This window comes from Cyclopterus lumpus, chromosome 11 (genome assembly GCF_009769545.1).
Source record: "Cyclopterus lumpus isolate fCycLum1 chromosome 11, fCycLum1.pri, whole genome shotgun sequence".
NCBI lineage: Eukaryota > Metazoa > Chordata > Actinopteri > Perciformes > Cyclopteridae > Cyclopterus > Cyclopterus lumpus.
In genome coordinates, this window is record NC_046976.1 from 2,167,356 (window position 1) to 2,273,119 (window position 105,764).

The window sequence follows — 105,764 nt, forward strand, 5'->3', positions numbered from 1 at the left end:
CCTAGTGCTGGTCTCGTCCGATCGTCCTGCGGCTCCTTCGTCAGTAACTTTACTGCAGTTCAGTCCGCTCGCTGGGAAGTGAAACACCCAGGGCCCCTCACATGACCCTTTATATATGGAGACACTGCCTGCCTCTCAGCCAGAGTCTGAGTCGCTTGTGTCCGAGGAGGAGGAAGAAGAAGATGATGAAGAGGAGTCTGAGGAGGAGCTGCTGGCGCTGAGACGCGACGGCTGCGTTTGCTGCTCAGTCGTTGGTTTCTCTGCTGGCGAAAAGACAAAGCAGCTGCTTATAACACATGTCATCTTCTCATATCTCAACAAAAGGACGGTGCACTTATCTCATACAATTATAGATACATGGACTTCTATAAAGTGATTCTTTAACACGAAAACTGTGGACAATGTAAAAAAGTCTCATCAAATTAAGTCTTTATTTTAAAAAGCATTAAAACACCTTACTTTTAAGTAATTTTGTACATGAACCAGGAGCTTCCCAGAGTGAAAAATAATGAGCGGATTTGCAGACCAGAAAACAACGATTTGCAAAAACTCTCCCGACATAACCATCATCGTCCACTATATTTCTGAACGGCTCCTCTGTACTGTTAATATGAAGAGATGTTAACTTACGTTTGTTCTTCGCAGGCTTCTTCCCAGAGTTGAGCTGCCCACTGACGTCCATCAGCCTTCTCTCCAGCTCCAGTTGTTTCTCCAGAGCGAGCTCCTCCCGAGATTTGCCAGCAACGTTGTTTTTACTTGCTGTATAGAAAAACAAACGTAACAGCCATAAGATGGAGGGACTGCACCAAAGGTCTACTAATCCAGAAGATGAAATGTTTAAGATAACGTGAACTTGATTATGGGCCTAAACGTACCATATGGCTTACGAGGCTTCTTCCTCAGACACGTCATGACATATCTCTCCAGCTCCCGCAATGTCGAGGGCTTCAGGGTTTCAAAGTCTATCTCGATCTCCTCTGGGTTGGTGTCTCGGAGCGAGGGCTCGCGGGACTGGATGATGTAGACAACGCGGCCCAGCTTCTCACCGGGAAGCTTGTTGATGTCCAGGCTAAGTTGGCGCTTCTCATCGTACGACATGGGCGCCGTCTCCTCCTCCTCATCCGAGTCGTAATGACTCACAATGGGATCGTGAACTGGCTGAGGCATGCTGAAAGTCATGCCGCCCTTTTTGGTTCTGATGGAAGACGTAGGGGGAGACGGTTAAAAGATGCTCCACTGGAACCCACAAAGTGATGAGCACATGAGCTTCAGAAACAGCGAGCAGACATCACATTATAAGACTTGCATGGATGATGTACTTTTTTGAATACAAACAATTTCTTTAGAAATCTTAACACGTAGCAATCCGTCTGATTTTTTGCTCAAAGCCAGGTCCTTTTGTGGGCATCTTTCGCCAGCCCCTTAAGCAAATACAGCATACAATACCAACACTGTCCAACAGATGTCAGTACTCACTTGCTCTTGTTGTTTTTCTTGCTTGGAGCCTTCTTGACTGGCACGACAGGGCCAGCCGTTCCTCGGTTACTCTTGGGTTTTGGAGTCTTGGCAATCTTGGGAGCCTTGGGCGGTCTAATGGGAGTCACCTCCTCCTCTATCTTCCGGTGCTTCTCTTTTTCTACCTTCTTCTTCTTTTTCTTGTCTTTCTTGTCCTTCTTTTTCTTGGGTTTGACAATGGGGCCTTGTGAGAGTGCAGTGAGCTGCTCGTGTACAGCTTTGAGCTGATGGGAGAAAAAAAGACAGGTGAGTCAGTGGAATACTGAGGGAAGGGTATTGCAGCAATAGCTCGTGACAGGCCGTGGATGGACCATAAGGGACTTTGTCAGTAGCTCTGGAGAGAGGTTCCACACTACTTGTGTCCATTTAGAGCACAAATATCTTGTCTCAAGATTTAAATATTGGTGCCACAGAAGCAGTGGTTGGTGTTTTCCTGCTTTTGGTGTTGTGGAACCTCCTCTTAATAAAGCAGGTTGATTCTTTAAAAAAAAAATTTAACTGTTGATATTATATCACCGCTATGAACCAATTAAATATAATATTATAAGATGATGCGATATATTATCTTATATTATCTTATTATTAGCAGTACAGACCTGCTCCTGCAGCTCTGCCAGTCGGTTTGCCCTCTCTTCCTCAGAGTCGGAGCTAGGGCTGCTCTCACTCTCCTCACTTTCACTGCTGAGCTCACTCTCTGAGGATGACGAAGACGAGGAGGAGGACGATGAGGAGCTAGGTGGCGCTGGAGCCTCGTCTGGCATCTTAGCAAAGCAGAACTCAAAGACATCCTAAACGGATTAAACAGTAGGTGAGTGAACCAGATAAAAAAACAGTGACAATGTAAAGGACACTATAGACTTGAATTATTGATTCAAAAGAACGAGTGCATTACCTGCAGTTTTCTGGCCATGCCCACCACATCATGATCAGGAGGGTTGTACTTGTAGCAGTTTGAGAACATCAATCTAACATCAGCAGAGAACTGCTGGGCGTCACGATACTCTCTGCCGTCCATTTTACGCTGAAGACAATAAGAGAGGGAGATTTGAGCTAAACTGAATCCAAATGCATCTGCCCCATTGTCTGGAGTCACCGTGGAAACCCTCATTCTCCTTCTGAGAAAACATATGACAACTGTGTGTGTGTGTCTAAGGCTCCCTACCTTGATGGTACTGAGGTCCATGGGCTGCTTAATGATGTCATGGTAGTCGTGAAGGCCGAGCAACGAGGCGTCAACGGGCTTGTAGAACGGCCAGGCATATGCTGCATGCTTCTTTGACAGCAGCTCCTTCAGGACCCCGTTGCAGTAGCGGAGCTGTGGGTTCAGCTTGCTGCGGCGCACTGGTGGTGCAACCAAGGAATCTGGTAAATCCTTCTTGGGAGGTTTGATGGCTCGGCCACTCACGCCTCTCCTGCCCCCCGCTGATTTGGTACCCATCATCACTGTTCCACAACCCATCCCCATTCCCATCCCCATGCCCATCCCCATCCCCTGGCTAAGGCCTTGGTTCATCCCCAGTGTGGAGTTGTGGTTCATCCCCAGTGTGGAGTTGTGGTTCATCCCCAGCGTGGGGTTGTGGTTCATCCCCAGCGTGGAGTTGTGGTTCATCCCCAGCGTGGAGTTGTGGTTCATCCCCAGCGTGGAGTTGTGGTCCACTCCGAGAGACGTGAGGGTGAGCGGGGAGTCGTGCCCACCGCCCATCCCCAGGCTGATGCCGCTGACTCCCATGGTGCTCATGATGGGCATGGCTACAGTTGTTGGTGTGGTAGTGTCTGCTTTCCTCTTCACACCTTTTTTCTGTGGAGGAGAATTCGATAGGGGGGGGGGGGGGGGGGGGGGGGGGGGGGGGGGGGGGGGGGGGGGGGGGTTAGTCTATGGTCTTCCTTACCTTTATTCAAAATATCCTCACACTGACGACACTGATACAACAGGTTTTGTGTAATACATTACCTTCGCTGTGGGCTGTGTGGGGGGCAGACCAGAAAGGGTAGGGATGCTTTGTTCAGTTGTTAGAATGGGGGGCAGGCTCTTGGTCACGTGTGACTGAGGGGGTGTAGAGAGAATGGAGTCGGGTGTTTCCGGCGTGGGGGGCGAGTACGCCGACTGGGATACAGCGGGGACCTGATGAGCTGTTGTCACTCCTCCGGTGACTGTGGGGGAGGGCAAACATGTGCATTTAGGAAGATTACATGCTTGTACCGTATGTTTGATGAGTGCAGACTTGACATGTCTGGCTGTATTAGCCTGCTTGCAGCCAACGCTCACTTGCATTACCTCTGCCTTTTCTGCCAAGTTTGGCTTGTTTGACTCGCGGAGGGGGGGGAGGCAGCTCGAGTTCCTCCTGGGGCATCTGAGCCACTTTCTGCAGAAAGGCCTTCTCCAGAGACTGAGCCATTAGCACTATGTCATCTGTAGGCTAGAGGACAATACATTTTAAATATCAGGATTCCTCTATACTCTTACTAAATTAAAACTTACTTCGACACTTTCTTAAAATTGTGCATCTAAACCTTTCATGGTAAGGTAAATGGCTTCATATGAAAGTTTGTATATTGTATGTTTTGGGGACAAATATCAGCAGGTTCACCACATACTGGCTACCAATAGCAGCTGGCAAGAGAAATAATCTTCCCATAATGTCTCTGGCTCACATGTTTTCAGACAGACAGACAGATTCTTACCTTGTTATAAATGTAGCAATTGGTAAACATGGTGTTGAAGTCCTGCATACACTCACTGGCACTGCGGTAGAAGTTATTTTCTAGTCTCTTCTTAATAGAGCCCATGTCCATGGGAGTTTTGATGATCTTATGATAGTCCTAAAAAAGGGAGACAGAGACACTTTCAGGGTTGTTCCAATTAACCCATTAAAAAGGAAAAGACAAGCAAAAGTAGTCTGACAACTTGCGTTAGTGGCTACCAAATAGAATAAAATATGTACTATTGGCAGGCTGTCATTGGACTACCTAATTGTTAGGATGTAAAACCTGACAGTAGGGTGGCAATGTGATACAATGGTGGCTAGTATCTAGGTGTTTTACTACTAACAGTGATGATGAAACATGCCCATATATATATATATATATATATATATATATATATATATATATATATATATATATAAGTTATTTCCAATTGTCTTGTATTCACACTCACAGGCAGGCTGAGCTTTGTGGCATCAACAGGTTCATGGAAGGGCCAGGCAAAGTGGTGCCTCCACAACGACTTGAGCAGGACTTTCTGTAGGAACTGAAGTTGGTTGGTCATCCTCCCCTGTCGGCTGGGGTCTCTCACCAGGGGCTGCGGGGGTCCCGACGGGGCCATATGACTGAGGGGGGGCATCCCAGGACTCTCAAAGCCCTCATAGAGCAGGGACGGTTTTCTGATGCGTTTTCCAGCTGTGCCAGAGCTCTGGTCCATCGTTGTGACTCCCATAATGCCAACCTCAACCCCGAGAAGGGAGCTGTAGAGAGCGATTGAAAGACCAATTAACTAGGTGGCAGTTTGTCTGAGGTTGTAGAAGTCATGGCGAGACCAACACGTGGTTAGAAAATGTATATTTCTACAAGTCTCCCATGTAAATGCTAAACCAGGTTTGCTCTTCACATCAACAAAATAACACATTGTTGACTTTAACAGTCAAACTTATACTACAATGTGCATTGATTGTCTAATGAGACAGTGCCTTTGCAGGAACTGCAACAGAAAACGGTTTTGCTCATTGCCTCTTGGATATGGAATATTTAGAGCCCCCCCCCCCCCATTACTGGCAGCATTAACATTGATGAGAGATATATATATATATATATATATATATATATATATATATATATGACATGCATTATATGCCATCAATCTTGACTCATCCTGATTCCCTAACCACAAACTCGGTACAGAGTAAATCACCTTTACAAGGCACAGTCAGCCAGGCGTTACTGGAGAAGCACGCATTAGACTTGGAATTTAGCCCTGCCAAATCTGCACTCCCGGTCCCAGGAGGACAGGCAGGACTTTCACTTCCTCCTCTGTACATCCACCTCACAGATCACACAGACTGAAGTCTACCCCATTTCCATGAGGGAAAATTATCCTAAAAGGATGTTTCAGATGCCAGGTTACAGTACTGACTAGACTATTTTAAAAGTCGTTTTACGGGGAAAGCCAGCAAGACTCTATACAGAATGAGTGAGGCCATTGGCCCTGAAAAATCCCACCACTGCCCTAAAACCATTAATGTCGCTGTGCAGCAGAGGGAGTTCCTGGTAACTTCTCAGCGGCAGTTGGGTTGCCAATAACAGTCACATCCGGCATCTCTACAAGTTCACACAAGACTGTTAAGAATCCTAAAAAGCTTGAGACTGGTGTACAAATCCTGTGCAATTTAAACTTCCCAGACTGCAGCTATGAACTACTGTGAGAAAACAGCATTCCCTAAATATGCACCACTGCAATAACCAAAAGAGCATTACAATCATCAAAACAATACAACCACAGCACACTCTGATGTCATGGAACGTTAAGCATCCACTGCCCCCATTGTCAATAACATGAACTCACCATGTCACATCTCCAATGGCCAAATGACACTTTGACTGCAAAACAGTTAAGCCAAAGGGGGCAACCTGTAGTCATCTGCTGTCAAACACCTATGGTACTTTTGGCACTTATGGATTTGCCCCTTCGCAACTTTATATCACAAAAGATGTCTGCACAATAATGTCCTCTTAGTCATTGCAGCTTAGCAAGTTGGAATCATGCTGTAAAATAGGTGCACCCATGTATCTAGAACGTGCTTTCAGAGGGTGTTTGCACTAATCCCCCCCCTACTCAAGTACACTTACCACAAATAGTGGCAATAGTGTAGCTCCTGGGGCTTAATTGTTCCATATTAAGTGTACAGACATGGCTATAACTGAGCAATAGAAATAAATATTTACATGTTTACATTACATATTTGTTTTTGGTAAGGCAATCTGTTTTGAATGATACAACTTGTGGAAACACATTTGACAGTTAGTGTACTTTATTATTTAAAAGGGGGAAATAATCATGTACATAACATTATCAACGCTAAACAAAAACATATTTTCATGTTAGCTGTATTAGATTAACATATAACTAAGAGGTGAATTGGGTATGGGAGCCCAGAAAAAAACAAAGGAAATGAATATTGAAGTAACAAACAATTTAACTTAAATTAATTAAATTAACAACCCACAATGAAAGTTGCAACCGTCACCTAACTTGACTTTGAGTGACATGAGCTATGTAACCTGGCAACCAACTGAAACACCCAACACACAGATAGCTAAAGCCGGAGCGCTGTAATGTAACGTTGTACCAGTGATCACAACAACCCCCGCCCGTCACATGGCTACAATAGCAACCCGGCGGACCACGCAGAAATACCGGTGTGGTCCTCTGCCTCCTTCTCGTTATCTGGTGTAATGTAGCTTATTGTCGTCAACATCACAGTCTGGTTAGCCGCCAGTATATATATATATATATATATATATAGAGAGAGTATATAGCTATAGACATAACGTTAGATGATAATCTGTGCCGTTAACATACCGTATGTCATGGAATTTAGAACACAGGTTACATTACCACCCTATGAACAAGAAGCGCCAGTCTACTGGTAGAGTGGGGAAAGCTTGCAATCTGTGACGCTAATGCTAGCAATGCTAACAGAACTGCCAGGCAGCGGGAGAGAGCGGCCAACAGCAGAGGCGCTCCGAAGATGGCGCCGGCGTAGTACGAACAACAGTCGCAGCTCGTTACAGCCCACAAAAAGAACATTCAATTTCCTCAACGTGAATGTTGTTACTACTCATTTTACCGCCCGCGATAGACTTCTTTCTGTAGCACTCAGTCCATTTCCTTCTCCCACTCGTATTACGGCAAACACAAGCCGCCAGCAACGATATTTTGAATAAAACTCATGAGAAATATTTACAATATTCCCCATGATGGAAAGCTGAGAGTCGATTTTACCAGTAGATACCTGTCAAGGAGCGGGTTAACAGCCATATCCATCAGGATGGATCCGGATTCTGTTTATAGCTAGACTCAGACCTGGATCGTCTCAGTTCGTCAGCTTTCCGCTCCCCGTCACTGCGAACTCCTTTAATCTGCTTCGTTGAAATGGCGACGATGCGACTACACCCTCGGCTTTATAGACCGACCGAGCGTCCTATTGGATAGACTACTTCAGACAGTCCACACCCCCCGAGTTTCTATACGCTGTTTAACATGTCGGTAAAAGTCACCACACCCCTAAAAACAGAAACTTCACTGACAGTCTTTCGGGCCAACCTATTCGCATGTTTTTGCTGTCGGTCAAGGAAATTGTACAACATTATTGGCCGAGCCTATTCAGTAATACAGATATGCGTCTGTAACTGGTTCCTCTATTTAATCCTGTACAAAATGCGAGCGCACCGAACCCCCCCCCCCCCCTGCTTATCATATTACATTGCGTCAACGTGTGCAACGCGACGGCAGGGATTGGTCAATATAGTTGTAACGCGGGCTTTCAGGGCAAATATCAAGAAGCCCATTGGTTCTTCCACCGAATCACGTGTAACCCTCGAGAGCCTCACCCCACAAGCGCTCTCTTTTGCCTACCAGCATGTCCGCATTTCTGTCTTTCAGAAGGGCTGTACAGCCGCCATCTTTAAGTATACTGACAGAGTATAATAATAGACATATCTTCAATATGTCCGGTAAAACATCAAGCAAAACATACAAAACGTTACATGTTTCGCGTACAAACAGAATAATTAAGTAGGGTCCGTCTGGTGCTTAAGAAAGGCCGCCATTTGAGAGGACAAAGCCAACCAAGGCCTTCGTGGCTCACAAACGCCAGTAACGCACAAGGGTTAAGTCCAATTCAATTGGAACTGCAAGTGTGTATAACGACACGTCTGTAGACAATTTACTTCGACGGAAGAAAATGCCACCGGGGTCATAAGAACTATAGACAATGACCCACTGAATGACACAGCAGTTTTCCTCACTGACCTCAGACTGCATCAAAGTAAATACTGCTTTTGTCCAGCATAACTCACGTTAAATAAGACAATCTGACTGACAAAGCTAATTAAAAGTATTAGGAAACCGAAAAGAAAAGTAATCTTCTTTGAAGATGCAACACCATATCTAGCCTTAATAAGTTTACAAAATAGAATTAACCAACAGTATAAACAATGGCATTACATAACTAGTAAATCTTCAAAAATACTTCATCATAATAATCTTTTGAAAGCGACCGACAGTCTATAAATCCAACAACCATACAAAATGGTTACCTAACCACATGCGCCCATCCCCCACACCAAGGTTACAAATTCCCCACAATGTCACTCTAATAAACCATAGAAGGTAAAACTGGATCCATACAACATTACTACAAAAGTTCTAACAACTTAACGCTGTTAAAAACTCAAACGCAGACTGCGGTTAAAAACGAAATTTTAAATAAAATTAAAGATATGACATAAAAACCTTGAATTTAAAATAAATACAAATGTTGACTGGTAAATCCCATAACAATGCGAAACCTTTCTTCAAATATTCTTCTTGTCTTCCGCCTCGATACTTTTTAACCAGCACATTTCCCTCAAACATGTCCGCCTTCTTCCCCATTCCCTGCGCTGGGTGGGGGAGGGGAATCATGTGATGAAATTGGGCTGAGCTCACTGTTTATCAAAACTTCGACACGTGGCATTCCGCCAAAACTGACATAATACGTGTCCGTGTCGTCTCCTTCGTCGCGAAAACGTCCATCCAGATACACATCCGGGCCTTTTTTTTAACAAAGCATAAGGCGCAGATTTGGGCATAAAGTTGGCAAAATATCCGAACAAAGAGCATACTTTCCGATGGATTCGGTTCGCTCCGATTGGTCTTCCTTAACCACGTGACGAAAAACGATTTCAGTGTTACTTATCGTGCTATTTCCTAAACTTCCTCTCCTGTAATCCGTGCATGGTCGCGGTAATCCCATACACCCCGTGTGTAGTTCCTTAGTTTTTCAAAGGGCTTTAGTAACGTCTGTTTTCTCCAGGTTACGATTGCCGTCGAGCTCTGTTGTGTTGCAACACAAGGCATTGCGCATGCGCATGCGCCCCCCCCCCCAACATGAAGACACATCGCCACCGATGCACGGGGAATGCGGGGAGGCTGATCTAACAGCAGTTTTTTTTCTTCGGGCAAATGCGTAGATCCCGCATTTGAGTGTCCCCTAGAAAGGAGGTGGGATCCGGCCGCAGAACCGACGAGTGTTGGTTTCCAAATTAAAGCAGGAAGAAGTAAATAAACACGTAAATGAAATACACTTTTAGCATATGATAATTGTCTATACTTATATATTAGATAATTATCTATCAGGGGATTGAGAACCAAACAGAATAACTTTAGTTTAGTTTGGGTTTTTTTCTCGAAGAATATTGAACATTATTCTATTGGGATTATGTCTATGTCATGACACAGCTGTATTGCTATCCGGATGTTTGTTTATGTATTTCCTTGCAGCCAGTCCTGTATGCCTTTAACACAAACCTCTACTAACATTGAAACTCTGTGTAGATGAACAATTGATATTCAAAATGAAAAGTATTTCTGATATATGAAGTGAATCATACCTGCAAATAATTGATTTTATAGTTGAAAATATTCTTTCTGGGTCTTGAGATGTTATTATGTTTTTTTCTATTATCTCTATCTCTATTTCTATAATATATTATGTTGTTATAAAAATAAGATCAAAAAATTCCCCAAAACCATAAAACAACAATTCCCACAAAATCTACATGAATGGTGTGCTGATCATTCACCGATCTGAAACTAGATAGAATGCCCGACATGTCGTGTTACAGGTTGTATGTGTCTATGTTTTGTGGGGAAAACAGGCTCTGACCTGAATATCCAGGGAACAGCCAGGGGAACTGGAGGCAGGGAAGGGTTGGTAGATTACATCAGAATCAGCCTGCTCTGACTCATCAGCATGCTCTCTCCCTCCCTCCCTCTCTCTCACTCTCTCCCCCCTCCCTCCCAGTGAGTCCCCTCTCTTTGTTTGATTTTTTTACAGCGCCTGGCTGCATCAGCCTGTCACATGATGGCAATCGGTCCAGAAATGATTGCCACGGAAGCTCTCTCCTTCACAACCCTGAGTCAGGTTGCCAGAGTTCTACAGATCTACTGCACACCGGTGCAGCGCTGGCGCCCAAGCTCCGGGACCACAGATCCACTTCATGCTCCTTGCATGCGCCTGCTGTCATAAATAGGCTGAAGCAGAATAAATGAGTGCATGGGGCATATATTTGTGTGTCTGTCCCATTCGCATACTATCTAGTCCATTCACTTCCTCTCACTACGGCTCTCAGTAAGCCTTCCCTAGCAACAACAGTCTCTTTGTCAACAGATGCAAGCAGCAGTTTCCCCGGTACAGAAGAGCCCTGTGTGTTCAAGGTTTCCTCCATTCCCTATGAAGAACTGTCACGTGCAAGCATGCCAGTCAAACCAGCACTAACATTATCTCTCCCCGTGAACATGTTTTGGACATGGAATCACAGTATTTGGCATGCAACATGCTGATCTTTCCATATTTGCGTCTCCGTGCGTTATTGTTCGCTTCACAAAGCCTGTTTTCAAAAACACACCTGTGTTGTTCACCCTTGTGTTGTTGCCGCAAATATCTCTACTTTCTCTTTTTTCCACTTTGCTAACATAGTATTATTGAGTTATTTCTCAGAAGAAGACAACTTATTATTATTATTGCGATATCTATAGAAAATAGAAAATAAACAATACATCAGTCAAGTCTTCTTTACCTTTCTTTATCGAGCGTTCTGTCTCTTTGTCTGCAAATGAATTACACTCAAAATACAAGTGAAGGGAGGTGGAAAGAGAGTCACGGTTAATAACTGTAAAAGGGTCATTTTAAGAGAATCTGTGTTATTTACATACCGTTATTATATGTGTCCCTGTCAAGTGATATCAATATTTCATTTTAAAATATCACGGTTGTCGTCAACACTGGCATGTATTTCAAAATATCAATATACAACAGCCTCTACTTGATACCCCGTTATTATGTGACAAAAGACAACAGGGCCCCTCTCCCATATTGGTGCACGTGTGGGTTTATTTATTCATTTATTTGGAGCCCCACTAGCCGCCACCAAGGTAGCCCTTACTCTCCCTTGGCCCACACATTAATTTGACATGTAAAACATATGTAATTGAAAGTCCAAGAACAAGGGGAACGAAAGAAAAACAAGCAAACTACAACAATAACAACAAGTACCCACACTACATTGCAATATAGTCAAATGTCTGATATGGCTTAGAAACAGCATACGTTTGTGGACTTCAGCTCTGCCTTCAATCCCATCATCCCGTCTCTGCTGCAGGACGAGCTCTCCCAGCTGTACGTGTCCGACTCCACCTGCAAGTGGATCACAGACTTCCTGTCTGACAGGAAGCAGCATGTGAAGCTGGGGAAACATGTCTCAGCCTCTCGGTCCATCAGCACCGGTTCCCCCCAAGGCTGAGTTCTTTCCCCTCTGCTCTTCTCCCTGTACATCAACAGCTGCACCTCCAGTCACCAGTCAGTCGAGCACCACCCTCATTGGACTCATCTCTGGTGGGGATGAGTCCCCCTACAGGTGCGAGAATGACCATCTGGTGACCTGGTGCAGTCAAAACAACCTGGAGCTCAACGCTCAGTGCAGATGGTTCTGGATTTCTGGAAGACCGCAGCACCACCCGCCCCCATCACCCTGTGTGACTCCCCCGTCAACGCTGTGGAGTCCTTCCTCTTCCTGGGCTCCACCAGAACCCAGAACATCAGCTCCATCACCCAGAAGGCTCACCAGAGGAAGTTCTTCCTGAGGCAGCTGGAGAAGTTCAACCTGCCAAAGACCATGATGGTGCTCTTCTACACCATCACTGAGTCCATCCTCTGCCCCTCCATCAGTGTCTGGTACGTATCATCCGCTCTGCTGAGAGGGGGATTGGCTGCAATCTGCCTTCCCTCCAGGACTTGTTGGCCTCCAGGACCCTGAAGCGGGCTATGAGATAGTAGCCGACTCTCTCACCCTGGACCCAAACTGTTGGAGTCTCTTCCCCCTGGCAGGAGGTCTGGCTGCGGTCCATCAGGACCAAGACCGCAGGCCACAAGAACATCTCTTTCCAGCTGCGGTCGGGACCCACTAACTCTGACTCTCACATCCACAGAGCTATAAAGACCAGGACCCACTGACTCTGACTCTCACATTATAAAGACCAGGACCCACTGACTCTGACTCTCACATTATAAAGACCAGGACCCACTGACTCTGACTCTCACATTATAAAGACCAGGACCCACTGACTCTGACTCTCACATTATAAAGACCAGGACCCACTAACTCAGACTCTCACATTATAAAGACCAGGACCCACTAACTCTGACTCTCACATTATAAAGACCAGGACCCACTAACTCTGACTCTCACATCCACATAGCTATAAAGACCAGGACCCACTGATTCTGACTCTCACATTATAAAGACCAGGACCCACTAACTCTGACTCTCACATCCACATAGCTATAAAGACCAGGACCCACTGACCCTGACTCTCACATTATAAAGACCAGGACCCACTAACTCTGACTCTCACATCCACATAGCTATAAAGACCAGGACCCACTGACTCTGACTCTTGCATTATAAAGACCAGGACCCACTGACTCTGACTCTCACATCCACAGAGCTATAAAGACCAGGACCCACTGACTCTGACTCTCACATTATAAAGACCAGGACCCACTGACTCTGTCTCTCACATTATAAAGACCAGGACCCACTAACTCTGACTCTCACATTATAAAGACCAGGACCCACTAACTCTGACTCTCACATTATAAAGACCAGGACCCACTAACTCTGACTCTCACATTATAAAGACCAGGACCCACTAACTCAGACTCTCACATTATAAAGACCAGGACCCACTAACTCTGACTCTCACATTATAAAGACCAGGACCCACTAACTCTGACTCTCACATTATAAAGACCAGGACCCACTGACTCAGACTCTCACATTATAAAGACCAGGACCCACTAACTCTGACTCTCACATCCACATAGCTATAAAGACCAGGACCCACTGACCCTGACTCTCACATTATAAAGACCAGCTATTTCAAACATCTTGCACATCTTTTCTATTCTTTTCTTATTAATATACACTACACTTGTCACTTTTATTTTAAAATACATACTTGTTCTAAAGTACTGTTATGTTTATTGTTTTTATAAAAAAAAAAAAAACTTTTTTTTTTTTCTATGTCTGTGTTTATTGGTATGCACCTTTCACCAAGTCAAATTCCTTGTGGGAAAGTACTTGGCCAATAAAAGTGAAAACACAATGAAATAAAAAGGAAAAAACAGAAAGTGCCTCATTTATGATCAGTCCGATATTATTTTTAAAGTTGTTTTTTGTTTGTGACTCATAATATGGATTGTTAACGTGATTAACATGATAGATTATATTTCTGTACTAGTGAAGACCGCTTTACCGGCCGACTTTATTTAGAAGCAACGCTTTTCTTCAGCCACTCCAAAGATAAAGGTCAGAGATAAATTTGAAAACGGAAAGCTTGCGGGCAGAAGAAGAAGGCAGAAGAAGGCAGACGAAGGCAGAAGAAGACAGAAGAAGACAGAAGAAGGCAGAAGAAGACAGAAGAAGACAGACGAAGGCAGAAGAAGACAGAAGAAGACAGAAGAAGACAGAAGAAGACAGACGAAGGCAGAAGAAGACAGAAGAAGACAGAAGAAGGCAGAAGAAGACAGAAGAAGACAGAAGAAGGCAGAAGAAGGCAGAAGAAGACAGCGTCCCAGTCTTGGAAAACAATTTAATTAAGCAGTCATGAAGAGTTGTGAAGGAGCAGGGACACTTCATTATCCATAAATGGGAGCAGGAACTATGGGAGCAGGAACTATGAAGGGGGGTGAAGGAAATAGAAAAGTCTTTCTAATGTGATTGCATTGAGGCGGCTCCAGGACAGGAGATGCTTAAAGCGGCTAAATCAACAAAGATGATCACTGGCATGAAACAAGATTATCATGCTTCTTCATGTGTAATCTCTCTCTGAGCATATGTCTCGGAGCCTTTGTAGTTTTGTGAAAATGGTGTGGTGATGTTGGTGTTGTTGTTGTTGTTGTCGGATACTGTTTTTGCTGAAAATATATTCTCGGTGACATTTAGGCCAATATATGCCAAGAATATCCAAAACAGAATACAAAGGAAAGAGGGACAGTGGGGAAAGTACAAGGAAAAGAAGAGACGCATGAAAAACCAGCGATGAGAGAGAGAGGGAGAAATTGATCTGTGTGTGTGTGTGTGTGTGTGTGTGTGTGTGTGTGTGTGTGTGCATGTGTGTGCGTGTGTGTGTGCGTGTGTGTGTGTGTGTGTGTGTGTGTGTGTGTGTGTGTGAAAATGGGCTCAGGTGTGAAAGTCTGGCTAGTTGTCCCATTGTGCCTCCTTGTTTATCAGAAGGATGTGCAAAACAACCACAGAGGAAACCCTTCAAAGGTTGAAAGTGTCTCATATCCAGACTGCTTCATTCATTCTGCCAGTTGGAAAGACACCAGATGATACGGAAGAGGAGACTCTTGAGTCGAATACTTGACTTCCTTCTCCAAAACATTTTAGACAGAATATATTTCACATCTCACATGGTCGCTACTCAAGGGATACATGCAGTGCTTTTTTTTCTCTCTCTCTCTAGAGCGATCTATATAGAACAGATGCAGATCCTTAATCATAATAATAATAATAATAATAATAATAATAATTATAATAATAATAATAATACAGATCGAATATGTAATCATAACAAATATGTTGTACAATTGTCCACTGTGAGGAGTATATTTCACATTTGAGATGTTGGTGTTTGATGGTTTGAGATTGTATTTGTGTGCAGCCATTGATTAAATAAAATACAATTAAAAAAACTACAAGTGTCTTTTGGGATGGACATCGATATGGCAAACTGTGAGCCAGGTGCACCGAGCATGCTGCCGTAGCTACTGACTGGATCAGGATTTGTGTCAAATACTGCTTCCGAGAAAAAAAGATTATCCGAGACCGTGTCCTGGAATCAAGAGTGCTTTTAATTAGAGGTGATCTCGTGATTGGAGATTAGTCCTAATTAGCATCTGCCCAGATGGTAAAGATTAGGAGTTAAATTGTACTGACTGTCTAATAGGGTTCTGTGTAAGATCTGCTATCCAGTCAACATTACCTCTGAGGCAGTACCTGGCGTGTGTTGTGTTATGTCGCCATCTGGTGGCCTATCGGGTAAACTTGATAAGAAACGAATCAATGTTTGACGTGTAGTTTGTTTCCGGCTGCATGTGAAGTTATGAACAGGAAGAAAATGTAAACAACTATTTGCTGTGTAATAGCAACTGAATGAATAGTGGTCTCTAAGCCAAAGTTTGATGACACCTCAGTAGGTTTTAATCTGAAAGACTCCGGCGATCACGCTAAGTGTTAATGTTTCATTAGTTCAACAGGTTATTATTTATCACCAAGTATCTATCACATAATTAGTGAAAACATTGTTGTTATTATTGTTATTATTATTATTATTATTACTATTATTATTATTATATTGTAAAAATAGAATAATATACTTGACTTGAATAAGTCAATTCAATTCAGTTTATTTTGTATAGCCCAAAATCACAAATTACAAATTATCCTCAGAGGGCTTTACAATCTGTACACATACGACATCCCTGACCTTTGACCTCACATCGGATCAGGAAAAACTCCCCAAAAATAACCTTTGACAGGGAAAAAAGGGAAGAAACCTTCAGGAGAGCAACAGAGGAGGATCCCTCTCCCCGGATGGACAGATGCAATAGATGTCATGTGTACAGAATAAACAGCATTACATCCATCCATCCATCCATTATCAGCCGCTTATCCGGGGTCGGGTCGCGGTGGCAGCAGGTTCAGCAGGCCGACCCAGGCTTCCCTCTCACCCGCAACACTTTCCAGCTCATTCTGGGGGATCCCGAGGCGTTCCAAGGCCAGCCGGGAGATATAATCCCTCCAGTGTGTCCTCGGTCTTCCCCGGGGCCTCCTACCAGTTCCAAACAGCATTACAGAGTTTCATAAACACATTACATGAATATTAAATATGAATAATGAGTAATAATGCATTGAATTAGTAGTAGGCAAGGACCACGGTCCAGACCTCCACAATCCATGAAACAGAAGGAGGAAGAGAGGAGGTGGGGCCATCAGCAGGGCCACAGAGGCAGGAGGCACCGCGAAAGAGGCCAGACCAATGAGGCCAGGCCTTTGAGGCAAGAGGCACAGAGAAGGAGGCAGAGCCATTGGGAAGGAGGCCAGGCCAGAGGCTGGATGCAGGAAGCAGGGGCAAGGACCCAGGACCAGCTTCAGACACAGCAGGTCCAATGGACCCTATGAGACGTGAAGGAACAAAGACTCCGGGGAGGAAGCAGAGTTAATAAGGTGCAATGAAGAGATGTAAATTCATCCATAAGGAGAGAGAGAAGAGGAGAGAGGTGCTCAGTGTATCCTAAAACATCCCCCAGCAGCCTATAAGCCTATAGCAGCATATCAAGGGGCTGGACCAGGGCAAACCTGATTCAGCCCTAACTATAAGCACTATCAAACAGGAAAGTCTTAAGTCTATTCTTGAATGAGGTGACTGTGTCTGCCTCCCGGACTGAAAGTGGAAGATGGTTCCATAAAAGAGGAGCTTGATAACTGAAGGCTCTGGCTCCCATCCTACTTTTTAGGACTCTAGGAACCACAAGTAGCCCCGCATTTAGTGAGCGCAGCTCTCTAGTGGGGCAATATGGTACTACAAGCTCCTTAAGATATGATGGTGCATCACCAATCAAGGCTTTGTAGGTGAGGAGAAGAATTTTAAATGTGATTCTTGATTTTACAGGGAGCCAGTGCAGAGCAGCTAATTTGTCTGAGTTTAACATCAGGAAGTTGCAGGTCATCCATGTTTTTATGTCTTCAAGACATGCTTGAATTTTAGCAAGCTGGTTTGTCTCCTCTGGTTTGATCGATAGGTATAATTGAGTATCATCTGCATAACAATGACATTTTAAGGAGTGTTTCCTGATAATATTTCCTAAAGGAAGGCCCATCTTATTTTGAAAACCGGATGTTGTGTCACGTGGATCGTTCCGTAACTTCGCTAAATCCGTCGCTCGTTCCCGATCTGGGTGGTTTGAATGTGTTTACCATGAATAGGGGCAGAACACGTTCTGTCAGGATCTGTAGTGTTGTGTCGTGTTTCCTGTTTTATTTTGAAGTCCTTGTCTCTCGTGTCCTCTGTTTCTCTGCACTTCCTGTCCCTGTGATTGTCTGCCCTGTCCCTGATTGTTTCCTCCTGTGTCCAATCACCTGCACCAGCCCTTTGTATTTAAGTCCTGTTCATGTCATTCCCCTTGGTCGGTTCGTCTTGTCTAGATCGTGGAAGATCTTGTGTGTGAGACTGTTTTTGAATCCTGTTTTTGAATCCTGTTTTTGAATCCTGTTTTTGTATCCTGTTGAGCAATAGAGTAGCTTTTCCCACGTTGACAGCGTTTGGGTCCAGTGTTTCGAGCTGCACACATAACACGTTCAGTGTCTGCTGAGTTATGAAGGGTTATCATTTATTCTTGCTCATGTTTTTTTGTGTACATCATTTTTGCATTCTTTGTTCCTGATGCATCCGCCATTTAAGACTTTACATCATAATTACAAACGCGACGGCACAAAATAGTCCTATGACAGATGGTGTCAAATCTTTTCGTTTGATCATTTTTAGGAGTTCCGAAGAGAAAGACAAGACTACGTATATCATAGAGACAGAGTTACTGCTGGTTGTCTTGTTTTGGTGTAGTATTAAAATGTTTGTTTTTTTAAAGAGCAAAATTCAAAAAGGTCACTTTGGCCACTAAGAGCTGGGCTGGACTTTATTAGTCTCTTGGAAAAGCACGTATGAATACATTCTTCAAAAGCAGTGTGAAACAGCCTCCTCCTCCTCAGACTTTAGCATGTTCCCAAATGACAGATGTGTAAATAAAATACACACATATATATATATATATATATATATATATATATATATATATTCCTGTTTCCACTGACTATATTGTGTATATATTAATATATATACACACACAATATAGTCAGTGGAAACAGGAATAATTTTCAGTTTATTTATGTACAGAAGAAATAATGGAGTCAAATACAGAGAGGCATTTTGATTCCTGACAAACCTGAAAAGTAAAAGTATTTCATATTACAACTGAAGTCACAAAAAAAGGAAAAAAGAAAAGAGATTTGCTTCACGTGGGAGTTAAAGGACAAGTCCCGGTCAAAGATAAATCCAAGATTCTTTACAGTGGTGTTGGATGCCAGGGCAATGCCATCTACAGAAACCACATCACCAGATAATTGATCTCTGAGGTGTTCAGGGCCAGTAAAAGAACTTCAGTTTTGTCTGAGTTTAACATCAGGAAGTTGCAGGTCATCCATGTTTGTATGTCTTTAAGACATTCTTGAATTTTAGCCAGCTTGTTGGTCTTCTCTGGTTTGATCGATAGATATAATTGAGTATCATCTGCATAACAATGAAAGTTTATGGAGTGTTTCCTGATAATACACCAGGGAGCAGGAACATGTCACGATGCAGGACCAGCACTGGACTATGGATCAGCTGGCGGAGTGCATCGTTAAATGGTGATCTGACTGTCTGCTTTATGATTGACTTATAGGGGGCAGCAGATGACAATATTTGATCATTTGACTGTGTAACACTTGAAGCAAACCACACCTGTTTGATGCAGCAGACCAGAGAGGTGAGCAATAGTCCAGGTGGCAGAACATAAAAAACGTTGGGATACTTTTGTACACTGTGGATTTGGTCCTGCAGCACTTACATGGAAAGTACATTAAGAAGGATGGCCAATATGAACAGAAGGAATAATAAAGGAAAGCAAACACTGTTTCAATGTCAATATGGGAACCTGAAAACAATGAACATGTTTTTAAAATGTTCTTGCTCATGTTGGCACAATTTGGTCAAATTGAGGGTTCTCGTTAGAGCCATGGTTTCTCTTGATATAACAAAAAACAATAACAAATATAACTTTATAATATATATAACAAAAAACAAACACACCGTGACGCCACATGGTCCTCAGTTCTTCAGAGATTGTGGAGGGAAAACAAATACTGTAAAAGGTGTACCCATAAGTAAAATAGTTAAAATACAAAATAAATAATTTAAATTATAAATTATAATCGTATCATTTTACTTTGTTTTGACCGCCTGAGATGCTGTTGTGTGTGCCTGCTGCTGAAGTGCCCATGAGCATGATCTGTCCTTTGAATTCTTTGTTGTGGAGTCTGGTCCAATGCAGTTTCCCCTCACCTGCCGGTGGTTTCTTGTCTGCCACCAGGTGCTCGAGGTCTACTCTGCTGTATGCCGCCATTGAATGCACACCAACACTAAGAGGCTGCTTTGATTGTGTTGCACATGTATGTAAGGAATGCCTGTTTGCAGTGGTGGGAAGTATACGTACCATTACTCAAGTACTGGATTTGATGTACTTGCACTTTACTTGAATATTTTCTGATTTATGACAGAAACGTGCATGCAGTCCAGTTTCAGACATATGGCTGGCAGTGTGGCAAATATTTTGTATCATACCAAATATGTATATGTGACAAATGCTGAAAACAATCAGCAGAAGCTGCATACCTCGAAGGTAGAGGAGTGCCAACGACACCAGGACATTCTTGCTCAAAAGAGCTTGGCTGTGGTTAGGCTGAGTCAGACATGTTACAGAAAGCGGAAGCAAGGAGAGAAGGGACTTTCCAGCTCGGCGGCGTTGTCATGCTGCAGAACTGGTCAGGCAAAAGCTGCTCGGCAGGAATACAGTATACAGGATGAGGATGCACGGGACTGTTTTCTAGGACGCCACAGATAAATGCAGCCACCGACACTATCATCATGCTTTTTAGGAACAATTAAATTAAATTCAATTCAGTTTATTTTGTATAGCCCAATATCACAAATTACAAATTAGCCTCAGAGCGCTTTACAATCTGTACACATACGACATCCCTGACCTTTGACCTCACATCGGATCAGGAAAAACTCCCCAAAAATAACCTTTCACAGGGAAAAAAGGGAAGAAACCTTCAGGAGAGCAACAGAGGAGGATCCCTCTCCCCGAAAGGACAGAAGCAATATATGTCTTGTGTACAGAATGAAACGCAATACAAAGTTACATAAAAACATTACATGAATATGACAATGTATGAATGGACCTCCAATCCATGAAACAGAAGGAGGTAGAGAGGAGGGGGGGCGGGGCGCATCAGCAGGGCCAACGCGGGAGGCCGGCTCACCAGGCATCAGACACCTCCAGGTCCAATGGACCCGATGAGATATGAAGTCACAACGACTCCGGGGAGGAAGCAGAGTAATAAGGTGCAATGGAGAGATGTAAATTCATCCATAAGGAGAGAGAGAAGAGGAGATAGGTGCTCAGTGTATCCTAAAACATCCCCCAGCAGCCTATAAGCTTATACCAGCATATCAAGGGGCTGGACCAGGGCAAACCTGATTCAGCCCTAACTATAAGCACTATCAAACAGGAAAGTCTTAAGTCTATTCTTGAATGAGGTGACTGTGTCTGCCTCCTGGACTGAAAGTGGAAGCTGGTTAACGAGTTTGAATCAACAGCAGAGCCAGATTGTGATCATTCAGTTAATGTTGAAACATGAAGATAAGTTCATCTAAAGTTAAGTCGGCAAGACGTTGCAAACAAAGTATGGGAATAAACAATTGTTGAATGTGACATATTTAAAGCGTAAGTGTAAACTGTAGTTTAGGTCTACCTGCCATACATACCCTCATGAATATACAAATGCCTCGTACTGTGGGTACTTGTGCTGTCAGGGAGACAAGAAAGAACTTTAAAAAGAAAGTGAAACAAATGGCGACTTTGTCTGCACACGTGACTTCAGTCACCATTTTGTGGAGGCACAGACAATCGACAAGATGGCGATTCATGTTGCCTGAGCTGAGCCTGGTCTTCGTCAATAGGGGTTGGTGTTTTGGTATAATGGCGCATATCACCTCGTTGCACCTTTGTTTTTTTATGACAAGTCAACAGGCAACTTTCCAAAAAAGACTCACTGCCAGAATGAAAAAAACAGGGCCGGTCGTCGGGACTTTCCAGGTCATCTCAAACAATAAAGATAACCGCCATCCCCCAGGCGAACCAGAAATACAATGGACAAAGAAACCTGTAATATGTGATTGGCAAAGCTCAGACTACTAACCAGTAAAACACATTCCAATCACCACACTCATTAATACAGGAATCATTTAATTTAAGCATGTTCGTGGATGGTCCGTTGCTTTGCAATGAATGAAAAGTCTTACAGAAGTCAAGACGACTAGAAACAAAAGCCTGAACGAGGCAATCTATACAATTGAAGTCCACATCTGAAATGACTCCGGGGTTTATGACTTGTGTCTGCAGGCCAGATGTCCCAGTTTATCTTATTTTTGGGGCTAACTAGGAGGATCTCAGTCTTATCTTCATTTAGCGTTGTGAAGCTCTCTCTCGTGGATACGTTGAACTTTTCTGAAAAACCTATGTCTGGCTTTAATTGTAATACTTATAAAACAATATTTACAAAACATTTGATCAGGTATGTTTTGTCTATATGTTCAGTATATGTGTGTGGCCATTGTCTTCAGTTGTTCTATGTGCGTCGTTCCACAGCTTGTAGTAGCTCCCCTGCATGTCCATCAGTTCCTGGTGAGTCCCTTGTTCCTGGACTCTGCTGTCCTCCATCAAGACAATCTGATCTGCCATCACAATGTTCTCCAGCTTGTGAGCGATCACCAGCCGGGTCTGGTTGGGACACCTCGCCAGGGTCTGCAGAATCTGTGAAGTCAATGGCAGACATGTTCCTCTTTCAGTACTTTCTCTGTTCTCTGTGAGAGCGGAGCGAAAGGATGTCCGTAGAAACATTGAGATGTATTATATTATTATTATTATTATTATTATTATAGATATCACCATGAAACTTCCCCATTTGAGTACTTGAATTTCATTAATTTCCAAAACAGAAATGTGAACATTGGATAAAGCCAGGTTCAAAATTCAAAGGTTGAGAAAAAACCTCCTTTAAAGATCTTTATTGTAAAATGACAGACATTTTGAAGAAACAATAACTAATAGATATCCCCATGAAACTTACCATTTGATTACTTACATTAGGTAAATTACATGTATTTTTTGTATCAGAAATGTTATGTTTAAATATGCTAACATTACTGTAGTACTCATTTGGGGGAGTTTAAAGGAGAATACATGCAAAACTGAACTGTGCAAAACATTTACTGAGAATGAATATGACTATTTGTCAGTAAGCACTGAGCATGCATGCAGGACCAGTGATTTATCAGATGGATTAGATCAAATTCCTTACTGGTTATTAATATTACAGTTTCTTCTGATTAAGTTTTCTTTTGAGTGACAGGACCTCATTTGCCTGACACATTTTGCTCTTTCACTGCCCCATATTGCAATATCAATGTTGTCATGTACAAAAATTAATAATAATTCTTTCTTGTAGACCTTTGAGCTCTGAAGATTTAATTTCTCATCATTGCTCAATGCTCATGAATTAATTGAGCAATGATGTGTGCAGTACATCCTCTATACTGTATATCTATTAAATACCGACTGTATATTTACTGATTGTATAGAAATACAAACCCAGAGACTTCTGGCCCTGGAGAGAAGTTGTGAAATACCTTTTTCTCACTGTCCATGTCCAGAGAGCTGGTTATTTCATCCAGAATGAGGACCTGTGGCTGCCTGACCAGAGCTCGAGCGAGGGCGATCTGCTGCTTCCCACTCTTGGTTAGATGGCCGCCACCCTCACCTACCTCTGAGAAATGGACAACAATATAAAATCAGAACGGATTGAGGATCAAGGTGTAGTCCGAGCTTCTGGCTAGCTTGTGGCCACTGCTCTGTACTGCGCTGGTACGGCGGTCACGGCTGATAACGCATCCCTACCGGCAGCGTCGTCGCGGAGACGACCTTAGGTACCCCCCCCCCTCCCTTAGTTAACACTGCTAGCCCTGTCGGCGCTGTTGCCATTGTTCGCGCTGTTCGCTTGTAGCCGCCAGCTCAAGCTCAGTCACTCCTCGACGTAGTTTCTTTATAAAGGATGTAATACTTGACTTGTTTCTTTATAGGGCTTGTTCAAGGGCAACAGAGTAGTCCATGAATTTTGCCGGTTACTCCTACAGTCTATAAGCATACCTGTGGGTTACACTCGTTGTCTTTTGGATTCTTCACATTTTATTTTGTTTGTACGCGTTCTGGCGTTTTGTAGAATGATGCATCAGCGCATTAGAGTATAAACGCTCGGAGCTCGCTCACACGGTGCAACCCGCCGGTGCAACCGTCGCCATATTAAATGTGGATGTAATAGATATGCTGTGAATTTTGAATTTAGCAGCTTTAAGATTAATAAATAAAAAGTCAATCAATCTAATAATGATAATAATAATATATTTGATTCATATAGCGCTTTTCAAAATACTCAAAGACACTATTGGTTACCTGCATTGTAGCCCTTCTCCAGCTTCATGATGAAGTCATGGGCGTTGGCTTTGCGTGCTGCTTCCTGGATCTCATCCAATGAGCATTCAGCAAGCCCGTAGGCAATGTTGTCTCTGATGGAGCCAGAGAAGAGCACAGGCTCCTGGCTCACCACAGCAATCTGTCAAGCACATTCTCATCAGCCTACGGTTTCCTGATGCCCACTAGCTCAAGGATTAGCTCCCAGAGGAGGACCATGAACCTGCCGCATTGAGCTGGTGTGTACAACTACGTCATCTTTTTTGTTTTACTGATGTCTCTTGTTGTTGCAGAGTCCACGTTGCTGCTGTAATACTGCAAATGTCCCTGCTGTGGGACTAATAGAGGATAGTCTTATCTTATCTTGTCTAAATAGGCTAGTAATAGCAACAGTAATCTCGTTTCCTTTCACAATAGATTTCTCTTCCGTAGGATTGTCAAATGTTGGATTTGAAACTATGAAAACTATTTAAACACAGATAAGAGAACGAAATGATCTAAGACAGGGGGTCACAACAAAAGAGTGGTGTGCATCAGCCGAGAAAGCGTAATGATGAATTACCTTCTTGTGGAGGAAACGGTGGTCATAGGATTTCAGTGGTTCATTGTCCAGGAGGATTTCTCCCTCCTGCTGTTCATATAAGCGCTCCAGCAGACTCACGCACGTGCTTTTTCCGTTTCCAGATTGACCCACTAGTGCCGTCATCTGACCTGACTTCAGCTCCAAAGAAAAGTCCTGAAGCGAAGAGATAACAATGAAAATATAATTGAGTTTTGTGTCACATATGTTTAGAAGGAGCTGTAAATACTTGGGAGGGAATGCCTCACTTTCTATACTTTCCTGTTTTTTCCACTATTCATTTCAACATTTTCCCCCCCATTAACTGTACATTTCCGGCTAAAGAAGCCCCCTTGTCTATCTGCCTGTCAGACCTCACCTGCAGCACTGCTTTGTTGGGATGTTTAGGATAGGCGAAGTTGACCTTGTGGAAGAGCACATTCCCTGTCAGCTGATCAGGTTTGAGTGTCCCCTCCATGCAGACCTCAGGTTTTCGGTCCAGGTACTCAAACACTTTCGCAGCAGCCCCCACCGAGTTCAGCATGTCGCCAAAGATGTAGGTGAGTGTCTAAAAAAATTTCATAAAACTCCATGAGGACATTTTTTTTAAAAGCAACTACAAAAAGTGCTTTTTTCTATCATCTTTCAATAAAATTTATTAAAACCGAGCAGTTATACCCTGATGTTCTCTCCGAGATCTGACTGGTAGAGGATGAAGGAAACCAGGTTGCCAGTGGTCATCTGTCCACTCTGGATGAACAGCCTGCCGTAGTACAACATGATGCCCTGCATGGCCAACCCTGTCAACTATAGGCAGACACATACACACACACTACCGTTAAATGAGGTGGTATATGCTCAGGACTACCTGTTGTCCAAAAAAAAAAATTACAAACGTCTCACCCTCCGTGCGAGAAGGTAAACCGCCCTGAGAGTGCTCTGTTGGGTCTTGAGGTTGTGTGTGTCCATCAAGCAGTCGTCATAGCGACGGGCCTCATGTTTTTCTGTGTTGAAGCTCCGTACCGCATGAATACTGGACACTACCTCGTTCACGACTTCAGCCGCCTGAGCCGTTGAGTCCTGCACGGCCAGGGACAGCCGCTAAGAGAGGGATTTAAAAAAAGGCAATGAAAGTCATTTGAGTACTTAAGGCGTAGGTCATGTATTTATTTATTTATTTGCTGAAATTCACAACAAACCAAAAAAAAGGACAGTAAGTTACTTTTGAAACTCTTACGTGTCTTTAAAAAGGTGGGTGCTAAAGTGTCCAAATAGAGACTATTAAATGTCACTACGCCAGTTGGCCTACAAAAACACAGTTAACATGCCTAACAATAGCTTTATGGTGATGGAAATCATGCTTGAACATGATTTTGTGGATCTCAATCTCAATTCAACATTTCTTGTGGACCTGCCTTTTACCTGGTAGCGTGTGTCATAGACGTTCTGTATCAGGCCAGCGACGGGCGTCTCCATCAACATTAAGAATGTGAGCTTCCATGAAAGACTCATCATCAGGGCGATCATACCCAGTGTCTTGATGAACGTCCTCAGCAGCACATTGACATTCAGACAGACCGCTCTTCCCATCAAGGTGGTGTCTTTCGACAACCTGGATGTGATCTCACCTACACCGAAAACACAGAGAAATTACGTTCTGTCCTGTTCTGTTACGTTCTGTCATGTTCTGTTACGTTCTGTCATGTTCTTGTCTGTTCTGCTCAATTCTGCCCTGTTTCTGTCACTCATCTTGTTCAGCATTGTCCAATACTTAGTTACTCTGTTCTCAAATGCCTCTTGTCCTGTCTTTATATGTGTACTTTTCATGATTGGTTCCATCCGTCATGTGCAATGATAAATTATTCATACAGTATGCCAGCGGCATGTCATATATTACCTGTCTTTGTGGTCTCAAAGAATCCAATTTCCTGTTTGGTCAAAGCCCCAAACAGCTTGACTTTCATTCTGCATGTGAAGGAACTGATGGCACAAAGTAAGATACCCCCTCTGCAGCCTGCACTCACAGAACTGACAAATGTATAAAAAGAGAAAGTCCGTCAGATATTACCATGTGAGGAAGATGAATGAGAAGGGGAAAGAATTGTCCCGTACCTTCCCAGAGAGTACAGGCCCATGAGGAGGAGCGCAGATACAAATTCATTCGGCTGATACCGAGTGCCAAGGATGTCGATGACTCTCCCAGTGTAGAACGGGATGAACATCTCACCTGGGGGGGGGGGGAGATGCACATAGTGAGACACATACAGAGAGATGAAGATGCATCAGCCAGGCCAATCATCATCATATCACCATCATCATGAACGTGGTCCAGCGTATCCACAGCAGAGTACCAACCAAATGTCCAAATAATGACAATTTAAGTATTTTAATAAACTGTGTTCACCGTGTTCATAGTTCGTAATTGTCCATTTCTTACGGACTGAAATCATCATCATCATAATCATAATCTAGTACCTGCACTGGAACTCTGAGTTCTTCATTTCGTTTTGTGAACGTTATCCTTATCATGATCCTCATCATACTTACAGAAAACAGCCAGCGTCAGCATCACAAGGCCCCCAAGCAGCAGCAGGTATTCGGGTCTGTACAAGCGCAGGACTCTCACGAACAGCACCCTGGCCTTCTGCTTCTTCTCTTTACCCGCGGCCGCATCGTCGGCATCCGGAACAGTGATCTCCCAGAACAGCGCCGCGGCCAGCGACGCTCCGGCGCACATGAGCCAGCTGCGCACATCCACCGACGAGCCACGCTCGGTGTCCTCGTGGTAGAGCGCATCGGTCCCGGTCTCAAACACCGCGGGCAGCAGACTGTGCGCCGCTATAACGCGAGTCAGCAACGGGTCGAGGTCTCCGAGGATGAGCAGAGTGACGGCAGTCAGCGCAGAACCCCGCAGAGCCGCGTGGGCCCAGAGGCGCGTCAAGTGTCCAAACTCGCTGCGGGTCGCCACGAGACCCGCTGCGTAAAACAAGGAGAGGTCGACGCAAACGGCCAAGAGCAGAGCTGCGACTTTGCGGCTCACTGTTGCTGCATTGCCCGTCATGTTGCAGCTCCAGTCGTCTGCGTGAGAAGCCCTGTCTTGTGCTGATGTTTTCTTTCACTTTCATTTTCCTTGCATGGCTCGGGTTTCCCCGAAGTCCCGACCGCGGCGCTCAGAACGATATGAACTATTTGTGATTGTTGCTATCTGCGGTTGTAACCTCCAGTGTCAGTGACTGACTGTTCCCCATGATGACATAACAACTGCATATCACGGGATTCATCGTGAAGAAAAGAGTAAAAAAGCCATTCCTTTTCATACAGAGGCCTTTACTTTAATTAAAAATGTCACTGAATAGACATATGCACAATGATAATGTATATGTCAGGATCTGTAGTTTTGTGTCGTGTTTCCTGTTTTATTTTGAAGTCCCCGTCCCTCGTGTCCTCTGTTTCCCTTCCTGTCCCTGTGATTGTCTGCCCTGTCCCTGATTGTTTCCTCCTGTGTCCAATCACCTGCACCAGCCCTGTGTATTTAAGCCCTGTTCGTGTCATCCCCCTTGGTCGGTTCGTCTTGTTTTGATCGCTGGAGAGCATGTGTGTGAGTCTCGTATGTTTTCTCCTCTTAGAATCCTGTCAGTGAGCAATAAAGTTACCTCTTTCCCGTGTTTACGGCGTTTGTGTCTAGTTTCCTGCAGCTGCACATAACAGTATATTCATTTAAGCAGACTTTAAATTATTGTGGCAGGTGATCAGCCATCGACAAGCACAGCAGGTTGTCCAAGGAAGGTCAATTACTTTTATTCACATGTATTTACTCTGCCACTAAGCCTCATAAAAAAACAATCAGACAAATAAATGTAGTTTTTACGACACTGCTTATTTATTTAATATAGTATTTCGCCGAGCAAGCGCTAAGGAAGGCTAAACACAATGTTTATGTATTTTTTATATGCAAGTTAACACATTTTCGTTGTCTCAGCAACAATGAAACCATGCTATATGATCAATGTTAAGTGCACTGAAACTCTTTATTTTTCATTTATGAGTTTTGGGGTTTAGTTTTTTGATTACATTTCTTAGATGTGTTGCTTTTTTGCTGCAATAATTTAAATTCTGTGTGAAAGTATTCATGACATGAGGTCACAGTGACCTTTGAACCCCTCATTTGACTTATTACTCATTTCAACCTCTACAAAGACATTGCTGACCAGACCCACTCCCTCCGTTCTTATCTTTCACAATAAAAGTCCCACACATATAATATTTGCGTTTTCGTCTCATTTATTCGTGTTTCATTTGTTATTATTATTAAATTGTTGCATTTGATCAGTTGCAAAAAACAACAACAACAATAATATATCTGCATTATGAATTGGCCGCCCTGCTCTCCAAATATCTGCATTGGCCATTACAAAAACATACCTGTCAATCCACTAATTAAAACATTGCTATTAGTTTGCCAAATAATGAGTCGTCTAACAAATTTGGGAGAACAAAACACTATTTGATAAACATATTGACAATTCCATGTCGAATTCTGTGAAGCTTTCCTGAACACGGGGTGTTCAGGAAAGCTTCACACGGGGTGTTCAGGAAAGCTTCACAGAATTCGACATGGAATTGAAAGTGCCGAATTGAAAGGTGAGATGACCTTGTTAGAATCACATGTAGGGACTGACATTGAGACTCTTGTCTCAGCATTCTTTCTCCTTGGCAGACAAATCAATAAAGGTCACCTAAGGTTTATCATATTTAAGTCTCTTAATGATGAGCCACAAATGGCGTTAGGGTTTCAAATGGCCTGATATTAAACATGAAATATCTTTGTGTATCACAGAGCAATGCAATTATTTTACTTAAATTAAACTTTTGACTACAAGTATTCTTATCTAGTGTTCTTTTGGTTGATATGCTGAATTAGCTGAGAGCAGAGCCAGATGTATGTAGTGGCTGTGAGTAAAACTAATACCTAATTGCATCCTGCACAGCAGTGGTTCGGCAGACTAGAGAGGAATAAAAAACTACAAGTATCACTGATCAAAGAAGGTGGGTAAGTCATTTCCTAGAACGACTTTCTCCTCGGTGCCGTGTTCATCAATGGAGACAATAAAGGCCACACCGCCGCTGGAGCCATCGCGGTTCATTGCCAAAGACAGAGCTGCAAGAGGGGGGGCAGAAAGAGAAGAGAAGGGGGAGAAAAGTGAGGAGCGGACAACATATGTTACAAAACATAACCGAACAGAGCAGCCAGCTCTTCTCACAGTCAGTACACAAGGCAGACAATTTCTGCTTTCTCTTTCACCATCTAATAAACTGTCTGGCAACAAAAAAATAAAACAACAACTTACTGTTCACAACAAACTGCTGACACTCCTCCTTGCTCATACCCCTGCGAAACTCCGCATCAACAAACCCATAGACATAGGAGCTGCCAGAGCCTCCGACCGCAAAAGGCTGCCTCGTCAGGAGACCGCTCAGGGTTGCAAACACCTGGGAGAGGTCAAAGGGCACACTGTCTTTCTGTATGGACTCCTGTAACATCATATGCGGTGGCTAGATAGGATCGTCTTATATTCAAAGCAGGCAGCTGCAACTTCAAGGTCACTTGAGCAGAAGTTGCAGACATTCATTTTGACATTTTTAACATTTATTAACAGTAATCTTTCTTGTTTCAGGCTTGAATCTCTTCCTTTCAGACTGGAGCCATCTACATGTGTTCACTGACCTGTCCCCCATCTCTTCTGTCCCAGCCGGCCACGATGAGATGTGCCGACAGCTCCTCCTTGTACTTGTACGAGATGTTCCTCACCAGAGTGGCTGCTGAGCGAACCTGGGGGTCCTCGTCTATCTCGACACTGATGGAGGAAGACGTTGAAACAAAGCGGAACCGGATCTCCAATTAAAAACAGCGGAAGACAAACGCAGTGTGCATTGTGGTTTAGATTTATGGACGTTTTTGAAGTCCAATATAATACTGGTATGTTTGCATTTAAGCTGCCGCCGTAGCGGAGACACTGATCAATGTGAATCCTTTAAAGCTAAAATATTTCACTTGGTGGAATTTTCTGTATGGTATTTAGAATTTCTCATTTAATTTTAAAACACTTCGGCCACGGCATTTACACTGTGAAGGGAAACTGTATTATCTGAGCAATAATATGGAAACATAAAATGTGTACATTGTAAAGCCCTCTGAGGCTAATTTGTAATTTGTGATTCTTGGCTATACAAAATAAACTGAATTGAATTGAACAAAAGGTGCCAAATACACTGCAAGTTCTATTATGGACTGTTTCTCTGTGGTCGGGATCAGGAAGCGGGGGCGCCTCCAAACCGGGTTGGACTGTACCGGCCCTCGGGGGATATTTGACAAAAAAGTGAACAGGTCTGTTTACCTGTGGACATCCAGCTGGTAGTTGACTATCTCAGCGACGGTCTGAGCGTCGGCTGCAGAGCCCGACAGAGCGCAGTAGATCTTGTCATGGAGTGGAGACAGCTTGTTCATCACCCTGTTCACCACCGACGCCCTGGAGGAGGACAAGTGTGTGGGTTAATCATAGCCTCCTGTGCATATCTTACTATTTTTGTAAATTATGTTTATTCTCAAAAGTACACAGTCACATGTAATTTTCCATTGAAAAGTCCACTAAAGTTTCTACCCCCAAATTCCCCCAACACAGAACAAATCGCACTGCCGCTATTGTCAAAAAGCACATTACAGTATTAATAACTCAAGTATACAAAGTAAGTAAATGTGGTGTATTACAGACAAACAGAAACAAGTAATGAGTTTTAGAAATTGGAGATTAGTCAGGGAAGGGAGAAAGCAAGATTAATAAATAAAACTGTCCACGGCCACAGAAACGGGTTATGAATCTAATGAGAGTATTCAATTGTTCACAGTATTGTATGATCAAACCCATATTGTAATGGACTTTATAATAAATCACCTTTGACCAGATCCTCCTCAAATTGAAACAACACGTTACTTTATATTCACTTATATACAATGTATATATATTTTTTATTTTCTTTATTATTTTCTTATTTACTTTTATTAAATGTAATATGTCCTGCTCTGCTATTTTATTGTATTGTATTGTATATATTCTAACCTTGTTTGCTGCTGCTACAAATAAATTTCCCCCTGGGGATGAATAAAGTATATATCTCTATCTATCTATATCTTACCATTTACCACATACGTATGTATATATTATCACTATAGCTGCACATTTATCTGCACCTATAGTTACTTTTTGCACTTCTGGTTAGAATGTCATGGTCTCATTATCTCCAATCTAGGGACAAAAGTGTAAGGAAAGCATGTAAGGAAAGCATGTAAGGAAAGCATGTAAGGAAAGCGTGTAAGGAAAGATGTAAGGAAAGATGTAAGGAAAGCATGTAAGGAAAGATGTAAGGAAAGCGTGTAAGGAAAGATGTAAGGAAAGATGTAAGGAAAGATGTAAGGAAAGATGTAAGGAAAGCATGTAAGGAAAGCATGTAAGGAAAGCATGTAAGGAAAGCGTGTAAGGAAAGCGTGTAAGGAAAGATGTAAGGAAAGATGTAAGGAAAGATGTAAGGAAAGCGTGTAAGGAAAGATGTAAGGAAAGATGTAAGGAAAGATGTAAGGAAAGCGTGTAAGGAAAGATGTAAGGGAAGATGTAAGGAAAGATGTAAGGAAAGATGTAAGGAAAGCGTGTAAGGAAAGATGTAAGGAAAGATGTAAGGAAAGATGTAAGGAAAGCGTGTAAGGAAAGATGTAAGGAAAGCGTGTAAGGAAAGATGTAAGGGAAGATGTAAGGGAAGATGAAGAGGTGGACGGGTTTGGTGTCAGTAAGCATGAGCAGCTATCGGTGTCTTAGTAAAGACAGTATTATGCAGATAGAACTGGACACATGCAAACACCTGGTGCGCGCGCACTTGCACGCACGAACTCACCCCGCAGACACTCTGGAATCAGAGCCGAGCACGACCCCTCCATCGAACTCGATGGCGATGATGGTGGTCTACAAACAAGAGCGAGAGGTCATTCACAATTCACGACACGCACCCGCATCTGCGCGCAGGATGTCGCAGGATGTCAGCCGGCGGTTCACGTCCGTTCAGGACCTTTACTCACTCCGGTTTTCACCTCCTCGGACAGCCACTCTGGCCCCGTTTCCTCCAACATGGTGACGCACTTCTAGTAACTGACCGAAACGTGAAGGAATCCGACGTGAGCCGAAACGTTCAGTCGAGCATTCCCGGTGTTATCAAAGAGTTCTGGCGAAGCGAAATTGAAAGTGAAGTTGTTCCTCCTCTGCGACGAGCTGCGCGAGCTACGGAGGCGACCTGAAACGCGCACGCTCACCAGTGAAGAGTGGGTCCTCTTTTAGCACGGTGTGTGTGTGTGTGTGTCTGTATGATACGGGGTGCTTGGTTCAGGTTGACTATAGGGGGACACACATGTCGACGGGGAAACAGAAAGTGAGAGGACGAACAATGAGGTGTTGGAAAATGTTTATTTATATTTAAAAATGTTCCACACATAAAAAAAGAGAGAAGAAATACACAAATCGTAATCTATACCGGGAAAAGGGCAGATAGAGCCATATTTATTATGGAATTATAAGAGTTGTAAGAAGACGGTTGTGGTTTGGTATCGATTTTGTACAAACTAGTCTGCATCTTACCATAATAACAAACACGTTTTTACACCACTGTTTCCACAACCACAAGTTTTTCATTGGCAGGAAACTAATCATTTTGTGTTTTGTTCTGTGTGTGTGTGTAATAATGTTGTGTTTTCTTCTGTGTCTTTTGTTCTGTGTGTGTGTGTGTGTGTGTGTGTGTGCGTGTTTGTTTGTGTGCGCGTGTGCGTGTGCGTGTAGAATTTATGACATCCCAGTGCTATACAGTACATTATTGATTGTGTCTCAGAGATTTCAAAACAATTACTTACAAAAAGCCCCCCCCCATTCCCGCAAAAAAATTACACACAAAATGTAATTGGTTGTCGAAGACTGTCACTCATTGTGGAACTTGGGCAACTTGTTACCAGGGACAACCACGTGCTCCGCCCCGGCTTCCGTTATCACCACCAGGTGAGCCACGCCTCCGCTGACGTTGTCTCTGCCCATGGCGAGAGCGAGAGCTGTGATCCACGGAGGAAGCAGAGGGAGGGAAGAGCAGGAGAAATAAAGGTCACTTTTAACAACTGACACCATGAGGTTTGCTTATACACCTCCTCACAGCAATCAAGGCACCAACACACAATTTACTGAACTAAAAAATGGATTGGACTATTTCCCTTGTGTGCAAACAGAGGCCTTCGTCTCAGCTGACCTGTGTACCATTACATTACATTTTTAACTGTTACAAACCAAGCAAAGAGTTACTGCACACTTATTCAGATTTTCTGCTACACATTACATTATCATGGAATCCCAACCCAGTTTCACCAAAAAAACAGCCAAAACAAGTACCCACATATTTAGATTTGGGCACACAAGTAAAGTAACACGACAGTACCATTCGTAGCGAACTGGAGGCATTCCTCTCTGCTCATGTTGGGTTTGTATTTGGCGTCAACGTAGCCGTAGATGTAGGTGCTGCCTGAGCCACCGATGGTCACCGGCTGACCGATTAACATCCCACCTAGAGACACCACGTACACCTGGAGAGGGACGGGGATACCAGTAATGCAGCTACATATGGTGCTGCTTCCCTGATGTGACTGCCATCCCCACCACCTCCTACCTGTGGTCCTTTCTTCCTGTCCCAGCCGGCTGTGATGAAGCCGGCCTGCAGCTCGTCTTTGTTTTTGTAGCACAATTCTTGCAGCACCGACGCTGCTGCTATCACCAGTGGAGGGGTCCCCATCTGCACACTGTGGATGGAGAGGGGGGGGGCAGGGGTCAAGAAAGATCAGGGAGGTTCACATGTTAGTGTGTGTAAAAGAGACTTTGATTCTATTATCTTGCATTTTAAAAGATGTTGTGTCGGTAAGAACCAGTGTTACAAGTGTGTTTACTGCATGTGTGTGTGTGGGAGTCGGCGCACACACATGTATCGTGTTAGTTTGCCTGACGATGCATAATGATAATGATAATGATGTCTTCGGCATGGAGTAATAAAAATAACCCAAATGACCAGCGGGATTAATATGATTTGAATGTATCATACTGGCATAACATGTGCTGTTGTATTCATATGAAGGGTGTGTGGGCACCTGTGGAAGGACAGGTGGAACTTGGCAGCCTTGGTGACGGCCTGAGCATCTGCGAGTGAGCCAGCCATGCAGCAGTAGATCTTGTCATGAACCTGAATCACCTTGTTGATGGTTTTAGATGATACAAAATCTCTGAAGAGAGAGACAAGGACAACGAAATGAAGTAAATAGGACGTCCGGCGAGCGGTTCAGACCACAGTCACACTGACCTTTGACCACCAAATTATAATCCGTTCATCCATGACTCTAAATTTAACTTTATGCCAATTTTTGTACAAATATGTTTAACAATGTAGGCATATTCAGTGTATTGTCCCAACATCCTCACCCTCCAATGGAAGCCCTGGAATCTGACCCAATCACGACCCCTCCATCAAAAGTGGCAGCCAGGATGGTGGTCTGGGGGGAGAGGAGGAGAGTGTGGAAGGAGAGCGTTCTCATCCGCCAGCAATGAAGGAGTATTTACATTAAACATGACAGGGGATCAATGTAACACGTGGAAATACAGCATCATGACATTTATCATGGCTTCGTGTCCATTTCAGCCCCTCTGAGCAAAGTTCTGAATCTCGGGATTTAGAGTTTTTAGACTGAACATATAGAAATGTAAAGACGTAACTCATCCAGAGCTAACGTGCACACAACTCTGATATTAGAATACGCGAGATGTCGATGCGGTTTCACTTTGTGTTGGGTCACTATTCAGGTGACCACCTGTTCATCCGCGGAATCGCTTATCGATCACTTTACGCGTCGTTTAGGCAAAGGCCCTCGTGAACCGGTCCGGATTGACTCACCCCTGTGCTGACTCCTTTGACGCGTGAGTCCGCGCTGCGTTTCTCCATTTTCACAGCAAAATCGAAAGAGAAGAAGGAGGCGACGCACAGAACAGCGACCTCAGGCGCATCGGGACGCGCACAGAAGCCGCAGTCCAGTCTCCATATGGCGCTATCCAATGTCCTCCAAACTCCCGCAGCGGGGTTTAATTTCGACAACGCAGCCAGGTATGAGCTTCTGCTTCTGTCTGCTCAGCAGCATCGATTTAGAGAAGAAGAAAACTAATGCATTAAACTGTTGCTTACACTGAGCTTTCTCCGCGATCAAAAGTGAAAGTAACTTGTCTCTGCTTGTTTATCACTTTGATCCATGAAACGACATAGTGATGATGTGTTCACGGTTATTGTATAGAATACATGTATTCATAAGTTGACCCCCCTCCCCCCTTCTTCTTCCGCTCTCTAGGAATGCTGCGTTAGAGGGTCTTTTTGATGGACGGACACCTACACCTCTGAAAACAGGCACCACCATAGCAGGAGTGGTGTTCAAGGCGAGTATATAAAGCTGTGTAAATCTGTGTAAAGATATGAATGTATCAGAACATATAGTCCATAAGCCCTACATTATAGACTATTGTTTGAATGCCTTGCTCAAGTGTAAACCAAGGGTATAGTTGAATGATGATTTGAGTAATAAAGCTCCCCATCCGTCTGTGTTGGTGCAGGATGGCGTGGTTCTGGGAGCAGACACCAGAGCCACATCCAGTGAAGTGGTGGCCGACAAGATGTGCGCCAAGATCCATTACATTGCTCCAAATATGTAGTAAGTTTCCTCTACACTGAAGCCTTAACCGTACCTTCAAAATACTGTAACTGTTATCAGGCTATTATGGGTGTTCCTTTTTTGTGGACATTGTCCCATAAACCTTTACTAGTTTCCTACATATCCCAGAATTCCCTACAGTGCCCTTACTATTACTATTACTATGAGTGTTTTCCACATTAGAGTAGTTATGGCTGGAGAGTAAACACTGTGGTGACTTAATGGTCATAATCTGCTGCAGAGAGACCTGTAAATACAGTAATGACAGATTGCCCAAATGTGTGTCGTGGTTGCATTGCATTCTGAGGAAAGATTTGTTTTCGTACGATAGATTTCTGTGACTGTTGAAGCCAAACAGTTGCTGAAAAGAAGCTGTCCCTCTTTCTCTTCTCTTTAATCTTTCCCTCCCTTCCCAATTCCTGGGAGCTTTTTTCTTCTTCTTCTTCTTTTCCCTCATCTCTTCTTTGCCAATGCCTCTCTTTCCTCTCTCCGTAGTTGTTGTGGAGCAGGTACAGCAGCAGATACAGAGAAGACCACGGATCTCCTCTCCTCCAACCTCACCATCTTCTCTCTGAACAGCGGGAGGAACCCTCGTGTCATCATGGCCGTCAACATACTACAGGATATGTTGTACAGGTTTGTACACACATAAGCTTGTATCTAGGTGTGTGAAGGAGTTGAACTCACAGTTCCTTAAATAATTCCCCTGTTCTGATCTGTGTGGCCCTCAGGTATCACGGCCAAATTGGTGCCAGTCTTATACTGGGAGGAGTCGATTGCACTGGGAACCACCTGTACACAGTGGGGCCGTATGGCAGCGTAGATAAGATGCCTTATCTATCAATGGGTATGTACGCGATAGAACAACATTTTATAAGCATTGTAACACCTTCTTCTGAGATTCTTTGCCCACGGATTCTTTTGCGATGCTCTTTTCTATGTTCGCAAAACCTGTTCTATTTTATATTTGAGTATCAGATATTATACCATTTTATATCATTCACCATTATAAATAACATTTGAATTTGCTGCAGTTATGCATTTGATTCCCTCTCAGGCTACATTCAATCTGTTTAATCACGCAGGATCTGGGCATCTGGCGGCTCTCGGGGTTCTAGAGGACGGGTATAAACCTGACCTGGAGGTACGCCACCTGCATGTTGTTACATAAAGTATATATGTATATATATATATATATACATGATAGTCTTGATCATTTAGATAATTTCACGTATAGTTGGGCATCTTTAATTGAATAATTGCTGTGTGGTGGACCGTATAGGCTAAACAATGTTCAAAAACATTCATTCCAGTCGCTATTATATTACCAAATAGAACAAAATGGAAGAATGTGTCAGTATTTTGGGAATACCAATCTCGTAACTCTCTCAGCTGGACAAAGCGAAGGAGCTGGTATGTGTTGCCATCCACACGGGCATCATGAGTGACCTCGGCTCAGGCAACAACATCGACATCTGTGTCATCACCAGACAAGGAGTGGACTACATCAGACCGTACCAGGTGTCCGAGTACCAAGACAAAAGGTAGGAGTGGGACTTTAATCGAGATCTGCTCTCTGGACGGATTCTTAAGGCAGGATTTAGCAGGATTTAGTCGTCTGGTGGTGAGGTTGCAGATATCTTCCCCTCCCTTTCCAAGTGTATCAGAAAACTATGGTAATGAACACATGAAGGCTCTCTCTAGAGCCAGTATTCAGTTTGTTCGTTCTGGGCTTCTGGTCGTGCAACATGGCGGACTCCGAGAAGAGGATCCGCTCCCTATGTAGACATGAAGGGCTCATTCGAAGATAACCAAACACAATGATAATTTCTAGTGATTATACACTAATGAACACATAGCTATGAATATTACGTTCCATTACTTCCAACAAATACCTCTAACCCCTCCTTTAAAAGAGGAGATTATGTTGAACAATGTCTGCAAATCAGATTTCCTTCTCAAAGAGTGCCGAACATTTTATGGGATTGCGCATTAACTCTTTTGCGTGTGTTTGTTTGTGACTTACATCTAACCAGGAAGCTTTTTAATTATTACATTCAGTCCATCCATCTCTTCCTCTCTCCTATAGGAAAACAAAATACAAATATGGTCCAGGCACAACCCCGGTTCTGACAGAGAAAGTAGTCCCCTTAAAGCTGGAGGTGGTAGAGGAGGCCGTGCAGCCTCTGGACACAGCCTGAGCCACGATACACGTCACACCGTATACACACCACAGTTAGCACCCAAGTGGAAAGTCTTTGATTTCATGGCATTGTCATACACTCATTTTTAAATGCAAGCAGTGAACAAATCTCAGACATTTGATGAACATTGGCATCACGTTTCCTAAGCTTTACTGTGATGTGGCAGGAATACTATATTTGTAGTATGACTGTAACATGTGGAATAATAATTAAAAAGATCTTTGAATGAAATTCTATTTGACTCCTGTTGCTGTTTCTTTTCATGTTTTGTCATTATTTACTGAATGTATTACTAATATAATATATCAAGCCCCAAACAGCAGCGCTGTACTTCTGATGAAGAGCCAATAAAAAAGAAGGGCATATATGTAATGTAGGTGTCATAACACGTCATTGACAGGTCATTAAGTAGATACAGTGTATTTTTATAAATATGAAAAAGCAAACACGCATTAATAATGGTATTGACCTCTGCTGGCTTCCCCAAACCTGAACGCTGCTTTTCTGCGTAGACACTGATGACGAGCCACACACAGTGCTCTCCTATTGGTCGATGAGTTATCTTTTTTAATTTACAGTAAGATGAATGTCACAGAGTCTTGTTTTTATTTCTGTTTATATACATTATCCGTTTAAGTTATAAGAAAAATGTATTCATACACAGTTACTGGTCGATGTCGTGTAGCTGACATGTTTGCGTGCCGGACCGGACAACAATGAAATAGCTTGGGAACCTTTCACTTTCGGATTCTTCGTCCCGTGTAGGAAACTATCCGTGACGCTTCTTCAGTCGCCTCCGTCACTTTTGAAAACGTAGCACCTAAACTGTAGTAGAATATAATTAGAAAATAGTTTCATACATCATGGCTCTTTTACAAGTATGTGGTTTTACGCCTTACGCTGAACTCCGTGGACAGATTCTTCCAGCGGGACAGACGCACCTCGTTGACCGAACCAACCACTACAGTTTCGGGACCAATACTCAGGAGTTTGCTGTACCTCTGGGTGTAGACGTGAGTATCATTTCAAAATAAATACTCTGCATCTTACCCGGTGCTGTGGTTCAACTTGTTTTACGCGTCTGTGGGTTTCAGTGTTTGGCGCACGGTTGTTTGCGTCTCATGAAATGTAATATCACGCATTCTATCGCAAGCACGCACACACACACACACACACACACACACACACACACACACACACACACAGTGCCATTACACATCATGCTCATCACTGAGATCTTCTTTGGTTTCATTCTAGCCCTCAGGGTTTCTCAAATCCTGCAACCGTGAAGGTGGTGTGTGTATCGACCTGAACCACGGTACGACCACCCTGGCCTTCAAGTTCAAACATGGAGTCATCGTGGCTGTGGACTCCAGAGCCTCAGCAGGCCGTTACTTAGGTAAATAGGCAAGACCTGGGTGGGCATGTTATTACTTCTTATGCAGCCTTGGGAAAGGATAGAAAAGGTGGGACTGCACAGAATGTGATGTGGTGTGTTAGCTTCTGTAAAGGAAAGGAAGGAGTTATAGAGGGAGCTGTCAGTCATATTGCCCAGCCGCCACCAACATGCATCATATCAAAAAGAGTCTCATCAACTCAAGGAACAAAGGTCTCAAAGAGGTGTGGAGCTTTGAAATGTAACATGCAGTAACCATGTGTAACCAATGTAACCAATGTGCTGCTACACTGGGCTAGTTCATGCTTTAACCTGTGTGACGGCTCTGCAGCGTCCAACGACGTCAACAAGGTCATAGAGATCAACCCCTACCTGCTGGGCACCATGTCGGGCAGCGCCGCTGACTGCCAGTACTGGGAGAGACTCCTGGCCAAGGAGTGCAGGTCAGTCATGCAGCGTTTTGAATATTGATCTGTCAGTCCCGTTTGTCATTTCATGTTCTGTGCACCTGTGTATGACACTGCTTGTATTGATATGTCAAATGTGTTAGGAAGTTGCATGCACAGTCAAGTAAAGTATCTGGTCAAGGACAGGAACAGGAGAAAGCTCCGATCTGATTGAGCTGTCCCCGTTTGAGTGGAGCAAAGAGGTTCGGTGGTTAGGACTGGAACTCCCAAGCCTGGGTCCTGGGTTTGAATCCCACATAGGACATCTGAGTCCAACTGAAATGAAGAACTACATTTCACAATCACATGAATTCATCTTTACAGTCATTTTTATCACAAATATCTTTGTGAGAAACTGATTCGATTTTGGTGGTCAAAGGTCACTGTGACCTCACAACATTTTTTTTTTCACCATAACTAAGAATTATTTAGCTAATTATGAAGACTCCACCAAATGTTTAATAGGATAAAATGATGCAGTGGTGATATTTTGGACAGACATGGATGTAAACTTCAACATGACGGGTTGACGCAGTGAGGGGCTGATTCTAGTTTTTAAATGAAAGCATGCATAAAACACTTTCACAGTCAAATACAAGTATTACAAAGTCAGTATTCCTATAAACTCAGGAGGAATATCAGCAGCATTTCCTTGCAGTCTTGACATGATTTGTTTGATCATTTCGTCCATCAAGGCTGTACAGGCTGAGGAACAGGCAGAGGATCTCTGTGGCTGCTGCCTCCAAGCTGCTGTGCAACATGATGCTGGGTTACAGAGGCATGGGCCTCTCTATGGGAAGCATGATCTGCGGATGGGACAACGAGGTGAGCTGTGGGTTTGTGTGGATGAGACTGTGAAAAACGTTTGCAGGGATCACCAGATGTAACCTCTGGTAACTGGAAGGGGCCCTCGGAGAGCGCAGACCTCCGCCAAGGTCATACCCCCCCTCCGCCATGGTCATGCCCCCCCCTCCCAATGTTAACGAAAGGGAAAAATAGTTAATGTATCCGCCCAGTGATTCAGATCCGCTCCAGAAAGCATTGGATTCCTTGTTGACCCATGCTACGCCCTTACACCAAGTGGCATGAAAATAGGACCAGTAGATTTAACAATAAACAACCATAATCTCTTTGGCGGAGGTCAGAAAAACGTTAAAACCACAAAATATTTAAATAATGCCTGCATATCACACATGACATTTTTAACCACATGGCTCTGAAACCACCAGCTGGCCTGTATCTCAAAACACATGCATTAAAGTTGCCAATCATTTCTTAAAGAGTCAGGTACACCCTCATTGATGGAGCAGCTCATTGGAAACGAGATTTGAAAATATTTCCCAAAGTGCCTGTTATTTTATTATTGTCCTGCCTCGTTGTGGGACGTAGTGTACGGTTGCATTCTCAACATAGCTTGTTGTTTTGAGCCTGTACATAACATGTGTGCCCTCCAGGGCCCTGGTCTGTACTACGTGGACGACCAAGGGACGCGTCTGTCCGGCCCCATGTTTTCCACCGGCTGTGGAAGCAGCTTCGCCTACGGTGTGGTGGACAGCGGCTACAGGGATGACATGTCGGTGGAGGAGGCGTATGAGCTGGGCCGCCGGGGCATCGCTCACGCGACACACAGGGACGCCTACTCTGGAGGGGTGGTCAACAGTGAGTAGACTCTGAGAACGCTCCCCAGCTTTGCTTGAATTGTAATCCCGTTAGTGATCCTCTGACCTTTCATGTAATATCAACATACGGTCAACATTAAGTTAGTCCTTCAGTTTATGACCAATAAACCTACATGTATTTTTGCACAAAATACATGGAGATCAATGCACATTCAGGCAAAAAATAAATACATGAACAACAGTACAGATGATAAAATAACCCAAGGGGCACAAGACCCGAGATAATAACATCAACAAGAACACACAAACAAGGGCTCTCCCGCAACCCCAAAACACACACACATCAACTCTGTTACAAGCGTTCTTCTGCACAGGCTTCACAAGAAAAGGAATAAATGAACGCAACCAAACAAAAAGCGACAACATGTCGAAGCACTGAGTCGACCTATAAACTCAAACCCCGCCCCCTTTCTCCTCTCCTCCCCTGTCTGTCTCTTCTGATACTTTTCATATAGATGCATACAAAAAATGACTGAATGCGATAGAGCCATGAACTGTATAAAGCCGTGGTCAGTGAGCACTGAAATCGTCCTTTGTGTGTACATCCGTGGTAATACGTGTGTGTTTTGTGTGTGTGTTTGTCTAGTGTACCACATGCAGGAGGATGGCTGGATAAAGGTGTGTAAGGAAGACGTGTCAGAGCTGATCCACCGCTACAGGAAGGGAATGTTCTGAATGTTCACAACTGGAAATACCACCAAATTTCTTTCCAAAGCCTTTTTTTTATGACAACTATTCCAAGATGAAATTCAAGTGTGTCGTCCGTTTCTGAGTTTGTCTCCATGAAACGTCAGAGCACGAAATGCTTTAGAACCATTTCTCTCCTGACACATAAACCTAAAATGTGCAGTCATCAAACTGTAAGGATCTTTGTTGGGTATTTTTATTCTCTATATTATGTAGTGCAGGTACTGTGTTTGTTGATTATCACAAGGTTATGTGTAGTTTGTGTTCACCAGACAAATAATTAGTTTAAATAATCCCTTAAATAAAAGCTCAATTATCTTCATCTTAAACAGTCTTTGATTATGTTTGTTTTCTTTCACTTGAGTTCAACTTTAAAGGTCACATAATGCTAGCAGTAATTTAAATACATTTATATATTTATTTAAAAATACATTTAAGACCAAAGGCCAAACAAAGTATCTCAGCTATATTAATGATGCATAGTATTAATGCTATATACCACAGGTGTCAAACACAGGGGCGTTTGTAGGATTCCAAGAAAGGGGGTCTAAGCCCCAAGGGGAGTGTCATCCTTGTGAATGTGTGTAAATCTTTCTTGGGGCCCCTGATATCCATTGTTTCTGACAGTTCATAGATCGGTTCAATCAGAAGAGTGATTTTGCTTTGTAGTTTTGCTTCATTCAGTATATGATAACACAAGAATTTCAGGGTCTTAGTGATATTTTATGCTCATTTGGACACTATCACTGAGATAAAGATGAACTAGTTCAGTGTCAAATATATCATTCAATGGAAAAAAATATTATAATAATCTATATTAACGCAAAGAATAGAGAGATGTCGATAGTTATTTCTTGTATTTCGAATTGGCTCGTTCATACTCTCACTCACTGGAGACAGTTTCTAACTTCTCTTTCATTTGCCTCAAGTAAACCTGAATGTAAGCAGGTAACACTCGTTAACTACAGACAGACACATTCTGTATCTACCTGGACTTACAGGTAAACCTGAATGTAACCAGGTAACACTCGTTAACTACAGACATACACATTCTGTATCTACCTGGACTTACAGGTAAACCTGAATGTAACCAGGTAACACTTGTTAACAACTACAGACAGACACATTCTGTAACTACCTGGACTTACAGGTAAACCTGAATGTAACCAGGTAACACTTGTTAACAACTACAGACAGACACATTCTGTAACTACCTGGACTTACAGGTGAACCTGAATGTAAGCAGGTAACACTCGTTAACAACTACCAACAGACACATTCTGTAACTACCTGGAGGTCCTAGTGCCAGGGGATTATAGCGTTAAGTATGATGATGGGCTATTGGATTGTAATTTGAAGGGGGAGAAAACATAACGCACACACATATGTAGCATGTTAGAGTCCATATCAGAAACAACAATTTAATCAAAAATTAAAATAAAAACTTTTAAAGCCAATAATGCCAATTATTTGGGGGGGCTGAAGAACATTTTTTTTGTTGGGGGAGAGGGCTAAATCCCCCCTAAAATAGGCCTAACGACGCCCCTGGTCAAACACAAGGCCCGCGGGCCGCCACGTCCTTTTTTGTGGCCCGTGACGGCTTGAAAAACATATGATAACCTTTTCTTAAAAGAATGTTAGAAAAAATCCTGTGCTTTTATTTTGGGAAGCAGAGTTAATAAGGTGCAATGGAGAGATGTAAATTCATCCATAAGGAGAGAGAGAAGAGGAGATAGGTGCTCAGTGTATCCTAAAACATCCCCCAGCAGCCTATAAGCCTATAGCAGCATATCAAGGGGCTGGACCAGGGCAAACCTGATTCAGCCCTAACTATAAGCACTATTAAAGAGGAAAGTCTTAAGTCTATTCTTAAATGAGGTGACTGTGTCTGCCTCCTGGACTGAAAGTGGAAGCTGGTTCCATAAAAGAGGAGCTTGATAACTGAAGGCTCTGGCTCCCATCCTACTTTTTAGGACTCTAGGAACCACAAGTAGCCCCACATTTAGTGAGCGCAGCTCTCTAGTGGGGCAATATGGTACTACAAGCTCCTTAAGATATGATGGTGCATCACCAATCAAGGCTTTGTAGGTGAGGAGAAGAATTTTAAATGTGATTCTTGATTTTACAGGGAGCCAGTGCAGAGCAGCTAATACAGGAGTCATGTGATCTATTTTCTTAGTTTTTGTGAGTACACGAGCTGCAGCATTCTGGATCAACTGGAGGGATTTAAGAGACTTATTAGAGCAGCCTGATAATAAGGAGTTGCAGTAATCTAGTCTGGAAGTAACAAACGCGTGAACCAGCTTTTCTGCATCTTTTTGAGACAAGATGTGCCTGATTTTTGAAATGTTACGTAGATGAAAAAATGCAATCCTTGAGATTTGCTTAACGTGGGAGTTAAAGGACAAGTCTCGGTCAAAGATAACGCTGAGAACCACTGCCCCAGACCACATCTGTCACACATGTTCTGAGCAGCTCACTATTTGTTGGACCAGAGTTATGTCCTTCTCAAATGTGACAAAAAAGCTTTGAACAAAGTTAATTTAATAACGTGTCTTTGATCTTTGATAACAGTAATGTGGTTTATAATAAATATAATTTAATGGATTTATTTTATAATATTATAGAAATGTGCTTATATATATTTTTACATTTATATAAATGCATGTACAACATTTACACTCGAATAAAGAATAATCAAATGCAAAAACAGTAATTTAACAACATGCTTGGGAGTAGTTACATTTATATCAATCTCTCCCTTTGTTTTAGTTGTATTTTACAGGTCAGAGACACGTCTATTTAGTCTCTGAGACAATGGAGAATACTAAATATTAAATTCATGGTAGCTACTAGAATCACTACATGAAGAATGTGTTGACAAGAAACAGAATTTAAAAATGGTCTCTCATTATGATCCTTGAAATCAATAAAGTGAAGATCACACAGCTTACAGGACAAAGGGTAGTCAAAGCACAGCAACAATATTCATGTGTGGAGCTCCAGTCACAGATGGGTACGGGGATGGAATCACAACAAGACACAGAAAAAAAGGCAAGCAAACTATTTACACAACTGGAAAATAAAAGATGCATTATTGTGTGGCTCAGGGCGCCATCTAGCGGCCGAGCTGAAGAACTTCACATTACAAAGTTCGAACTATTTAATTATTGTCATTATTAAGTTCTTATCAAAACCTTGTCTTTAAGTTTTCAGTTAATTTTATTTTCAGTTATAACTTAACCTACGATGTCGCCAGTTGTGGATTATGGCAGATTTATTTTGAAAGGGTGAGCTGATGTGTTCACAGTGAAAGTGAAACTAAAAGAAGCCGGAGTTGAAGGGGAAGCCCAGCAGCTACTCTGTGTGTGGACAGCAGCACAGTCAGACAGCAGAGACCAGACACGGCCATGACGAACTTCTCCACCATCTGCAAGCTGTGCCTGGTGGCAGCGACCTGCTTCATCAAAGGTAGGCTGAGCTAGGCTATCTGTCGTGTTTTATTCAAGCATAAATACAAAATGTCTGTCGGTATACGGTACACACGAAATACAGCCTTCTTGTATGAACTCATATCGTTAATGGCAGATATGATGTGCCTTTATGCATACTAATATGAGAGAAAGTCAATACCTAGAGCAACACATATGTCTATAAGCATAACTTGACAATAGAGAAGTGTGCAAAACGACTCTCACTTTCACTTTCAAACTATTAAAGGATAGTTACATGTGCTTGTTCGTCGGAATCTTCATATGCCGAATGAATTAAGCTTGACATCCATCCAGGTAATATAAGGTGTCACGTGTCCTGTCCATCGCGTACTTTACACTTGAACAGAGGTTCAATGAGGGTACATTTCAGAGGGGACCTTGGTGCGAAGCGTTCAGCGCAGCAGCGCCCTCTGGCGGCCGACACTGTTAACGCCCAGCATCAAGAGAGGAAACAACTCGAGGTCTCAGTCACTTAATCCACTGAGACAACTGAAGAACACAACACTGAGCTTTCTACAGAACTCTGTAGGAGAAGCAGTCAACTCCAGCGTTTCTGGCTCCCTCGTCCTACCTTTGCTTTAATGTTTTGTCTGTTCGGGTTTGATTAATGCAGTGCCCTAATGCATGTCATTGCCTCTGTAGTTTGTATCCCTGTGACATCAACTACTGCAACATGCCTTATTTTACATAAATGGTAGATCAATTCTATAAAAGGTTATGGAAGGATACTAGAGACACAATGGTTTATTGGTCAATATTAAGAGTTGGATCGGTGCCACTGAATAATATAACATGCTCTGGATTATATTATCAGAATATAGTGTAATCTGACTATTATATTACAGTTCCACAGTGTTTTTTTTAATTTTATTGTTCATTTCTTGTTAAATCTGTTTTCCAAAGCGTGCAGCAGCAGCTGTCCGGTGTTAGAGTGCTGGTTTGTGCAGGAGAAGACGGGTCGAGGAGGTTTATCTGCAAATCAGGAGACATCCCTGCTTCACATCAGAACAGACAGCCACACTGCAGAGACCCAGCCGGCTCCCTCCGACATCCCCCCCGACAGGGTCTACTTTATCACCGGTCAGTTCAAACCGGCACGTAGAGAGGGAGTGTGTATTTTGCATTCTATATACACTGGGTGTAATTCAGCGTGTGTGTGTGTATGTGTGTGTGTGTGTGTATGTGTGTGTGTGTATGTGTGTATGTTTGTGTGTGTGTGTGTGTGTGTGTGTATGTGTGTATGTTTGTGTGTGTGTGTGTGTGTGTATGTGTGTGTGTACTATTTTGTGTAACTTCAATGTAAATGGAGAGCATCAAATAGATACTTGACACAAATGCAGCAATCCCCTAATTCCCTAGCTATGTATTCTCTGCATCCTATACTTTTCTTTTTCTTTTTTATGGAATTAAACATATCTTTCTTGTTTTGTATTACATCAATAATACAGATATATGGGTTTAGTGTTGCTTAATTTCATAATCTTTCTTTTTTTTCAAGCTTAAAACTTTAATTTCTCAGCCAGGTATTCCGTAATTGATTCAGAAGTTATCAAGAAAAGGGTGAAACAAATTATAATGAAAACCTTTTTAATCAGACCTTGTATGTATCTCTCTGCATGTGTGATCCACATGTGACCCGTCTGACTCCTGTCTCCTCAGACCCAGCTGCCACTCTCTGCCACCGCTCTCTCAATCCCCCCAGAGGCTCAGTGGAGAAGCCCCGATGTGAGATGATCCCCTTCCTGCCGCAGCCTTCCACCCTCAAATGGGTCGCTCCCCTCACAGACTCCGCCTCCAGCCCCATTTACCTGCAGGCTGATTGGTTTTCCACTTCCCTTCAGGGCCTCAACAGACAGCTGGCCATTTCCACTGTCACGCGTGCTCCCACAGCAACCAAAGAGCATGATGGTAATGATGATCTGTTACCGAGAGCCTGGTTGAGAACATGGTTGAAATGCAATACACCAAAATATAATTGATTTGACTCTCTGTCTCCTCAGTGGTCCTGAGCGTGACCAGTAAAACCGTCTTCGTGCAGTCCAGACTCGGGAAACCAGTGTTGCTGGATTGCGGCTTCTGGGTCGACCCCTCCTCGCCTCTGTCCGGGTCTGGTTTTGCCGTAGAGTGGCGCTACCAGTTCCGAGGTGATGGACGCTTGGTTCTGGCCTACGACGGCAAAGCGGACCGCTTGGCCAAAGCACAAGAGGAAGGGGCCACACTGGACTTCGACGGTTTGCACCAGAAAGGGAATGCGTCCCTGATCCTGCCGGAGGCTAAAGTGCATCACTCTGGGATGTACATTTGCACGGTGTATCTGCCCTACCTTGTGGCCCAGGTGGCGATGGAGCTTGAGGTTGTCGGTGAGGGAAAGGGGAAGCTGTTATTGTTTAGTATCTGCTGTCATACAACACTGAAAATGATCAGATTATTCTGTCTGGAAATTAAGGGCACATAAACTCCAGAAGAACCTAGATTCCATTTAACCAGATTGTCGTTAAAGTTCTCTTCCTCTCTTCCCTTTTTTCCTCCCCCTTCTCCCCAGAACCTCCATCCCTCTCCATCCACCCGTCCCCTCTGCCCCTCACTGTTTCCGGCCAGACTTTGACCATCCAGTGTGAGGCGTCCGGCTTTGTCCCCCTCTCCATGGAACTGAGCTGGGAGTTTAAAGGCACCGATGGGAAGTCCAGACCTCTGGGGTCAGGCAGCGTGACGGGCCACAGGCAGGCCTGGGATGGGACCTATAGCCAGAGCACCAGGCTGGAGCTCGACACAACGAAGCTGGACCTGGGCCGAGGAGGGGAGGTCACCTGTGTGGCTGTCCACCTTGGAGACCCGCGACAAGCCAGCGTGACCCTCAATGTCATTGGTAATGATGAAGAACTTGAACTAAGTAGAGGACAGGTGGAGATTGCTCATCGGCAGTAATGGATGAATTAGAGGCAGGTGCATCAATGTAAAACTGTCCAGATATTATTTGGGATTTTAGGTTATTATAATATACTATATGTTGTGTTTTCCTGGTTTTATAGGAAGCACCGCAGTCATGTGATGCCGTTGTCCTTTTTACAAGGTGCATTATGTGCGATCTGGCCATAGTGTGAAACGTTGAAAAACAAGATCTATCATTATCAACAGAGGCCGGAGAAGTAGAACACACTCATGAATGGAAAAGCTCATCCTCTTTAAGATATTTTCAATGAAGATTAGATTATTTTGACACATCTGCTTTATGTGATGGTGCTGGTGGATTAAGTAACTCTTAAAATGAATTACTTTCAGGGTTCAGCTCCCCCTCCATTGAGGACTCGATGGCGATGGTGGGGGTAGCGCTGGTGCTCTACGGTCTTATCAAGTTCGTCTCTTGGACCTTCACCAGCTCAGGTAACAAATAATCCAGAAAGAAGGCTATACTGACTGTAATAATTGTCTGCACCTGTTTAATTATTTAAAACGGCAAGACAGATTGATGCTGTCTCACCATTTGAATTTAAAAAGTTCCATTTCTAAATTTGACTTTTTATCTTTTCACTGCACGCAGGCTCAGATGAGGCTGTTCAACAAGACAAGGTAATGTTCACAAAATGTACAATTTTTTAAATAGTCATGTTTTGGCAACAAACTACAGATATTAACATGTAGAAAGCCAGTAGGAAGTCCAAAAGTCTTTGTAAACCAGAAGGATGAAATGTCCCTGGTTTATAAACTAAAGTCCAATATACCAACACCGTTAGAAATGATGGCAGTCTCCTGTGTGTACCTGCTAGAAAGGCAGGTTGTAAGAGCTGATGTGATCCAGAAAATAGAAATGATTGTGAGCCACTTGTCCACTTGTACTTTATTATAACCCTGGAGCTGCCCCTGGGTGTTTGGCATGTCTCCTTTCAATTAAAACTTTCTTCCATTTCCAGAAAGACAAGTAAAGAAGAGCGAAGTGAACTGCTGTGGAAGCGTGGCACTGACCCAACAAACCTGTCTGTTTTGATATTTAGTAGGATGGGCTTTCAGAAGGGACTCTCCTCCTGTTCAAGCAGACAGTTATGTATTTTTGTTTAAAGCTATCGTGGTAAATCTTTCTTAACTTAAAATGTATTTTTCACATTTTTCCAGTTCTGCCGGGGTATCAGTGAGAGAGGGCTTATGCTCAATCTAAACATGTTTTTTTGTGATATTTCTTTCACTTTAAAGCAAAAATAGTTGTTATATCATACTGTCCTCCCCCTGTTTCCATATTGTATCTTGTCATGAACACTGGAGAAGTTTTAGAAACCTCGAAGACTTTTAAAATGGTGTTGATATATCAGCTTCAATTTGAAGATGTTAGTGCTTCCATATGATCCTTTTGTAATTGATCCAGGACAGTAAACTTAATATTAGACTAAACTGTCCAAACCCACAAAGAGAATGCTGTTTTTGTAAATGTAGAAAAAATAATGTATGCATATATTCTGACGTTTTTGTTACGTGTGTGTGTGTGTGTGGTATTGCTCTAATTGCGTGTCGGTAGGAGCGATGCTCCACCAGCCTTGGCTAATTAATGTATTATTAAACTTATTTAGAGGTTAATGAAAGCACATAGTTCTACCGCACGGAAAATCTAAATTTGTGTTTAGAATTTTAGGATTACAATTAAAGTCTGCATTTGAAATTTAAAAAAAACATGCTGCCTCCAGTTTCCTGTTTTGAAATGATCATCAAGAAAATAAACTGGAAATAGTCACGTGTTTATTAATGATCGCATAATGGGGAAAATGTGTCTTCTTAGATTAATTAATATGGAAGTAATTTAACAGACTCTTGTTTTTATTCCACAGGGATGAGGCATACTTAGAAATAAAACCCCTTTGTGATCATAGTTTGAGTGTGGTAAGGTACAAAGTGAAAAAGTTAATTGACGATCCAATTAAGTGAAACTCAAGCTAGCTTTAATGAGAAAGTGTGATTTTCGTTGTCCTTTTCAGAATAAAACTACACGGGGAACGTTTTGTTTTGGAGAGCTGTTTTTAACCTAAACATATGTAATCTTCTACAGACAGAATAGAGAGACATAAAACAAACGAATGAAAGTATACATTAAACAACTGTTTAATATGAACAACCCGCCATACAATAATGATTTATCATTTATCAATCATTATCAAGTCATTATTAAAAACATCTAAAGTATGAAAATATGTCAAGGTTGGGGAAAACAAATGTCTTTCATTTGAAATCTATGAGATTTGAAATCTGAGATTAACTTAACTTCTTTATTTTGACCATATTTTTTTGTTTGATTTAAGTTAGATCATTAAAATTGTAATTTGTGTTTGATACAACGTTAATAATTTATATAACTTCAACTTTCGGTTTTAATCAACTGTTATATTGGTTTTAATGCACTTCCTGGATATCTACTTTTGTTTTAAAAAATTAAATCAATATGTCCCAATCCCAATCTCCACGGTCTTTGAGGCGCGCTCAAGACAGCCCTAAGCCCTCAAGGACTTGAGTGTTTGAGGGCTCTGGCAGACATTTTGAGCCCTTTATGAACCCTGTCCATAAGTCAGCATTAGATGCCGACTTTGGCTAAGAGAATTACCCACAATTCATTGCAATGTGACGTTAAACATGCCAATGGAAGCATGAAGACATACAAAAAAAAGATAAACAAAGGAGGGCACAGCCCAATAAATTACATTTACACAACAACATTAAGGATTAAAGATGGAACAGAAAAACACATGAAATCAGTGGAATGCAAGCAGAAATTATATATATATATATATATATATATATATATATATATATATATATATATAATTTTTTTTTACACAGATTTATTAATCAAACATTTCGTTTTGTTATTTGAAACTGTTTTGAGGATTTAGGGGGTACACTGGGATTGGACTAATATAGCGATGGTACTCAACGGGAGTATGTCACCCAGTGGCGAACGACTTTACTAGCCATACACCGTCTATGAGCCAATCAGAGGCGTTGGTGCTGGTATGACTTTAGCGGGTACACTTTCGACCAGACTTGCGATCTCGAGTCAACGGCAGAGCGAAGTTGATGAGCATTGTTTTGGTCGAACGAAAGTCTGTGGGATGAATAAATCTGTTTTTAAATAGTACCGTGGATTTGTTTGTCTAGTGACGGTGGGTTGTGTCCTAAAGAACAACACGCCGGCTCTTCTTCCGGCTCGATTTTTCTTACTTCGCACACTTAACGCCACTTGTCACAATGCTAACTAACTAGCTAGCTAATGCTAACCAACGTTAGCCGAACTGAACACAGCATTTACATGGTGTATTAAGGCAAAGCCTTCTTTTTTCCGCTGCCACGTCAAACGGCTTATAAACAAGAGGTAAGGTCTGTCTGTGTGAGTGAGTTGTTTGTGATGTGTTTTGGGCTAAACCGGTATTTCTTATTGATAGCTTTCGGTCTGTTGGCCATCTGTAACGAAGCTGTATGACGCCACATACCGTTGTATGTGGCGTCAAGCTTCTGTCACGTCGCTCTTCACGCTTACTTGTCGTCTGACTGTCAGTTTCATTTCTTAAGCCACCGATAATGCTCGCGGTAAAGTGTTCTAGAGTCGTAGCTAAATTCACAAACGTATGTCCCGTGTTTCAGTTTGTTTCATTGTGTCTGTATGAAGTATACATATCTAGTAAGGAAAGGGAGGGGAGAACATCACACGGACTGTTAGTTACATGTAACAGCGGTACGGAGCCCCTGAAGGTTCATCGTATGAATAAAGAAAATACTTTGACGAGGCGAGTCACAAAAGTTGTATTTCTTTTGTTTCACCTCACAAACGCCAAAGTCCCCCCCACATTCCACATATCAGAAAATATACTATGTCCCTTCAGGAGCTCCGTACTTGCCCCACAACGACCACTAAAGTTACTCTCCAAGTATACACAGCTCTGTATATACAGTGACGTATACAGGTGCTAAGCCAGACCTCTGAGCAGATGGAGAGACTCTCAGTAGCATGCATGGGAATACCTTACAATATGGTGCATTAGAGAATATTTCTCACGTTTATACCGGATGGTCTGAATACATGAATGCTATTCACAGTTTAATGAGAAAGTCGCCAAGTTGGCAGTTGGTACTGTATCGAGTGTTTCCATTTAATGCTGCTTTATAATGCCACTACATTTTGAAGCCAATATTGTTTTTACTACTCCACTACATTTCCTGGACAGCTTTAGTTACTAGCTTATTTAGATTATTAATACAAAGTATACATCAGTCATTTGTCATCAGTACTGTTGTTAAACCCAACACATTCCTCATGTTCCACCACAACACTGCACGTTTCATATTGATCTTCAACATCCTTGTGCTTATTTGACGTCTTGTACCTTCAGTTGCCCTAATCAGCATTCTCCATGTTTTCATTTTGTGAGAGCAGAAATCGACCAGTGTTTTGGATGGCCGTGGCTCCCGCTTCGATGGCAGATAAGATCATCGTCCTTGATGATGATGACGATGATGAGGCGAGTCCTCAACCTTCCTGCTCTGCCTCCGCCTCGTCCTCTCATCAACAAGCCAAAAAGTTCTTGCCACTCCGAGCTCAGCAGCCTGCCCCGACCCACATCACCCAGTCACCTTTTGCCTCCGCGAAGAAAGACACACATGTTCTGCAGGCTGAGAACCAGAGGTTGTTCACTGAGGTGAGCTTATATGGTTTAGGGGCACAACTGACACAACAACGGTTCCCTCAAACCGTATGAATAATAGTTGTCTTTCTGCTATAACAGTGGTAAAGGTCTAAACAAATATACATGTCCAGTCCAAAGTGTTTTAGCCTTTGACTAGTAGCTGTGTTTATTTAACTTATTGGTGAAATTGGTGATATTGTATAAATTGAGAAGTAATATATATGAAAATCTCCCTTTTCATTTCATTGATCTCTGTACCTCATGATATCTTTGTAGATATGCAACCGTCCATTGTAACTATTGAAAATAATTCTAAATACCACAGAGTTGTAATTCTATTGACACATTACATTTAAAATTGGGTGTGAACTGGAACAAACCTGAATGACTAGGTGCGGTTGTACGTGTTCTTAGTGACCTTATACAATTTGTAAAGATTATGACATTATGGCAAGTGTGCGCACGCAGTTATGCAAACGCAGTATGGTGGAATGTAATCACTTGTCAAGATATGAAAGTGCATTAGACACCAAAGGTCTCGAAAGTTAACGCGGTCACTTGTTAACTGAAACACTTGTTGATCTGTAGAACTTAAGTCCGATGTTGGAATACTGATTCTAACATGAAACAACCAGACATTTTGATGCTGTTAATAAGTAAGTGTCAAGCTTGCTCCAGCTGGGGCAACATTTTTTTGTATCTCTGTGTCCCTCCTCTGTCACCTTGCCTCCTCATCATTCATGTTTTCTTTTCTCTTTCCTCCTAGTTCGTGGAGCACTGCTCAACTGTAACCCAGGACTGCCCAGAGGTCTTGGACTTCCTCCATACCAAGCATGCCAAGTCCTCCCCAGAGTATCTCTCATCCGTGGAGTTCAGGAACACCGTGGGACGATGTTTGACTCACACTCAGGCCAAGCGCTCCAAAGCCTTTGTCTACATCAGTGAACTTTGCACTGCACTCAAGCAGCATGCAGTGAAGCGGAGGCAGACTCTCACCAAGGTTGAACCTGGCTCTTCTACCATAACGTCAAGTGTTCTCCAGTGTAACTCTGATTTACCCAAAAGGGAAGACAAGAGTAAAGATAAGATGAATGTGAAAACGGCAGCAGAGGACAAGCAACCTTCTACCTCAGGGCTGCAGGAGGCAGATAATAAGCAGGAACCGGAAGCAGAGAAAAAGGCAAAGAGGGCATCCAGGAGACAGGTTAGTGTTGAACACATGTGATGAGTGGTGTTTGTTGGCTTTGTTATCCCACAGGTCACTAAAATGGTGCCTAAATGTCGTTCATGTGTTTTATGAATCATTAATGTATATTATGATAATATATACCAAATTAAACAGCAAAGTCTGGGTTTTGACATGCTTCAAACCCAACTCAGCCAGCAAAGATAAACATAAACTTAAGAATGGCTTGGAAACGACTTGGAAACTACTCCAAAATTATGGAAATTCTGAACCCGCTATCTTTATGCTTCACGCGAAAGCAGGACATCTTTGTAAAGCTCACAACCATCAAACCACCAAAGTATGAGCAAAATATCAACCACACTGCATCCAGCCAAACTTTTTTTTCTCGGAGACCGAACAGAAATATGACTAACCTTTTGATGAAGAATGAAATCCACACACCCATTTTGGTGTCTTCGTGACCCTAATCTTCTGGTGAAGCCCTGTGAACTCTCCTGGAGGCGTTTCGACTTACGCAAGTTTGGTCAGTTTGAGTCTAAGCAGATGTGGTACTTGATGATTTTTGGGTGCACTAAAAGTGCTGTCAATCTCATTTGGATTGCTTTATAATATGCGCCAGTATTTCATGATGATTTGAAGGCACAGAGCATTACTTTGGTTTATTTAATGTATGTTACTGGTGAAATGTGGATGTATTGAACACCATTAGTGATATAAAAGTGAAATAAATAGCGTGTTACATGAGAAAATGGCAATATCACACACAAATCATAAACGCTCCATTTGAAGATTTTAGTGAACTGTCTGTACTAAAACCTCTCTAAAAATGTTTTAGTCCATTTTATCAGTCAAAATTTTGCAATGAGTTTGTTAACATATTGTTAGAAAAACTGCGTCATTTTAAAGAAATGTTCATCCTGGAAATTTATTTTTCATTTCTTTTCTGTATTCTATCATAAATAACTTTTAACTAGTAACACATATACTGCTATGTACACATCTTAACTAGAGTTACATTTACATTACAACACTAACATTATTCAGATAGTGAAGTATGGGTATGCACACCTTCGGCTTGGGGTTTTGACCTTTTTAATTAATAATAGTTGAGACTAATAATTAGAAATGTTACGTGTGTTCAGTGATTTATAAGTAGAACAGGAAAAGATCACTTTGGAGGGCATAAAGGTACCAATGATAAATGAGCGTTAATAAAGTCAATGACATTGAGTTAGTGAATAAAGTTGTAATAAAAAAAGGATTAAGGATAGGTTGAATCATCTAACTAGGGTAAGAGTTTGTAAGTATGAGTTTGCTCCCATTCCTTCAGTTCACTGCAGTAAATGGGTTTGTGATAGATGTTTTTATGTATATTGTTTTTAATGGGCACATGAAGGTATTTATTTTCTGATTTTCATCAGGGTTCATTTAATGCTATTAGTACCTCATTATGGTGTAGTTGTCATTTGTTTTTACTTGGTAACGGAGAAACCATAAACCAATTATTCTATTGCCTTTCATCCCCGACATACGACTTGATATAGAAAATGCAAGCAACCAGTCTGAAACGCATCTAACCTTCACGCCTGTTCTTCATTTCTCTCAGATAGCGTACCTGGAGAACCTGCTGAAGGTGTACAATGACGAGATCTACCGCCTGCAGCAGACCGAGCTGAATCTAGACGACCTGGCAGCTGAGGACTCTATATACATCCAGGAACACAGGCTAAAACGCAAGGTCGGCCTGCAGTTTGATTAGGCCTGGGGCTCCACTGGTTATAAACACTGCTGAAAGCTGTCAAGAAAAATGAAAAAAGTACCATTATGCCAGGTTGTGTGACCACTAGTCACACCTCTTTTTCTGCCCTCCACTTCTTTTCTTCCAGATGATGAAGATTTATGAAAAGCTGTGTGAACTAAAGAACTGCAGCACACTAACAGGCCGAGTCATTGAGCAGAGGCTCCCCTACAATAGCACTCGCTATCCTGAGATCAACAGGAAGGTGAGCTGCTTGTTGGTTTATTCAGTTTAGGTGTCCTGGAAGGTAACAAACTGAGCGAAACTTTGTGTTCTCTTGTGTGATTGGGTTGTTTTTTCTTTATCCTGGCTCCCGTAGTAGATATTGGTAGTGACCTCTGACCCTCTCAGGTATATCTAAAGCTCTGGAGTATTTATTTTCTATGCGCTGACCCTCTAGAACTGACACCAGGTTGGGCCTACCATCTATCATGTTCAATTTCTGTTTAAAAGCATGACAGCTGACCTCTGTTTGCATGAACAGGGTTATTACTGCTTACAGCCAGATTTGATTGCTATAACTCTTTTTATTTAGGTTAGAGCACAATACAAAACATTGCAGAACCTCAAAATGAGTTGAGTTGAACTTTTATATCTATCATATCAATAGTTATATGAGTCAAAAGCTCACATAGAAGCAAAATTACATGAACAAATAAAGACGCAAGTTTGTGTCTGTTGCTGGGCCGTAGACTGGTTAGGTTGGGGAAACCATTTCATTCCTTGCCCTACGTTCCTTCCCTCCTGTCAGATTGAGCGTTACATCAACAGTCCCGAGGCGCATCAGAACCCTCCGGATTACCAAGACATCCTCCAGCAGGTGCTGCGTGCTAATGAGCGCCACAACCTGTGCCTGAGCAGAAGACAGCTGAACCAGATCGCCCAGGAGGCTTTCACAGAGACCGGGAGCAGCATGCAGGAGAGACGCCACCAGGACCTGGTCTACAACTTTGGCTCGCGCCTCACCGAAGTATACAAGGACGGTAAGGCTCTCTTCTGGTTGCTGTGGCAGACGTGACTCTTGGAATGCATTGCATTGTCCTGATGCAACAGAACAGCAGGTTATAGGGTTGTCACGATACTGAAATTATAAATACCTGCCATAAATATGATACCTGATACAATACCAGAATTCGATACAATACCACAAATACGATACGGGTATATTTATGTTTAATAGTCATCGACCGACCCACCCACCCAAACACTTAAAGGAAACACGGTGTTAACTTCTTTTAATGACAACCACAAAGTGCACGTTTTGTCACTGCAGTGTATTTTTTCTTGGCTTTTGAAAGAACATTTCCAGAGCCTCTCGTTTTGGGAAGTCAGAAACGTCTGGCCCATTTATTGAGATTCGCAACAGGCTGCAAGATGGTCTCCTTGCAGCCTGTTGCGGATGTTTGTCTTGACCTGCAAATACATGAACTCTATACCTTAAAAAGTGATAGCTGATAGCTTAAATAGTGATCACTTAAAGCAGCAAATCCCATTGTGGGTCGTAGCACTCGTCTCCGCACTTGAACCCGGAGCAGGAGAGCTACTCCGAGTACTACTTACAGGAGAGCTACTCCGAGTTCTACTTACAGGAGAGCTACTCCGAGTTCTACTTACAGGAGAGCTACTCCGAGTACTACTTACAGGAGAGCTACTCCGAGTTCTACTTACAGGAGAGCTACTCCGAGTTCTACTTACAGGAGAGCTACTCCGAGTTCTACTTACAGGAGAGCTACTCCGAGTTCTACTTACAGGAGAGCTACTCCGAGTTCTACTTACAGGAGAGCTACTCCGAGTTCTACTTACAGGAGAGCTACTCCGAGTACTACTTACAGGAGAGCTACTCCGAGTTCTACTTACAGGAGAGTTACTCCGAGTACTACTTACAGGAGAGCTACTCCGAGTTCTACTTACAGGAGAGCTACTCCGAGTTCTACTTACAGGAGAGCTACTCCGAGTACTACTTACAGGAGAGCTACTCCGAGTACTACTTACAGGAGAGCTACTCCGAGTTCTACTTACAGGAGAGCTACTCCGAGTACTACTTACAGGAGAGCTACTCCGAGTACTACTTACAGGAGAGCTACTCCGAGTACTACTTACAGGTGTGTCAGTGGGCTTTCCTTCACTGTCTGTGTGTCAGTGACAGGGAGCAGAGCAGTGAGTGCGCTGTGATCGCGCGCTATTTTAATGAAGTATCGATACTAAATATATGCAAAATCGTATTGTTTTGAACGTATGTTTAGTATCGGTAGACCGTGCAACATTAGCAGATTATCAACACTAATGCATCATAATTAACTTTTATTGTTTGGTTTGAACAAACCTTTAAGGGCAATCCCACTTCAACAACCACCCATTGTCCTGTGCAGGAAGTGGTTATAGTTGACACTCTTGGTCTGTTAGTAAATGCAAAAAAGATGATTGTAAGTACAATAAAAGTTACAGTTTCTCATTCACAGCTCTGTGCTACAGCTATTCCAGTCTTCTTTGAAGTGCAATTCTTTCCACCCTTGTTTCTAAAACATGTACTTTCCTCCCAAGTCATTGGCTTGAAAAACTTTGGGACACTTTAGGTTGTTTTGAGTGTATAAAACATGACTTGCCTGCCAATGAGTAGCATTTCGGGTTTTCTTTAATGTGTAATCGCCTAAGAATCGGGATTTTGTTAGCTGAGAATGAGCCCTTCATATCTACACCGGGAGCGGGTTCTGTTCACCGTGTTGCACGTCCATGTTTCTACAGCTCAGTAGGGGCAAACCAAACCCTGGCTTCGAGGGAGGGCCTTTCATTACTTGGAGGCCACCCTAGTTCTCCGACACGCTTGATAAACTGCAGTAACGTGAGCCGCAGAGTGCTAAACCGCGGTGCTGCCATCTGACCGCCGTTGCTCCTAAAGTAGTGTTGCTAAGGTATTGAGGCAACTGGTGTTTGTTTGACCATGGTTTTTCCCTCGACGGCTCACATGACCGCAGTCTTGGAAAGGTATTCAGTCGGCAGCCAAACCTCTCGATGCCACCAAATCCTTCACGCTGTCTCTTAAGAAACTACCATGTCTTTACATTTTACTCGGTTGAAGACTACTACAGGGACCACTGGTGCAAAATCTCTTATCCGACTCATCAGATTTATTGTCCTTGCCCTCGCCTCATCCATCCCTTCTTTTCCCCCGCTGTTCCACTCTTTTCTCCACCACCCCTCTAAAGCCCCTGACCCGGCTCTGGCGGACCCCTCACTGCTGCGGAAGCTTCGGTCGAACAGAGAATTGGCTCTGTCCCGTCTCAAGGAAGTCGTCACCAGCTACGCCATCAAACAAGAGGATATGGAGGAGCAGGACAGGGCCAAACGGCTGGAGAAAGACAGCAAGGAGAAGGAGGTATGAGGAAGGAGGAAAACCATCAAAGGTGTCTTCTGCTTTTGGAAAATATGTTCCTGGAACTGTTTTATCCTCATGATCTTTCAACTGTATTCACAACAATAATAAATAAAATGATATGAAAATAGAACTCAACATTAGAGAAATAGATTCTGATGCATATAACCGGCTTCTGACGGCTCTGTTTTCATTCCGGTTTCCTTTTTTACTTTCTTCCTGTCCTCCCATTTGACCCTCACACATCTTATTGCCTCTTATTTTCAGGTACACAAAACAGAAAACGGAGAAGGACATAAAGAGGTGAACGGAGTGGCAGCGACGGAGGAAGAGGTGGAGGATGATGATGATGATGAAGAAGAAGAATCATCATCAGACCCAGACATTGAGGAAGAAATCCAGGCCAGCACCCAGCAAGATGGACCGGGTAAGAGCAGGGATATTCACTAAAATGTTTCAATGGTAAATCCAGTTTCCTGCTACTTTTAAACAACATTAGACATATTTTGGTTTAGTTTTTAGAGTAATTCTTTCTGACCGTATTAGTGGAAGAGACAAAGATTTAATTGCAATAATTTCCCCCTTTTTGTAGACTGTGACGAGAACGAGGACGCCGAAGCTAACGAGGCGGAACCAGCGTGTGATGGTACCAACACAGAGGTTCCGACGGATCAGCTGGCAGGAGGGGTTTCTGCAGGGGAAGAAGAAAGCCTGAAAGATGAGGAAGAGGAGCCCGCAAGTGGACTCAGTCCTCTCTCTGATGAAAGCAAGCCCCAAATCTCCCCACTGTCTGACCTCCCCTCCCCTAGACAGAGCCCCAGCCAATCGGAGCCAATGCAGACTGATGACCAGACGCCGTTGTCTAATGGTAACCATGCAGGGTCAGAGGAGCCCGTTGATCCCTCCAATCATGTTTCAGTCGTGCTGGTAAGCACCAGCAAAGTCACAAAGGACCCTGCAGGCGTTTCTCCGGCAACAGCCAACGGGGAGTCTTTGCCCGCGGTCGTCGTAGAAAATTGCAACACACAGACTACGAATGGCACGTCGCCGCCGCCCAGCCTCCGAACCACGAGGAACCAGAAAAGGAAGAGGGAGGACGTGACATCAGAGAACTCCCGAAATAACAAGCACATACTCATCCACGACAGGTACTGTACGCCTTTGTTACTGATAGAGTTGGACTGCATGACATGAATGTGTCTATTAACACTGCAATTCAATAAATGTAAAGTTATTTCTCAGAGTAGGTATGAATCTATTTAAGTACACATTACATGCCTTGGTGGATCGGTTTGAAACATTTTCAGTTTAATTGTTTAGACAAAACAAAAAACAGGAAAGAGGAGCTTAAAAGAACATGTTTTTTTTGTATGAAGTTCTCATTCATAGACAGTATTACTTACAGTAGATGGCGGTTGGTTCTCCCATTTTGGGGAAGGACCTGCAGCAACCTGTGTACGCTATATTAAGAATATTTTCACTGCTTTATCTTGCCATCAGACAGCCCTTTCTGAAGCCGCTATTTATGCTCTCCTCAAAGCCAAAGTCCTTTTACCGGGCGACACAGGAGCTTCTGGTCTACTGCGAGTTGATTTTGTGTCGTTGTGTGACATAGTGTTAGTTCAGATTCACCAAAGTCGCACAATAACACTAACTAACAATCAACGCAGCAGTAGACCAGCAACCCCCGTGTTTTGCAAGGTGAAATTACTGATTGTTGTCATGGGGTTCTGGTCCGGGACTCAAGCTGGTCTTGTAATAAACAACAGTACCTGTGTGATCTCTCAAGGAACATCGACTAGCCAGACAGCTACTTTTTCCAGAGCAAATCACTCTGCAATTTAACGAAACAACACATCTGTCTGTATTTCTCGATTTCCACCACATGTTGGACCTTTTTGTTCCGTTCTAGTTTGCTCCTCGTTTCAGCTCGTGCTGCACAACACACTCAGAGGAGGAGGTTGAGATAAAGTTAGTCTGGCATTCATCGTCAAGAAGCATTTAATAATGCCACTTTCAGAGCACGTAACTCTAGATCAAGGCTCGTATAAAATGCTAGTTAATAATAATATTGCTCTGTATTTAACCCTTTTGTTTTCTTTTTCTAGTTGATTTTTCTTTGACCGCTTATATTCTCTCCAAAATTCTTTGTCCCCCCCATCCCACTCGACATGCCTCAGTGAGGTGGATATCCCTCTGGTTATGGACGTTTTCAGCTGCAACTCTCTACAGCAGGCAGAGTCCACCCAGGCAGACACGCCCACCCATGAAATGGTCAGCAGCTCACAGTCGACGCCGCCCCCCAAGAAAAACAAGGTGGGTGTTCATAGAAACTGAGAATGTCCAGCTATAGTTCACCACTTTGTCTCATTTCTAAATCTTATTTCTATATCTTTTTTTCATTAAGTTGTTCTTCATTATGCTATACAGGTGTTTCTCATCTTTTATTAAGGGCACATATAAGGGCACATATAAGGGCACGTTATGGAAAGTTAGGACTTTCCATAACAATCCATATAATGTCACTATATGTTTTATGTATTGTATTTATTTATTTTTTATACCCAAAAAGACAAATCCCCCCATAAAAATTATGAAAAGAAGAACCAATCAGTTTAAACTGACATTCTCACAGATTTGATGTTCCTGTCAACACTAAAACGTGTTTCCTTCTACGAGTAGACGTTGTTTGGATATGCTTCAAACAAACAAGAAAATATGACAATAACACTCAAATTAAGAATGAAATAGCATTTCAGAATGACCATTACAGAATCTTTTAGAAATAGAATTTCCATGAATATCAAATTCAAGAATTTATTTATTAATTGGGTGATCAATTTAGATTTCCTTCAACAAAATACAAGAAAACCATTAGCCCCGATCACACTGTATTCACGTAGTGTGTTTGTTTCCAGGTCAACGTGGCCACACAGTGTGACCCAGATGAGGTCATCGTCCTGTCAGACTCCGAGTGACCTTTGACCTCTCACTGTGCTGCAAGATTGGTCCACAGCTCACCTGTATTCTAGGTCATTGTTCCTCCTGAAAGGGTGCATTGTCAACACTGTCCTTGTCTGCCGGCTTGAAAGAAGAGGAAAAAGACCGCTTTTTTTCTCCCAAAATTGTGAAACCTTTGTCATAAGTATGATTCAAACAGACAATATCAAGCTTACAAAATGCACAACTGCCATTCGTAGCTGTGCAAGACAGAGACGACAATGAATTTAGTACCTCATGTCACTTGATACATACAACCAAACAAAAGCCAAGACAAGTGTTTTTGTAAAAGACTTTAATAAAAAGAATTTAAACCTAAAATTTGAAATAACGCTGTTTGAACAGGACATGATTCTGTTTTCTTTTTGGGAAAATCAAGGAGTCCTCGTGTTCTGCTGTGAGCACCAGAGAGTACAGCGGCCATCTTCTCAAAGCAGAGAGACGTCGGCTGATGGTTACCTCGCCGGTCTCCTTGTCCTTTTTGGGTGCAGTAAAGATGACCTGATGGGAATCTATTGGGCGGTCCAAACAGCCAAAGCTCGGTCACCGTGTTTTCTGCCATCCAGTGCAACACTAATAATGCATCAGCTGTTGGTAGCATTGAAATGAGGAGATTTAGGTAAGAAACCAGTGCCTGACAATATGAACCGTACAGCCGGAGGCGTGGCCCTGATGGATGGGGATGGGGATCGGGATGGGGGGGTTCACAGACACTCAACTGGCGAAGGCTTCGGTAGCTGCCAGTTTGTTTACATTTTTATATCTCAATCTTGTTTTCCTTTCATAAAGCAGAGAGGGGAGGTAGTGGGCTGTATAAATTATTATTCTTTTACTTGCTATTTATGATGTGCATTGAACCAGTGAGCTGTTTGGTTTGTGGTTTGATAAGAGAACAATTGAAAGATTTTCTGTTTTTCTGTTCCTCTCCAAATATATTTCTATTTTTTAGATTTGTAATAAAGTAAGTTGCTTTTTAAAAAAATCAGACCAATGTCTGCAATAGTTTCCAGGTAGTTATTGGTTTAAATGACAAGTAAATGTTGACAAGTCTCATACACAAATGTTTTAAGGATGAGGTGAAGCAATATTCTATATGTCTTATTGTCAACAAAGACCTACACAGTTACTGTTACTATATCTTCTCTCTACTGGTGCACTGGGTGACATGTTGCATCATTATAATGAAGTGTTCCAGTGCTCTGTGGTGTTAGTCAGTCCCACATGCATGTCCTGCTGCAGCTGGATTCACGAGAGCACCAAATGTGTATTCACCCACAGCTGAAAATAGTCCCAAACTAATGCACTTTTTGCTCGTCGAGTAATGTTTGCATAGTAGAAACTCCGGTATCGAGGCGCTTTGGGAAAAACCCGAGGAACCGATGGTCTTGGAGCTGAGAGCAGGGTGGTCAGTGGAGGGCTACCCCGGTGTTGGTGTTGGTCTCTGCATGGGACGCGTCGACATCAAGGCTTCTCCTTCAAGTAGCTGTCGCACAAAAATGCTTCCTCGTGATTCTGACACGGCTCAAAGCAAAAGAGGTGCAGTTCAGATTGAAGACATTCTTGAATGCATCACCACGAAAACTGCATTCATTCACCGGGACCCCACAGTCTACGAACTTTCCACGCTAGCATCTGTTTGAATCCAAAGATTTGTTTATTTGAAATATACCGGGACCAGTTATGGATCCTAAACACCTGAGTCTGTTGCCCTGAAGGACATTTTATTCTGACGCGCAAGGATCATTTGTTGGCGCAGCTTTTCCCTCCTGTCCAGACATTGGGTATTCAGATACATCTAGCATTACAGTTGGGATTTTTACTTCCCTACCGTAGTTCAATTTTAATTTTTTTAAATTCTAGTTTTTGTCAAATTGTTAAAAGTTGCAATCTCAAAGATCTCCGTTTCTTTGGCCGCTGGGTCTCTTGAGGGGTTGTTTTTAATCCCCCTATTTGTCTTTTTCCACCTGTTTTCTTTCCACACAGGTGAAATAACATTTTGGGTAAATGGTCTTTTCAGACTTTAATAGAATGTAGACCTGGAATATAGTTGTCATAGCTAGATCGATATGGCCTCAATTATGCAGCGGAGTGATCCATAAAAAACTGTGATTTATTTTATTTTTCTTTATTTTTCATTTTTGATAAATAAATGATACTTTTTTATAAATATATAGATACAGCTTCTTTGTTGCCTTTCTTTTCTGTGTTTAGATTTTAACTTGTGTCTTGTAACATGAATATACAAAACGTATTGAATACATTTTTACAGTATAAAAACAAGCCGTATTCTGCGAAGGCTGCATGCAGCTGAATATTTTTGTTATTTAGCTAATGTATTTTTAAAAACACAATACAATTGACAGATCAAACAAATGTTACAACCTGCACTTGCAGTTCTAGCTATAGATGCACTGATACTGGCTTTACCAGGTTAATCTGGCATCAGCATTGACGAAAAACACACATATTTTATAAAAGTTATTGGTTCAATTCACTCCGTCAAGGCAACGCCAAGCAATCCCTGGCCCAATGTTACTCCATGCTAATATTCTCAGTGAGCGCCAGTAAACATACCAATGTAACATATTTTATATATATATGTATGTGTATATATATATATATATATATATATATATATATTAGATAATTTAACAGCCCGAACGCATTAATAGCCCTTTCGTATATATATGTATATATATATATATATATATATATATATATATGTATGTATATATATATGTATGTATATATACATATATATGTATGTATATATGTATATATATTTATATATATGTATGTATATATATATGTATGTGTATGTATATATGTATGTATATATATATATGTGTATATATATGTATGTATATGTATGTATATATATGTATGTATATATATATGTATGTATATATATGTATGTATATGTATATATATATATATATGTATGTATATATATATGTATATATATGTATGTATATATATATATATGTGTGTATGTATGTATGTATATATATGTATATATATATGTGCATGTATATATATATACATATATATATATATATATATACACATATATATGTGTATATATATATGTATGTGTATATATATATGTGTATGTATATATATATACACATATATATATACACATATATATATATACACATATATATACATACATACATATACATATATATATATATATACATACATATATATATATACATACATATATATATATATATATATATATATTGTAGGGCATTAATAGCCCTTTCTTAAATCAGGAGAGCCTAAACAGTGACGTGCACTAAAAAACGAGGCGACGCAACTGGAATTCGGGTTGAAATAAAACGCCAGTGCGCATGCTCTATGGGCCCATGGATGCGGAAGACCGCCGGAACATCCGGTTAGACACTTCATTTCAAACTTGTTTCGTTTCACGTGCCACAGGGCAACCTTCTTGGGAATGAGTGGGGCGTGGCCTCCCACGCTGTATCCACTTCTCCTCGATACGTCCGCTGCCCGGTGCTGACGGAGGCGTCTCCCGTGGTGCCGCTCGCCCGCTACAAACTACAAACCCCATCATGGCGGCCGCCACAAGGCTCATGTCAAGGTTGGCTCTGGTCACGGGTACGTTTCTGTTCCCCCCTGCGGTCTCTAACGCTAGCGGAGTGCTTCTGGTTTGTGAACGTCCATTGTTGAGTAACCGTGTCGCAGTTCAGGGTCGGCGAGAGACGCACGACAAAAGTAGTGCCACCAGGACTGAGCCAAAGGGCTATTATTAACTGGAGCTGCGATTTTTATAGATTACCTTTTTTTTCTGGATTAATCTGGATTTTGTCAATTAAAAATAGTGAGAAATGAGTCCCACAATCCAAATCTTCAAATGTCCCAGCACTCCAGGACCCAAAGACATTCCTTTTGTAACTCAGTGAAGCAGCAACCTGACAGCACTTCTGCTCCATACGTGGATGAATATATGCATTTTAGTTCTAATATCAATAATGGAGCATCATTTTGTCCTCTTAAACTCCCAACAGCAGACAGTGAAGCCTTATGATGGACACAGTTCCATTCACTCACAACAGAGAGGCAGCAAAACAATCCAGATGCAGTACAAATACACAACATGTATATCTGTATAATAATAAAATAACTGAAGCAAAGAGATGATAATGGTATGGTAACTGCGCATGGCGGCCTGAACCTCTGGGCTAATCAAAAGGATAAAAAATGACCTTGATTGACCTTGTCCTGAACAGATCTACCCAGACAGTTACTCCTGGCACACACAGCCTCCCCTCTGAAACAATAACGCCCTCATATTCCTGAAACAAGCTGCATTTAGGGATATCTGCTGTCCTGCTCAGGTGTCCCCCTCACGTCATGCTGCTCTCTCCCCACCAGGTGGAGGCAGTGGGATTGGACGGGCGGTGTGTCAGCGCCTCGCCTCTGAGGGCGCTTCCGTGGTGGTTGCTGACATCAGCCAGGAATCGGCCAGCGAGACCCTCGGGAGGCTGCCGGGTGACCTCAGAGGACAGGGTCACATGGCGGCAGTGGTGGACGTGTCGTCAAAGGAGAGCGTGAAGAAGCTGCTCACGAGGATACAGGCGTGTGGTAGAGACAGAACATTAAAGTCTGAATCTGACTCTTCTCCTGAGAAACACCAACGCGCTGCTCTCTCTGGGTCGAGTGCTGCAGGGACCGTTGCAACTTTTCTCTGCTGTTGACAGCCAATGTCCTCCTCTCCTTCTGCAGACTCACTACTTCCAGCCTCCTTCACTGTGTGTGAACGCAGCAGGCATCACCCAGGACGACTTCCTGCTCAACATGGCGGAGGACCAGTTTGACAGAGTCCTCCAGGTCAACCTGAAGGTAGGCGGCCATGACACCTAGAGCCTGAACCGCCCCGCTTAGGGGAGGGAGTTATTGTTAAGATCAGCGCTGACTTGCTTTTAACCTGGGATGGATCACCATGGTAACCTATGCTGCAGGTTCACTTCAACAGCCCGCCCACTGACCAATCAGGTCGCTGGGAAAATGCAGTCACGGTTCCTTTAGGATCCTGACAGGAACTAAAGTAGTGACTTCAAAATAAAGTGCAGAGTAGTAAAGAGCAATAGACTGTTGTATCAGTGGAATATTTTCTTCTAATGCAGGCGTAGTTGTAAAGATTAAATATAGAAATGAAAGCTGCATTTGAATTGCTCTGCGTTTGCTCCTGTGAGTCTTGAGGCTTTTACTCTCTGATTCCGTCACTGCAGCTCAGAATAACAACTTTGTGATAAAAACTGTGTAAACAACTCGTATGTTGTCTTTCATTAGAAAAGAACCCACACACTGTTAATCAGCTCCCATAATTAATATTAATGCAACGACTGGATCAGGCGGACCGTCCATGGAGTGTCACATACTCGTGATGCTCAGCGCCTCCTCTTTGTCTCTCGAGGACGAGCAGAGAGCAGAACTCAGTGAAGACATTCATTCAGTCCTCTCTCCTCCTGCATCTCCCAGGGTTCCTTCCTGGTCCTTCAGGCTGTGGCTCAGGCTCTGGTGGCCTGTGGAGCACCCAAAGGATCCATCGTTACCGTGGGCAGCATCGTGGGAAAGGTCTCTGTTTTACACGTGAAGTATTGAGCTTTAGAGTTTGTATCCAGAAGATTGTCCCCAAAGAGATATAAATACACTCTTGTCATTTTAAACTTGACACAAGTTTCACAGCAATGTTGCTCAAAGCCCACTACACGCGTAGAGGAGTCCATCTTGAGCTTATGTTTGTTCTAAAAAACAGTGTGAAGCCAAAGTGGGTCTGGATCTGCTGGCTGGTTGAACTTCTCTGCTGCATGAAACCGTGTCCTTGTCTCCCGTCCGCAGGTGGGAAACATCGGTCAGGCCAACTACGGCGCCTCTAAAGCCGGAGTGGAGGGTCTAACCAGGACGGCTGCCAAAGAGCTCAGCAGGTGAGAAGAGTGATGCACACACACACACACATACACACATATTCATTCAGAGCATTTAAAAAGAGAATAATTCCATCATCTGCTCTTCCTGTTCTTCTCCTGCAGGTTTGGGATTCGGTGTAATTGTGTGCTGCCAGGTTTCATATCGACTCCCATGACGGATAAAGTTCCAGAGAAGGTTATGAGCAAGGTAACACCCACCCCCCCCCACCCCCCCACCCACCACCACCACCACCCCCCCCACACACACACACACGCACACACACACACACACACGGTATTGATCAGGGAAATCATGAGTCTGGTCTGAACTGCTGTCTTAACATTGTGAAACCTTGCAGTTTATTCAATTATTAATTCATATTAAATGTTCTGATGTGGATTTGATTTGGTGCATTCCTGAGAATCGAAGCTTTTAAAGTTGAAGATGGAACGATGTGAGGTCCTGGGACAGGGATGTCGTATGTGTACAGATTGTAAAAATGTGTGAGTTTTGGGCTATACAAAATAAACTGAATTGAACGAACACAAGATTATTTAAGCCAGGGAGGCAACACAGTGTCATTTTAACGAGCTATAAGACGGTAAATAAAAACCAAAGTTTGCTGCTATTCAGTTTAAACCACGGCAAGTAAAACCAACACTGTGTGCATCCCCGCATATCACCAGGGGTCAGGGGTCAAACCGACCTTTTGACAAACTCCACCAAAGGAACCGTATACATCAGTTAACTGGGCCCTGCGTCATGTGTTTGTGTTCTCACCAGATGAAGTCCTTGGTGCCTCTGGGGAGGATGGGTGAGCCTGCAGGTCAGTGAACGCATCACTTTGGTTGGTTTTCACTGCAGACCTCCGTCCTCATTTGGTAGATGTTCCGAACGGAAATGAGGAGAACTTTTCTGAGCTCCCAAAAACACTCCAATCTACACTTCCAAAACATTCAGCGTGTGCACGCTCCGGTTCAAAGTGATCTTTCACTTTAGAAATGTTATTTATTGGATGTAGTCGACACAAGCGTCTGGCAGGCTGCGTTTCCACGACTTCCTCACACAGTGGACTCCTTTTTGTCCTCCAGAGGTCGCCGACGTCTGTGCCTTTCTGGTCTCGGATGACTCTCGGTACATCACAGGAGCCAGCGTGGAAGTGACGGGTACCGTATGACTCATTCTCTAACTGCTTCTGTCCAAACACTTCTATCTTCAGCATGCTCAGCCTTTGTGTCTTCTTTGTCAGGTGGACTTTTCATGGGATGACTGGTGTGGACCAGTGGGAGGCCTGTTCCTTCATTGATTTGTTTATTATTACATTTGATTGTGTTTTATGAACGGGGCTGTCAACATGTACGACACAGTGTAAAGCCACTTTTGTGCCAATAAACACCCGTTTGTAATATTTCTGTACAGAATGGAATATTTTAACTTGTAAGCTCGTAATTAAAACTACTTTACTTCAGGTGTCTGCGAAGCCCTTCATTTCCTCTCCTGATCCACCCTCACCTTTTATGAAAGGGGCAGATGAACATTTGAGAGGTTCAAATCACACCACAGCCTCTTGTCTGAGAGCCTTTCGTGGATTTCCTTAAGAAGTTGGCTTTTTGAATACATTTAAACAGTTAAAGTTACTAGAAGGAACCTTTGACGGTGATACAACTGGCAACTTTGTATTTACAACAATTTAGTAGAGGCTCTAGTTTTAAAATAAATAGGTATTTGATATTCAGATTTAATATGTAACCTCCAAAAATCCAGTGTGGTTTTATTCAGCGCATTATTTTTGCCTTTGGGCAGAATCAATATATTGATAAATTTCATGACACTTGGCTGTCTAAAATATTTTAGTTCGGTCCATCATCAAAGTTATGAAAAAAAACCTGGTTGTGTTTTGTCCTTCCTTGAGTGGACTTGACTATCCAGGTTAGGGTTAAGGCCCCCTACCTTATGAAATAAAAACAAATAACTACAAATGTTGGTTTTAACCATAGCGAAAAATATAGCCCACCTTTTTTAATATTTAATGAGGTTAGCACACATTAAAGACAAAGTCCATAATTCGCACCAAATAATTTATTAATCTGTTACTTTGATACAGGGCAGAGGTGAATATGGATGTACTGCAGGTCATTACATTATTAGTACCACTCGTAACAAGTCGGGGAACACGGTTTGTGGAATGTACAAAAATACTCAAACAGCTCCGGCTAGTTTTCAGCAGCAACACGGAGCGATCTGTCCGGATCCTTCTGTCTTGGAAAAATAAAAAGGGAACGTGATGCTCTGCTATCACTCCTTTAATGTGATGCTCTGCTAAACTCAGATGTGAAGAGAAACCATGCGACTGGAGTTTAACCGAGTTCAGTGTGTGTTGGTGTCGCAGCAGATGCAGACACACCCAGCATACAGGGCCCCGCCACGCTACACACCCACCATGCTACACACCCACCATACAGGGCCCCGCCACGCTACACACCCAGCATACAGGGCCCCGCCACGCTACACACCCACCATGCTACACACCCACCATACAGGGCCCCGCCACGCTACACACCCAGCATACAGGGCCCCGCCACGCTGCACACCCACCGTACAGGGCCCCACCACGCTACACACCCACCATACAGGGCCCCGCCACGCTACACACCCACCATACAGGGCCCCGCCAGACTGCACTGCACACCCACACCCACCATACAGGGCCCCGCCACGCTACACACCCACCATACAGGGCCCCGCCACGCTACACACCCAGCATACAGGGCCCCGCCACGCTACACACCCACCATACAGGGCCCCGCCACACTACACACCCACCATACAGGGCCCCGCCACGCTACACACACACCATACAGGGCCCCGCCACGCTGCACACCCACCGTACAGGGCCCCACCACGCTACACACCCACCGTACAGGGCCCCGCCACGCTACACACCCACCATACAGGGCCCCGCCAGACTGCACTGCACACCCACACCCACCATACAGGGCCCCGCCACGCTACACACCCACCATACAGGGCCCCACCACGCTGCACACCCACCAAGAGACACTTCTTAAGAGACACACCTTTCCGATTTACCGCGCCCTCTGACCGTCGTCTGTAACTACTGGCAGTAGAAAGCAGAGCTCTTTCTGTCTTCTCTGAACCCTGGAGACCTGCCGCCTCTACACGCGCTTGCAGAATAGAACGGTACCTACATGTTGCAACGCTTCCCAGTGTTGGCACACTTCACACGCCACATTTGTCTCTCACACATTCTGCTGTCTCACATTTTCTGCGTGGCTGGTCGGCAGGGGGAGCAGACACAAACTCGGCCAAAGCAGGAGGAAACACCCGAGGTCACAGGTCACTGAATAAGTCATAAAAAGCGTTCCAAACCTGCATATAAAAATACCCAGATGCGGCCTTCACAGAAGGTATAACGAGCAGATCCTTCATCTCTTCAGCTCCACGTTACAGGAAATGAACAAATAAAAAACTGAGAAGTATTATGTGGATTAAATATGCAGGAGCGAAGCTGTAATAATACAGCTACATAAACACACATTGTTATCACATTGCGAGTGTTTCACAATCTTTCTGAAAAGGAATACTATTTTATCACAAATAATGATGCATTTTTCTCTCATATAACAGCATTTTCTTCCACACTTCTGACATACACATATATATATATATATATATATATATATATATATATATATATATATATATATACATATATATATATATACATATATATATATATATACACACACACACACACACACACACACACACACACACACACACACACATACATATATATACATACACATATATATATACACATATAAAAACATATATATATGTATATACACACACACATATACATACATACATATACACATATATATATATATATACACATATATACACACACACACACACATATATATATACACATACACACACGAACATATATACATACACACGATGTGTTAAATTCCCAACAATGCGATGAACATGAAACATTGTGTGGTTTATTTACCTTCACTTTTAAAAATAATAGGCTCAAAACTGTCACTGATACATTTTTTGTCTATCAACTAATCAATTAGTAGTTTTACAATTCCCAAAACTACCTCTGAAACTACAACATCCAGGAGGTGAGCTATGCCCTCATGTAGAAAGAATAACGACACACTATACAGTGTGTAGCTCCGATGGGAGTGCACTGTAGGTCCAGATGATCACCGTCCCTCCTGATTACCGGCTTCCAAAGCAGCGAACGCATCAGTGTCACAAGTCCGTATTGGTTCCAGGTTCTGATGAGTAAAAAACGACATATATCTCTATGTATTTACAGTAGTAATATACTTCTCAAAGCACGAGAACTCTGTGAACGACGAGAAAAAAAGTGAAAGCAGGTAACAGCAGCAACAGTGAGGAGCAACAGGAGGCTCCGCCCTCTGCTGTTGGAGCGCCGAGCTCATCAGTGACAGGTAGTGTTTGTGGTCGCGTGGGCATGGAGCATATCGGAAAAGAGATTGACCATTTCATTTGTGTTTCATCACAGTCATATTGGTGAGTTTACAGCTGGAACATGAGTACCTCTGTAAGATCTGAGAAAGTATTGAAGGATGCACAGGTTGGTGAATAAGCAGCATAAATAAGACTGATGATCCCTTCACTGGGATCCAGGTTGGGCTTCAAGCACAGCAGCATGTTGCAACCCCGGGAGGCGGTGCTGTCGGTCCCACGGGACACTGAGGAACCCCCCGCTGCCCGGAGCAGTTGGTTATGGATGCTTTGCTCTTGCAGATTTGTGTTGTTGTTTTTTCCATATAACAGTGATACATTACAATACAATACTGCAGATTCACAGCAATTCATAACAGCCTTTTTTTCTTTCTCCTCTGACACTAACAATGTTAGCGAGGAACAGTTAGTGAAGTGCTGTCTCTTCATTGTTGGTCTCCTCTCGACGCGCAAAGCATTCCCCCAAAAATATACTTTACTAACATCTGGGATATTTCAAACGATAGCTTACTCACTGAGACGAAAGGTCCATTTTTTTAAAATGATTTTTTAAAATGAGGTCACTTTTCGGAGGCGAGTTTCCCAAAAGAACTGCGGATAACTTAAGACGGCTTCAGGACCAGCGCAGTCGACTGGAATCTCAGAGTCTTTGTCCAACGGGAGCGTCGCCTTTCCCCCACCACTCAAACTGACAGACGAGGTGCGCACTCCCTGTGTTCGGAGTGATTCAGAGGTTCCAAGTTGACCATGTTGTACAAACAGCAGCAGGAACGAGAACAGGACAGTTCGCTCAGGCCCGTTGGACAGAACTCGCACTTGGGGTTTAAGTCACGCTGCCGTCATTGGCGCCGACTTCGCACACGTCCTCATCGCACACACTTGGACCCAGACCCAGACCAGCGAACATCCCTGACCCCTGACCAGGACTCCGGGAGACGACCCCGAGAAGCGGCACTGCGGCGGCCATACTGTTACTCATGTTGCTGCTGCTGCTGCTTCCTGTGGCTGAGACGCCGGCGCCAGAAAGATGTGGAGAGGAAGCAGACATTCCTCCTGCTCCTCCTCCTCCTTCTCCTAGAATACCGCCTTGTCCTCCCCCACCCCCAGACAGGAGGAGGTGAGGGGAGGCCATCAAATCTGGCCCAACCTCACCACCTCCTCCTCTTCTCCCTCCTCCTCCTCCTCCTCCTCCTCCTCCTCCACCTCCCAGAATACCGCCTTGTCCTCCCCCACCCCCAGACAGGAGGAGGTGAGGGGAGGCCATCAAATCTGGCCCAACCTCACCACCTCCTCCTCTTCTACCTCCTCCTCCTCCTCCTCCTCCTCCACCTCCCAGAATACTGCCTTGTCCTCCGTCACCCCCAGACAAAAGGTGGTGAGGGGAGGCCATTAAATCTGGCCCAACCTCACCACCTCCTCCTCTTCTCCCTCCTCCTCCTCCTCCTCCTCCTCCACCTCCCAGAATACTGCCTTGTCCTCCGTCACCCCCAGACAGAAGGTGGTGAGGGGAGGCTATCATATCTGGCCCATCCTCACTTCCTCCTCTTCTCCCGCCCTCACTGCCGCTTCCCCCGCCTTCGCCGCCCTCCCCCAGCCTGCTGCGCCTCTCGCAGTGCGAGCGGTGGCGCATGAAGCTGTCGCGCCACATGAACTTCTTGCCGCAGCCGAGGCAGTCGTACGGCTTGAGGCCCGTGTGCGTCTTCATGTGCTCCGTGAGGTGATGCTTCATCTTGAACTTCTTGGCACAGACGGGGCAGTGGAAGGGCCTCAGGTCCAGGTGCATGTTTATGTGGCGGTCCCTCATGCTCTTGTGGGTAAAGGTCTTCCCACAGTGGCACATGAACACTTTCCCCGAACTCCCAGCGCCGGCGCCCCCACCGCCGATCCCCCCACAGTCCATGCCATCGACCCCCAAACCGCCTTGCGCCGACAGGTGGACTGCACCATGCTCTAGACCGGGACCTTTGAAAGCGGCTCCTCCCATCATACCGCCCCCCATCCCGAGTGGATGGGCGGCGCCGTCCAGGGAGAGTCCGGAGGCCTGGCTGTAGAGGAGGATCTGGTTCCCCTGCATGTCCAGGGGGAAAAGCTGGGCCCGGGCTGAGGCCGCAGACTGGACTTGGCCCAGCAGTGCGGACACAGCACGGTTCGCGCTCTGGCTCTGACCTGCGGCACTGTCATGAAGGTGAGCTAAAGTCTGGTCCATTAAACTGCCGTCAAACTTGAGGTAGTCTTCTGACGACTGGCAGTAGTCCACCTGGAGACAGACAGAGAAATGTGAGGAATGCAAGGACATACTCTTCAGTGACTTCTCCACAGAGCGCTCGGCACCTGCATGTTGGACAGACGATGCAAGTCTCCTGTAATCTAGAAAACATATATTCAATTATGCAAATCCCACAGGTTCAGACGGCTGCCTTTCTTTTTCACCCACAGACTTGAGATAAGAAGTGGACGTAGTCATGGTGACGTTCAGCTATCACAATATTTTAAAGAAGATGCTACAACCACATGGAAAGCCTGCAACTGGTGTCTTTAGAGCAGGCTTCAGCTCACCTGTGAGTCCATTTCGCTCTCAGCTCTGCCTCCCAGATCGGAAGAAAGGCTCCGGACGTTGGAGATGTTGAAGTCGCTTCTCTCCCTCTCTCTGGCCAGCTCCAGCTCCCTCTCATCCTCGTCGTCCTCGTCCTCTTCCCCGGACACGACGATGAGGTCGTCGTCCTCCATGTGTTCGGTTTTCACCACCACCCACTGTTTCCGGGGCATGATGCTGGGCTGGCTGTAGGTAGGACGCTTCAGTAGCGGCAACGCAGAGTCCTCCCCATCCTTTCAATTGAGATAGTTATTTAGGGGATTTCGAGTCTCGAAAAAAGCAGCTTGACTACTATTAATTTTAGTGTTTCAAAACTGTTCCATAGCTGTTTTTCTTTTTTAATGGAAAATATAATTTAATTAAATTTCAATTCAGTTTATCACAATATTATTATGACCAGAAGTTTCCTCTTTAGAAGTTGCTTCATGACTGAGAATGTTCTGCACATAACAACGACATTACATTGGTTCAATGAAGAAAATGCTGCATATCAAAATAACAGGTTTTATTTCAAAATAAAAGCTTTTCAGAGTAGTTTAAAAGTGCACAGCTCACCTGATAAGAGGACACACCAAAGCTGTCGCTGACCCCGACCTCCTGCTCCAACACTGAGCTAATTTTCTTCCTCCTCCCACTGCCTCCTCCTCCTCTTCCTCTCTTCCTTTGGTGGTACAACACTTCCTCCTCCACTTCCTCCTCCTCTTCCTCCTCCTCCTCCTCCTCCTCCTCTTCTATAAGGAAGGCTTCCTCTCCTCCCGACGGGGTGCAGTAGCTGGGGGTGTTGCTGGCCCTGCCTCCGTCCCCTGACACCCCGGCTGCGGCCGCACCGCTTCCTCCAAAGCTGCTCCCGTCCCTGGGGCTGAAGTAGTTGGTGCTGCTGGGGGACTGGCTCTCACTCACTGGCGGGCGGCTGGGAGGTTGGGAGGCACGCTGGGGCTCGTTGGACCCTTCCACCTGGGCTTGACCGCCACTGCCATCCCTGCTAGCTCCATTACCACCGCCTGCAACGCCGCCGTCGCCAATGCTACTGCTGCATCCGAGGATGGCCGACCCTCCGCCTCGTTCTCCGACAGTCGCTCCATCCTGCAGACCTCCTCCTCCTCCTCCTCCTCCTCCGCTGCTCCCTCCTCCCGCTGCAGCCCGGCCCTCCTTCAGCAGCTCGGTGCATTTGTCCACGATGTGCCACATCTGCAGGACGCTGCCCACCGTAAGGTAGTTGACGATGTCCTCGCGCAGCATCCGGAGCTGACCGGTGTAGGCGCAGCTCAGCACGCTCTCAAACGCCAGCGGGTCCATCACTGCCGGGATGGAGACCGTAGACATGTTCTTCAGTAGCACCTGGCAGTGGGTGGGGATATACATCACAGTAATACATGATATACTCACTCCCTTCATGCCTCCTGTCTCTGTTAAGACACTTATCAAGGTGGAAATCAAGCATATTGGTCACAATCCAAGTCTTGTTGCTCTTTAACGGGGAGTCAACGTCCGCAACCACTGAGGTCTGATACAACCCACCAACAAGTGTCATTGAAACTGGTCTTTGGCAGATGAGCAACACTTGAGAACAGAATAGGCAAATCATTCGAATCAGGAAATGCAGAAACATAATTCAAGTGTTTGGAATGAGGGCTGCTGGCTGCTGGTCCTCATTCCAAAGTTCTACATTTATAACGGATTCATCTGATTCATTCTGGCTTTTTACGTATTTTGTTCCCAACATTTCTTTTTTTTTAAAATATAAAGCAGGTCAGTTGCTTTTTCGAGTCCAAATTTGATCTTTACCCGTGGCTCATACCCACAGTCTACACCCAGTGAGTGTGATGTCCCCAATGTGTTCAGAGTAACTAAACCCAGGAGTTTTGGCTGAAGGGGCCGTGGAAAGAACTTGAAAAGAAGTATCTTTCCAAAGATCTTTGCACTATTAATTAGTTAGTTAATTTAATATTATTCAATTTGTTTGTATATATTGTGTTAATATTGCTTTACCTGTATTTATAAATGCTGCTGTAGTGAAATAATGGGCCCTTGCAGGATTAATAAAGTAACTATCTATCAACATGAGCAGGGCCGGCTTCTCTTTTCTGAACACTGTGTGAAGTTCCTTCCTACACGGTGACAAGAGCGTGTGGATGAAGCACTTTGTTGTTGCATTTGATTCATTTAGCGGCCGGCTAATGAGCTGGCTAGCGTGCTAATTCCACAATACCCTGATGACACGTTAGAGAACCTAAAAAGCACCACCTGCGTCACTTTAACATCCAGCGGGACCAAACTGTTGATGAATTACCGCTTAATGATTTCAAATAGCATGCTCTCCACTAGCACTCCTCTCTCACCAGTCCGTGGGCTCCAGATCAGCAAGCAGCTACATTCAATTGGGTTTCAACCAGTAGCAGTCACTCTGCACATTTATGACACAATCTGTAGCATTCTGACTCTGAAATGTCAAAATGTGGTCCTAAACTCATCAACAACACTACTAAGTAAAAGTAAAATGGAATGTACTTGTATAGCACTTTTCTATTCTACCGACCACTCAAAGCCCTTTAACACTACATGACATCATTCATCCGTTCACACCCATTCATACACTGATGGGAGGAGCTACCATGGAAGGTGCCACATGCCCATCAGGACTAACTAACATTCATACACTGATGGGAGGAGCTACCATGCATGGTACCACCTGCCCATCAGGACTAACTAACATTCATACATCACATTGCGGGAGCAATTTGGGGGTTAAGCGCCCAAGGACACATCGACATGGACTAACGGAGCCGGGGATCGAATCGCCGATCCTCTGATTGATGGACAACCTGCTCTACCACTGACCACAGTCACTCCTATACCCATATACATTGGTTTTCAGCTGGAAAAAAAGTGTAGTTACTCTTTGAATCTATTTCACTCTCCTTGTTGTTTACAACACAATATGCTGACATGATATAGTGTTGACTGTGTGTCGCATCCCCAAAGACAAATAGAACCATCTCCCTCTGAATCCATATCAGTAATTGTGTCTCGGTATCTTCTCAGCTGAGTCTAGCTAAACCAAACTGTCATAGGTCCTAAGAATTGAGACAGCTGCTATACATGTGCCTAAATACAAGCAGGACAACTACGAGTACTGATTGGGAAATGTGAGCGGCATAAAAAACACTCCCACCTGGTCATGGAAGTACGGAGAGGAGGCAGCCAGGACGCAGCGGTGGGCTTTGAACACTTGTCCCTGGACGTGGATGGAGAGGTCACAGAGCCTGCCGTCTTCCCTCTGCCGGTTCAGGCTGTCCAGCACCGAGGCCTGAGCGCCGGGGAAGCACACCTGCACCACCGGACCAGATGTGTCGCTGGGAGCTGAGCTGCTGCTGCTGCTGCCCACTTCCATGGACAGGGACTGCATCTAGGTGGGAGGAAAACTCTCTTGACTGGCAATTCAATCACACTTTTAAATTAAGTCGGACTGCTTCCATAACTGCTGACTGGGATGTGATAGAAGTGCCACAACAACCAGAGGGCCTTGTTCTGATATCCAGATATCACCATATCTGTTTAGGTATGGAAAACACAAGTGTCACATGACTACCATTCTCAACTCCTTTTGTGTGCCTTGTCGTGGTATATGCAATATCATGAATTCATGATATTTTTTAATTTCCAAAATACAGAAATCTAGATACTCACAGTTTATTATGTAACAGTCCGGCAATAAGTTCTATGCTCATTAACGATTTTGTCAACAAATGTTTTTAGAGAGATGATCACTGGAGCAACAAAATGATCATTTTCATTACGACTACTGTCAATTATGTTCTTGTTCTAAATGTTTAGTTTGTAAAATATCAGAAAACAGAGAGAAACGTCTTCTCAGAGTCAGAGGTGACTTGTTTGTCTTGTCTTGTTTGATCAGACCAGTCATAAACCACAAAGACATTTAGATCACACATCCTTACCTCTGATGATCTGCAATCAGAACATGTTTGGCATTTTCTTTTGTCTTAGAAAATGAGTCAATAATAAATCACTTATCAACTCATCAAAACAGCTGTAGATTAATTTCCTGTCAATCAAGTAATAGTGTTGATTCAACCTAACCACGTTATTAACTCTGCTTCCTCCCCGGAGTCTTTGTGACTTCACGTCTCATAGGGTCCATTGGACCTGGCTGTGTCTGATGCCTCCTGACTCTGTGGCCCTGCTGATGCCCCCCTCTACATATTATTTTTACATGGATTGTGGAGGTCTGGATCGTGGTCCATGCCTACTACTAATTATTCATTAATTTCTGTCATATTCATTGAATGTGTTGTAACTCTGTAACGCTGTTCATTCTGTACACATGACATCTATTGCTTCTGTCCATCGGGGGAGAGGGATCCTCCTCTGTTGCTCTCCTGAAGGTTTCTTCACTTTTTTCCCTGAAAGGGTTTTTTCTATGATTTGGGAGTTGTTCCTGATCCGATGTGAGGTCAAAGGTCAGGGATGTCGTATGTGTACAGATTGTAAAGGCCTCTGAGGCAAATTCGTAATTTGTGATATTGTGCTATACAAAATAAACTGAATTGAATTTAATGGAGGCCGCAGCTTGTGGCGGCGTTAACCTGCACGCGCCTATATGCCCAGAGGTGCCTCCAATATTCTACCCTCTGAAATAAACAGAGTGGACAAAATATCAGAGACACCTCTCAGTGATGCAAAACAATTCAACCGCTGGCACAAACCACAGGCTTCTGACGTCACGAGTTTAAAGGTTCATTACATTTCATTTTCATTTTGTCATCAGCCCCTTTCTACAAATGTCTATAGTGGCTCACTGCAGCGGCAGCTGAAGAGTCACAGTGAGGTGCTTTTAGCTGGCAGCTGGTGGCTCAGTGGCACATGGGACACAGACATGTCCAGCATGAAGCCAACACAAAGAACCCAGACGACAACAAGCCCCGGTCCAGGTTGGGTTCGTTAACGAGAACTCGTGTCTCAACCGGGGGAAAGAGTGACGCGTGTCGTCACGTCTCTATCCTTCGCCTGTGGGCAACACAAGGAAGTCGACTTGATTGGCCGTGTTGTTGCTTGAGAAACGCGAATAATTTACCCACAATGCACTGCAAATTAGTCACACTCGAGACAGCCCGTGCAACTGAAGACCTCAAGTGTCTTTTTGAAGTGTCTTTGTTAGAGCCCCCCCCCCCCCCCCCCCCCGCGTGTCGGTGTTCATGCACGCAGTGCGTCTCGTATGTAAACACCGCGCGGGTCGCGTGAGCCCTTCACGTGGAGCAGAACCGCATCACGTCCTCGCAGCATGACATGCATGACCGCACCACTCTGTGGCTGTGTTATTAGCGAGAGGGGGGGGGGGGGTGTATTCAACAGCTTGAGTGCAAGCAGACTTTTTTAGTTGACAAGCTACAACAACAAAAAGCAGCCACGCCGTGGACTGATAATCCACGCCAGCGCGGTAGTGCACACGTCTTCTGCTCCCAGACAGCGGTCGGGGACACGGCTGCAACCCGCCGGAGCGTCGAGCCCTAAAACCCTGCCGGTACAGATGTGACGTTAGCCGGCTAGCTAGCGCAGACGGCTCGCGACAGAAAGCGGGGAGAAAAGAGCCGTGAACCGCTGCGGGCATTGAACTCACGGTTTTAGTTGGCACCGCAGCCTTCTGAAGTGCACTCTCCGTCCGAGCAGACGGCAGTGGGTGCTGCCGGGTTATCCAGGCCCCGAAGTTTGGGGACCATATTTGGAAAATGTTCTTCCCATCTGATCTCTCCTGCAGCGGCAGACAGAGACGCGTCGCCTTTAAAAGGATTCCAGTCTGACGAGCCAGACTTTGGCCGACGAAAAAAAAGGCAGAAAATAAACAATGGAACTGACACATCGAAATACAGCGTTAATATCAATTAATAACGTTAATAACAGCAGTCACAGGAGAAAACTGAGGGTTGATTTAAAATAGTGACATTTCTTTGTCTTTTTCTATGATCTTTTCCACTCTCTGATTATCATTTTAATGCATTATATGCCACATTGAATTTCCACCATTTATTTAATCAATCTCCCTTTATGAAATATTGAAATACTACGTACATTTATGAAATGCGGTCAAGAAAAATGGAACTGAAGTAAAGGATGATTATATGAAATTGCATTGTGTCAAATGTCCACAACCTGAGACTAATGCGAGTCATGCTGGTTATGATGCAATGAACATCAACCCTTTCTCACTTGAAAGCCTACAAAGTGCTGTACCAACAATAGGTTAGTGTTTATTGTTGTCCCACAGCGTTGATGTTGAAACATAACTCATTTCATATATCTAACATACCATAGAATGGTCAGGCCTGTTGTGTCTGGAAAGAAGAACAAGGGAAATCAAATGTATTTAATATAAACATGCTTTAAGTTTCGGAAAGCATTGGCAAAACGCATAAGTAATAAACGTAAAGCAGCACAGGGAATATAAGTAGCCCATCTAATGACTGTCTTTATTCAATTAAGAACACTACATTTCTTTGCAACTATTATGCAAGTTATACAAAAAACACATTTAAATTTGAAAAAAATAAAACAAAAACCGGGTCCTCTTATTAATAAATCTTCTCATAAATCAAGAAACCTTGAGAGACGTATATGTATTTAAAAAAAAGACTAGAAACATGCATCTATACATATCCACTTGAATAAATGTTGCAAAGCCTGTATTGGTGATCACTAATGAAAGCATGAGATTATACAAAAGCATTTCAGTTTTTGGTTAATAACGTTTAAAAGTGGCTGCCAGGCCGGTAACCAGGCATCAGCTTTTTGTTCCCAAAACAGAAACTATGTTTGCTATACAGTCACCTTATATTTTGAGTAATTAAGATACTATGCAGTAATAATTCAAATGTGGCATAAAAGAATAAAAGCTTTATTACCGTAACCAATCAAAACTCTATGGTTTGTGTTTTATCTGATACGTTACAGGACTTAAAGTGTTCTCCGTTCATTCCTGGTGGATAAAGAGCGGTGGTGCAGCCGTTGTCACGTTCTTCACAGATCCCTCAGAAACGAGTCCAGCAAGTCGCCGGTTCATCATTGAACAGACTTGTTGTGGCCGCTCAGCAGACTGTTCGGAAACCTGACGGCAAACAATCCGTCGGCAAAACCAAACAAACATCACCTGGTTCCGGGTCTGACTTTGGGGTTGTTTTTATTTACAGGTGCTCGGTTTGCGGTCTCTATTTCATATATACGTTCAAAAGGTGTGAAGAATTAATTGAAGAATGGCAACCTGGCAACCCTCGAGCCCCGTCTTACTGACTTGCACCATAATGTTCCCAAACAGCACAAAGTACAAGCCAAAAGTCATGTGTCACCATAAATAATGGTAAAAATAGAAAGACGTTTTTTTTCCCTCCAAGCACTTCGCTCTACTTCCTGTTGGCATTTGCAGTCCCAATCACACAGTCGTTGACCTGTAAAGAGAGTAAAACATGCCATGTCAAAAAACAGTCGCTGTCACAGTAAGTGGCAAGAACATTCAGTCATTTTGTTACAACTAGTCAAGAGATAATGATTACACAAAATGTGTTTAATATCAGGACAGGACTTTAAACAACCCGAGATGCCACTCACCTTGCTTGCGAACCTCAAGGAATTTAGGGTTTCTCCAAAGCTGTCCGGCTCGGGGGCGATGTTCACAAACATCAGGCTGGGATGAGAACAGCCGAAATAAACTCATTAGAATAAAGAAACCCAGAAGGCCTAAATAAAATAAGGGATAAAACCCCTTACTGATGACAAATGATTTGCTGCTTTCAGCCCAAGTGGCACAACATAACGCAGCCTCTGTTGGCCGAGACCACTAATGGCTGGAGGCTGTTTTGTTGAAGAACTCACGTTTTGCTGTTTCCTCCCAAGCACCCCTGCAGCAGATAGGTCAGCTTGGAGTTCCTGTACGGAACATGGCTCTCCTGGAACACAAATACTAATTAAATTCAGAATTTAGAGGTGTTGTTTTGTTGGGTGTGAATAAACCACAAGTCTTCAGGCTTCTCAGCCTCTCTGAGCTCTGCACTGTGCTTACTGACCTTGTTGGCCAGCGCGGTGATGACTATGCCGAGGTTGGACAGGGAGCCGTTGATGGCGGTCATCTCCTTAAAGCGCTCTCCCTGAGACTGACTCTTCAGCATTCGCTCGCTGCCGGCCAAGTCCACCAGGCACAGAGTGGCTACACGCACGGAAAAAAGAAAGAAAAAAATGCACAAGAAGGTTTAACGAAAAAAAAAAGAAACGCAGAACTCGGGTTCTAGAATGAGCACATGTCTCACGTTAGCAACAAGATATCAACCCTAAACACAGAGTTGTATTCTGAACACACAAGTGACACTGGGGTAATCCGTGGGATTATACGCACACTTGCACTTGACATCCCGGCCGACGTTTACGCCCTCGATATCCAGCTGGAACACTGAATGGGAGCGAGAGGAGCGGTCGTTCTGGGCTGTCTGGGCCGTGGAGCGATTCCGATTGGCCAACATGATGAGGCCTAGAACCTGGCAGGTGGAGGGGGTCAAACGGAGCATTGACTCTAACGTAACACGTAAAGAAATAACACAGATAATGGTTTACTAATTGAACTCTGCTGTGAATGATTCAGCGTACCTGATCCTCGTTGCAGACCCTTTCGTACGTGAGGTTGGTGATCGTCACCTCGTTGTTGGTGGACTTTCGGATCTCGAGCCCCTTCCTAGCCTTGCCAGAGTAAAGGAGGTCTTGCAGCGTCTCGTTGTAAATTTCCACAAAGCTCGCCGTGAAGGTGAACTGAGATTTTTTTAAAAACAGAAACGGTTCCGACATTTGATTAAAATGCTCCCCTTCGCCTCATCATACTGCATCTCCCACACACACACACACACACACAACACACACACACACACACACACACACACGGACACGGACACGGAAAATGGTGGTGGTGTGAAATGTAGAAGCTGTCCCTGCTTTGTTTTGGTGGCTGGTATCAACAGCATGAATCCACACTGATGTAAGACTTCTTTTTCTACAATATAAATCATACAAGTATGAAAAATCTCCCAAAGCTAGAGCCTGAATGTGCACTGGTCTCTGTGCATCCATCTTGCACTGTTTTGTGACATTGTGTTGTCCTATTGATATGCGTCAGAATGTACTTTTGTAATAATACACATGCATCTGAATCAAGTCCTGAGTTTTTGTTTAGTTGAATAAGTAGTGCTGATATCTGCAGTAGTGCTAACAACTAGGAGGAGATAAGTAGGTAATTTTGTTCAAACCTGTGTTCCTGTAACTCACAATATTGCTGACATCCTCTACAGCAATAATACTATAATAATTCATAAAGTTTACACATTTTGTGTCGCACAAATGTAGCAGCTAAAGAGACCCTCAGGAGTTGGATGACACCAAATCAAACAGCAGAATCAAAGAGAGCTTGAATGTTGGCCTTGCATAGGCAAGATGGACACAAACATGACTGCAGCTCTGCTCTGGAACGGCTGGAAGCGTAAATCAGCAAACAAACTGACAGGTTCCCCATAGCAACTGAAAAGGTGATGAGACGTCAAAGTGTGTTCACAACATGTTTCTCCAAAAGTGGCCAGAATTTTGTTCCAACTATGGCAGGTTTAAAATGCTTTTGGTGAGTAAAAATAACATTCTGCGGGTGAAATAGAGAACAATTCACTTTGACCTCCTTTCCCTGTATGTGTTCTCCTGCGTGACATTACACACTGACCTCCCAGCCCTTTGCCCCTAGTTTCTCTGCTGCTCTGAAGATTTGCTTCACGGCTCTGGGAATGACGCCTCTGGACTCGTCACACTCGTCTCCCTCCATGGTGTAGGTCTTCCCGCTACCCGTCTGGCCATAAGCAAAGCAGCAGACGTTGTAGCCGTCCAATGCGGACTGCACCAGCAGCGAGATCTCTTCGAAGACCTGGAATTGACAAAATCACCATGAATTTCCTGCTCTGGTGGGAAACAGACTGTTTTATACTTTAAAACACAGTTTGTATGTATACATGATAACTTGAAGACTCTATTATATGGTGTCAATTCTGATGCATGTTGTTTACCTCCTGTTGCAAAGACTGGGGGCCAAACACGCGGTCAAAATTGAAGTTGTAATTCTTCTGAGTGTCAGCAGTTTTGCCTGTGTGAGACTAAAACGCAGAAGAGGCAGAATTAAGATTTGTAGTTAAAGATATTCAAAAGCAACTCAAAGCACAATATCAACATTTCTGATGGAGCCTGAGAACATGTTTGTTATGTTAACTGTGGCATCCAATTCATTAAAATCATTTCTTATCTACGATGTAACTGGCTAGTTAGACAGTAAAACCATCCCTGAAACTCTGGATATTACTTGCTCCTGTGGCTGCAGAGTACCAAAATGCCTTAATTGATCTATTTATTCATATATCTGATGTGGCATGCCCCCAGGATTCTCACCTCCTCTGTTTTAGCCAGCGTTATCGTCTTGTTGTCGCTGGCCGCTAGCTGAATGTGCTTGCTCAGGCCTCCCTCCACCAGAGGGCGCACCCTGCAAAAGACCCTAATGTTGCCCTGCAAGAAAAGGTTGATGGAAAAAATGAATCTCCTTAGTCAGAGAGCAGAGTGACATTTATCTGGTTGATGGAAGAACCAAATGTTCAGCAGCGTTTTCCTCGGTACAGTGAGAATAGAACGATAGTGTCGCTGGGCCGCGTTGTAGGTATTGTAGGTGTTGTTGGTACACCGTGTCCTCACTTGCCTTGAGCTCCTGGATGTCATTGTGGAGCCGCCTGCGATCCATCTCCCCGGCATGAAGCTCGTCCTTCTGCTGGACCACAGTGTCTTTGAGAGAGCAGACCTCTTCCTCCTGGTCTCTGACGGTCACCTGGAGGCGGGCCAGAGTTTTCTTTTCATAAAAGAATGAAAAGAAATTGATTAAAATAAGATTCTTGATCGGATTTCTGGAAAATAACAGCTTCTTTATGCTCAGTTGTTTGCTAGAGTAAATAATAGTCCTGTGGTAGCGCAATAGTGAATATGGCATACTTGCCAGTATTAGCTGGTATTCCAGCAGCAGACTTCCTACCTTGAGAGTTTGCAGCTCTATCTCCTGGCTGTCCCGCACAGTCTCCATGACCTTGTGTTTGCTCTCCAAGTTGGAGAGCTCCTTTTCAAGAGTGCTCTTATCACTGGACACCATCTCCAACTCATCCCGCACTCCTGACAATGCCTGCAGCTCCGCCTCATACTCACTGAAACCAGAGAAGATGGGACATTTAATGGCGCCAGAAGAACCACGTTATGATGACAGTCGTTCTTTTACAAATGGAATGGTCCTTGGTACCTGATCTGGCTCTTCTGCCGAGCAAGAGTTTTCTCCATTTCAACCACTCTTGACTGACTCTGGACCATCGTTTCTTTCAGCGCCTCATTCTCCTGGTTGGTAGCTTTGACCTTGGTCTGGTAGTTACGGACCTTACCCTCCATGTCGCTGAACTTGCCCTTCAGGTCCCATGCTTGACGCTTGGGGCCCCCGACCCCACCTGTGCACAACAAGCATAAACAACAGGTGTGACGGGTCCATTCTGACGTCAGAGTGATCCGTCTTGACCACTACGGATCAAGACTTTTATACATATGCCTCTTTCACGTTACACATCTTGACGTGTCCCAGTAGGAAAAAGCACAGATGTAAATGATAAAATGAATGTTGGCTGAATTGCTTCTGTCCTGGTATTGTGCTCATTGTCACAGCTGAGACACTCTAATAGAGCAGAGACAGATATAAGCAACACATGTGCTTTTCCTTCCATGACAAGTCAAAATGTCTGCTGTGAAAAAGGCATATTTTAAATATGCACGTAGAGAAATTGTCATTCTAAGAGACAAAAACTTTTCCTTTTTCACCGTATGCAGTTGGAAACGTAGTGAATCACTCATCTACACTTAGACTCGGTTGCACCAACAAGGTAACACTGTTCAAATTAAGAAACATTTAATAGAAACCTCTCTTTTTAGGGTGAGTTTAGTTTTTACTCTTTTGCAACAAAACTTTAAACTCCAAGTTAAACTGTGACCGAGTGTTCATTTTAAATGTGTGAGTTTTATGATGATGCTGAAGATACCACTTCAGCCAGGAAACTGTTCTGAAACCCGAACATGGAGATTGGGCCAACAGCCTTTTTTCTTACTGTTGTCCGTTGTTCAATCTTTTATTATTTCTTCATATTGCTCCATTATCAAAAGGAAAAGACATTAGAGCTTCTCTGCTGAGTCATCATGAATAACGCAGACTGACTTCTTAGCTAGCAAATAATCTAACATTCAATGGCCTTATTATGACTCGTTTAGCCTACTTACTAGGTCCCGACACCACGCAAATACATTTAATATTATTACTACTAAATAGAGATTAGTTTGTAGTTGTGCAGCAGAGCTCTGCTTAATTCAAATTTGGATTTTGCTTAACTCTGAATAAAACTAATCTCAGATTAAATTAATCTGTGTTGATGCAACTCCGCCTTAAACTCCAAACCGTTTTTCATTGGCCAGAAAGGCACGTAGCTCAATAATCGATTTACTTTTATTACATTACATTACATGTCATTTAGCTGACGCTTTTATCCAAAGCGACTTACAATAAGTGCATTAAACCATGAGTCCAAACTTAGAACAACAAAAATCAAGAGAGTACAATTTCTTCAATAACGTTAAACTACAGAGTACTATCCGTACGTTCCATTTAAGTGCTACTAAAGTGCTAAACAACAAAGTGCTATCGGTAAGGGACATTTAAGTGCTACTAGAGTGCATACTTGATTTGACATCATTCGCTGAGGAACAATAACAAAGTAGAAATTATGTATTTACCTGTTTTGGGGCATGTGGGTGCAGCAGTTTGTTTCACGTTGCCTCCCTTTGCTGCAGTTGAAGCTATAGATTGTTTCAGGACACCTGAAGGGCAAAAAAAAAAAGTCCAAATCAGTCAGTTGTTACCTTAATAACATGATGGATCCAAAGCACTTCTTTAGTACATTATACCCAGAATAAACTAAAACTGTAACGTTCAGTCTCTGCTCAAGTGAAGATTTCTCACAAAAACTCAAAAACTAAGAAAAGAGATCACATGACTCCTGTATTAGCTGCTCTGCACTGGCTCCCTGTCAAATCAAGAACCACATTTAAAATTGTACCCCCTTTTTCCCCCTGAAAGGGTATTTTCTATTATTTGGGAGTTGTTCCTGATCCGATGTGAGGTCCTGGGACAGGGATGTCGTATGTGTACAGATTGTAAAGCCCAATATCACAAATTTGTAATTTGTGATATTGGGCTATACAAAATAAATTGAATTGAAAGTCCTACAATCCTGACATAAAATAACACAGCTCAGCTCCATCAGCAGACAGACAGCTCATCTTACCTCTGGAAGGACCAACAGCCACGGTGGCAGCGCCCACACCTCTGACTGGCCTTGCTGTGTGGGAGATAAAGTGGGACAGAGAGGTTGCCGTTTTGTCAAAATGATAAAAAACAAGATAATAACGTCAAAAATTAAAATACACAAGCTTGAAGTTTTCCTGAAATGATCTCATACAGTCTTGGTGCATTGTGTCCTTGGTGGAAAAACAAAGACTCTGAAAGTCAGCTAGCTTACAAATGGGTGCTCTGGTGGCTGCAACAGGATTCCGCCGGCCACCGATGATCGTAGCTGCTGCATGTGGTTTGACAGGCTCAGGGTCTTTGCGAATCTTCTTCTGCAAATACAAGAAACACCACCAGCATTAGACGGCAGCAATGATTCAACCTCTTGGGTTATAACAATAACCTACTTTTTCTAGCACACCTATCATGCATGATCATCATCAGGACTCAGTGTGGAGGTTTAATCAAAAACTCTACCACAGCGAGAACTTTAACACCACGTAACATGTATGACATCACAATCGGCTTCATGGCAGAGAGAGAAACTCCAATTTAATGTAAAGAACTTGCGATAGGGCCACATCAGGGTGCAGAGACCTATGAGCTGGATAACAGGTTACTTTACATGCAGAGCAGCTTGAGGTGCAGCAGAATAAAACTGACAGACACAAAAGATGGAGAGGGTTTTAGTACAAACCTGAGCAGGCGCAAAGTCTTGTCCATTCTCTGAGCTGCTGCTGCTGCTCGTCGGCAGGTCCCTCTTGCTTGGACGGATTGGCAAGCGGGACATGTTCTGATGAGAGTAAAGATGTAAGTTATGATCCAAACAGACCATCACAGAAAAAGATATCCATCCATGTCCATCAGGAGCATATTATGTGTGTATATCATCTTGTCAACAGTACAGTTGGGCTGACTACTGTTAGCAGATGAACCAGATCCGCCTCTCCGGTCGGTGGAGTGTCCAGACCTTCATGATGGCAAACTGCAAAATGTCTGAGTCTTTATTGACCGTTGCTCTGTTGTGTTATTCGCCATGGAACAGGAAGTTGTAACTGAGGTGCTAGGAATGTTTGAAAACGTGGCATCATCAGAGGTGCTATTCTTCATTATCTGTTATGGTTGTTGGCGCTGGGGTGTTGTGAGTGGTCTCGATAGCGCACCCTATTAAAGTTCTGTGAAGCAGGCCTCGGGGTATGTTTGGGCACTCGGCACAGGTATCACCTCTAGACTTTTTTTTTTAAGTATCTTGAGACAATGTCATACACCTAACAAGGAGTTGGTCATTTTGAATTTGGTGTGAACTACTTTCGTAAACTCCCCCTCGCAGATTAACCAGATCCACAAATCTCAAATTTGATTGGCGATATCTCAATGACACAATGCTAAATCACAAAGGTTTGGTAGCTCTCCCAGAACAGTGCTGCAGTGAGGGTAGGCTTAGGGTTTACACGATTCTCCAATAAACAAAAAAAGCGGTTTTAACTCGACTCTAAGTTGACATGCATGGTCAAATCTGATCACTTACACACCTGTGATTAACCTGCTATGCCAGGTCAAATGATCTGCTGTGAAATACCCAGAAGTACGTGTATATTTGAGCATACAGAAACACAAACATACACTCAGCCTTGTCTTCCATATATCCTCTGTTGTTCCTCTGAGTATGTTGTAACGTCATAGCGAAACAAACTAATTCATACATAAACGTTATGCTTTTTAATGTATACTCAAAATCGTAGTGTCAATGAGGCCTAACGTTACAGGCCATACATAGCAAACAGAAGTGTACAACTTGTAGCTTATGTTAGGTTGACAAAAAACATTAGGTGATAATATGTATTATTATTTATCATCTATAATGAGAAAGTCATTTTGGACCCGGAACACAACGCAAACATAAAAACGAACATTTCAGGACGACTGAATTAGCTTCTACTAAAGAGCTGTTGTAGGTTAAGTTTGCTCGTGTAACTTAACGTTAGCGGCTAGGTTACCCGTTACCTTGGGCATAACAGATAAATAGCGGCATTAAACTTCACGAACTACCGTCTCTAGGCACCCTCCGTAAAAACGAAATGAAAGAAACAAGAAGCTTTGCGTTATTAAACCATTTACCTTAACTAACGCTGAGTTTTCGTAAAAAGGTTGACTCCAACCCGCTGTTTCCGGTCGTTTGAATTTCAAATTGAACTGTTTTGGTGGGCGCTTCGGACAAGCGGCCGTGATTGGTTGAGCCGGCGTAAACCCTGCCTCTGTTTTTATGGATGCTTGGTAAGGCGCAAGGAGTGTCCCGCTTGGGCGGGATATACGCTGCACAGTAAAGGCAAGTCCAGACTAGTCTAGCGACTAGCGTTAAGTGGCCAAACAAATCCAATGTTATAGTACAATGTAGCCACGTCACTAATGAAATGTGTGACATTGAATTCTATTCTTAATATTATGTTTTACCCTCCCAAATGTGGCTCAGGCTGCCCTGCGGTGACACTAACTGTCATCTTCCTGCCCATCAAACCTCCAGAGGCTTGGAGCTTCAGTATCTTGGATGGTTGGTGGTGTGCTTGACGTCAGTGTATTGTCCCAGCAGAACAGTACATCATCGTACATTGTCACCGCGGAGTCTGTACTGTGATCAAATAAATAAGACAAATAACGTTCTCTTTTTCTATCTTTTTTTTCATCATAAACGTTTTTTCGAACTTTATTCTCCTTAAGGGAAGAAACAATCTGTTCAGATGAGCAAGAGGTGAAACTGTGCATACAGTATGCAAGAGTGTAGCATACAAGAGGGCCGTTAATAACTGTACTATTATCAGGAGCATCAGTAATAACATTAACAGGAATATTGAGAATCTTGTTATTTTTCATAATAAGACACATTAAAATACAAGAGGAGCATACATGATGAGGAATCAGGCTGCTTGAACACTGATTGGGTAAGAGACAGCTTGTGCACAAAAACATGGCAGCAGTGTGTCCCAGGTCACCGAGACTTGTTTCATGTAATGTGATCAGAAGGACATACTAATATATATCATTTGCTGAAGTGCTAATAGGGGGAGGGGGGTTCGGTTCCAAAGCCACAACAATCTTGTCTCATAGGCCTGATCAAATGTAATGATTCAGACCAATTAAACACTGAGGGAACTTGGTGACATAATTTCCGGTCACATCGTAATTAGAACGAATATCACCAGGTGCAATGGGCGGGCACCGTTCAAATGGCAGGAAAGAGAACAACTATTTCCCCGTAGTTTGACCAACTTCTCCTCCCTGGAGCTGATCCTCCATCAGCGCTGAACGTGACATGGGACACAGCCGACGCCTTGCTACTTGTTGATTTGAGTTCCTTTAGTTTCCATATATGCTTTACACAGGACATACTTCCCTTTTACAGATGAAAAAGTCGTTCTATCTATTTTATGTACAGCATACTGCAATACAATAATGCCTCAGATTCATAATATTGTGGATAACATTTGCAATGGTTATATTGAAAGTAGTAATATGTATGAAAAGTAAAAAAAACAACAGAAAAGAAAAAAAGATTGATAACAGTACCAGTCAGCTATTTTTTGTATCACAAAATCATTATTCCCCCAACATCAGACGATGATGAGTCGGGCCGTCTTTACTACTATTGGAGAATAGTTCACCGTCATTCCCCGTTCCCTTCACATTCATTTATCACTTTGCTTTCTCTCCTAGTTCGTTCACACGTTCCTCTGTTGGTAGAAAAATACATACATACGATATCTAAAAGAAAAAAGTACAACAATGGAAAATATAGACATGAAGTACAAGCTTCATCAAGTGCTTTCTTTATGACCCCTCTTCTCTCTCTCACGTGTTTCCGCCTCGTTTAGTGCATTCTCCAACCGGCCGTCTCTTTTGATCAAGACTTTGGGCTCCGACAGAGAAATGGTTCCTCAACTCCTCGCTGTCTGAGGGCAGGAGGGTGTGAATAAGGACATCATGCACACTTTGAGACTCAGCCCCAGGTTTTAGCCCCATTCAATAATACACCTCACCATTCTTTCTCCTGCCCTTCTTCTTTTTTGCAATATTTTCTCAGGCTCCAATTCAGCCAGAGGTGTCATTTTAAAACTCACACGTATTTACTAAGTCCATCCTTGCCGGGGTTCATCTTGGATTCCTTGTCTTCTTTCTCGCCCTTGTTTTGTCTGGAACTAAATAATGGAGAATGTTCAGATTAATGTGATCTGAACGTGTTCAAAGAGAACACCATTCTCTGGACAATGAATGTGCAGAGAGTCGTGTGATTTTACTTTTTTGTATTTTACAGATATTTTACATCTTCATCCTCCGATGGTGCCCATTGCAAACAATGCAATAACAAAGAGATGGGACACCAGTGAGCCTCTTTTATCAAGCTACTCGGACTGCTGGTTTTGGATCAAGGTGTTGAGTGTGTTTTACAAAGCTCATTGGTCCATTGACCCACAGTTGAAAAAGGTGAACTAGACTAAACATACTTCAGGTCTGGATTTAATCAGCATGTCATTCATAATGTTATAAAAGCCTAAAGTGATGTCAAATGAGGGGTCTATTCAGTCTAAAACTGGAGGAATCTGGCTCCAGACTGAAGAATAACCAGCAGTTCTACTAAGAGAGACTCAGGAATCGAGAAGCACATTGTAAAATATCTGTGTTCTGACCAGTAATGTAATGCTGTACTCCGCATTAAAGCTTCTTAAAAAGAAGGGAAAAAAATGGCCTTGGTAAAATGTTCCATCCTGGGAGCCATTTCTTCTTTCTTAAGATGACGATAATAGTGAATACAGTGAAATGACTTGTTTATATGGACCTTTTTACACTGCAAATACAATAAGAAATGTCTCAAATAGAGTGGGAATACGCATCCTACGAGTTCATGTGCTCCACCTGTATGGCCGAGGTGGAGACGGTGAGGCAGAGGTTTTTGTGGACCGCTGGCAGGTCCGCCACAGAGACTGGTTTGTACTGGATCTCGCCGGCTGACACTGTCTTGTACTGGTGCAGGTCGAACGGGCACTGGACCACGGCTTGCGGCGACTGCTGGGTTGGCTGGTAGCTGCCTGGCGGTCCATGGCTCTGGGTGTTGTTGTTAGGGTTGGCCTGGCTTTGGAGCTGGCCCGCTCTGCCCCTGCCTCGGCCACGGCCTCGGCCCCTGCCCGGTGTGAGGCCCTGGGCCTGCTGAGCAGCTACTGTTGCTGCCACTGTTAGCGGGTCGGGGTTGTGCTTCCTCATGTGTTTCATGAGATACGTCTCCTAGGGTGGGGGGGAGAGAGGACATGATGCCAGAGCTACAAACAGAACTACAAACATACTTTTGTATCTTTATTAGTCCCTAAGACTAAATTAAGTTTTGGGGACATTTTATCAATCAAACAACTCGTATACAGCTTCCTTCATAACACAAGGAAGTATTCCAGTATGGATTTAGGACCATTTCAGGATGAGCGGAGAGCATTTCTCTTTGTTTAATAACGTTACTGGTAAAATTAGGCGTAGAACGTAGGCAACAATGGGCTGAAGGTCCTCACAAAGTAGTCCCGGGACTAAAATGCTTATGTCATCTGTACACGTGTGCTTACCGAGGTATAGGATCGGTTACAGAGGCCACAGGAGAACAGCTTGGCGTGTTTGACGGTGTGCGTGGACAGGTGCACCTCCAGGCTGGCAGCGTCTGTGTAACCACGGTTACAGTTGTGGCACTTGAACGGCTTGTCTTTGTTGTGCTGCCGACGGTGAGACTGTGGGGAGCGGAACATAAACAATGTTGAGAGTACCACAAACATGTCTTAAAGGGCCACCTTTTCTTTCACTGTCTTTTATTCTTCAAACAGGGAATAACAAAATCAATTGTTCGACCAACAATAACATTTAACTTGATCTTGAGTAAACATTTAAAACTTCATGGTGGTCCATGCCTACTACTCATTATTCATAATTTCTGTCATATTCATTAAATGTGTTTGTAACTCTGTAATGCTGTTCATTCTGAACACATGACATTTATTGCTTCTGTCCATCTGGGGAGAGGGATCCTCCTCTGTTGCTCTCCTGAAGGTTTCTTCACTTTTTTCTGATCTGATGTGAGGTCCTGGGACAGGGATGTCGTATGTGTACAGATTGTAAAGCCCTCTGAGGATAATTTGTAATGTGTGCTTCTGGGCTATAAACTAAAATAAACTGAATTGAATCTCTTTTTAAATATGATCTATGACGTTGATGTGCTTGTTTCCACCAACACAGAGAGAGAACAGCAAATCAAAAGTGTTATGATGGAAAATGTCATCAGGTCAGACGCAGGGATCAAACCTGTGAATTCCTTTACCTGGAGGTTGGACAACTGAGTGAAAGCTTTTTCACAGCCAGTATGGTTACACTTATACGGTCGGTCACCGGTGTGAATCCTACGAAATCAAAGGAAGAAACACCATTAGTTAATTAAACAACTTAAAGCATGATTTATTGCTGCACTTATAAACGTAGGGAAGTTGTCTCGTATTCAAAGCAACACATTGTACATACAGCAGCGTTATGCCATTTCAAACGCAGTGTGCTCATTCCTCCGGAGCCGTCTATCACTTACCATCATTCACAAATAAAAGTCAACATATTAATGCTATTTACAATGCCGTTAAGAGGCAATTCCTTTTGGTACGTGGTTATTAAATATCAGTTGCTTCTGTTGAGTTGCTTCTGTGGTTATTTGAACACCTTCAACGGTTTTAGACACACTTTACCTTGCCTTCAGACCATTTTAGGGTTAGGCAAGAAGCTGTGGAACAAGTTTCTGGACAGGCAAATGTGGCATCAATAAACAAAGTACTGGATCTTCAAAGGATTGTTTGAAGTGGTGCTGTATGAGCTACAGACAGGACAGGAGTACCAGCAGCAGAGCAAAGTAATGCTGTAGACGGGGGCAGCAACTAAATGTATTTTACACACCTAAAGAAATAATCATTACGTTTAAGTGGACGCTATATTTAGAATCATTCCAGATATAGCGTACACATAAACTGACACGTTTTTTTAATACATTTGCTGCTGCTCCGTCGACAGCAGTGCATTGCTTTGCTCCCCAGCTGGTACCGCCATCTACTGTTGGTAATACTCTCACACTGAAGGCAGGAAATCACCGTGAGCCGCTCCTGGCTGTGGCTGATAAGATGCAAACGACCACAATGCCACAACTTTCTACACACCTGCTCCCGTACTGTACATGCACACATCAAGAAAATCACAACCGGCCATTCAAACCCGCCCAGCCCGGCCCGGCCCAGTACCGTGTGTGCTGCTGGAGGTGACTGAGCTGCCTGAATGTTTTCTGGCAGTAGGAGCAGGCGTAGGGCTTGGCCCCGGTGTGGATGCGGATGTGCTGGGACAGGTAGCTGGAGTTGGCGAACGACTTGGAGCAGTGGGGACACTTGTGGGGCTTGGCCTCCGTGTGGTTTCTAACGCGGGGGAAACCGGGATTGGAGGGGTGAGGAGGTGGAGAGAGAGACAGAGAGAGAAACAGAGAGAGATTTTTAAGCTACAGCATGACCAAACTTCACCATGAACTGAGGACCAAATCATGCGTTAAAGTTGACAGGATCGGCGATCAATAGCGTTGATCACAGGTCATTAAGTTTGAATGTGTGCTCTTTGTGCTGTGTTTGAGTTGTGACAACACAGAACAAAAACATACAGCACGCACAGTCACGCTTCTCTCTCTCGCTCTCTCTCGCTCTCTCTCTCTCTCTGTGCCGTGCTCTGGGTGGAGTGTGAGTGTGTCTATGAATGTGTTGCACTGCTGCAGCTAATTTGAGATGTAAATTCAAGACAAGTGGCGGGCCAGTGGAGCGCATCCTCCTGCTTTAAGTAAACGGCCTGAAACCCAGTGCATGTCAATGAGGGGATTTAAAACGCGGAGAAGGTGAATGACAAGGTCAAACGTCAAATTTAAACAGTTATCATGAGGGCATGAACGGGGGCTTTCATCACATATATCAACGCATAATTACAGGAAATAAAAGAGAAACCAGCCTCTGTGTCAGATTAGCGGCTTCGTCTGTGATGGAAATATGATCATACAGGTGTAAAAAACATTGCTGACGCAACAAGGAGCGTGAATTGTTTTGAGGTTAGTATACAAAGTGTACGCACGGTGACAATCAATGTTGTGGTTTGTGAACGCAATCAGGAAACTTTTAACATTACAGGTGGCTCCAAAGACAATGAAAGGTCTCCATATGTTGCCTAAACACAAAAGGAAGGAGGGGATGCTTGAAAGTAGAATAACTATGATGAAGCAGCATGCAGGCATGCAGTACGAGGCCAAGCTTGTGACAGGATGAGGACGATAACACCAACCACCTGTTAAAAGAAGGTATAGTTTGGTGGCAACTGGTACTCTACCAACACAGGAGCATGCATCCACCCAAAGATCTCAGCTTGTAAGTGATCAAAGCAACTGTTAAATGTGATGATGAGTCTGGCGTCCAGAAAAGAACCAAACAGTGATATTACATGAACATAAAAAGCTTTAAAATAAGTTTGGTTCAAGTGTTGCACTGCAAAAAGAGCTATACTGAAATGTCAACCCCAACTCACCATCCCCCTCCTCCCTCCATCAGTCACCACGCACGCACGCACGCACGCACGCACGCACTCACGCACTCACACACACACACACACTCACGCACGCACTCACACACTCACACACACACACACACACACACACACACACACAAGCTCACAGTCCAGTGTAGTACCGTGTGTGCTGCTGGAGGTGACTGAGCTGCCTGAATGTTTTCTGGCAGTAGGAGCAGGTGTAGGGCTTGGCCCCGCTGTGGATGCGGATGTGCTGGGACAGGTAGCTGGAGTTGGCGAACGACTTGGAGCAGTGGGGACACTTGTGGGGCTTGGCCTCCGTGTGGGACTTGGCGTGGATCTGCATGTCCGACTTGCTGAAGAACGTCATCGCACACATACGACACCTTGGCAAGTGAGGGGGAGGAAAGAGAGAAGAAAACCTTTATGGGGATTTAATGTAAGCTTACATGTCGAGTCTACGGTGTGTGTTTGGGCAAAATAATCAGTGATGTCACAAACAATAATGCTGTTTGTTTAATCTAAATTAGTTTCCACTACCTGTAGGATTTGGGACCGTCTTTGTTGGTATGATCATCCTCATCATTTGACAGGTCGTATGGGTCAGCAGTGTGGTGCTAACACAACAACAACAACAACAACATATAAGTTATGCTGACTGGCACAAACACTGACAATCCATGCAGTGTAGAAGAGCAGCAACAAAAGACCAGAAGCAAAGAATACAAGAGACCCTAACCTGTCCACCAGCGGCGAGGTGTGCTAATATTAATGCATCACTTCCTGGAGGAAGGACCCCACCCATTCCGGCCACTCTGGCCAACATCTGTTTGCTCTTCCTGCCCCGCTTTGATGGCATCGGCATGACAACCGCAGGAGGCACAGAAATGTTCTCCTTCTTGTCTGGAAACAAGAGAAAGGAAAGAAAAGAAAAAAGACGGCAAAGGAAGGAAACAGAAAGGAAGGGATGGTTGGTGACTGTTGTGTGAAAACAGCATCTATTACATGAATCTGACGCAATCAGACCAACACATCACACATCAGAGTTACAACACATGTGTGTGTGTGTATGCTTGCATGTTTATGGATGTCACAAAGTAAAAAGGGTAGGAATAAACCAATAATTGGTAGCTCAAAAAAAATCTAAAATCTCTTATTCAAATGAAATGAGATTTGTGTATCTGGACTTAAAGCTGCATTTGGTCACTTTTAATAAAATAACTTTTTCTCATATAATCTCAAACTGTCACTATATCCTGACAGCAATGCATGAAAGATCAGGTTCCTCTGCCTCCCTTTAGTGTGGCTAATGGCATTTGCAATATTTCACCTCGCGCTAACGAAAAACAACCAATCAGAGCCGAGGACTCTCTAACGCAGCTGTCAATCACTGCTGGTGAAGCTCTTGAATACGAATCAAGATACTGTGAATGCATCACCTGTTTCTCTCCTCAAATGTTTTCACAAACTTATTACAGTGCAAGCGAGACAAGTTGAACGAAACCCCGCCCACTGGCCAAAATATATTCCCTAAACAAGTACATGCCAAAAACAATCATGTGCATACATTTTGACAATACCTTTATTCAACAAACTGCCGTGTGATCCGACATGTTGAAATGCCTGAAGTGACGAGGTGAACTGGGACCACGTGTTACCTGTATGTGAGGGGTGCACCGCGGAAACTATCATGGTGGTGGCAGTGGGGTGTCCGGCTACAAAGGAATGCGTGGAGGCGGTGGGGACCAGTGTGCCTTGAGGGGTGGTGATCACTAACCCCGCTAAGAGGGAGAGATAAACTGTGATCTGACTGTTCGTCGAGACAAACATTTAGGCTACCGCTCCTAACAATAGGTGCACTGTCCTTCATTGCAGACACTAGCAATACTTAACGCCAAAAATATACTTGGACCTATACCGTAAAACTGCGAATACTGACAAGGAATACAAAGAGACTTTTATGAATGCATGGAAAACTGTTTGGTTCAAGATGTGAAGCAGCTGCAGTTGAATATTCATAGTGTTCCTGTCTTGCATGCATTCATCTTAAAGTTATACCAGCGAACAATCAGATGATACATGTGAGAACGGCGAGGCCCGACCAGGAAGGAAAGAAGACACAGCAGCTCACTCACCGGCGGTCATGATACCCGTTGAGGGAACCGGCACAACGGTGATGTTCTGGGTGGTGTGCGACTGGTGCAAGTGTCCCCCGAGTGCACTCATGCCGCCACCTCCCCCCGCTGCGTTTCCCCCACCTCCTTCCTGTTTGGGGACCAGCCGCACCCCGGGCCCTGTGTCCACCGAGCCGGGGATGGCGAGGACAGCCGTGGGGTAGTGAGGGGAGGAGGTGGAAGACGCAGAGGCGTGAGGGAAGGAAAGTACGTTGACCTTCTCCTGGCCCAGTTGCTCCTTTGCCTTGTTCAGGAACATGGCGTTCTCGATCTAGACAGCGATGAGTGGAGGGAGGAAAGGAGGATAGGGGCGAAGGAATAAAGAGGGAAGGAGTATAAAACATTGGGAGGAGCAGGAGAAGAGGAAGTGGGAAATGAGGAAAGGCCATGAGAGGGGGAGGGAGACAGGTGAGGGGTGAGAGGTGAGGAAAAGTGGGAATGGTTTGGTGATGAGGAAGTGTGATGACAACGGAAGGCCGGGCGGATTTAAGAAGATGCAAAGGGGACATGGAGGGAGGGGGGGGGGGGGGGGGGGGGGGGGGGGGACCCAACGGTTGGAGGTGGAGAAGAGGAGTCAGGGTTTAGGTTTCATGGAGAGAAAGCACAGGAGCAGAAGGTGAGGCAATAAAGGTGTGTGTGACGGCGGGACAAAGACGAGAAAAGAGAGAAAGGGAGGGGAGGAAGGATGGAGGACGTGAGTATTGAAAGAAGTGAGCAGCGGGATGGGAGAGCGAAGGACGGGAGTTGATAATGAGTTCACAGGCGGCAGAGGAGACAAAGGCAGTGGGAGATGCAGAAAGGCAATGGAAAAAGGACCAAAGGGGGGTTGAAGAGAGGAGAGAGGGACAGGAGTCATCACATGATCGAGTGAACCCTCCCCCATGTCAACAACTTTAGATTAAGCCAACTTCACCGACTTAGCGAGCCCTGTTAAAATAATTGTTTGGTGTTGTGTCATGTTTTCAAAGAATTTCCCACAAAGCAATAAATGTCTTCCAGGCATCTTCTAACAGCACATACCACGACACCATGTGTATTTCAAGACAATTCCAACAATAAGATTGCCTCTACCTGTCCTTGTACAGTGGGGACGGGAGACCAAAAGTATGATGAGTTGAAATGGGAATCGTCCATTATTTCTGTAATTAAAAAGCAACACTTAGAAAAACACCTGCCCTCTCTTCCTCCTCCCACCTATGCTTTTTTTTTTCTATTTGTTGTTTGTTTTTACTTTCATGTGAAACGACACCATGCATGGCTGCATTTCAAATCAGCTTTGTTTGTTTCCTTTCCATGTATCCTCTCCTCCTCCATTGGTTGGGCTGCACAGGGTTCAGTGTGGAGTACCGGCATCGACCAGCAGTGGCGGTGTTTCATCTGTAGCTGCTTATCGTGTGTAATAAATCAGGCAAGCCACCTTCGTTCTGCAAGGATCCCAGTCCAATAAGATGTGTAAGATGGCTGTTACCCATCTTACTGGTTGAAGGGAAATGCTTTAAGTGTTTAATGCTGTTTTTTAATATATACTTCAGACTTACAGAGAAGAGGATGTGAAAGGAATCAGGCAAAGAGGTTCAATCCCCAGGGGGGATGGATGTAAAAAAATAAAATAAAAATGTAAGAAGATGTAAGAGTTGAGAAAAACACAAATGATAATCAGTCTTTGAGGCTTTTGATAAAGAGTTGTAACACAGCCCATGCACTTCACCTCACTAGTCTCGCACAACAGTTTGCATTGCTATTAAACAAATGACACAATCTTAGAGTGGTGGCTTCATCAGTGTTAATGAGTCTAGTTTTGGAGTGCAACCCAATGCTGTGTCAAAATGTTCGGACCATTTATTGCCTGGAGGGGTACCACAGAGGCTTCCACACTGGACACCAGTACAGTATGTGTTGAAAAAGAACATCCTTTCTAAGAGTGCATGACTTGGGTTTTTTTTCTTTTCTTTTTTGAAGACAACACTTACTGATTAAAAAAAAGACTACTGTCTATCTTTTCATCATCTAACCTCCAATCTTCTGTTTCCCGATCATCTCCCACTGACACATAGGCAACATGTTTTCTGAAGCACAAAGAAGGAAGTTTCATAGTGTCATTGTTCTAAGTTGTTTTCTTTCTTTTTTTGCCATGCATTTGTACTTTATTTCCACACTTTGCTAACTGTTACAGACTGATGGCAGAATACGTTTTTGAGGGTTTGTTTTTCTGTTTGCATGTGGAGATTGAGAATGCCATGCATAGCCATAATCACACATACCAAGAAAAGCAAGCATGTAATTTGCATGTTAGTAAAGCAGGCATGACATTTAATATCAAGAGTTTTAAGCCCTATAGCTGAATTGTCAGCCCATCAATTTTTAAATTTTTAAAAAAAAACATAACTTCAACAACACAAACTATAATATTTTGCATGCAAAAGATCTGCAAAGCATAACACGAGGCATGTTTTGACGCTGTTTTCACGAGCCCCCTCTCGCCTCTGCAGTCGCACGTTCTGCTCATGAATGATGGGGCAGTTAAGCCGATACATTTCCCGCAGGCTGCAGCTGTCTAACAGTTAGGGGGCCGTTACTAGTCAGCGTCCCGGAGCTACGGGAGAGCCGGGTTTGACGAGGGACACGAGCGGGCACCAACAGCGGTGGCACTGCTAGCTGACGTTAGCCGTGAATAACACATTATTGTCAATACAAATGTGTCATAAGTAGTTTAAATCAGAAAGCCACCTGCAAAGCACTCGCCGTGTGTGTGTTAACGTTACACTGCAGCTAACCAGCTGCGATGGGGTATCTGGGTAAAAAAACATGGCTAGCGTTAGCTGGTTAACGCAACAAGACAAGGGGCGCTAGCTAACTTGCCTCCATTAATGTCCCCCTTTTGTTCGCTGGCTTGCTCTAGCGACAAGGAGGCCTGTGTATTCAAATAATTAGCCTGCTAGCCACTTTGTAAACACAAACGCCGTTGCTTCCCATTCCTCACTGCCTGCTTGTCTCGCTGAGAGAAAATAAAAAAAGAGAAAAAAAAGTCTCGAATAAAAAAAAAGAAAAACAAGGGGGGAAAAAAACCGTCGACGCCGTCGCCTCTGTCGGAGACGTAGCTTCATGCAGACTTCCGGCGGTCGGGACGACGGTGCTCTCAGACACACTGAAAAATAACAGTTAATTAACAACGGACTAATAACTCCTGTGTTAATTACCGGTGAAATCGACTCCCCGTCAACCCCCCCGGAGCCTCTTCGGGTCGGGACAGTTGGGAAAGTTTGTCCAAATCCGCCCCTCAAACCCCTCAGATATGCCTTTTTTCCCTTGGTTTTTTTTCCCTTTTTTTCCCTCCAGCTCGCCTCAGCAGAGTCAAGTCAGAGGTAAACCGTTGCGTTTCCGGTCACGTCTTTAAAAAATAAAAGCCATATTGACTTTTCCATTGCGTTTAAATGAAAAAAAAGTACCAATGTCAAATTTGAAAATGTATTGCACAGGTGACAATTGTAATAAACTACAACAAATTGCAATAAACTACAACAACTGTCAGATCTCCTTTGCCTGAGGACATTTATTTCAATAATATACTGACTATCTGTTTGGTCTTAATTTCTTCCAGCACTTTATTTGATTTTTTTATAATCTTTATTTAAAATTGAATAGATAACATAAGTGAGACAAATCCATCGTAAAATAAATAATTTAAGTTTGTGAATGTTAGTTTGACTAGAATTCAAATTAAAAAAAAAGAAGAAACGTATGAATGTCTTTGTCTTACTTCCTGCAGTTGACCGGCTATCTTTGGTTAACTTGACACAGTTGCCAATAGTCCAATACAGTGCCTTCCGGTAAAGCCTATTAATTATCTCGGCAGTGTGTGGGATTGAGGACACCATTAACATGTTCACTTTCTATGATAAATGATGCTCGGCTATATTCTCAATTTATTTCTTAAAAGCCACCTATCCCAACTCCACCAGATAGTTACCCTTGGGCAAAGTACTGCAGTGCAGACAGCAGAGAACAGCGGCCCCCATGTTTGAGTGAGAACCAGACTAAAGTCAACATTCTGTGACAGATCAATAAAGGGAAGACTTTAAAAATATTTAGGAAAAAAAGTTTATTCGGACCACACCAAAACACGTGAGAGCTTCTTCATCGGCACCCCATAAAAAACAGTATGCAGTTACAATGCAAAAGTGGCACATTGATAAAAACTGGAACAAATATGCAAAGCTCAAACCATCACATGTGTAAACAGAAGTAACACAAGCATAAAGACGAATAAGAAACATTATATATAATTTCATTATTATGTAGAGGGCATAAGTGTTTTCCCTTTTACAATTCAATGACAACTTTAGTGGGTCCAGGTTTGAATAGTATTGTCCCAGAAACACACGTTTCCTGAAGAGCACAGACAATAAATTAAAGTAAATAAAACTAAACTTCATTTCAGTGAGTTGAAACGACACAGAAAACGACTGGGATCTGGGATCAGCAGATGTGTCTTCACTGGAAGATTCTTAAATGTTGAAGTATCTTTTAAGGCCTTAAAATGAATGCTGATGCAAAAAGAAATATGCAGTTGAGACATGAAACACGCTTTTGAGTACCCAGACCCCCCGGGGTTCGTGGGTGGAGGGTGTGAGAGGGTTATGGCATAAGGCAAGTCGAAGCACTCTTTTTTTGGAGCTGTCACTTCGGAGCTCCACGGAAGTGAGGAAACGACAACCCTGGTGATCCATTTCTCTCTCCGCTCTCTCTGGTTTTCTCTCCTGCGTTTAGGACTCGAGAACAAGTGAAAGAAAGGTGTTGCCAGGTTAACCCCTCTGTGTGCCTGACACTTTTCATCTGCACAGACAGGTGAAGAAACAAGTTTTGTGTCAGGGGATGTGTGGTTGTTGTTGTTGTTGTAATACTGACTTTGGCCACAAGAAGTTGAGGAGCGTGTTGAATTGCACTAAAACATTTGTGT

At 43.5% G+C, this 105,764-nt stretch overlaps 12 protein-coding genes across 32 annotated transcripts in view; 5 read left to right on the top strand and 7 right to left on the bottom strand.

Annotated features, from left to right (window-relative positions):
- Positions 1-9,654, bottom strand: part of brd2a (bromodomain containing 2a) — a 10,534-nt gene extending 880 nt beyond the window's left edge. The window contains exons 1-12 of one of the 7 annotated variants that reach the window (XM_034544526.1): positions 9,397-9,654; positions 4,673-4,979; positions 4,198-4,335; positions 3,791-3,932; positions 3,467-3,666; positions 2,678-3,313; positions 2,408-2,536; positions 2,112-2,303; positions 1,477-1,739; positions 876-1,195; positions 631-759; positions 1-260 (exon numbers count right to left, since the gene is read on the bottom strand). The exon at positions 1-260 is cut by the window's left edge and continues 880 nt beyond it. In XM_034544526.1, coding sequence (XP_034400417.1) covers positions 136-260; positions 631-759; positions 876-1,195; positions 1,477-1,739; positions 2,112-2,303; positions 2,408-2,536; positions 2,678-3,313; positions 3,467-3,666; positions 3,791-3,932; positions 4,198-4,335; positions 4,673-4,979; positions 9,397-9,527 — 2,712 coding nt within the window. In that variant the 5' untranslated portion in view covers positions 9,528-9,654 and the 3' untranslated portion in view covers positions 1-135. Of the gene's footprint in view, positions 264-630; positions 760-875; positions 1,196-1,476; positions 1,740-2,111; positions 2,304-2,407; positions 2,537-2,677; positions 3,314-3,466; positions 3,667-3,790; positions 3,933-4,197; positions 4,336-4,672; positions 4,980-7,523 lie in introns of all 7 variants that reach the window. The other 6 variants (XM_034544525.1, XM_034544529.1, XM_034544528.1 and 3 more) reach the window with 6 other exon arrangements.
- A 12,291-nt stretch (positions 9,655-21,945) lies between these two features.
- Positions 21,946-28,166, bottom strand: tap2a (transporter associated with antigen processing, subunit type a). Its single transcript, XM_034545282.1, has 11 exons — positions 27,349-28,166; positions 26,914-27,028; positions 26,699-26,829; positions 26,224-26,429; positions 25,705-25,902; positions 25,480-25,608; positions 25,181-25,369; positions 24,805-24,978; positions 24,225-24,384; positions 23,405-23,541; positions 21,946-22,529 (listed from the first exon to the last, which is right to left on the bottom strand). Exons 1-11 carry the CDS (start codon positions 27,860-27,862, stop codon positions 22,302-22,304), a joined length of 2,181 nt encoding a protein of 726 aa, XP_034401173.1. The 5' UTR covers positions 27,863-28,166; the 3' UTR covers positions 21,946-22,301.
- A 1,382-nt stretch (positions 28,167-29,548) lies between these two features.
- psmb9a (proteasome 20S subunit beta 9a) lies at positions 29,549-33,179 on the bottom strand. The gene is made up of 6 exons (XM_034545283.1): positions 32,924-33,179; positions 32,743-32,810; positions 31,197-31,328; positions 30,527-30,656; positions 30,150-30,291; positions 29,549-29,959 (listed from the first exon to the last, which is right to left on the bottom strand). The coding sequence occupies exons 1-6, from the start codon at positions 32,972-32,974 to the stop codon at positions 29,832-29,834; spliced, it is 651 nt and encodes a 216-aa protein (XP_034401174.1). The 5' UTR covers positions 32,975-33,179; the 3' UTR covers positions 29,549-29,831.
- A 107-nt stretch (positions 33,180-33,286) lies between these two features.
- On the bottom strand, positions 33,287-35,915 carry psmb12 (proteasome 20S subunit beta 12). Its single transcript, XM_034544967.1, has 6 exons — positions 35,812-35,915; positions 35,343-35,413; positions 35,015-35,146; positions 34,543-34,672; positions 34,315-34,459; positions 33,287-33,937 (listed from the first exon to the last, which is right to left on the bottom strand). Exons 1-6 carry the CDS (start codon positions 35,857-35,859, stop codon positions 33,810-33,812), a joined length of 654 nt encoding a protein of 217 aa, XP_034400858.1. The 5' UTR covers positions 35,860-35,915; the 3' UTR covers positions 33,287-33,809.
- On the top strand, positions 35,870-39,051 carry psmb13a (proteasome 20S subunit beta 13a). The gene is made up of 8 exons (XM_034544966.1): positions 35,870-36,018; positions 36,257-36,341; positions 36,516-36,613; positions 37,109-37,249; positions 37,345-37,460; positions 37,699-37,757; positions 38,006-38,157; positions 38,703-39,051. The coding sequence occupies exons 1-8, from the start codon at positions 35,957-35,959 to the stop codon at positions 38,812-38,814; spliced, it is 825 nt and encodes a 274-aa protein (XP_034400857.1). The 5' UTR covers positions 35,870-35,956; the 3' UTR covers positions 38,815-39,051.
- Positions 39,052-39,379: 328 nt separating this feature from the next.
- On the top strand, positions 39,380-43,354 carry psmb8a (proteasome 20S subunit beta 8A). Its single transcript, XM_034544965.1, has 6 exons — positions 39,380-39,830; positions 40,075-40,216; positions 40,545-40,656; positions 41,355-41,484; positions 42,114-42,318; positions 42,925-43,354. Exons 1-6 carry the CDS (start codon positions 39,681-39,683, stop codon positions 43,011-43,013), a joined length of 828 nt encoding a protein of 275 aa, XP_034400856.1. The 5' UTR covers positions 39,380-39,680; the 3' UTR covers positions 43,014-43,354.
- A 2,977-nt stretch (positions 43,355-46,331) lies between these two features.
- tapbp.1 (TAP binding protein (tapasin), tandem duplicate 1) lies at positions 46,332-51,236 on the top strand. Its single transcript, XM_034545888.1, has 8 exons — positions 46,332-46,496; positions 47,423-47,599; positions 48,179-48,427; positions 48,520-48,879; positions 49,062-49,385; positions 49,799-49,900; positions 50,058-50,086; positions 50,428-51,236. The coding sequence occupies exons 1-8, from the start codon at positions 46,436-46,438 to the stop codon at positions 50,437-50,439; spliced, it is 1,314 nt and encodes a 437-aa protein (XP_034401779.1). The 5' UTR covers positions 46,332-46,435; the 3' UTR covers positions 50,440-51,236.
- Positions 51,237-52,524: 1,288 nt separating this feature from the next.
- daxx (death-domain associated protein) lies at positions 52,525-65,700 on the top strand. Of its 4 annotated transcripts, none has more exons than XR_004610138.1 (12): positions 52,525-52,865; positions 53,925-54,186; positions 54,941-55,378; positions 56,970-57,101; positions 57,250-57,366; positions 57,913-58,144; positions 60,365-60,534; positions 60,799-60,958; positions 61,124-61,679; positions 62,712-62,847; positions 63,450-63,676; positions 63,911-65,700. XR_004610138.1 is itself a non-coding variant. In XM_034545028.1 (11 exons), exons 2-11 carry the CDS (start codon positions 53,944-53,946, stop codon positions 63,507-63,509), a joined length of 2,244 nt encoding a protein of 747 aa, XP_034400919.1. In that variant the 5' UTR covers positions 52,525-52,865; positions 53,925-53,943; the 3' UTR covers positions 63,510-63,852. The 4 variants fall into 4 exon arrangements, 2 of the variants coding, with proteins under 2 accessions (XP_034400919.1, XP_034400920.1); XR_004610139.1 differs by having other exon boundaries at positions 63,450-63,563; XM_034545028.1 differs by lacking the exon at positions 63,911-65,700 and having other exon boundaries at positions 63,450-63,852.
- Positions 65,701-66,909: 1,209 nt separating this feature from the next.
- Positions 66,910-70,939, top strand: hsd17b8 (hydroxysteroid (17-beta) dehydrogenase 8). The gene is made up of 9 exons (XM_034546110.1): positions 66,910-67,158; positions 67,936-68,138; positions 68,287-68,403; positions 69,043-69,138; positions 69,403-69,488; positions 69,594-69,678; positions 70,255-70,297; positions 70,563-70,637; positions 70,721-70,939. Exons 1-9 carry the CDS (start codon positions 67,113-67,115, stop codon positions 70,738-70,740), a joined length of 771 nt encoding a protein of 256 aa, XP_034402001.1. The 5' UTR covers positions 66,910-67,112; the 3' UTR covers positions 70,741-70,939.
- Positions 70,940-73,403: 2,464 nt separating this feature from the next.
- zbtb22b (zinc finger and BTB domain containing 22b) lies at positions 73,404-82,376 on the bottom strand. Its single transcript, XM_034546111.1, has 6 exons — positions 82,233-82,376; positions 79,770-80,003; positions 77,153-77,935; positions 76,561-76,830; positions 75,307-76,261; positions 73,404-75,054 (listed from the first exon to the last, which is right to left on the bottom strand). The coding sequence occupies exons 2-6, from the start codon at positions 80,001-80,003 to the stop codon at positions 74,828-74,830; spliced, it is 2,469 nt and encodes an 822-aa protein (XP_034402002.1). The 5' UTR covers positions 82,233-82,376; the 3' UTR covers positions 73,404-74,827.
- A 599-nt stretch (positions 82,377-82,975) lies between these two features.
- kifc1 (kinesin family member C1) lies at positions 82,976-92,278 on the bottom strand. 2 transcript variants are annotated; one of them, XM_034544499.1, is made up of 17 exons: positions 92,148-92,278; positions 90,727-90,822; positions 90,262-90,361; positions 90,028-90,081; positions 89,477-89,560; positions 87,951-88,149; positions 87,693-87,858; positions 87,366-87,512; positions 87,065-87,178; positions 86,689-86,775; positions 86,352-86,549; positions 85,241-85,399; positions 84,993-85,131; positions 84,667-84,806; positions 84,476-84,549; positions 84,212-84,287; positions 82,976-84,051 (listed from the first exon to the last, which is right to left on the bottom strand). In XM_034544499.1, the coding sequence occupies exons 2-17, from the start codon at positions 90,817-90,819 to the stop codon at positions 84,007-84,009; spliced, it is 1,875 nt and encodes a 624-aa protein (XP_034400390.1). In that variant the 5' UTR covers positions 90,820-90,822; positions 92,148-92,278; the 3' UTR covers positions 82,976-84,006. The 2 variants fall into 2 exon arrangements, with proteins under 2 accessions (XP_034400390.1, XP_034400391.1); XM_034544500.1 differs by lacking the exon at positions 92,148-92,278 and adding an exon at positions 91,653-91,890.
- A 594-nt stretch (positions 92,279-92,872) lies between these two features.
- znf384a (zinc finger protein 384 a) lies at positions 92,873-104,157 on the bottom strand. 11 transcript variants are annotated; one of them, XM_034544504.1, is made up of 13 exons: positions 104,005-104,157; positions 102,039-102,224; positions 101,879-101,946; positions 100,769-101,078; positions 100,292-100,414; positions 99,373-99,536; positions 99,174-99,250; positions 98,795-99,019; positions 97,325-97,492; positions 96,370-96,448; positions 95,627-95,785; positions 94,935-95,300; positions 92,873-94,219 (listed from the first exon to the last, which is right to left on the bottom strand). In XM_034544504.1, exons 2-13 carry the CDS (start codon positions 102,061-102,063, stop codon positions 94,151-94,153), a joined length of 1,833 nt encoding a protein of 610 aa, XP_034400395.1. In that variant the 5' UTR covers positions 102,064-102,224; positions 104,005-104,157; the 3' UTR covers positions 92,873-94,150. The 11 variants fall into 11 exon arrangements, with proteins under 11 accessions (XP_034400395.1, XP_034400393.1, XP_034400401.1 ...); XM_034544502.1 differs by having other exon boundaries at positions 102,039-102,231; XM_034544510.1 differs by lacking the exon at positions 102,039-102,224 and adding an exon at positions 102,820-102,873 and having other exon boundaries at positions 97,325-97,479; positions 98,950-99,019.
- Positions 104,158-105,764: the final 1,607 nt, after the last annotated feature.

Excerpts from the sequence above, each read along its gene's own strand:
- tap2a (XM_034545282.1), bottom strand. The coding sequence starts at position 27,862 with ATGACGGGCAATGCAGCAACAGTGAGCCGCAAAGTCGCAGCTCTGCTC. Across the intron at positions 23,542-24,224 it reads GGAGAAGGGCTACAATGCAG|AGGTAGGTGAGGGTGGCGGC; the intron begins GTAACCAATAGT and ends TCCATTTCTCAG. Across the intron at positions 22,530-23,404 it reads ACATGGACAGTGAGAAAAAG|ATTCTGCAGACCCTGGCGAG; the intron begins GTATTTCACAAC and ends TTGACTTCACAG.
- psmb9a (XM_034545283.1), bottom strand. The coding sequence starts at position 32,974 with ATGTTGGAGGAAACGGGGCCAGAGTGGCTGTCCGAGGAGGTGAAAACC. Across the intron at positions 31,329-32,742 it reads GATTCCAGAGTGTCTGCGGG|GGCGTCGGTGGTGAACAGGG; the intron begins GTGAGTTCGTGC and ends GTCCTCCTCCAG. Across the intron at positions 29,960-30,149 it reads TCAGCAGTTTGTTGTGAACA|CTCTGTCTTTGGCAATGAAC; the intron begins GTAAGTTGTTGT and ends CCCCTCTTGCAG.
- psmb12 (XM_034544967.1), bottom strand. The coding sequence starts at position 35,859 with ATGGAGAAACGCAGCGCGGACTCACGCGTCAAAGGAGTCAGCACAGGG. Across the intron at positions 35,414-35,811 it reads TCAAAGGAGTCAGCACAGGG|ACCACCATCCTGGCTGCCAC; the intron begins GTGAGTCAATCC and ends CTCTCCCCCCAG. Across the intron at positions 34,460-34,542 it reads ACAGGAAGAAAGGACCACAG|GTGTACGTGGTGTCTCTAGG; the intron begins GTAGGAGGTGGT and ends GTCCCTCTCCAG.
- psmb13a (XM_034544966.1), top strand. The coding sequence starts at position 35,957 with ATGGCGCTATCCAATGTCCTCCAAACTCCCGCAGCGGGGTTTAATTTC. Across the intron at positions 36,614-37,108 it reads TACATTGCTCCAAATATGTA|TTGTTGTGGAGCAGGTACAG; the intron begins GTAAGTTTCCTC and ends CTCTCTCCGTAG. Across the intron at positions 38,158-38,702 it reads TCCGAGTACCAAGACAAAAG|GAAAACAAAATACAAATATG; the intron begins GTAGGAGTGGGA and ends TCTCTCCTATAG.
- psmb8a (XM_034544965.1), top strand. The coding sequence starts at position 39,681 with ATGGCTCTTTTACAAGTATGTGGTTTTACGCCTTACGCTGAACTCCGT. Across the intron at positions 41,485-42,113 it reads TCTGCGGATGGGACAACGAG|GGCCCTGGTCTGTACTACGT; the intron begins GTGAGCTGTGGG and ends TGTGCCCTCCAG. Across the intron at positions 42,319-42,924 it reads CTCTGGAGGGGTGGTCAACA|TGTACCACATGCAGGAGGAT; the intron begins GTGAGTAGACTC and ends GTGTTTGTCTAG.
- tapbp.1 (XM_034545888.1), top strand. The coding sequence starts at position 46,436 with ATGACGAACTTCTCCACCATCTGCAAGCTGTGCCTGGTGGCAGCGACC. Across the intron at positions 47,600-48,178 it reads CAGGGTCTACTTTATCACCG|ACCCAGCTGCCACTCTCTGC; the intron begins GTCAGTTCAAAC and ends CTGTCTCCTCAG. Across the intron at positions 49,386-49,798 it reads CGTGACCCTCAATGTCATTG|GGTTCAGCTCCCCCTCCATT; the intron begins GTAATGATGAAG and ends AATTACTTTCAG.
- daxx (XM_034545028.1), top strand. The coding sequence starts at position 53,944 with ATGGCCGTGGCTCCCGCTTCGATGGCAGATAAGATCATCGTCCTTGAT. Across the intron at positions 55,379-56,969 it reads AGAGGGCATCCAGGAGACAG|ATAGCGTACCTGGAGAACCT; the intron begins GTTAGTGTTGAA and ends CATTTCTCTCAG. Across the intron at positions 60,959-61,123 it reads CACCCAGCAAGATGGACCGG|ACTGTGACGAGAACGAGGAC; the intron begins GTAAGAGCAGGG and ends CCCTTTTTGTAG.
- hsd17b8 (XM_034546110.1), top strand. The coding sequence starts at position 67,113 with ATGGCGGCCGCCACAAGGCTCATGTCAAGGTTGGCTCTGGTCACGG. Across the intron at positions 68,139-68,286 it reads AGCTGCTCACGAGGATACAG|ACTCACTACTTCCAGCCTCC; the intron begins GCGTGTGGTAGA and ends CTCCTTCTGCAG. Across the intron at positions 69,489-69,593 it reads GCTGCCAAAGAGCTCAGCAG|GTTTGGGATTCGGTGTAATT; the intron begins GTGAGAAGAGTG and ends CTTCTCCTGCAG.
- zbtb22b (XM_034546111.1), bottom strand. The coding sequence starts at position 80,003 with ATGCAGTCCCTGTCCATGGAAGTGGGCAGCAGCAGCAGCAGCTCAGCT. Across the intron at positions 76,262-76,560 it reads AGAGCGAAATGGACTCACAG|GTGGACTACTGCCAGTCGTC; the intron begins GTGAGCTGAAGC and ends GTCTGTCTCCAG. Across the intron at positions 75,055-75,306 it reads AGGAGGAGGAGGAGGAGGAG|GAATGTCTGCTTCCTCTCCA; the intron begins GTAGAAGAGGAG and ends GAGGAGCAGGAG.
- kifc1 (XM_034544499.1), bottom strand. The coding sequence starts at position 90,819 with ATGTCCCGCTTGCCAATCCGTCCAAGCAAGAGGGACCTGCCGACGAGC. Across the intron at positions 88,150-89,476 it reads ACCCACATGCCCCAAAACAG|GTGGGGTCGGGGGCCCCAAG; the intron begins GTAAATACATAA and ends TGTTGTGCACAG. Across the intron at positions 84,288-84,475 it reads TTGGGAGGAAACAGCAAAAC|CCTGATGTTTGTGAACATCG; the intron begins GTGAGTTCTTCA and ends TTCTCATCCCAG.
- znf384a (XM_034544501.1), bottom strand. The coding sequence starts at position 102,868 with ATGTTGCCTATGTGTCAGTGGGAGATGATCGGGAAACAGAAGATTGGA. Across the intron at positions 100,415-100,768 it reads AACGGGTATCATGACCGCCG|CGGGGTTAGTGATCACCACC; the intron begins GTGAGTGAGCTG and ends TCTCCCTCTTAG. Across the intron at positions 96,449-97,324 it reads CACCTCCAGCAGCACACACG|GATTCACACCGGTGACCGAC; the intron begins GTACTGGGCCGG and ends TTGATTTCGTAG.